Genomic DNA, 144,179 nt, shown 5'->3' with positions numbered 1-144,179 from the left:
TCCTAGACAAGGGAACCTTGTGCACTGCGGTATCAAAACCCACTGGTGCATCCCTAACAGGAGCTGTAATCAGATCGAGAGAATACAGAAATGTTAAGTGTTGATAGGATTAAAGTAGAGATTTGGGTGAAAACTAGAATGTTTACATGAAGTGACTGGGTCTGTATTTCTCTTTTACCTGAGTGTATTAGGTGGGTGGATATTGCATATGGCAAAGTTTCCCCTAACTAGTTTTGTGAAACTCCAGGCATGTAAATCCACCCTTCAAGCAGTATTAGTTGGACATGCTAAATGGCAACAAGTAAGACTGCCCAAGCCCACACAATATAAAATAAAAACTGGAGTGCTGGTATGGCGAATTTTCTATACCAGAGACCCATGTGGAATGTAAACTGGAGCTTATGGCAAACTCTGTGAATGCCCCGCAGTAATGACTACTGGGACTTTGGACTAGAGAGTTTCATTTGAGGGGCAGTTACTAGCCTGCTCTTAGACATTGATTGAAACTGCCGCTGTGACTGAAGTATATAAGTACTCATATAACCTCACACCCATTAGGATGCTTAGTATCTAAGAACCAAAACAAACAAACGCCCAGAAAAGAACAGATGTTGCCAGGGACATGGGGAAATTGGAACACTTGTATACTGCTGGTAGTAATGTAAAATGGTGCAGCCACTAGGGAAGCAGTATGGTGGTTCTTCAGGGGAAAAAAAAAAAAGAATTATCATATGATCTCCAATCTACTTCTGGGTATATATCCAAAAGAATTGAAAGTGGGGTCTCTGATATTTGTACACCCATGTTCGTAGCAACATTCACAAAATAGCCAAGAGGTAGAAGCAACTCAACTATCCATGCACAGATGAGTGGATAAACAAAATGTAGTATATACGTACATGTAATATTAGCCTGAAAAAGGAAGGAAATTCTGACACTACCTACAACATGGATGAAGCCTGAGGACATTATGCTATGTGACATTACGCCAGTCACAAAAGAGATAAGTACTGAGTAATGATTCCACTTATGCGAGGTATCTAGAATGGTCAAGTTCATAGGAAGAGAAAGTAGAGCAATGGTTGCTAGGGACTGGAGGGAGGGGAAAATGAGTTGTTGTTTAATTGGTACAGAGCTTCAATTTTGCAAGATGAAAAAATTCCAGGGATTGGTTGCACAATTATACTTAACACTACTGAACGGTACAATTAAAAATGGTTAAGATGGTAGACTTCACATTAAGTGCATTTAACCATAATTTTAAATTTTTTAAATGAAAAATAATCTTTCAACCAGAAATAACACTGATAATAGGGTGAGGTCACAGAAACACACTAATAGGGAGGGGCAGTGCCCAGAAGACTTCTATAACAAAATGGAAATGGTTTGTAGAGGAATATGCCATCAGAGGAATGCAGCAAGTTACCCAGTAGATTCACAAGCAAGACAAGCAGACTTTTCCCCCTGGGACTGATTTTGGGACCACATGAGGAGCTGCAAGATTCTCTTCTATTAACAGTGCCCTGTAAACAGTTCTCAACTGACCAAAAAGGAGCTGCTTGGTTTTTGGATGGCAGTTCCAAGGTAAATGGACAGCATCCTCTTTAGAAGGCTAAAAATTGTTTTTGAGGAGGGTAAAAACAAATCAGTGTGGTTGGCTGAATTACATGCTGCTTTTTCAGCGGTGATTGAAGAACTGAACAATGATACTGACTCATGGATGGTGTCCATTGGCCTGGCCATATGGTCAGGTGAAAAAGCAATGGAAGATTTACCAAGGGTATCTAGCACCTGGTTGGCTCAGTAGGTAGAGCATGTAACTCTTGATCTTGGAGTCATGAGTTTGAACTCCATGTTGGGGTAGAGATTACCTAATAAATAAAAAAAAATTGTAAAATAAGAGAGATGCCCTTATGAGGCATGGCCCTATTGAAATGACTGAGAATTTGAGGGATGCATTACCGTAGAACATGTTGATGCCCATCGGAAGAACCAATTTGCAGGTTCACAAGGTGCTTGGAATTCACTAATGGGTAGTCCTGTGTACTTGTTTGATGAGGCTACCTGCATGTATGAAATACACGGACACTGGAGCTCTGCAGATATGCCCTGAATCTAGACATACTCCTCTTGCAGCTCTGGAGTACAAAATGCCATGAACAACCATTCTTTCTGCCAACAAAAGATTACAGATGATATATGGCAAATTCCCTGGGAGAACACAGTTGGCAAGTGAAAATGATTCTGGTAGCCAAGGTCTTTATTTATTTATTTTTTTAAAGATTTTCTTATTTATTTGACAGACATCATGAGTAGGCAGAGAGGCAGGCAGAGAGAGGGAGAGGCAGGCCTCCCGCCGAGCAGAGAGCCCGATGTGATGTGGGCTCAACCCTGGGACCCTGGAACCACAACCCGAACCAAAGGCAGAGGCTTTAACCCACTGAACCACCCAGGCGCCCCCCACACACACTTTTTTTTAAAGATTTTATTTAGTAAAGAAGGAGAGTGGCAGGCAGAGGGAGAGAGAGAAGCAGGCTCTCTGCTGAGCAGGGATCCCAATGTGAGGCTTTATCCCACGACCCAGGAATCATGACCAGAGTTGAAGGCAGCTGCATAACCAACTGAGCCACCCAGGCGCCCCGCCAACGGGTCTTAATAAGAATAGATATTGACTTTGAAATAGACTTTGCTTACCCAGTGGAAGATAGAAATATTCAAAGTACAATAAAATAACCATGACAGAAGAAACTGCACCGGTTTGGATCACCAAGTCATATTTCTTCAGAACAAGGAACATGCTTTATAGCACATAAACAAGTAGGGAAGTATCTTCCTCATACTAATAGTCTGATAGAGAATTGGAATGGGCATTAAACATTGTTCATCTGAAACGGGGAGAGATAAAGATGTGAAGGCTGGCTTACACACCTTCATGAGTACGTGCTCATACTCAACATAAGGAAGACAAGGTATTGTCCTCACTAAACAGACTACCCCCCCACCCCGGTGGATCTGGGGAAGAGTACTGGAAGAGTATGATGGCATGATTATTCCTCTTCCCATGGGAAGATGACTAATGACTATAATTTTTCTTTCTTTCCCTTATCACCTCAATTTTCTTTTTCTTACCTAATGGTCACAGGACCAAGGCTGCAGCTATAAGCTCCAGAAGCAGGGATGATTCCTAAATAAGAAACTGTATTTAAATCCTTATGTCAGAATTCCTAAGGACCTGATGGAGTATACCTTTACCCTATTTGTGAAAACCGTGATTAACAGTGAATGTAGCTATGTGTAATAGTAAAAATAGCCCACTCGTTCTGTACCTGTATAACCCTACTCTAGGGAGTAGACTGAGGGGAGTAGCTGCTAGACTAATAAATAAATAAATAAACAAATAAGTTATATAATGAGGGAATCTCGAATTCATTAACACTTAGAAAGAGGCTCAAAACAGGAGATGATACTATCTCTTAGCTCAGTTATACTAGATGCCTGAAAGAGTGAAGCTGTGTAGTGCTATGGTGCTGAAGCCACACCTGCTTTTGGAAACTGCAGAGATCAAATGGAAGCCTATGAACATGAGTGGCCTCATCCTGGGATATATTTCCATACAATATGATGGCCTGGACTGAATGGAACTCTAGTAATAGGCTGATATCTTTTGACTTTTATTTTTCAGATTATGTTTATCATAATGAAATATGGTCTTATATCTACATTGTTGGTAAAATTATAATACTTATATTGATGGTCAGATGTATTGGGAAATTGTGTTAGAAACCTCTTATCTCTACCCACATTGACTCTTCCAAATGCTGCTGTTATCTCTTACGTTCAGACAGATATGATCTTTTTGCTATAAGGGATCCATGAGATCAAAGACTAGGGGGTGGCCTGGGGTACAATAAAAAACATACTTAATCTTTGTCTAAAACCCTTGGAATTTCCTAAGCAATAGAAATATCTTTTGTTACTCATAAACCCTTTCCACCATATCTGAGTTTATGCTAATGGGGTAAATCCTAGAGGGGCCCCTAAATAGTTTCAGGATGGTGGCTGGTCACTAAATGAAAGAGCCATGTGGTTAGAGAGTTAGAACGTGACTCGAGAGGGGAAAAGGGCCTGAAGATTGGGTTCAATCACCATGGCCAATGATTTAATTAACCATGCCCCTGCAGTGAAAGCTCATATGAAAACACTTAACAACAGAGTTCAGGGAACTTCCTGTTTGGTGAACACGTGGATGTGCTGGGACAGTCACTTGCCTGGAGGGGGTAAGGAAGCCGCAGACCTACTCCCTGAATATGCCTTATGTACCCCTTCATTTGGTTGTTTATTTGCATCCTTCATAATAAAGAATCATAAGTAAAGCACTTTACTGAGTTCTGTAGGTCTTTCTACTGAATTATGGAAACTGAGGGGGTTGTGGGAATTCCTAAATTTGTAGTTGGCTACGAGGCTATTGTAGTAATCAAGGGGAGATGGTGTGTCATTTTCTAACACGAGTTCTCAATTCTTTCACACGAATGGGATATCCTACGACTTGACTTAACTTCTGACACTAATTGCCCAGTTAGCACAAACCCCATAGCTTAAGGGCTCAGTCGCAACAAAACTGCTGGTTGCACGAGGGATCCCCAGGCCACCTGAATTTCTGCCCTGATAAATTACAATGAAGAGGTCTAACATACCTGGTTGTTTTAAGTTCTGACACTCATGGTCTGGGCTACTTATTTTGAATTTTTTTTTTTTAAGTAGGTTCCACGCCCACTGTGTAGCATAACCCTGAGATCAAGACCTAAGCTGAGATCAAGAGTTGGATGCTCAACAGACTGAGCTACCCAGGTACCCCTCATTTTGAAATATTTTAAAGTAATAATTATTTTATTTGAAATTGCAAAATGGTAATGGTTGAGTATTTTATGTTTATAGCTGTCCCCCAGGTGTCAATGAAAAAGAATGCTAATACTATTTTTCACTCCTTTACAACCTACTGGCAGCAAACTATAGCAGATCTTAATAATTAATGAAGATGTGAATACTGCTGGACAGGGATGGGTACATCAAAGTAAGGAGAGCCAGGCAAGGGGGTGCAGAGGCATTCCTTATGGAATATCGCACAGGCTGCAGTATGGGATTTAGTAGGTAGAGAAGCTTTAAGATGAACAAAAAAAAAAAAAAAAGAAAGAAATCTATCTACTATCAGGGAATGAAGATGAAATTTCTAGGAAAAGAAAAGCACTCTTCTCTAGTAACAATAATAATCTCTGCAAAGGAAGAGTTGGAGAACAGAAAGGAACTGCCATGAATGTCCCCATTTTCTCCGGGTAGAAAGGAGAGTCAACTGAATGAGATCCCCATCCTTCCTAATGGGAAGGTCGGGGGACTAGCTCTAGAAGCAGCACCAATGCCTGTGGAATAGGACCCTGAATCTGTTTCCAGTCTCTCCAGGGACTGACTTCTGGGCCAGCCATCCAGACACATAGAGTGATCCTGTGGCTCTATACTATGCCACAAGCTCCTTGACAGTGAGGAGGGAGCTTCCCAGTCACTCTGAAGCTTGGGCACCAGTTTTTTTTTCCCCTTGGTAATTTTTAATGTTGTGGTAAAAACACATAAAATTTGCCACATTTTTAGGTATATAGTTGAGTAGTTGTGATATTGTGGTTTATTCTATATTTTGGTGTTGGTCCAAGATTTCTCTTTCATAGCTCTTAAAATCCTTGGCATTTCCAGGAGAGTAAGAACAATGGGAGCATCTTTTAAAATTTGGTCTTTTGTCATGGATTCCTGAAATAGCTCCAGGACCTCAACGGTGAAAGGAGTGTCCTCCCCATACAACCCCACCTAAGTTTATGTTAATGTGCAACTTTTGGAAAGCACCCGAGGATGGTAGCTGGTTGCCAAGGGAACCAACCTCTTGCTTAGAGGGTTGGAACTTCCAGCCCCACCCACCCCCACCTCTCTGGAGAGGATAGAGATTGGAGATTGAGTTCAATCACCAAGGCCAGTGATTTAATCAATCACACATATATAATGAAGCCTCCACAAAAATCCTGGGTTTGGAGAGCCTCCAGGCTGGTGAATGAGGGGTGCTAGGGAGAGTGGCAATCTTACTCAGGAAGAGCATGTAAGCTCTGCCCCCTTTCCGCATTCCTTGCCCTCAGCATGTCTTCCATCTGGTTGTTTCTGAGTTACATCATTTTGTAACAAACTGGTACTCTAATATGTAAAATGTTTTCCTCAGTTTTGTGAGCCATTCTAACATGTTAATCACACCTGAAAAGAGGGTCTGGGGAACCTCTGTTTCATAGCTGGTGGATCAGAAGCACAATCTGGTGGGGTGGGGAGCAGTGGTACAGGACTGAGCTTTCAACCTGTGGGATCTGAGGCTCTCTCCGGGTGGACAGTGTCAGAACTGAGTTGAATTGTAGGACACCCAATGGTGTTGGAGAATTGCTGGATGCGTACCCATGTGGTGACCAGAAGTGTCAGAAGTAGTGTAGTATTCAGAATATTGCATTTGAAGTAAATGAAAATAAGAGTTTCTCTTGGGGTGCCCAGTGGCTCAGTGGGTTAAAGCCTCTGCCTTTGGCTCAGCTCATGATCCCAGGGTTTTGGGGTCAAGCCCCACATCGGGCTCTCTGCTTAATGGGGAGCCTGCTTCCCCCCCACCCACCCTTCTGGATGTCTGCCTACTTGTGATCTCTGTCTGCCCAAGAAATAAATAAAAACCTTAAAAGAGTTTCTCTTTACAGTAGCATTGAGTATATTCACATTGTGAAACCAATCTTAGAATTATTTTCATCTTAGCAAAACTGAGACTGTACCCATTAACTCCACATTCCCTCCAGCCCCTGGCTGTACTTTTCATATCTATTAGTATCCCCTGATTTATTCAAATAATATGACCAAAAGACTGTTTTTTTTTATGTTCCTTTTGTTTCAAAGAAATTTATATTATTTCGGTGAATAACAGGTGTCCATTTTTGGGAAATCCATTTCTGCCCAACTTTAGGATAGTGGCCCCACAGATTGGGATCTCAGCTTTATTATGAGTGGCAAAATTGCCCCAGTGGAAAAGATCCAAAGTAACGCAAGCCCTGCCTTTGTGGATTCTAAGCGCTGTCCAGGGTCCTGTTTTCTTGGTCTTTGGAGGCCAAGGTTGAGGTCCTTCCTTTCCAAGAACATCCATGCTGTGAACTGCGCACCCCAAGCCAGGTTCTGAGGGTGTCTATCTCAGCGACACAAGCTCCAGGAGTGGACTACACAGGCTGCAAGTCCTGCCCCCTGCAAGCCTGATCAGGACGGCCCCCGCGCCCTGAACCACCAAAAGCTACGCCCTCCAACAGTACCAGGCCCCTGTCTCATCTGTGCACTCTGCTCTGCCTTCCCTACCCTGCTGAGCTCGCCTTCTCCCCTCTCCACCACAACAGCAGACACTCCGCAGGAATCTCCTGGGCCTTCCAGGCTTTGTCCCAGGACCTGAGGTCAGATTCACTGCACTTAGTGATTCACAAAAGCCAACTGGAAATAAGTGCCCTCCTCCCTACCAGAGTTGGAATTCAGGGGCTGCAAATCCAGGAGTTTCCAAAAAGCTGGGCATTCCCAAACTGTGGGAGTCACAATTTCACTGAGTTGCTAGTAAGTTGGCAAGTAATACAGCTGCCTTCAGGAGTAGTGGGATATTTTTGCTTTCATTCATTCATTCATTTGTTCGTTCAGAGCCCACACTGGGTGACACTGTGCTGTGGGCTGGAAATACAACAGTTAAGGAAAGAGCCATAGTTCCTGCTCTTGCTGAACTTACACTGTGTTAATGAAAACAGACAATAAGAAAATCTTTGAGAAGCTGTAGGAAAAAAAACACCTATGCTCTGTTAGTAAAAGGGGGCAGGCAGTGATATTTCAGATAACAGTACTTAACCAAATCCTTGACAAGGGATATTTAAACTGCAGTGCAAAGATCCTTGAGTCAGTTCTGTGGAAGAGCCGAGGGGACAGAGCAGATCACCAGTGCAAAGGACTGGTGGTGAAAAACTTGCGACATTGAGGGAATTGAGAAGAAATCACTTTGTTGTTTGGTGAGAAGGGAGAATGACATATTGGAAAGTGGAACAAAAACACTGTTTTTTGTTATTGTTAAAAATTTATTTTGGAGGGCGCCTGGGTGGCTCAGTGGGTTACGCCACTGCCTTCAGCTCAGGTCATGATCTCAGGGTCCTGGGATCGAGTCCTGCATCGGGCTCTCTGCTTGGCAGGGAGCCTGCTTCCCTTCCTCTCTCTCTGCCTGCCTCTCTGCTTACTTGTCTTCTCTGTCAAATAAATACATAAAATCTTTTAAAAAAAAATTTATTTTGGAGAGAGTGCATGAGTGTGTGAGTGGCAGGGAGAGGCAGAGAGAAGGAATCTTCAAGCTGAGAACCCAGTGCAGGGCTCAATTATAGGACCCCTGAAATCATGACTTGAGCCAAAACCAAGAATCAGACATTTAACTGACTGAGCCACCCAAGTGGCTGCCTTTTATGCTGCCTTTTCAATAAGGATAATTTGATCCAGCCCTCACATGATTCACATACCCTTTCATTTATTCAGCAAATACTTATTGGGCTCTTCTGATAGGGCAGGCACTGTCCTAGGTATCGAAGATTCTGCGGTGAAGACAAATAGGAAAGAAGGCTGTTTAATTAAACAATTACATCTGAAAGACAAAAATATTGACAATATATGAGTTCTTCCTTCTATTGGTATAATGGAACCGGCTAGTTTCCTCCTTTTAATCTATTCTTAGAACTTATCTTCTGGTAAAGGACCTATGATTTAAAAAATGAAGGAGTGAAGACAAAAATATTAGCGGGAATGATATGTGCAAAAGGCAGTGGGGACAAAATCATAAGCTGAACACAGTATTCTGTTTGAAATAACATTGTCAATGGTTTACACTATTTGGGGGTCAAGAGCTGAAACTGAATGTAAAGTAGTAGAGGTGGAAAGAGAGGGAAAAGAGACTTGAGAATAGTTTTCTGTTTTGTTTTTAAAGAAAGCTACTTTGGGGGCGCCTGGGCGGCTCAGTGGGTTAAAGCCTCTGCCTTCGGCTCGGGTCATGATCCCGGGGTCCTGGGATCGAGCTCCACATCGGGCTCTCTGCTCAGCAGTGAGCCTGCTTCCTCCTCTCTCTCTGCCTGCCTCTCTGCCTCCTTGTGATCTCTGTCTGTCAAATAAATAAATAAAATCTTTTTTTTTTTTTAAAAAAAAGAAAGCTACTTTGGTGTAGAAGACAGAGTAGAATGCAATAAGGGAGAAGCCGAGAGACTAGACAGGAAATGACATATACTAATTAGCCTGGAAAGAACATATCTTTTCAATCTAGTTTTCCCTTTCTTTCACTCCTAAAGAAGTATACTGGGGTGTCTGGGTGGCTTAGTCATTAAGCATCTGTCTTCGGCTCAGGTCATGATCCCGGAAAGGGTTCTGGGATCAAGCCCTGCATCAGGATACCTGCTCAGCGGGAAGCCTGCTTCTCCCTCTCCCACTCCTTCTGCTTGTGTTCCCTCTCTTGCCATCTCTATCAAATAAATAAAATATAAAGGAAAAAAAAGTATATTGACCATGTTAAGGTACCATGTGTTTTTCCCACGCCACTTATTAATTCTCCTGAGACATTGACTGAATATCCTATAAATTCACTCAATTTGGACACTACCTACCTAGAAATAGCGTCACATTCCACAGGTTAATAAGAACTGAGTCCCACAAGACTGCCCCGATATCAGATGCCAATTCGAAGTCCAGGTTGTTAATCTACACTTCCAACATAAATTAGTCTGTTAGCGACCCCTCTTCCTCAACTACAGACCCCAACAATTATTTCTTATTGCACTTTCTGAGGTACTGACAATAACTGGAACATTCCAATGGCCAGACCAGAAAACCCGATAGTAATAGCATGCCTAGAGGATCACATGCCACACGTCCCCTTCACTGCCCAAGATCATGGGCTGAACATATACTGACCCCCACCCCTGATCATGTGCTCTCTGCCTGCTCTCTTTCAGGTACACCCCAACCCCAAAAGTGTCTGCAAAACTCTAGGTGTCTATCTTACTGTTGGAGAGGTAGTTGTTACAGCTTAAGCCTGTCACCTCCCTCAGGTGCTGCCACCCAAAATAAATTTCTCCCTTTCTCTTCTTAACCCTTGTTTCTTGAGTTACTGACTTATCTTAGGACAAGTTTATCAGAGTTTGTTCAGCAATAGTGTTGGCAAACCCAGCCAGGAACCATGCTTTCGATGTGTGCAGCCAGCTTGAGATTCCCTGTAAGGGACCAGCTGGGTGTAGCAGCAGGCCGAGTCTCACTCATTCCTTTTCTGGGTTAGTGCCTGTGATAGTTTGGTAACATCAAATACTATTTGGTAACACCTCCTCCTTAGGTTCGATTAACTTGCTAGAGTGGTTCACAGACTCAGGAAATTAATATACTTATGGATATGAAATGCTGGGGTTCGGGACTGAAGAGTCAAGAAAGAATTCTTGACACATCTTTGGTGCAAAAAGGGTGTTTTTATTAAATCCCAAAGACAGGAACTGTGGGCAGAAAGAGCAGCAATGGGTTGTGAGGAATGGCTGATTATATACTTTCAAGTAAGGAGGTGATTGGTGATAACAAGGTTTCTGGGACCTTGGAGGGCTAGCTGTTGTTAGGAAAAGGTCATTTATTACTATTTAGTAAAACTAATCATGAGACCCTTTAGAAGTTTATCAGTGGGCCATATGCTTGAAGGATGACTGCTAACATATCTTGGGAGTGAGGGGACAAGGTAGAGATAAAGGAAGTTTCCAAAGGGATTTTTATGGAATCCTGGAGGTCAAGCTAATGTCAAGCGTCAAGCTATGGTTGCCTTTTGCCTCTACAAAGTATTAACATTGAGGCAGCTAAGCAATGAGGAAGATCACTCTGCCTGTACCAATTACTTGTCAATGGGCTGTAAGTTGTAAGGAAGTTTAATTTTTCTACCTTTGTTCTTGACATCACTATTACTGGATTATTACAATACAACAGAAGTATATGAATAGCCAGATGAAGAGATATGTAGGGCAAGGTCCCTAAAAGCAGGAGCTTCTGTCCCATGGAGTTTGGGGACTAGCGGGTTCAAATGTGCTGGTTCACCATCCTGAAAGTTCTACAAACACTCTTGGGTTTTTATGGAGGCTCCGTTACATAGGCATGATTAATTAAATTACTGGCTACTGGGGGGATTCAACCTACAACAGGCCCCCCCACTCCACCAGCACCACCCCCATCAGGTGCTGTGACTGAAAATTCTAACCTTCAAATCAAGGTTGGCTCCCCAGGCAGCCTGGCCCTCATCCTCTGGGGATTTCCAAAGGTCACCTCATTAACATAAACTTGTCATTGGAAGAGGCTCGTTATGAATAACAAGACACCCATTTCATTTTTATAGCTCTGAGGCAATTTCAGGAACTGAGAACAGAAGACCAAATAGTATGACAAAAGATAAGCCCATTGATCTTCCCGCTTAGAAAACTCCAAAGGTTTTCTTAGGAAATGTCTAGAGCTGTGAGACAGGAAGCTTGAAGACTGAAATATATTATAAACAACAGTAGTATGGTTGGGTGAAGACTGTTGTCCTTTTTCTACACCTCCCTCCCTAAAGTTCATTAGCTCCTAGACCAAGATTCAGAGGTGATAGTGAGACATAAATATCTTTTAGCCTCCATGTCAAAGGTTACTCAAGTATGAAAATCATAATGCTTCTGATATCATAGCAGCCTACTATAGCAAGCAAGATGCCATCACTCATATTGAGCAGTGGTTTGTGTTAAGCAGTGACACAAACACCTAGGGCATTTCAGCAGGGACCAGATACCACCAAGACCAGCACCAGTTGATGACACACTCAACTTATAACCCACAGAAAAGTGGGGGCCCAAGACTGTCTTTGTTAATCCTTTAACAAAGTGGGATTTTTTGCAGCAAACTGTTAAGACTCTCCAAGCAATGACTGCTTTATGCCTGATTACTTCTCAAAGGCAGCCTGATTGATCTTTGCAAAGAACAGGGATCCTTCACCTTTGAACATAAGCACTGAGTCCTGAGAACCCACTTACATGGGGCCAAGGACTTAACAATGTGATGATTTCACATTTGATTTGTTAACCTCCTACCCCCTGTCCTGTTTAGTTTGTCGTAGGACTTGTCTTGTGCATTACTTTGTGTGCCTTATAGGAGGCCCGTTAATCACATGGTGAAATGTCACTGAGTTTGGAATCCTGAACCTGCTTTATAATTATGTTAACTTTAAGACTGTGGAAAGACTCCTGTGTGCGCCTTCATAACATGTTCATGACAATATCCAAGCAAATCAAAACATAAATCTGTAAGTGTCTCAAGGTTGAATTGAAACCTAAGGACAACCAATCACAAATAGCCAACTGGCCTTTTCCAAGAAAGCTTATAATGCTTAAGTTATTGCCATCCAAATAATATTTTTGCTTTCACATCTTTATTAAAAGACTTCCTCCTGTTTTTGGGTGGAGCCCTTCCAGCCACTTTGTTTGATGCTACATAGTTCAAATTAATTTCCCCCTCAAATAAGCTCTTAAAAAGATAAACTGAGGCATATTAAAAAATTTAACAGTTGATTCTTGATTTGGTATTTGATCAGGAGATTCACAACGAAGGGTATAGAGATTATTTTGTAGAAAACTGATAGCAATGTAAATGATTCTTGTGAGCTAGCAGTGCAAATATTCCGTATGATTAAAAGATAATCCCAAAGGGGGAGGGGAAGGAGAAGCAGGCCTCCTGCTGATCAGGGAACCCACTGTGATGCCGGGCTAGATCCCAGAACCCCAGGACCCCAGGATCATGACCCGAGCAGAAAGCAGACACTTAAATGAGCCACCCAGGCACCCCAACAAATAGAACTTTAAAAACCCTTAAAGTCTGGAAATTACAAATACTTCTATTTGACATATGGATCACAGAAAAAAAATCCCACTGTAAGAAAACATTTGGACATGAAGGCTACTGAAATTAACTCCGTATTCAAGCATAGGAATTCAGCTAAAATATAAATAAAGGGAAATTTATACTTTAATACTTATAATAAAAAGGCTAGATAGAAATCAGTAAGAATCTAACTTAAGGAGTTAGCATACTGTGAGAATAAATTCAAATAATAACAAATAAGAATTTATGAAATAAACTTACTTAAAAAAGAAAATGTAAAGAATAAAAAAAAAAATCCAACAAAGCCAAAGTTTATTTTGATCACCCTATTTCAATCTTTGACTATCCTTTTTGACCCTGTAACTACACTATTTGAAATTGCAAACTCTATTCTCCAGGGCTGGATTTAGGATGAGGGGGGTAACTTGGGGGATGCACAACTTTAAGGAGATAGGGAAAGACACAAGAATCAAGATAAACATTTTAGTGGAATATCTTTTAAGTCAACATTAATGCAAAATATCCATAAATGACTATAAATACTTTAAAGACAGTGTCTGACCTTGCACTTGCACAAGGTTGGCCCCAGCCCCATCTGCCTTCACTCCCCAATCCTGGCCCATGGATTATCTGACAGCAGTGACACCAGGTGTGTTTCCAAAATTCAGATGACTGTGGTTCTAGTATACTGTTAGTAGTACATGGTAAAAATTCCTTATGTTTTGAAATAAGTACCTGACCAAAAAACAGTTTTGTTAAATGCCTTATCAACATATGCTGAAGTGATTATTTAGCCTTCCTCCATCAATCAATAACATAAATTACAACATTCCTAATATTTGTCTTTTTGTACTTCTGTTGTAAGTCATATTATATTTACAGTGTATATTTAAAACGTTATATTTAAGTTATCTCTACACCCAACATGGGGTTCAGACTCACAACCTGGAGATCAAGAGTGACATGCTGTATCAGTTGAGCCAGGAAGGCCCCCCTAATTCATGATATATTTAAATTCAATTTTGGAATTTTCAAATATTCATATTTATGCATATATATTCATAAATAATATGACTGAATTTCCTTGCAGTGCTATCTTCTACTATTAAAGTTTTATAGCCTTATAAGAGAAAATAGTAAAATCACCTTCCTCGGTGATGCTCTGAAAAGGTTTAAACAGTCTTTCACAGAAAATGTTACTGTGTCAGATTTCACATTTGGGATTGTCAAATGTGAAATGGAGGAATAGGTCTAATCCCAATAATCCTATATCTACTTATATCTTCACAACAGGCTACAGATAATGTTCACTGAGGAAGTAGACTCCCATTTCAATTGAGAAACCAGCCATTCTCAAATAGTAATGTACCTAAAAGCTGCCTGGGAAATAATTTAAAATGCCAGTTCCTAGGACCTTCATCCAAGTATTTTAATTCAGTAAGTCTGATGTGGGGCCCAAGAATCTGGATTCTAAGAAACACCCGAGTGATTTAGACCCAGTGGTTCCAGGAACACAAAACTTGCCAGTAAAACATGCCAGAGATGGTGAGGCTGTGAAGGAAGCCATCTGGGCAAGGGAGAGAGAGGAAATCAGATGCTCTGACATAATCTACCCTGGCCTGGTGCTCCAGTCTCATTTCTAGGCTTCTCACATCTGAATTCTTAAGCTCTACATTCAATTAAAAACATGTTATACCTTTCACAGAGCTTATGTTTTTCATTTTATTTTAGCCTCTCAAACCCCATGTGAAGTAGAACAGATACTTTACAGAGAAATGACTCACCTACATCTAACAGACATCAAACACCAACTGGGCACAAAGCATCTAAAGCTAAGAGCCCCCAAACCTTGTCACTCTGAGGCCTTTATTTCACTTTTTAAAAGAACATTAGGTTCTTTAAATCAGGTACAGCGCCACCAGGAACCATCTTCGTCATTGTGATCAGTATAGTCATGCTTAATGATAAGGTGTGGGTTGCTAACTTGCACAGCTTCCAGAAGTTTCCGGGATTCCTCATCAAACGCCTCTTTGCACACCCTGAGAAAACAAGGGAATATCTCTTCTTGTACTCAGTTTTCCCACAGTCCTGTAATTTCTCTGAAGAATTTGTTTTTCAGAGAAAGACTGTTGATGTAGAGACAAACATGGGGAATGGGGCAAGGAATATACACAGGTATATCACCTGTGAGTGATATACCAAGGGAACATAGCAGGCGAACGAAAATGGAATATAGAGCAGAAATAGAAATAGGTTAAAATTTAAGAGAATCCTCCCCAAGAGCTTTTTTCTACTCAAGCAAAACAGTACTACTAATGAGGACAATAGCTAACATATAACACTGTTAGGTGTTATATGCACAGTTCTCAATATAGATACCATACCTCTGCTTTTGCAAAGGTCATGGCTATACCATATCACCTTTATGAGAGAGCTACATTAGCACCTGTTTTTGATAACTGAAGGAAGTTAAAAGATTTTTGCTTTAAACACACACACACATAGGTAAAAAGCAAAAATAGCATTTGGCATTTGGGTTGCAGCGAGCCATTACAGAGGCAGCAGGAACCTAAGCAGCAATAGCAGCCTCTCCAATCTCCTTCCCTGGGACCTAGAGTGCACCTCAGCACCAAGCCATCATAGCTTTGAACTGTGCCTGTGGGTATCTGTGCTTCAAATCAATTTATTTTGTGCATATGTCCTAAGGTATCAGAAAAGCCTAGAAGAGGTTATTTTTTTGGGTCCAGGAATGCTCAAAAATTTTTCCATATAAATTAATGGTAACTGCATCAGATTTATACCATTTTGGCTTGTGAAAGGTTTCATAGGAACACTCTACCTTCAGATAGTAGGGGGACACCTCTACTGCCTTACTGACTTGGCTGATCGATCCTCACAATAAACCATGGGTAGATATTATTTCACCCATTTTTATAGATAAGGAAACCAAAACACAGATTGGAAACTAGTATAAGTTCAAGTATCTATTAAGTTTCAGCTAGATTTCAAACTCAGGTAGTCTGGCTTTACAGTTCTCGGCTATTACTACTTTGCTATAGTATGTCTCAAAATTGAATGTCCTATAGGAGAAAAACAAGTAAGGGCCTCCAAAATACATAGGGATCCACGATCAGGTTGATCCTTAGGCCTGCAATAAATAAGTAGCTTCCCCAATCCCTGGTTACAAGAAACTTTTACCCTGAGAAGCCAGTGAAGACTTACCCTAGAACTTTCAGTTTACATTCAGGAGACCTCAAGACTTCACATAACTTCATCACTCCTTCGTGCCCTAAAGTATTCTGTCTCAGGTTTATTTTTATCAGGTTTTGGTTGCTTCTAAGAACAGAGGAGAGATCCTGACAACACAGGGAGGTCAAACCACAATATTCCAACCTGAAGGGAAGAGAGACTAAAGATAAAATTAATTCTACTCCAGACAGCAAGCACATAAGACGTCTGTGAGCTGGGAGTGTAGGACGACTTCAGAAGCTTAAAAAAGAAAAAAAAAAAAAAAAGAGGGGGCACAATTAGACAAATGATTCAAAGACTGTTAAATACTTACAATATTCATTATTACTAGATATTTATAGACTGAATATATTCCTTCCTAAATCATAAATTACAAGTTCATAATTATAGTCCAGGGAATAAATAGGGAAGCAGACTAAGAAAAGCTGAAACAGTTGAATCTTTTATCCTCATTAAAAATATAGATACGGGCGCCTGGGTGGCTCAGTGGGTTGGGCCGCTGCCTTCGGCTCAGGTCATGATCTCAGGGTCCTGGGATCGAGTCCCGCGTCGGGCTCTCTGCTCAGCAGGGAGCCTGCTTCCTCCTCTCTCTCTCTGCCTACTTGTAATCTCTCTCTCTGTCAAATAAATAAATAAAATCTTTAAAAAAAATAAAAATAAATAAAAATATAGATACACTGGGTATGTGATTTGGTGAGTGCTGTGAAGTGTGTAAACCTGGTGATTCACAGACCTGTACCCCTGGGGATAAAAATATATGTTTATAAAAAAAAATAAAAAATTAAAAAAAAAATATAGATACACTGGGGCACCTGAGTGGCTCAGGTGGACTTCTGCCCAGGTCATGATCTCAGGGTCTTGGGATCAGCCCTGCATCAGCCTTTCTGCTCAGCGGGGAGCCTGCTTCCCCATCTCTGTGCCTGCTGCTCTGCCTACTTGTGATTGCTCTCCCTCTGTCAAATAAATAAATAAAATTTAAAAACATATAGATATATAAGTGGACTTTTAAAATATGATATTGAGTATTTCAAAAGCAGGGTATATAATGAGGTCTCTTAGCACCACACCATTTATGCAAGTAAAAATGAATACACCAAAAAACATTACATCTTTTACAAAGATACTCACAATTCTATGGCATATTTCAAACACAGTAGACCAGCTGCCTATACATGGGAAGGAGACTAGTTTAAAGAAGATAAATTAACCAACTAGCCAACCAGTAGTCATTGGAGGATCCTTGCATAAACCATGAACTGAGGAAGTATGTTAAATTCAAACTTTTACACATGATGATGTCCCTAACCAACTAAATTTAATTTTCACCTATGTTTATTGAGCCATTCAACAACTGAGTGCCTATATAGGTGCAGAGTATTAAAAAAAAATTAAATTACTGCCTAGATAGAACTGGCATTAATGTGGTAGAGCAACACTCCCACTATTTATGACGTAAGATAAATATCACTCAAAATAAACCATAGGGTAAAAAGCACTATGAGACATAAAAGATTTCAAGAATTCATCAGGAAACAATCATTCTATATTTGCAGTCACTTATAATGTTCTCAAAATATAGAAAACTAAAACTAACAGAATGACAAACTGAAAGACAACTCTACAGTTATAAAAAATCACTAAAAATATAGATGATTTAAATAGCAGAATTAGCAATCTTAACTCATACAATACAGCAACCAACAACTCTTCATATTAAGTGTGTTATGGTACATGTCTAAAAAATGGACTATATACTGGGTTGTGAAGCAAATAACAATTTTTAAAAAACTGTAATCATGCAAAATATGTTCTTAGAACACAATCCTAGAGATTAAATATGAAAAGATGACAAGAAACCCCTTTCATGTTTGAAAATTAAGGAATACACTTTAAAATAACAATGGATTGAAGAAAAAAAATCATGAGGGAAGTTACATATTTAAGACTCAAAAATAACAAATGCTACATTTAATATCAATTACAGGATGGAGTTAATGCAGTGATTTAAAGGAAAAGTCATACCTTTGTGTTGGAAAAGGAAGAAATATTTATGAGCTAAGCATCCAGCTCAAGAATTTAAGAACAGTAAAATAGGGATGCTTGGGTGGCTCAGTTGGTTAAGCATCTTTGGCTAGGGTCACAGCCCCAGGGTCCTAAGATCAAGTCCTACACCTGGTTCCTTGCTCAGCAGAGGGCCTGCTTCTTCCTCTGCCTGCCATTTCCCCTGCTTGTGCTCTCCAGGGTGCACATGCATGCATGTGCACTCTCTCTGGTAAATATGTAAAAAAAATTTTTTAAAGGTAAAATAAAATCAAAAGGAGAAATAAGATCAAATAATTAAGGAAAAAATATATACATAGAGAAAATCAATGTTGTATTCTTTGAAAAGTAAAATGAGAAAAAGCTGAAACTGCCAATATCAGGAAAAGAGATATCAGCAGATGTCTAAATCACTGGAGATGACCAGAAGTCGAGCAGACAATAAAATATCAGACACTTGCCAAGAGATTTAAAAATTTAGCTGAAATGGATAAAATCATAGGAATGATTTTACCAAAAATTACTCAGTAAGAGGAAACTTACATAAATGTGTGATCATTTTAAAAATTGAATCACAAGTCAAATCTCCACACAAAGGAAATTCCAGATCATATAGCTTCATCAGAAATTTCTACAAAGTTCAAGGAAGAAATGATTCTAATCTTACACAAACCCTCCTCAGAAAAAGAAAGAAGGATTACTCACAAACTCATTTTTTGAAAATACTGTAATCTAGATACCAAAACTTGATGGGAACTGCATAAGAAAATTATAACTTAATCTCCATTATAAACACAGATGTTAAAATAGTCCTCTATCAACAAAATGAAGTGCACGAAGTATATGAGATACCATGACCAAGTTGGTTTTGAGCCTCCCACCCCCATTCTAATATATATAATAAACATCAGTGTGATTTACCACAATTGACACATTTCATAAATCTCAACATGTATTCATAATTCAGAAAGAAAATAAAAAATTCTTAGCAAACTAAAGATAGGAACCTTCTTAAATTAATAAAAGAGAAGCACTGAAATTTTGACAAATTTTGCTTTTGACACTGAAAATAACACAGGGAAGCCCAGTATCTCCAGACATTCTATCACATGTCTTACAAGATACTAAGGCAGTAAGAAGGAAAAAGGAAAAGAATAGAAAAGGGGGAAAAAAACACCAAAACCCTGTTATTCTCAAAAGAGAGGACTCTACCTAGAAGATCCAAACAAATACGAATAAGCAATTATAATTAACTGCAGGATGTGATAAGTTACTGGATGTGAAATTAATATACAAAAACCCAACTGTGTTTCTATCTGTAAGGAATAAATAAAATGAAAAAATAACAAAAATACCCATTTCTGGGGAACCTGGGTGGCTCAGTGGGTTAAGCATCTGCCGTTGCCTCAGGTCATAATCACAGGGTCCTGGGATGGAGCCCTGCATAGGGCTCCTTGCTCAGTGGGGAGACTGCTTCTCCCTCTGCCTCTGCCTGCCACTCCTCCTGTTTGTGCTCTCTGTCAAATAATTAAACCGTTAAAAAAAAAATACCCTTTTCCAAATACTATTGCAATATAACAAGTACTTAGAAATAAAGTTAAACAGCAAAATAGAGGGCCACTACAGGAAAAATTACTAAGCTTTATTGATATAGCTAAGTAAATAAGGATCTATCATAATTGATAGGTTCAATACAATTCCAATCAAAATGCCACCTTTATGTGTAGGCATGGATACATGGGGAGGCTCACATGCACGTGTGTGTAACTTGGTAAGCCAATATTTAAACTTTTGTTTGGAAATGCGAAGGGAGAACCCAGCAACAGACCCATGCACCAATGTACTGATTTATAACAAAGGTGACCCTGCCAAACAGTGAGGAAAGAAAGAGAGTCATTAAATTTTTCCAGAAAAGATGTATCCACATAGAAAAAATATTAAACCAGACTGACCTCCAACCATATTTTAAAATCTCAAATGCTGGGGCGCCCGGGTAGCTCAGTGGGTTAGGCCTCTGCCCTCGGCTCAGGTCATGATCTCGGGGTCCTGGGATTGAGCCCCGCATTGGGCTCTCTGCTCCACAAGCAAGGTGCCTGCTTCTCCATCTCTCTCTGCCTGCCTCTCTGCCTACTGATCTCTATCAAATAAATAAATAAAATCTTAAAAAAAAAACTCAAATGCTTCATAAGTTGCCTTTTACATTTAGAAAATAGAAGGTCTTCAGAATCCTGAATTCAAATTTAGAATTTCCCAGTGTCAGAAAAATGTCCTGAACAATTACAAAAAGCACTAACAATAAAAGAATAATCTGATGTTAACAATTAAGTTCTTCAGTTCCATAAAAGACACCATACAGAGTGGAAAGAAAAGCCCAAGTTATTGTCACATATGTAAGTGACAAGGGCTCATAGCCAGAGTATACTGGAGGGGAAAAAAAAACCCTACAAATCAGTAAGGCCAAAAATGCCTCACCAAATAGAAGAATGAACAAAACACATGGAAAAATAACTTGACAAAAGAGGAAATACAAATGGCTTTTAAGCATCTGAAAAAAGTATCAAACCTCTAACCAGACACATATTGAAACCAAAGATGCTAAAACACACACCTAATTACCTAAACTTTAAAAATAAAATCAGACAAAATGGCAAGAACAGAGAACAGGAACTATCACACACCACTGGGGCAGAATAAATTAGTACAGTCTTTTTGATAATATCTGGTAAATTTAAAGATCTTTTCCCCATTATATAATAAATCTATCCCTATTTACCCTAGATAAATGTATACATATGTGCCTTAGAATTCATTACTGAAATATTCATCAACAGCACTGGTCAAAAAATAAATGAAAACAATACAAAAGTCCACCTATAATAGAATGGTTATTACATAGTTTGTGGTACAGTCATTCACTGGAATACTTTACTGTGATAAAAATGAACTAACTACAACTACATGTAACAACTGGATGACAAACGCATAACAATGAGCAAAAAAAAAAAAAAAACCACAAAAGAATATAGAGTAGGATTCCCTGTATATAAAATGCAAAACCTGGCAAAATTCAACAACATGTTGCTTAGGGCTATATACACTTGCAGTCCCTGTACGGATAAATAAATGATGGCCACAAACATCAGGATAATGTTTACTTCTTGGGGAGAAAGGAAGAAGCAATTTATAAGGGAGGAGAGGGGAATTTACTTTCCTGGGCGAATTCAGTTTATTGACCTTGGGTGAGGTTATGCACATGATTTTTTTTTTAAACAGTTTTATTTGCTTGTTTGTATGTATTTTATATTTCATAGTGAAAATGTTTAAAATATGAACTTGGCAGATCTTTATTTTTTTGTCTGTGTATAACCATTTTTTAAAGTTTTTATTTAAATTTCAGTTAACTTACAGTGTAGTATTTGTTTCAAGTGTAGAATTTAGTGATTCATCACTTGCATACAACACCTAGTGCTCATCACAAGTGCCTTCCTAATACCCATCACCCATCTAGCCCACCTCCCTCCATCATTCCTTGGTTTGTTCTCTATCATTAAGGGTTGTTTTATATTTGCCTTTCTCTCTCTTTTTTTTTTTTTAAATCTCACAATCCATCAATTGGACTACTAGGTATTTACTCGAAAGACACCAAAATACTGATTCAAAGGGATATATGCGCCTTGGTGTTTATGGCAGCATTATCAACAATAGTGAAATTATGGAAAGAACCCAAGTGTCCATCAACTAAAGAATGGGTAATGAAGATGTGATACACATATATACATAAAGACACATCCCCCTCCCCCCACAGAATATTATTTAACCCTTTGCAACAATGTGAATGGAGCTAGAGAGTAATATGCTAAGGGAAATAAGTCAGTCAAAGACAGACAAATACCATAGGATTTCACTCATGTGGAATTTAAGAAACAAAACAGATGAACATAGGGCAGATCTATAGGGGATGACTGGAGAAAAAGCCAAGTTATAGGCAATGGGATGGGACACACTGATTTCATGACTGTGGGGAAGGGCAGTGACCCCAATACCCAGGGAAGGAACATCTCAGAACCTTAAGGTGCAGGGAGTAGGAAGAACAATTAATGACTACCTTTCCTTCTCTAGACCCAACACTACTGCCTGGCAAAATGATGTGGTCTGTTTAAGTAGCCAAGTTTGTCCACATGGTATGAAAATAGAAAATCTCAAGTGGAATGGCAGGTCCTAACTATTCTGCTCTGTCTGATGTCATCGATGGCAGCCCTAGACCTGGACCCCTATCACAGGGGTACAAACATAATCAGTACAACTTTGTTTCAGTCTGACTGGTACAAATTCACAAGCTTCACCTGATGCCAGTACAGCTCTGAGTTATGCCATGTATGGCTAACAAGGCATCTGTAACTACTTAGTGACACTGCCTACCTACCTGACATAACCAAACCACTGTAATGGTGACCCAAATCAATAGAAAAACAGATTCCACACTGGAGTGAGCTGTGTTTCTTCAGGTTATATATTTTTTTAATTTATTTTATTTTCAGCATAACAGTATTCATTTTTTTTGCACCACACCCAGTGCTCCATGCAATCCGTGCCCTCTCTAATACCCACCACCTGGTACCCCGACCTCCCACCCCCCCCAACTTCAAAACCCTCAGATTGTTTTTCAGAGTCCATAGTCTCTCATGGTTCACCTCCTCTTCCAATTTCCCCCAACTCCCTTCTCCTCTCTAACTCCCCATGTCCTCCATGCTATTTGTTATACTACACAAATAAGTAAACCATATGATAATTGACTCTCTCTGCTTGACTTATTTCACTCAGCATAATCTCTTCCAGTCCCATCCATGTTGCTACAAAAGTTGGGTATTCATCCTTTCTGATGGAGGCATAATACTCCATAGTGTATATGGACCACATCTTCCTTATCCATTCATCCGTTGAAGGGCATCTTGGTTCTTCCACAGTTTGGCGATCGTGGCCATTGCTGCTATAAACATTGGGGTACAGATGGCCCTTCTTTTCACTACATCTGTATCTTTGGGGTAAATACCCAGTAGTGCAATGACAGGGTCATAGGGAAGTTCTATTTTTAATTTCTTGAGAAATCTCCACACTGTTCTCCAAAGAGGCTGCACCAACTTGCATTCCCACCAATGGTGTAAGAGGGTTCCCCTTTCTCCACATCCCCTCCAACACATGTTGTTTCCTGTCTTGTTAATTTTGGCCATTCTAACTGGTGTAAGGTGATATCTCAATGTAATTTTAATTTGAATCTCCCTGATGGCTAGTGATGATGAACATTTTTTCATGTGTCTGATAGCCATTTGTATGTCTTCATTGGAGAAGTGTCTGTCCATATCTTCTGCCCATTTTGTGATATGATTGTCTGTTTTGTGTGTGTTGAGTTTGAGGAGTTCATTACAGATCCTGGATATCAACCTTTTGTCCATACTGTCATTTGCAAATATCTTCTCCCATTCCGTGGGTTGCCTCTTTGTTTTCCGGACTGCTTCCTTGGCTGTGCAGAAGCTTTTGATTTTGATGAAGTCCCAAAAGTTTATTTTTGCTTTTGTTTCCTTTGCCTTTGGAGACATATCTTGAAAGAATTTGCTGTGGCTGATATCGAAGAGATTACTGCCTATGTTCTCCTCTAGGAGTCTGATGGATTCCTGTCTCACGTTGAGGTCTTTTATCCATTTTGAGTTTATCTTTGTGTACAGTGTAAGAGAATGGGTGAATTTCATTCTTCTACATATAGCTGTCCAGTTTTCCCAGCACCATTTATTGAAGAGACTGTCTTTTTCCCACTGTATATTTTTTCCTGTTTTGTCGAAGATTAATTGACCATAGAGTTGAGGGTCCATATCTGGGCTCTCTACTCTGTTCCACTGGTCTATGTGTCTATTTTAATGCCAGTACCATGCTGTCTTGGTGATCACAGCTTTGTAGTAAAGCTTGAAATCAGGTAACATGATGCCACCAGTTTTATTTTTGTTTTTCAACATTTCCTTAGTGATTCGGGGTCTCTTCTGATTCCATACAAATTTTAGGATTATTTGCTCCAGCTATATGTTTGTTTTATGTGAAGATATGGACCACCATCTTTTTTGGGGATGGGACTGGTTTGGGCCAATTTTTGCTCCCCTCTTTATTACAATGATATCAAGATCAGCAGGTCAACCCAAACCCCCTTTCATGAGTTGTAATAGATAACAAGGCCAATTGGTCCTCTCTGAGTCTCATTTAGTTGGCTGAGTACAGAATGCTGAGGGTATAGCTGAAATCAACACTGCAATTTGACCTCATTGTATGCTTGGAGTGCTAATGATAGTGGCCCTAATCAAACTGTGTAGGAGACAAATTAATCAGATTTGGCCCCAGCTTCTGTTGGTCAGATTGAGAGTGGCCAGTGGAATGGCATATCCATGTAAAAGTTAACCAAGACTATACTGTGCAGAAAAAGGAGAGATGAATATTTCAGGTCTTTTGAAAGACCCTGACAACTCTTCATATGGGTCATTTCTAGAGTGTGTATGCTGTGAGCAGCGTTGAAGGATGAGGTAATGTCTCCCTCCAGGACAAAGAGCAGGCTTGCTTAGTGCCTGCTATAAAATGATGGGTCTCCCAAGTTCCATGTTTCTCTCCTAGGATGCAACCCACTACCATGTGCAGGTGTCCATCCATGCTGTCCACATCCACCCAGTGGGATTTGGGTAGCAAAAGAAATGGACATAGAAACATTAGTGCTTATGCTGCCATGCAAAGAGTAATAAAGTCCTCAGTCTCTGATGGGATTCTGTGTTTCCTGCCAGTATCCAGGAAATACGGATAGGCTAGTTTACTAGGTTTATAAGCAGGATAAAACTAAATTCTAGACCCAGGGGCACCTGAGTGGCTCAGTGGGTTAAAGCCTCTGCTTTCAGCTTAGGTCATGATCCCAGAATCCTGGGATGGAGCCCTGCATCGGGCTTTCTGCTCAGCAGGGAGCCAGCTTCCTCCTCTTTTTCTGCCTGTCTTTCTGCCTAGTTGTGGTCTCTGTCTGTCAAATAAATAAATAAAATCTTTAAAAAAATAAAAATAAAAATAAATTCCAGACCCAACAGCTACAGTATCATCATTGTTGAGATAAAAATATATAAGCAGTCAATGGACACATAGGTAAAGCAAAGTAGCATTTTCTTGTAAGAATCAGAGATACATAGAATATTTGGGTTTCCCACATATGGAGCAAAATTCTTGACCCAGAGATCAATAAATCACACTATTTAAGTAAAAATATACTAGACAATATCCATTCAAGATTTTAAAAACATCTAAACAATATATGATTAAACATAAAAAGTACTCAAAACATAGGATAAGGTTTTATTAGACCACAGGCTTCTTAAGAGCATAAATAGTGGAGTATCTATGTGACTCAGTTAAGTATCGAACTCTTGATTTCAGCTCAGGTCATGATCTTAGGGTTGTGAGCTCAAGCCCTGTGTCAGGCTCAATGCCTGGAGTCTGCTTGGGATTCTCCCCCACTTCTCCCTCTCTCTCACATCTGCCCCTCTCCTGCTCATGCTCTCCCTCTAAGATAAATAAAATCTTAAAAACAAAACAAACAAACCAGCAAAGATAGCATTTCTCCAGATTAAAAACCATGAGCAAATTCTTTTTTTTCGAGAAAGAGTGCACATGTGAGATCTAGCACAAGCTGGGGTGGGAAGTGAGGGCAAGGGAAGGGAAGAGGGAGAGATAGAGAGAATCTTAAGCAGGCTCATGCATACACCCTGAGTGGAGCCTTATGTGGGCTTGGTGTCAAGACCCTGAGATCATGACCTGAGCAGAAATCAAGAGTCAGGCTGTTAAGCAACTGAGCTACCCAGGTACCCCCAAATCTTCACTTTAATTAGAAAATTCAAAGAGAGATGGAATATCTGAAGGATGATAGAACATGGAAGACCTTAAAGCAGGTACCATTTACTTAATACATACTAATACATACTCTGTCCAGGGCACTAAGGAGGACACAATAAATTGTGAATTATGGCTGCAATACTAACAGCACATAATACACAGTGATCCACATATTTGAAATTCAGATTCTCATTTCTGAGAGTAACTTACCTTCTGTCCCATTTATCATCCTTTCTCATGTACTAAATTTCTTCTAGCCATGCAGGCCACCAAATAGGTATCATTTTCTAATGGAAAACTGAACTTACCCAAGTCTCTCAATATTGCAGTTTGGATGTCTCAAAGCCTCAGACAGAACTTTTACTCCATAATCCTGCAGGTCATTGTGTCCAAGGTCCAGGCTCCGCAGGTGTGTGTTGTTCAGAATAGCAGAAGCCAGATCCAGACAACACGTACTAGTAAGAGCACAGCCCAACAATCTGCAAGAAATACAAAACAGGTGAGACTGTCAGTTGTGAAGCTTAATTAAATTATTCCTAGGAGAGAAGCTGAGGTATCTAAGCCTTTTTCCTGACCCTTTTCTCCCCACAATCCAGGACACATAGAGGAATGTCTAACGTTACCAGCAGAAACACATGGGATTTCTTAACGAGCTGAAAACAAAACAGTGGGTAAAGCTGCTTTCTCCCACAAATAACTTATACACACCAAGTTTCCAAATCAAGGGTATAAACACTTTTTTTCTCTCAAAACAAACAAACAAACAAAATAGATAGAAGTTTACCCAAGGAACCCACAGATCTCTGTGCTTTTAGTTTCTAATATATTTTTGAATAAAAATACTTTCCAAGAATCTATCTTAAAGTGCTGTTTTCCAAGAAGCAGCAGACTACATAGAAGTTATTTCTTTCAATAGGGCATTCGAGAGCATGCAGAATCTGCCCTCAAGTGTTCACTTTCCATATTTCATCCCCATCCTACTCATCAAGCATACCCATCTTTTTTTTTTTTTTTTCCTTCCAAATCTGCCACACCTAGCTTCAGGTCCCTGCTCTCTTCCTACCTTCTGCCAAGGGTATCTGCACACCACAAAATCCTCTTCATCTTTTAAGGCTTAGGTAACTCAGTAGCCTCTGTCCCGCTCCTTGCTCCTTGAGACTTTTGTCTTCTAAGAATACGTGGAATACGTTGTAACTGGCTTTGTCCAATAAGTTAACAGCATATAAGTATTTAAATATTTCTGAAATACTATTCTATGAAAAGGAAACCTCCAAGTCCTATCTATACAGTAATAACAATTACATATACACATACCACACATGTAAATACCCACCCACAGAATAAGAGAACATAGTAATAAAAACAGTTGCTTAATGAGTGGCTTGTTGAACATTTTTAGAAATTCCCTTCCTAGTGGGCACCTAGGTGGCTCAGTCCATTAAGCATCCGACTCTTGATTTTGGCTCAGGTTACCATCTCAGGGTCCTGAGATCAAGCCCCATGTATGGCTCTGCTTGTGGCATGGAGTCTGCTTGAGATTCTTTACCTCTGCCTCTGTCCTAGCCTCCCCACTCATGCATACATACTCTTTCCAAAAAGAAAAAAATTCCCTTCCTGTTTTTTAAAAATTGACCTAGTTATAAACCTGAAAGAAAAATTAGTAGGGCACAGTTTCTGCCTCATGGATGTAAGGTAGAGGAGACACAGTAGACTCACTGGGGTACAACCAAAAAAATATATAAAATGGCTGTTCAGTCTGTTGTCTCTGGTCCTCCTTCCCTGAGGGAGGTTGAATTAATGTATTAACTGTTTAAGAAAAATCTGATGAACATACTTCCCCACTTGTCTCAAGCAGGGTGAGAGAGAAGGAATCAGCTGTTTATTCTTCTCTCTGACACACACTCAGCTCATCCTTCTTTCCTCATCTCCCCTACCCTCACAGTAGTCAAAGCACCCAAAGAAAGGTCACAAAAGACCTACGCCAGCTTCTGAAGGTGACAGCTTGGATGCTGAAAGGCATCACACAGAAGCTTTACTCCATCATCCTGTAGCCAGTTTGACCCCAGATCCAAGTGTGTCAGGCTCCTGTTGCACAGGAGAGCGGATGAGAGATGTTCACCACTAAGCGAAGTGAAGTGGCAACGCCTCAGCCTGTAGGAAGGACAGTGTGAGTGAAGATGGAATCACTGCTACTGCCCAGAGGTTCTTATCTTTGGGAAGATTTCATGCTCTGGTCCCTTATATCTATTTGCCAACACTCATCTCATCAAATACCCTCCACCCTTGTTTTTCAGAATGTTTCTTACTATAAATGAAATGTTAGCCTCTTTACACTGGGCACAAATATAGGGCCCAATTGCAGAAGTAGCTACATGGAGCAAAAGAGCAGGCATTTGGAACAGAATGGGAGTAAGCACAGAAAAGTATTTTTGTACATAATAAAAGTGGCATTTCTAATCAGTAGGGAAAAGATCTATTATACCATAAATAACTTGGGAAGGCAGACCTGACATATAGGGGAAATAAGTTTAAGCCTTATAACGAATTAGGAATAATTTAACATTTCAAAAATTAAACCATAAAGTGTGTGACAGTTTTTTTTTTTGAAAAAAGGTATTTCCAATTATCACAAAACTGAGAGGTCATGAGGAGGATTTTGACTTCAAAAAATTTTAAACTTCTGTATTCTAAAAATGACCATAAGAAAGTTAGGAATTGATGTACCATGCTAGGTAAATTATTTGCAACATATAAAAAATAATGACTATAAGGTCTATGTGCTTATTAATAACCATATTATATAACATACATAACAGAAAACATCTAGAGGAAAATTAAATCCATGAAGAGATAATTCCTAGAATAATAAAGGCCAAAAACATCTGAAAAGATACTCAACAAATTATTTTTAGTTATCTTCAGTTATCTAAGTAATATTGATAAGGGGCTCCTGGGTGGCTCAGTCAGTTAAATATCTGCCATCCATTCAAATAATGGTCCTGGGCCATCCCCACATTGGGCTCCTTGCTAAGCAGAGAGTCTGCTTCTCCTCCCTCCACCTGCCGCTTCCCCTGGCTTGTGCGCTCTAAGACATAAAATCTTTAAAGAAAATAATATTGGTAAAAAAAAAAAAAAAGTAGATACCCAGTGAAGATCTTAAAATGTAGGCCTCTAGACTGCTGAGGAAATATGAATAATCTGGAGAAAATTTAACCGTATCTAACAAAATAAGAATTTTGGCTCATCAGTTCCATGTCTAAAATTGTCTAAGAGCCATGAAGAAAATAATCACACTGTGATCCAGCCATACCATGGGATGCTGCATTTCTCTTTAATGGTGCTCATATACATATGTATAGATCTCTCTTCTAAGTCCAGAATATGGAGCTGGACAGGCAGACTTTAGTCCTGAATCCATCATCTTCTTGTGAGCATTAGGCAAGCTACATAATCTTTCTAAGCCTCCTATTTCCTACTGTCCAGTAAGGCACTTAGAACTCAGGTGGCCAATTTGACACCATCAGGTATTTTTGTACAGATTAAACCAATTTAGCACAGGGCCCAGCACAGAGTAAGGACAGAATAAATGGCAGTTATTGAAACTATCATCCTTGTCATCTTATCATTATGGATAACAGATGGGAAAAAGCAAGGGACAGAATATGTTCATAACATTCTCCCTTTTAAAATATATTTCAGCTTTTTCTTCCTTTTTGCTACCATCCTGGTGTGTGGTTGACTATTCCTCGCCATGTCTTCTCACAAGACTTTCAGAATCAAGCGATTCCTGGCCAAGAAACAAAAGCAGAATCGTCCCATTCCCCAGTGGATTCAGATGAAAACTGGTAATAAAATAAGGTACAACTCCAAGAGGCGTCACTGGAGAAGAACCAAGCTGGGTCTGTAAGGCATCACACTTCATGAGATGGCACACATATTGAAGCTGCATGAAGCTCACATGTTCCTTCCCCCCACATGTTCCTATCCTATCACTCTGTTAACGTGAGCATGAAGCTCACATGTTCCTCCCCCCACCACATGTTCCTATCCTATCACTCTGTTAACTTCCCTCCTACCTGGCCAATAGACATGTTTTATCAGGGAAATGATTTTTCTCTGTTACTATGCCTTTACCTCACTAAGTTGGTTTAGTAATAAATGTGAGACCTTTCAGTTGAACTGCCATTGTGTTCTTGATTTGTGAAGTACTGAATTCCTCATTTGTCAGATCTCACATAGCACTGTTCAATAGAATTTTCTGCAGTGATAGAAATGTCCCATGACAACCAAGTGGCTAGGAGGTGCCTGGGTGGCTCAGTCAGTGAAGTGTCTGTCTTCTACTTAGGGCATGATATTGGGGTCCTGGGATTGGAGCTCTGCATCAGGCTTCCCGCTAAGTGGGGAGTCTGTCCCTTGCCCTCTGCCCCTCCCCCAATCGTGTTTTATAATAAAATCTTTTAAAAAATAAAATATATTTCAAAATGTAATATACATGGAAGAATGAACACTAGTAGATTCTTACACGAGGCTCTGGAGATTGCACTGTGGGTTTTTCAAAGCATCAGTCACAAATTTTATTCCATCATCTCCCAAGATATTGTCCGCCAAGCACAAATGTGTCAACCTTTTGTTGTTGATGACAGCCAAAGAAAGATCCTCACAACCAGCTACTGTGAGGCCACAGCTTTCTAGGCTGAAGGAGAAACACAGGAAGGGAGCAGTCAAATCACAAAGTTCCTGTTTCTCCTCTCCTTTGTAGGGACACTAGCTGGTATTTACACCCCCTATACTTCTACCATAGAATCAAAATGCCACTGCAGCTATGTACAGAGAAGAAAAGGAGGAAAACAGTAAAAATAAGCAGTCTTGAAGAAAAGTAGCATTTAAAAGCCAAATAGAAGAGGAAGCAAAGATAGCCTTCATGTAGAGTTCATCCAGGCTTGACAAATGAGCCAAGTGGTGTCAAGGCCCATGCGGTTTGCCCTATCAGCTCTTCACTAAGCCACACCAGGACCGCGCAAAGGAACCCAGGAAAACAAATTAGCAAAACTCACGACAGTCTCTCTAGGTGACACTTGGGATGTCCTAAGGCCTCACACAACAGCTTGATTCCATCATCCAATAGGTGATTGGTCGACAAATTCAGAAATCTCAGGCTCTGGCTTCTGAGGAGAGCCTTAGAGATATTTAGACAGCAAACTGTAGTTAGGTTGCAGGATTCCAAGCTGGAAAACAGTGCAGAAGAGCAGAGGACCCTCCTCAGAGAAGAGCTATGACCACCACTCACCAGCTAGAGGGTGTTGTCTCCCAGGCTTTGTGACCCATTCTGAAGACCAGCTTCCCTCTGGAGTGAGTTCTTTAACTAGGACATGGCTCTGATAATCAGGAAGTGGAGGGGTAGGAGGCTTGTCTCTTCTATCCCCACCTCCCCTATTCCCTATGAAAATATGTATTTATTATTTGTGAGTGAGCAAAGCATGCATATAGAGGAGGAAAAAGAGAAAAATCCTTAAGACCCCCTGCTGAAGGGCTTGATCCTACCACCCTGAGATCATGACCTGAGGAAAATCAATAGTCGAATACTTAACTGACCAAGCCACCCAGGTGCCCCCCTAAAAAATATTTTTAAATGATAATCTTTTTTTAAACTAGGAGACATTTCCTCCAACTACATACAACATGGAAGGTGGACTGAAGGGCATTGTGTCCTACCACTCTGACTTCTGAAACAAATGGGCAGAAGTCAGGAGCACAAGTTGTGATTCCCACAGTAGCAGACCACTTACTTATACATGGGAGTCCGTTCATGTTTTATGAGGAACCCAGTCCTTGAGAGTAAAAACAAGAAGTGAATCAAAAATAATAGTTTCAAAAATAAAGTAGGGAGGGGCGCCTAGGTGGCTCAGTTGTTAAGCATCTGCCTTCAGCTCAGATCATGATCCCAGCGTCCTGGGATCCAGCCGGCATCCCACTCCCTGCTTAGCAGGAAGCCTGCTTCTCCCTCTCCTGCTGTGTCCCTCTCTGTCAAATAAATAAATACAAACTTAAAAAAAAAAATAAGTAAAGGAGGGGAGAAGAAGAAAGGAAGAAGTGCATGTAGAGTCCACACTTTTAGAGACTCCTATATTTAGAGACCACTTGTCCTGGGAGAAGGCAGGGCCTGATACCAGCTCTTAGTAAGAGGAGGCAGGGGGCAGCAGGTTCTAGGAACTTGGGAGTTGCTCTAGTTACTTCTTTGAATCAAGCACTTACCAACTTAGTTCCTCAGGAATTGGTTCTCTTCATCAAAATAAGGGTGTACATAGGTAGGAAAGAGAAGCTCCCTCCTCAGTCCCGAATTAGACCTCAGTGGATGACTTAGGATACAGCCTAAGGCTGAAAACCCCAACTTGCCCTGAAAAAGTGTTACGGACCGAACTGTGTTCCCCAAAATTCATGTTGAAGGCTGAACTCCCAATGTGACTGTATTTGGAGACAAGGCCTTTAAGGAGATAATTAAGGTTAAATGAGGTCATAAGTGGGGACTCCTGATTCAACAGGACTGGTGTCCTTACAAGAGAGGCACCAGGAATGGGCACACACACACAAAAGGCACGTGAAGGCACTGTGAGAAAGGGGCTATCTACAAGCCTAAGAGAGAAGTCTCACCAGAAATGCATCCTGCCTGCACCTTGATCTTCAACTTCCAGGCTCCAAACCGAGGAATAAATTTTTCTGCTTAAGCCACCCAGTCCGTGGTATAGAGTGATAAAAAGGGGTGGGGGGAGGGCAGGGGAAACACCTGGGTGGCTCAGTTGGTTAAATGCATGCCTTTGTCTTGGGTCATGATCCCGGGGTCCTGGGATCCCATGGAGCTTCCTGCTCCACAGGGAGCCTGCTTCTGCCTCTGCCTCCCTCTCTGTCTTGCATGAATTAAATTAAAAAAAAAAGTTAGACTGAGTCTGCTTATCACTGCCCCCACCCCTTACCATTAGTGCATTCTTTCCTGAAAGCATTCAAAGATGCAATGAATACACATATGGCTGCACTTAAATATGAAAAATTTTAAATCCTTATAAATTCTAGGTTTTTTAAATTTAGGAAATGGAGAGATGGAACTGTACAATGCGGGGAGGGGGGCAGTCTTCAGTATGGGGATGGGACCAGTTAAAAGTCCAATCAGGAGGAAATCACCCTGAATCTACTGATTTCTGCTATTCCATATTGTGAAAATAAATTGAAGCTGGCCTGATGAACAGCAAATCAGGGCTGTAAATGTCTGTTTGGATGGATAAAAGTCTCAATTACAACAAAAATAACTCACAACTTACCTCAGATTCTGTAGTTTACACTCTGGGTGTTTCAAGGCTTCGCATAATGACTTTACTCCATTGTCCCCTATATCACTCCCTTTCAGGTCAAGGTGCATCAGATTCTGGTTGTCAATCAAAGAATTAGCAATATCCTGACAACCACCAGGGAAAGAAAGAAATCTCAACCTTCAGAGGAAAAATATGCAGGAGGAATTACAAAATTATCTCTGTCCTATTTACAGTATTCCCTTGATCTTCAAATCCAACTCTTTGATATCTAAATAGTCCTGTTATTTCTTATCTTACTTGGAGTTTCTCTTATTTCACGGATGGTTATAAAGTTTCTTAGTAAAACAGCTGGGTTACAACTTAGATGTCCATTACATCCTGACAACTGATATTCTCAACTTATTTTGACCTTGGAGAAAAAGAAGGTGGTAACATCAGGAAAAGCAGAAGGGTAGTTTCTGATCTCAATTTCAATAGAAACTACTGGAATAATGGGGGGATATTCCAAATATTTCAATTACAGCATTAGTTCACAATATTTATTTTAAAGATTTTATTTATTTGACAGATGGAGATCACAAGTAGGCAGAGAAACAGGCAGAGAGAGAGGAAGAAGCAGGCTCCCCGCTGAGCAGAGAGCCCGATGTGGGGCTCCATCCCAGGACCCTAAGACCATGACCTGAGCCGAAGGCAGAGGTTTTAAACCACTGAGCCACCCAGTCACCCCAGTGCACAATATTTAATCCTTTAAATAACCCAAGGTGAGTTCATAGTTAATATCAAGTGTTTGATGTGCATCATTAGCAAAACATATTATTGCAAAATATGCTGTCATCTCATGGACTCTGTTAGATGTACAGAGATAGCCCAAAGCTAAATTAAATACACCCATCTTTCTTCCTAGTTATCTGCTACTCAGGCACTGTTAGCTATATCTGATCTTTTTTAAGTGCCTCTGCTAGCCCACAATGCCCAGTATGTTCACACTGCTAACTGTTCAAAAAATCCCTTTGTAATATCACCTCTCCCCCCTTTTGTCTACCACCTACCCCTCACCCTCACCCTCCTTCAGGCCAGGCATAAGAAAACAAAACTTTCACCTACTTACAGCACTAGCCATCATCATCTGATAAAAATGCCTAATGTAGGGGCACCTGGGTGGCTCAGTGGGTTAAAGCCGCTGCCTTCAGCTCAGGTCATGACTCCCAGAGTTCTGGGATCGAGCCCCATATCGGGTTCTTTGCTTGGCAGGGAGACTGCTTCCTTCTGTCTCTCTGCCTACTTGTGATCTCTGTCAAATAAATAAATAAATAAAATATTTTTAAAAATGCCTAATGTACTTATTAAATGCAAACTGAAAATGCAATTTCATGTGTTAAGGAAAAGGGACTTGAGAAAGGAAGGCCACTCTATGGTGGGAAAGACTAAGCTGCCTTCATGGTGTCGTCCCCCATGGAGCCCTCACATTGTAGAAGAGGAATCCATTTAGCCCAAAAGAAAGCAATAGCTCTTGTTAGGGGTTTAGACTGGTGACATTCATGGAAAGGGAAATGTAGGGGAGATGTCTGGGGGCAAAGGAAGAGGATTTCCTGGAACCCCTTAATCAGGACTTCTGCACAGTCACCTACATATCCACATGCAAAACCAGGCCAAATCTGATTACTTGGAACCTAAGGACAATCTCACTAAAAACATGGAGGTTCCAAGGAAAATACTTAGGGGGAAGCCTGCCCACCTCAAAAAAGAACATCAATTTCCAGTACTAATGATTTGTTCAGCACTCAGTACATATTCCTGAGCACTGATTACGCAAAAGTTATGAGCACTAATGGATGGCCACTGAGTACAGGCATAAGTAGGATCAGTTCCAGCTCCCAGTAGTCAGTGGACAAGGTAGAAAGATGTGTAAACCAGCCCATGTAAATAAGTGACAGGGTCTGTAGAATCAAATTAAGGCATAATAACGACTGAAATAGCAAATGTTGGCAAGGATGAGGAGCATCCTATACTGCTGGTAAACCTGAAAAATAGTATAACCACTCTCAAGAGCTAGTTGGCAATTTCCCAACAAGTTAACACCCATCTGTGAACTAACAATTCCATTCTGAAATACTAGCCCAAGAGATGAAAACCTGTGTCACACAGAAAAAAATGTGTCCGAATATAGTCCTAACAGCCTTATTTCATAATGGCACCAAACTGGAAACAGCCCAGGGGTCTATTCAAAAGAGAATGCTGGAGTCGGTCTATCATACAATGGCAGGTGTATCAATAATGAACTACTGAAGCATACAACTACCTACATGGGTAAATTTTTTTAAGTATCATGTTGAGCAAAAGAATACTGACACAACAAGTACATACTGGCCATATGAAACAATCTCAATCATTTACAGGAACAGAACAAGCTAACCTATAGCAATAAAAGGTTAGAAAGGGGTTGCTCCTGAGACTGGATAGGGTAAGAAAACTGAACAGAAGTGAGTAGAAGGAAATTTCAGGTGATATGTTTTCTATCTTATTTTGAATACTGCTCACTAGGTGTACACAATCATCAAAAAAAAAAAAAAAACCCCAGAAAACAAAATAAAACAAAAATGAGATACATCTGTGTATTTTATTAAAAGTAAACTACTCAATAGAAAAATAAAACAGTATGCTCCAGAACTCACCTTTGAAATTGCTGTTGAACTGCCTAGAATGCCTTATCTCTTTGTTGTTCTTCATCTAGGAAATTCCTTATCAAGCCTCAAAACCCAGATGTCGACAGCTGCTACACTCCATGCAATCTTTCCCAGAAGAAGCTAGTTATGCCCCCACATCCCCAGAGATTTCCACTGTGGTGTTCTTAGAGTATTCTACACAGAGGATTTTAAGTATTTATTACTGGATCTACCTAATAAGTAGCAGCAAGAGGTGGGCCAAAGAAAGAAGTTGAAATAACTCCACAAAGTGTTCTCATGCCGAACTTACAATAGTTTTTGTAGTTTACAGTTTGGATGCCTCAGTTCTTGATAAAAAGTCTTCATGGCTAATTCACCGAGGTTGCTATGACACAGTTCCAGTTCTCTCAAGTGCTCATTTGTATGAAGCACAGAACAGAGATCTTGCCAACAATGAGTAATGTGACCATCATCCCTTTGCCTAAACAATCAAGGAAAAAAAAAAAAAAAGACAGGTGTAGCTCTTTCAGCCCATGCAAATCTCAGAAGATGGTATCAGGTGGAAGTAAGCTATTCTGGAAATGGCGAGTGCACCATTGCCAGCCTGGCATGGGCACAGTCCCCCAACAGTCTTCCTCTTGGCACTCCAAGAGGCTTTGTTTGCTCAAAAACTCCCTCACCCCTTCAACACACAAAGTTACACTAGAGAGACTTTGTTTTGGAGGATGAGACTTAGGAAGGATGACAGAGGTCTTCAAATGCCCAAAAAGCCAGTATCAAGAAGAAAAATAATCTAAGACCACAGAGTGAGTATAGGAGTAGTGGGTAGAGATCCAGACACAGGGGTGGAGGTTAAGAACCACAGTTTACGAGCTGCAGTTCTCCAGTGTACTAGATACCTGACTTTAGGTAAATCACATCAGTGCTATGAACTTTGAGATTTCTTCATCTGTGAAATGGAAATTCTGTCTCCCTTCATGGGATTGTGAGGATCTAATAGTCAAGTTAAGTGCACACACAAAAGCACTCTAGATTTGTAAGTATTAGGCATACTTTCAATAAGCTTGTTATAAACAAAGGTTAATAAGGAGCAAAACAGATCGCCTTATAAGCGTAAGCTCTGGAACAAAACAGTCCTGAGCCCCAACTCTGCCATTCGCTAACATGGGTGATTCTGGCAGTGCTACTAATGTTATACTACTTATGTTAGTATGTCTCCACTGCTGCTCTTTGAACAATGAAGATAATGGTATCTATTTCTTAGGATTACTGTGAAGATTCAGTAGGACAATCTATAGAAAACGCTTGGCAAATGTTTTCTGCTGTAAATGCTTACAACTGATAGCTGCCCTTATTCATATTAAAATATATAAAAATCTAGCATGTTGCTTTATACAAACAGCTCCTGTAGGAGAGGGAAGAAGTATCTTTTTCCTTGTGCCCTCCTACCTTCTAGAGGGGCCCTGTAAATTGGACTGACAAATGACAGATTAATAAGAGAACAGCATCCCAGTTATATTAGCATGTGCATTGTGGATACACATGGGTGAAATTTGTGAGGAGTAACTTAAAGGGTTAGGTAGAATTTGGAGTTTATATAGTTAATTTAGCAGGAAAAAAGCAGGGGGAGAAAAGTCACTTGTAGAAAAACAAATGACTTGTTGGAAAGATAAATGTACCCTAAAGAAAAAAGATGAGACATGATAGTTTATGACAGTGTCTGTCTGGTTATGGGGTCAACTTCTGTCTCTACGAAGAAAGTAGAGAAATTGCTTCCAGGGAGGGGATTTAAGACAGTTGAGTTCTTTTTGGAGGCTCTGCTTCTAGGCAGGTGAGGCATTTCAGGAACTCATATGCCTTCAGCTCAAAATACTTATGGGAATGCCTAAGTGGCTCATTTGGTTAAGCCACTGCCTTTGGCTCAGGTCATGATCCCAGGGTCCTGGAATCAAGTCCCACATCAGGCTCCTTGCTCAGTGGGGAGCCTGCTTCTCTCTCTGCCTCTGTCTGCCACTCTGCCTGCTTGTGCACTCTCTCTCTCTCTCTCTGACAAATAAATAAATAACCTCTTTAAAAAATACTTCTTATGGAAAAGTGGCATATTTAGGGGTGGCATATCCTGATCTCCATCACTAGTCAATAAATACTGACTCTCCCATATCTTACTTACCTTGGATTGGATAACATTGCAGGGTTCTGTCTCTATATCACCTGAAGTCTTAAATTTGACAAAACTAGGTAATAAATCATTCAAACATTTAAGTGCTTACTATGTAGAAATGCCATAGGATATAATGGTGAACAGGAGAGATGCTGTTAAATTTACAACATTGTTATATTATAGAAGACACTAACCCACCTGTAATGTGCCTCTTAAAGCACTGGGTTCTCAGACTTAATTTAGCAACAATGCCAGCTCTAATATTAGGTTACACTAGGACACAGGTGAGGGGAAGGCAGCATGAGGACTAGCAATATAATAGCCAGAATGCCTTCCTAATATTATTAGGCATAAAATACACTCTAATGCACTGGGTTCAAATCACAGCTCTGATCAGAACCACTAAGTCAGAATTGAGAAAACAGACAAGATTATTTACAATACCCCAAGGACAGTAAAGATCACAGCATCCCAGCCTATGATTCTACTCCCACAGCAGAAAAGAAATATGTAGGTCCTTATAAGAGACATGGTTCTGCAACTGTACGTAATGGTAGTGAGGCAACGTGGGTCAAGTTAGAAAACCAAGGACTTAACAATCAGTTTGACCTCTAGTCAAGTTGATATCTTCTTGATACCTCAGGGTTTTTACTAGTAAAATGGAAATAACAGCATCTTCCTGGGATTGTTGAGATGCATTGAGTTGAGACTCAGAACACTGTTGGGTATGTGTCAAGCAGAAGCTAGCTACTGTCTGATGTGTGCTTGAATCAATAATGGTACACTTACTTTATAGGTGAACTACTGTGAATCGCAGTTTTGTAATCCCAAAAATAGAGATATGCTTTTGACCAGCATCAAATAGGATAATTGGTTAAATATCCCATGTGCTATATAACTATATGTCACATAGTAAGCCCTCAATTTCAGTTAAATCTAGAGATAATCCCATAATTCAATTCTTCCCTTAGACATAGACGGATAGAGTCAGAAAAGGAACTCATGGAAGGGAAGAAGGTAAAATAGGCTTCAAATGCTAATGATTCATTTATTCTTTCAAAATATTCATTCAACTCCTACTATTTCTTATCCAAATCAGACTCTCCTGTTACATGTTAAAGGGCTGAGACCTTTCATGAACTACAAAGCAAAGGATGACCTCTGTCTAGGCAATGGGGAAGGTGAGCTAGGTTGGTAGCTTACAGAGGAACAGAGCCCAGACAGATGCCCTGTGTCAACTAGCTTCAGCAAGAAATTCCTGGTCTCTAGTCCTTCTAGAGTGCATTCTTTTAAAAGTTAAATATATGTTCCACAGTGGATCCAACTTTGTGCTAGGTCACATGCCTCCCTGAGGACTAAAGATTATTTCTAGTTGTTAAGATTAAGAGGGTTGCCAGGTAATTGCTGTCAGCCACGCCCCTTTTTTGAGATTGCCCTCAGACCAAGACAGTCATTTCAGGCAAGTTTTTGTCCTTTTCCCATCAGTAGCCACAACTGGTCAATATGGGTTTTGGTGTTTGGCCTCCTTGCCTCAAGGTGGGGCAACTCTGAAGGTAATCCTGGCTCTGGGACCTCAGCTAAACAAGTCCCCTCCCCTCTCTCTGGTGAAATTTCCTTCCATCACTCCCAGGACAGGGCACTTACCAAAGTGCAGCTGGGCGGCTTGAGTTTAACATTGTCTCACATGACACAGTTACAGACAGTTTAACGGCCCGTAAGTATTGGCAGTGCTTAAGGCAGAATGAAGACACAAGCAAGTGGACTTTCTCACAAACATCAATAACAGCCTTTTGGAAAGGTTTCATTGCCTGGCTTATAAATGCTTCATCTTGAGTCTCATACAGACAGAGAAACAACTCCAGAAATTCTAACTGTGTTGGAAAATGTTCACTCTTCCCCAGGATCTCCAGCCACTGAAGGATCTTCCCTTTTATCTCCAGTGACATTGTACAGTTCAAAGTTGTCTCCAGTTGTTTCACTAGATCTTCATTCAAAAGGCCAAACAAAAAGCATTTCATCTGTGTCAAATGGGGATCTTGGCCACTGTTGGCTTCAAGCAATAGCTTCACATCTTCAAATGACTGAAGGGAACGGTCCCTGGTCTCCCAGTTGTCTTTCAATACATAGAACATAGCTGCAAGAAACTCCTGAACATGCAGGTGGGTAAACACATAGCAATTTTCATACTCCGTGTCCTTTTGAAGGATATTCCTGTCCAGGAAAATCGACACATCCGATTTAGTTAACCCATGCTTTCGGAGATCTTCCCTGTAGAACACAGATGTCAGAGTCCACACTCCTCTGGCAGCCAAGTGGCACAGGCTCCTCAGTTGGGATTGGTTGGGTATACTAGTACAGCTTCCATCTACTGGTGCGAAGAAGCTAGAGATATAGCAGGTGAACAGAGTGGTGGTTGTTTTGCAGGTTAATGAGACATCACCACCCATCTCCATCTGCTGATCCAGATAGGTGCAGATGGCGCAGCATACCAGGGGGACTTTGCACATGCTGAAAAGCTTCTCATTGCTTCTTAGTGAGTTGAATACCTGGAAGGCCCTCTTCTTGTCTTCAAAAAACTGATAAATATACTCCTTTCTTGCACTCTCGGACATACCCAGCAGCTCTACAGAACGCTGGTTCTTCAACAAAGGCTTTAGTTTCTTACAAGCTGTAGGTCTCGTTGTCACCAATAAAGATGACTCAGGGAGCATCACTTTCCTCAGCAGACTACTCATAAGGAAGGACACTGGGTGTACCTGGGTCCAGTCTTCACATAGCACAAATTCAGGTTCCTCAAAGGCAAAGTTCAGTTCATCAAAACTATCAATAATAAAAAGGAGACTACTTGGCTCAGACATTATCCTTTCAATAGGACCTTCCCTGCTGGGCCAGTCCTTTGATATCATTTGAACAAAGCTTTGTTCTCTCAACTGGTTGATTTCTCTTGCATTGAAATAAAAAACATAGCTAAACCTCTGCTGATAGAGATTGCCCTGGGCCCAATCTACTATTGCTTTTCTCACCAAGGTTGTTTTCCCAACTCCAGCAGCCCCCTGGAGCACGACAGTCTGGGGCTGCTCACCGGTTTTCACATCCACGTCGAATAGATGTTCCAACAGTTCTTGATGTTCCTGAGCAACTCCAAGATGGAAATCTTCAGGTTCTCCAAACAAAGACTTCTTATCCCACATGATACAAAATTTTTCCTTTATTTGGATTCTGTATTCTGTTCCATCACCTAAGTCAGAATATAGCAGGGAAAAACAAAACAAAACAAGAACCCAAAGATATATATGATCAAGGCAAATTCTATGAATTACAAAATTACAGTGTTAAGAATACTCTACTCGGCTCAAATCAAAGTGCAGCTGGTTTATTTAATATTTTTATAAAATTTTTAATTTATTTGACAGAGAGAGAGGGAAATACACGGAGAGAGCAAGCACAAGCAGGGGAGAATGGCAGGCAGGGGAGAAGTGGGCTTCCTGCTCAGAAAGGAGCCGGATGTGGGCCTTGGTCCCAAGACCAGGGGTCATGACCCGAGCCGAAGGCAGTTGTTCAACTGACTAAACCACTTAGGCACCCCAAGTGCAGCTGGTTTAGATAAGAATGTAAGTAAAACAAACAGAAAACCTGCATAAGAAACTGAAAAAACAAAACTGAACATGTAGAAGGATGACTTTGGAGTAGAAAGTAAAAATTAGATTCACTCTACAAATATGTTCTCTTAATACAAATACCATATGATTTCACTCATATGTGAAATTTAAAAAACAAAACAGGGGCACCTGGGTGGCTCAGTGGGTTAAAGCCTCTGCCTTCGGCTCAGGTCATGATCTCAGGGTCCTGGAATCGAGCCCCGCATTGGGCTCTCTGTTCAGCGGGGAACCTGCTTCCCCCTCTTTCTCTGTCTGCCTCTCTGCCTACTTGTGATCTCTCTGTCAAATAAATAAAAAATCTAAAAAGAAAACAAACAGGTGAACACAGGGGAAGGGAAAGAAAAATATGAAAACTGAGAGGAAGACAAACTGTAAGAGATGCTGGACTCTAGGAAACAAACTGAGAGTTGCTAGAGGGGAGGTGGATGTGAGATGATGGGATAATTGGGTGAAGGACATTAAGGAGGGCACTTGATGTAATGAGTACTGGGGTTATATGCAACTGATAAATCACTAATTTCTCCCCCTGAAACTAATAGTACACTGTATATTAACTAACTTGAAATTAAATAAAACAAAAAAAGAAATTTTTCTTTGTACTTTTCCTCTACAGAAAAAAAAGAGGACTATATGGAGGACCTGAAGATACATATGAATCCACAGATCAAAATAATCCGCTTTATAGTAAAACATTAATAGAAATGAACATTGAAGCATAGCCTGAAGAATATTAAAAAGAAAAGAAAAGAAAAGAAAAGTATTCCCTTTCCTAGATATGTCTCCTCAGGCTTGGGAAAAAAAAAGCAAAAATAAACTACTGAGACCGCAAGAATATAAAAATCTTCTGCAGAGCAAAGGAAACAAATCAATAAAACTAACACACAACTTATTGAATGGGAGAAGATATTTGCAAAGGATGTACCTGACAAAGGTACAAACTATATAGAGAACTTCTACAATTCAGGGCACCTGGCTTACTCAGTCTGTGGAGCATGTGACTGACTCTTGGTTGTAAGTTCAAGCCCCATGTTGGGTGTAGAGATTACTTAACATTAAAAAAAAAAAAAAAAAAAAAAAAAAAAAAGGACACCTACAACTCGACATTGAAAAAATAATCTGGTTAAAAATGGGAAGACAAAGGGGCGCCTGGGTGGCTCAGTAGGTTAAAGCCTTTGCCTTTGGCTCAGGTCATGATCTCAAGGTCTTGGGATCGAGTCCCACATCAGGCTCTCTGCTCAGCAGGAAGCCCGCTTCCTCCTCTCTCTCTGCGTGCCTCTCTGCCTACTTGTGATCTCTATCTGTCAAATAAATAAATAAAATCTTAAAAAAATGGGAAGACATGTACATGAAAAAGTGCTCCACATCACTCAGCATCAGGGAAATACAAATCAAAACCACAATTAGATACTACCTCACGCCAGTGAGAATGGCTAAAATCAACAGGTCAGGAAATGACAGATGCTGGCAAGAACATGGAGAGAGGGGAACCCTCCTATGCTGTTGGTGGGAATGCAAGCTGGTGCAGCCACTCTGGAAAACAGCGTGGAGGTTCCTCAAAAAGTTGAAAATAGAGCTACCCTATGACCCAGGAATTGCACTACTGGGTATTTACCCTAAAGATACCGATGTAGTGATCTGAAGAGGCACATGCACCCCAATGTTTATAGCAACAATGTCCACAATAGCCAAATTATGGAAAGAATCTAGATGTCCATCAACAGATGAATGGATAAAGATGTGGTGTATACACACACACACACACGAATACTATGCAGCCATCAAAAGAAATGAAATCTTGCCATTTGCAACAACATGGATGGAACTAGAGGGTATTAAGCTGAGTGAAATAAGTCAATCAGAGAAAGACAATTATCACATGATCTCCCTGATATGAGGAATTTGAGAAGCAAAGTCAGGGGTTGTGGGGAGTAGGGATGGAAAAAATGAAAAAAGATGGGATCGGAAGGGAGAAAAATCATAAGACTCTAAATCTCACAAAACAAATTGAGCGTTGCTGGAGGGTGGGGGGCAGGGATAGGGTGGCTAGGTTATGGACATTGGGGAGGTTATGCTATGGTGAGTACTGTGAAATGTTTAAACCTGACGATTCATAGACCTGTACCCCTGGGGCAAATAATACATTATATGTTAATAATAAAATTTGGGGGGCGCCTGGGTGGCTCTGTGGGTGAAGCCTCTGCCTTTGGCTCAGGTCCTGGTCTCAGGGTCCTGGGGTAGAGCCCTCTATCGGGATCTCTGCTCAGTGGGGAGCCTGCTTCCCCCCCTCTCTCTATGCCTACCTCTCTGCCTACTTGTGATCTCTCTCTGTCAAATAAATAAATAAAATCTTTAAAAACAACTTTTTAAAAAAATGGAATCTCCAAAGAACACCTACAGATGGCCAACAGATACAAGAAAAGATGCTCAATATCACTCAACATCAGGGAAATGCAAATCAAAACTATACTGAGTTATCACTTCACACCAGTCAGAATGGCTCAAATTAACAACACAGGAAACAACAGATATTGCTGAAGATACGGAGAAAAAGAAACCTTCATGCACTGTTGGTGGGAATGCAAACTGGTGCAGCCACAATGGAAAACAGCATGCAGGTTCCTCCAAAAATTAAAAATAGAATTAACATATGATCTAGTAATTCCACCACTGGGTATTTGCCACAGAATAGAAAACACTAATTCAAAAAGATATGTGCATCCCTATGTTTATTGTAACAGTACTTACAATTGCCAGACATAGAAGCTCCCAAATGTTTATTGATAGATGAATGGATAAATAAGTGGTGTATGTACTATGGAATATTACTCAGCCGTAAGAAGAATGAAAATTGGTCATCTGCAACAACATGGATGGATCTAGAGAATATAATGCTAAGTGAAATAAGTCAGAGAGACAAATACCACATGGTTTCACTCCTATGTGGAATTTAAGAAACAAAATAAATGGAAAAAGAAAAAAAAGGAAAACCAAGAAACAGACTCTTAACTATAGAGAACAAAATGATGGTTACCAGGGGGGATGGGTGGAATAGGTGACGGAGATTCAGAGTATACTTATTTCCAAATCTGAAAACAGAGGACGCATCTACTCACCCTGCACTGTCTCCTGACCATCTTGTTCCTCTTGTGTCCTGGCATCATCTGGTCCCATGGTCTGGGCTGTCCCTGTGACAGGTTCCAACAGGATCATGAGATTTACCAAAAGACAAGGGGGGCTTTAGTGACAGCTAGAACAGGGGCTAGAATGGTCCTCGCTGGTCCAATTCTATGACATCTGGGCTTAAGAAAATAGGAACCAAGAGAGCTTCAGACTCCACAGCTTAGCTAAGGGAAAAGTGATGTGGTATGAGCACCACTGGAGCAGGACCTCTTGCCAGGCCCTCCCACCATCCTGTCACTCTAGTCTAAGTCTGTCTCCTGTCTACCTGGACCTTCCAGGAATATGGTGAGGCTTCTGGGAAATAATGAATACAACTTTGTAGGTGTAAGGCCTTGTAAAGAATATAAGAAAGAAATTTTTGAGGTCTGTAATATTTCATACTTAGGAATGCAAAAAAAAAATCAACATGGCTTATGCCCCTTGATATTTTACCCATTCCTCATACTTTAGCAAAGATTTTAAGTCCTATTCTAAGTTATTTAAAATTTAATGCAGCCTTTGACTATTTGCAGTTCAGGCAAAGGAACACTAGATGGGACAATTCTTATTATTCAATTGCTTTAATCATTCTAACTGGTACAAGATGGATGAATTACCCCCAGCTAAAGGAGTCAGACTGAGTAATAGTACTCAGAACCCTCCAGTCTCCTCAGGGTTTCTCAAATGATCCAACAATGGTGTAATCCCCAAGTCCCTTTTATAGAACCTTGTTGATGGGCCTCAGGAAGCACATCCTTCCCCCAGCCCCAGATCAGTCCCCAGCATCATTCAGAGTTGATCTCTGCTGTTGCTCTCTCACACAGATCCTTCAGGTTCATCTTGCCAAAGATTTTGAGAGCCACATTCCAGGCTCGCTCCCCTGGATAATATTTTTTCATCAAACTAGCCAGGTCCTTTCGCTTGGCCTTCTTCACCTCAGCCCAGGGTATCTGGCAGCCCCTGGGCTCCACGGTCTCATTCTTTAAAAGTAACTTGAACTTATTCAATTCCTCTTTGTTTAGCTCCTCCAAATACAACAGCAGTCCAAAATCGTGAAAGAAGGAAGATGACGACCCATCTGTCATCTTGCTATGGATCAATATTCAGGCTTCAGTGAGAAAAAAACAGTCAGAAGAATATGAGTGGAACACCTGAGTGGTACAGTCAGTTGAGGGTCTGACTCTTGGTTTCTGCTCAGGTAATTATCTCAGGTTTGGGAGATGGAGCCCCATGTAGGGCTCCACGCTCAGTGTAGAGTCTGCTTAAGGCTCTGTTCCTCTCCTTCTCCTCCCCCACCCCTGCACACTAAAATAAAAATAAATCCTTAAAGAAAAAGCATAAGAGACTCAAACTCAGGAAACAGAGGGTTGCTGTGGGGGGCGGGGATGGAGTGGCTGGATGGACATTGGGGAGGGTAGGTGTTGTGGTCAGCACTGGGTGTTGTGTGAGACTGATAAATCATAGACCTGTACTCCTGAAATAATACATGTATGTTAATAAAAAAGAGCTAAAGGTAATTAAAAAATAAAGAGCAAGTTCATTAAAAATATGAGTAACAGGACTGATAGAAAAAATTAGAAAATGAAATGCCTTTAAAAATATAGATGAATTCTGCAAACACACGGTGAAAGCCCCAGTGTTAGGCTCAGTACATACTGGCCCCTGTACTACTGTCGTAAAAACATTCCTCTAATACAGATCATTGTAGCTTTCTTCCACTTTCCCAAAGTTACCCCCAGTCCCACCACTTATGAGCCATAAGAAATGAAGGCAATTCATCTCTCCGAGCCTCAGCTGACTCTCCTGAAGAGAGGAGATCAGAATCACCCCCAGAGAACTGCAGTATGGATGAAACAAGGTAGAGTTAATCTATCACCCAGCACAGACTGGCAGCCCTCCCATGCCTTCTCTCCCCAAACTCACCCATACCTCAACCCATAAAACATTGTTATGCCTCCCCCCCCCCCAACAAACACACCATTACTTTTGAAGCACAACTGGAATATGCCACCATCTACCTCTTTCTGTCCTGTCATCGCTAGTCACAAATCCATACACAGCCACTGAGGGTCGGCATTCCCAGGTCACAAGCTCCTTTCACACTCACTCACCAGTACTACACGTTCTGGATGTGTTCTGCGTTAAAGCTCACCCAAAACTGCATTCTCTCACATCACTGACATTCTCTCACAGCAGCTCCTGTGACCATGTTCCACTCCAACTTTTCATTCTGATGCTCTCACTCCTGACTGTATCAGCAAGGACTACTCAGACTTAACCCGCAGGCACCTTTAACATATTCTCTCCTAATACCTTCCAGATAACAATTTCTTGCCCTCCCTCCTACTGCGACAGTTCTTCAAATACAATCAAATCCTCTTATTTTGAGGCCTGTTTTCCTCTTATTTATCAGCCGCTTAAGAGCCTTACTCAGTTTCTTATTCAGCACAGGCACTTTCAGTTAATCACTTACATGGTGTAAGTGGTGTCCTCAAGTGTCTCATCTCTTGAGCAACTGGCTAGAGAGAGCTAGTAAGTGGTACAGACAGAACTCTAGAGATCTTTCTGTCCTCCAAAATCCTTCCTCTAATCTTGCTAATGGGCCTGGAGAAGGAAGAGGAAGGAAATAAAAATGTACAGAAGGGGGATTTTACTTCTTAAGCAGAAAGTGAATTGTCTCAAAATTACATAGTAAATCAGGACTTTATCCTACAGTAATTAGGGAGCAATCAGCTATTTTAGGATCTTGGTTTTGTGCGTGTGTGTGTGTGTGTGTGTGTGTGTGTTTTAACTATATTGCAGAAATATTCTAGATTCTAGATTAGGATGTGACCAAAACAGCTTCCATAGTAAGATTTTTAAAAGAAACAAAAAGGAATACATTTGAGGAATCTTCAAAGGACCTCAATTGTAATTTCTCAAGGACCAAAAGGCTTCTCCCTAACCACTCAGTCCTTCTCACTGACATATAAACATGTGCAAATCTAGTCTTACATAAATGTTCTTTACTCCACATCTACTGCTTCATGCTCAAACTTCTTCAGAGTCTTCTATACATAACCTATTAATCCTCCACAGTCCACCGCAATCTCACTTTTGCAACCAGAATTCCATGGAGATAACTGATACCAATTACCACCCTGTTGCAAAACCCAGCAGGTATTTATTTTTGGACTCAACTGTCATATGTATAAGAAAACAGTCCCTACTTCTGCAAAGATTAGAAGTTAATGTACACACTTAACTTACAGGGTGCCATACTACACTAACTGTTGTTTTCACAATGTCTTACTTCTTGATGTTCTCTTTCCCCTTTGCTTTCATAAACCCACACTTTCTTCAAATTCCCTCTTGCCTTTCTGGGTGTCTCTGTAAGCCAAGATCTGTAAGGTTTTGAATCCTATTGGGTTTCTACTACTCCAGGAGGTCTACAATTCTGACAGAAAGTACCATATACTCTGGCCTCCTTCCCAAAGGTTTTATGCTATTCTGGAAGGAACTATTCTTTTTGTTCTATGGTCTTCCTTTGTTTATATTTTTGGGAAGAGGAAAACAGATGCAGTCTGTCTGGTGTTGCTCTTCTTCTGTGAAGGCATTCCTAAATTCCAACATGTTCTGAACTAAAATGGGAATCCATGGTCTAAGAGAATTTATTTCTTTTTTAATGTTTGTTTGTTTTTAATTTTATTTATTTATTTGACAGAGATCACAAGTAGGCAGAGAGGCAGGCAGAGAGAGAGGAGGAAGCAGGCTCCCTGCTGAGCAGAAAGCCCAATGCGGGGCTCGATCCCAGGACCCTGAGATCATGACCTGAGCCGAAGGCAGAGGCTTTAACCCACTGAGCCACCCAGGCGCCCTGAGAATTTATTTCAATTTGCAAATTTATTGATGTAAATGTTTGCCCCTTATAATTAAAGCACATTTGTTCAAAATATTCATTCAGCACATGTTAATGATGACCACATTTGATAAGGATCCACAGTGTATATAGGTTCTTTATGAACATTTTCTGTAGTCTTAAAATAGTCCTGAAACTTGCCCAGGTTACGGATTTGTCAAGTAGCCAATCAAACTACAAAGCTCATTCATTCTCTTTCTATTAGGTACCACTGCTTTTTAATTTCACTTTATTTTTCTAGGCACAAGGAATTTAGGGTTAAATGCAATCTGTGTGACCATGTTCTGATACTGAACTCTGCACTGAACAGTGGGCTTTGGGAAGAGGAGGATCTCTAAATATGTAATGGAAATCTTCTGAGCACTAGCAGGACTCTAAAACACAAAGGAAGGAGGGTTTCTTTTCTAGAAAGGATAGAAAAAAGAAGGTCTGAGATGAAGTGACATTTTAATATAAAAAAACGGGATATTCCCACCCTTTTCATACACTATTGCCTGATTTTCTTTCTTGGTAGCTCTGATGGAATCTTCTGTAACAGTTTTTCAAACTTAGGACTACTAAAATTGTAAGCCAGATAATTCTTTGACGGGCACTTTTACGCACTGCAGAATGTTTAGCAGCAGCATTGCTGGCACCTACCCACTAGATGCCATTAGAACTTTCGATCTCCCACATCTGTGGGAAAGTGTCTTCAGAAATTGCCAGATGTCTCCAGGGCAGCAAACTGTCCCAAGCTGAAACCACTTCCAAAGCCTTACCCTCTATTGCTGAATATGTAACTGAATTAGTCCCTCTCTAGGATGCTACCATAACAAACAAGCAAATTAGCAGGATAGATAACTCAGGAAAAGACAATCTAATAAGATTTTATGTATGACAGAAGGAATACTGTAATTGAAAAGGGAAGTATTTCAGTGCAGATTATTAGGATAACTAGTAAGTCATTCAGAAAAAATTAGTGTCCTTACAGAGTAAAGCTCAGAGTAAATCAGTAAGCCATTGATACTTCAAACCAAAGGGGGAAAAATAGTGAATATTTATTTACACCTTAGGAGTGGAGGGATTTTCCAGCTTGGGCACAATAAGGAAAATGAGAATCTGGACAGCTGTTAGGAGATAGTGTTATCTCCTAATGTTGAAATTAAAACATTTTGTCCATAAGAAATCAAAAACCAGAGGGAAATCAAAAGAAAAATAGCAAAAAATTTTATAGGAAATTTAGCAAATAGAGTTGGAATATAAATCAGTAAAAACCACTTCAGAACTGTTGACATTTAATAAAACTGTAGATATCCAATCTGACTCAGGTATTTGTTCTAATACTCTTCTACAAGAAGAGGAATCAGGGCTTATTGGAGAAACTGCAGATGCTAGGGCTGGAGCTGAGAATACATCAGATAAGCTAGAACTTATACTGCCAGAAAGGAAAAAGGACAGGGTGGGTCAAAAAGACATGGGCAAGTGGAAGAGTTCCCACTGGCCAAAATAACATACTGTTTTATCATAACCCAAAGCAGAAAGCAAATATTCATGGGACATAGATAAATTCATAAATTCATAAATTCATAGGACATAGGACATTCATAGGACATAGATAAATAACTGAACGAATAAATGGGGGGAAAGGGAAAACTCTCTCTTACAGAACAATTCCAAATATGTTATATAGATTTTCCCTCTTTCAGGAAGTAGATCTTAACCTTATTCCACTCCTCCTCAGGAGTGTGGACTGTGCTTAGCAATCTGTTAAGTGGGGAGACCTAATAAATATGGTCTCTGCCTGGCGATCAAGGTTATCAGTCACACATCATTGTTAATTGTATGTACCAATGATAATGATGTGATGAGAATGGTATGTCCCCACTGTCCTAGTCCTCCCCTGAACCCCAATCCCAATCTATACATAAAGAAGACATCAAGACACACCCAAAAAGACATACTACAAAATACCTGACCCATACTTCTCAAAATTGTTAGGATTATCTAACAACAACAACAACAACAACAACAAAAATCAGGAGGCAGCACAAAGAGAAATCAAGGAATCAATCCTATTTACAATTGCACCAAAACCGGTAAGATATCTAGGAACCAAACTAACCAAAGAGGTAAAGAATCTGTATTCTGGGGGCGCCTGGGTGGCTCAGTGGGTTAAGCCTCTACCTTCGGCTCAGGTCATGATCTCAGGGTCCTGGGATCGAGTCCCGCATCGGGCTCTCTGCTCGGCAGGGAGCCTGCTTCCCTCTCTCTCTCTCTCTCTCTGCCTGCCTCTCTGCCTACTTGTGATTTCTCTCTGTCAAATAAATAAATAAAATCTTTAAAAAAAAAAAAGAATCTGTATTCTGAAAACTATAGAAAACTTATGAAAGAAATTGAGGAAGACACAACGAAACGGAAAAGCATTTGACACTCATGGTTTGGAAGAATATTGTTAAAATATTTATACTACCCAAAGCAGTCTATACATTCAATGCAATCCCTATCAAAATACCACCAGCATTTTCCATAGAGCTGCAACAAACAATCCTAAAATTTGATGGAACCAGAAAGGACCCCAAACAGCCAAAAGAATGTTGAGCAAAAACAACAACAACACAAAACCAAACGAGACCTGGATATCACAATTCCAGACTTTAACAAAGCTGTAATCATCAAGATAGTATGGTGCTAGAACAAAAACAGACACAAAGATCAATGGAACAGAATAGAGAACCCAGAAATGGACCCCCAACTATATGGTTACCTAATCTTCGACAAAGTAGGAAAAAACATCCAATGGAGAAAAGACAGTTTCTTCAACAAATGGTGTTGGAAAAATTGGACAGCCACATGCAGAAGGATGAAACCACTTATGCCATACACAAAAATAAACTCAAAATGGACTAAAGACCTAAATGTGAGACAAGAATCCATCAAAATCCTAGAAGAGAACAGAGGCAGCAACCTTTATGACCTTGGACATGGCAACTTTTGGCTAGACAGGTCTCCAAAGGCAAAAATAAACTACTGGGACTGCATTAAGATAAAAAGCTTCTGCATAGCAAAGGAAACAACAAAACTAAAAGACAACCGACAGAATGGGAGAAGGTATTTGCAATGACATATCAGATAAAGGACTAATATCCAAAATCTATAAAGAACTTATAAAACTCAACACCCAAAAAAACCCAAAAAACCCAGTCAAGAAATGGGCAGAAGACATGAACAGACACTTTTCCAAAGCAGCATACAAAAGGCTAACAGAGGAGTACTTGGATGGCTCCATCAGTTAAGCCTCAGACTCTCAATTTTGGTTCAGGTCATAAAATCAGGGTCCTGAGATTGAGCTCCAGGCTGGGCTCCACCCTCAGCCGAGAGGCTCCTTCAGATTCTCTCTCCCTCTCCCTCTCCCTCTGCCCCTGTCCTTGCTCACTCACATGTGGAGCACACACATGTTTGCATGCTCTCTCTAAAAATAAATTTTTTAAAAATGCCCAACAGACACACAAAAAAATGCTCAATATCACTCATCAGGGAAATACAAATCAAAACCACAATGAGCTACAACTACACACCTGTCAAAATGGCTAAAATTAACAACTCAGGAAAAAACAGATGTTGGTGAGGATGCAGAGAAAGGGGAACTCTCTTACACTGTGGGTAGGAATGCAAACTGGTTTAACCACTCTGGAAAACAGTATGGAGGGTCCTCAAAAAATTAAAATAGAACTACCCTATGTCCCAGCAAATTGCATTATTTATCCAAAGGACAAAAAATAGTGATTTAAAGGGGTACATGCACTCCCATGTTTATAGAAGCAATGTTCACAACAGCCAAAATATGGAAAGAGCCTAAATGTTCATTGATGGATGAATGGGTAAAGAAGATATGATGTGATGTGTGTGTGTGTGTGTGTGTGTGTCTGCAGACACACATACAATAGAATATTACTCAGCCATCAAAAAGAATGAAATCCTGCCATTTGCAAGGATGTGGATAGAACTAAAGGACCCAGAGTGTATTATGCTAAGTGCAGTCAGAGAAAGACAAATACCATATGATTTCACTCATGTGAAACTTAAAACAGATGAACATAGGGAGGGAAAGAAAAATAGAATATAGAGAGGGAGGTAAACTATAAGAGACTCAAGTATAGGGAATAAACAGGGCTGCTGGAGGGGAAGTGGGTGGGCGATGGGGTAACTTGGTAATAGGCATTAAGAAGGGCAAGTGATGTAATGAAAACTGGGTGTTATATGCTCCTGATGAATCACTAAATTCTCCCTCTGAAACTAATACTAAATAAAAACATAAAAATATATGTTAACTTGAATTCAAATAAAATCTTAAAAGAAAAAAAAAAATGGCAGGAGGGAGTGGGAGGGCTGAGAAACTGTCACAGACCAGAGGAGACAAGATGACCAAATGTAATAGATATTCTGGAAAAGATCCAAGAACAGAAAAAGAACTTGGAAACACTAGTGAAATGTGAATTAAGGGTGACTTAGCTGATTTTCTTAATTGCCTTAGTGGTTTTAAATCTACTACAGTAAGACAAGATGTTAAACTAGGAGAAATTGGGTAAGGAGTACATAAGAACTCTTTCTGCAAATCTAGAACTATTTTATAATAAAATGCTTATTTTTTAGACAGCTGGGTGGCTCAGTCATTAAGCGTCTGCCTTTAGATCAGGTCATGATCCCAGGGTCCTGGGATCAAGCTCCACGTCAGGCTCCCTGCTCTGCAGGGAGTCTGCTTCTCCCTTTCCCACTTCCCCTGCTTGTGTTCACTCTCTTGCTGTGTCTCTCTCTGTATCAAATAAATAAACAAAATCTTTTTTAAAATGCTTATTTTAATTGGAGATACACATCCCTTACAGCCTAACAATGACAGTCCTCAGAATACACCCAACAGAAATGTGTGCACAAATACTAAGAGACATCTAAGAAAAGCCATAGCAGCATTGTTTGTAATTCCCAAGTACTTGAAAAGACCTAAGAGCCCACCTATGATAGAACCAGTAAGTAAATTGTGGTAAATTCATACAATGAAATCCTACACAGCAATGAAAAGAGAGGATATGAAGCTACCTGCTAGGATGAATCTCATAAACATTATCAGTGAAAGAAGCCAAGAAAGAAACCCAAGAAAATTATATACCATAGAATTCCATTTACAAAAAGATCAAAATTAGGGATACCTGGCTGGCTCAGTTGAAAGAGCATGCAACTCTTGATCTTATGAGTCTGAGCCCCATGTTGGGTGTAGAGGTGACTTAATAAACTTTATAAAGAGATCAAAACTGAAAAAAGAAAGCCAAACTATACTCTTTATGGATGCATGTATAAGTGATAAAGCCATACTTTTTAAATGGGCTAGTACGGAGGTAACTACCTATAAAAGTAACAGCACCTCTGTAGGGAGGGAGGTATTCATGATCAGGGAGATGCCCCTGGGGTGCGTGGGCACTGGCAATGTTCTTTTCCTTGACTTTGTATTGGTTTATATGGATGATCATTTGGTAATCACTCACTAAGCTGCACATTTCTTTAATGCAGACTTCTATATCAATTATAGTTCACACTAAAAAATGATTTTAAAAAGGTTCATATTTTCAGAAAGACATAATACAAATAGATTAGAAAAGCAATAAAAGCAAGTTATTGCTAAAAGCCTATTCATACAGAGAAGGAAAGAGGTAAATGGCTATCAAGTATTTCAGAAAATGTTCAATCTGGTGAGATCAAAACTAATACAAACCAGATGATATCACTTCACAATTATCAAAATGGCAAAAGTATTTAGCTGTAAAAAAACAATACAACATGATGATGAGAGTGGAGTGGAGCAGATACTGACACTCTTGGAAAGCTGCGTGTCCACCTACAAAGAACTTTACAAACATGCATGCCTTTTTGATCAGTATTCTCCCTCTGGGAAACTATCCAATGGAAATAATCCCAAATATAGAACAAAGTTTTCTGGGTGCCTGGGTGGCTCAGTGGGTTAAACCGCTGCCTTTGGCTCAGGTCATGATCTCAGAGTCCTGGGATCGAGTCCCGTATCAGGCTCTCTGCTCAGCAGGGAGCCTGCTTCCCTCTCTCTCTCTGTGCCTGCCTCTCTGTCTGCTTGTAATCTCTGTCAAATCAACAAATAAAATCTTTAGAAAAAAGAATAAAGTTTTCTGCATAAAGGTATTTTTTAAAATAGTAAATAACTGTCAAATTAAAATTCAACTTTGATTAATGAAACAGATGCATTAAAAATATGGCACATGCTAGGGCACCTGGGTGGCTCAGTCAGTTAAGTGACCATCTCTTGATCTCAGCTCAGGTCTCCATCTTAGGATAGAGAGTTCAGGCCTCACGTTTGGCTCCAGGCTGTGTGTGGAGCCTACTTAAAAGATTCTTTTAAAAAATATGGCACACACTTGATTAAAACTAGTTTAAAAAAAAAAAAAAAACTCTACATAAAAGCAGACAAAGAAAAGATACCAAAATACTAACCTTGGTTGTATTTTGGGTTTATGACAATTTGTGACAATTTTAGAATATACTCCTTAAGTGGAAAACCAAAAAGAAAAAAAAGGCGGCATTATCAATGTGTCAAATCCCAAAAAGATTAAGAAATGAATGCCTGTTGACCGTACTTGAATTCTGCAGGTGGGAGCTCACTGGGAACAACTGTATCGGGGGCAAGTTTAGGTCGCTGCTTAGGGACAGGACTGGGAGTTATTTAAAGCCTCACTACCGTGGGTAGAAGTGACCAGTACATGAAGCAAGCATGAGCAATTCTTTCTCGAACTTTGCTAGTTCAGAGAGAAACTGGCAGCGTGGAGCACAGGGTCTATAAAGTTTTTGGCTGTTTGTCTTCTAGGAAGAGTCGCTGAGAGAAGGCACAGAGTGGAGGAACGACGGCTGAGCCCAGGTGGGGAGAACATTCTCAGACTGAAGACTAAACACCTGGTGCCAGGCAGGAAGGTGAGACGTGTGCCTGAATTTCAGCGGTTTGGTAAAAGTGAGGATAATCCTACCACCTGCCTTCAGGGCGGGTATGCACGCGAGTTATGGACCACCCTAGGTCGCAACCCAAAGTGGTCTCTCTACCCAGCATGCCCGCAGCGTTTTCCATCCAGAGTCCTCACAACTCCTCTTCTTGGACCTCTGGTCAGGGTCTCCATTCCCTTCCTCGTCCTCCGTAAGGATGTGGACGCTGGGGAGAACGTCACCGGACCTAACCTAATTTAGAGCAAGCAAAACACCCCCAGAGAAGAAGAGGGTCATTCCAAACCGTGGGTCACAGAGGGCGTCCGAGGACAAAAGTTAAATCCCAGCACTGAAAGCCACGAGCCAAAAAGGAAGGGAAAGAAACGCCTCAACAAGTACCTGCTGCTTGAGGCGAAACGCGACCTCACCTTGGTCTTACGCCCAAGCTCCCAACTCCGCAGCGCCAGGAGTAAATACACCGAGCACCGCGCCAGACTCGCTGGCTAAGGGACCCTCTTTGAGCCGGCCCGGAGCCGCTCTTCCCATTGGCTGGAGCGGGGCTTCGGGTTCTCGGGCACGCCCTGCACTCAGCTCTCGGAGCTCCGCGCACCTGTGGGCGAACAGCTTTCTTGCTTTCCCCCTAATGGAGAACACGTGCGAAGGTGAGGGTCTGGGAGCTGGACCTGGCTGCGTAGGACCTTTCCCAGACAGGCTGATTCCCAATAAGCGGCATCGCCTTACTCATCCATGCAGTAAACCATGTAATTACTGAGCATCTACTTCGGGCCTGGCAGTCTTCAAGGCCCTCTCTAGCTGGAAATAAAACATCCGAAATTCACAAGTGCATACATCTTAATAGAAACAATGAGTATTAAAGGTTTGCATTCCAAAACCATTTCTTTTCTTTTCTTTTTTTTTTTTTTAAAGATTTTATTTATTTATTTGACAGGGAGAAATCACAAGTAGGCAGAGAGACAGGCAGAGAGAGAGAGGAGGAAGCAGGCTCCCTGCTGAGCAGAGAGCCCGATGCGGGACTCGATCCCAGGACCCGGAGATCATGACCTGAGCCGAAGGCAGCGGCTTAACCACTGAGCCACCCAGGCGCCCCCAAAACCATTTCTAACATGCTTATAAACCATGAAAGAACATATTCATTCTATGAAAAATAGAGGACACTGTAGTGTAAACAGTTTGAGAAGCTGAGGGTCCCTAACTGTGGCTTAATAAAGTGAATTAGACCCCCGCCTTTTCATTTAATTTACATATCCTGGCATATTTAATTTTATATAAACGCTTACGTATTATACAACTTAGTGCCATCTTTTTTGTTTCTTTTCCCTTTTAGTTTACCACAGAAAGCAACCTCTGGGAGGAAGAGCATCGCTTGCCCTTTTCTGCATTATCACTAAAGAAAGTTCACCTTTGTTGTTTCCCTATTTTGCTAAAATTTATTTTTTCAGGGCTTCTTTGTCTTAAAACGCTCAATAATAAGTGGAAAATGCAAGTCTATTTAACAAGTGCTAGCAAGAAAGCATTTTAGAAAAAAAAAACTTAAAGATGTCTCCTCATGCCATTGCCGCTGGAAGGAGAGACACCATTCTTCATAAAACTAAACTGAGAGGGTGGGGAGATAATAAAGGCAATTGAAAGCACATATATTATATGTGGATGAGGATCGCAAAGCTCCTAATTCATTTTTGTTAATTTCCTACGGACACAAAAATATGTTCTCTATACTAAGGATATAAGTTTCTATATAACTCTTAAATCAAGATTTTTATATTATTCAATTTCTGTAGGACCTTATCTTTTATCTCCTAGATGTAATTCCAACACAAATGTATTGAATTTTCCCCACAGGACTGTATTTAACAATTTCTCAGATTTGTACATTTTTGCCCTATGTATTTAGCAGATTTGATGCTATGATACTTGTTCCTAAATTTGGCCTTGTTTCTACATATAAAATCGATAGCCAGTTCTGAACTTTGAATTTCTGCTTTTTGTTTCCTTGGAAGCTTACTGATCAACCTCACAGGTGTTTCTTATAATCAGCACATGTCTGGATTTGTTGCTTGACCCAGTATATCTCTGTTTTATATAAGAAAATTCAGTCCATTCACCTTTAGCACATGGACTGAAAATTTATTGCATTCTTTATATTACTTTGGGTTCATCATTAAATTTACATCATGGATTTCTCTGTTTCCTTTCCCATAATTTTTCTGACTTATCTCTGTCTTTAGTTTATTTGTTATTTGTTTAGAACCCTTTCTTGAACTGTTTCTTCAGATGGAAGAGACCTGGATGATACAGACTCTGAATTCTTGCAAATCCTCAAATATTTATTTCATGAGGACAGGTGAGTATCTTTTAGCTGATGGACTGCAGTCCCTTTATTTTACCAGTCAATAGCTGCTGCTTTCTAGCTTCCAACATTACAAATGAGGAGTCTAATATTTTTTCTTTTCAGATAACTGGACTTTCTGCCTGAAAGCTTATGAATTTTCTTTTTTTTCTTAGCATGTAGGAATGACATCTGTATATGCTTAGTATGAGTCTTTACTCATTAATCCAGACGGAAATATACTGAGTTTTTTAGATCTACAGACTCAAACCTTTAAATTTTTTTCCAGTCCAGAAACTTTTTCTATTATTTTGTTATTCATTCATTTTTTCAGTTCTATCCATTCTTTTTTTTTTTTCCTCCTGGGACTTCTGTGTCTGCATATTAGGTCTCATAGATCTATCCTTTAAACCTATTAACATTTAAAAAAAATTATTTCTATCTCTTTCTTTTCCTCTATGCTTTGGGGTATGTAAGTTATCTAGGCTACTTCTTGGGTCTCAAAAGTGACCATTTCAATTCACTTGCTAAATTGATGAATTAGGAATATATAAGTAAATAGATTCAGATTTAGACATTTTTAATTTTAAATTTCTATTTTTAAAAGTATATATATAAATAAATAAGAAATAAATAAATTAATTAAATCTTTATATATATAGATTTTATTTATTTTAAAGATTTTATTTATTTATTTGACACACACACAGAGATCACAAGTAGGCAGAGAGGCAGGCAGAGAGAGAGAGTGGAGGAAGCAGGCTCCTTACTGAGCAGAGAGCCCGATTTAGGGCTCAATCCCAGGACCCTGGGATCATGACCTGAGCCAAAGGCAGAGGCCTTAACCCACTGAGCCACCCAGGTGCCCCTGAAAATATATTTATACACACACGTATTGTATATTTGTTTTGTCATTTCATTGAGGTTCAAGTCTGGTTAATGGACTATTTTAAGTGGTAGTACTCCCATAGACAGGGGAAGACAAAGAGGCAAGGCAACCTTTAAGGCAGCTGGCTATTGAGTAAGAAGCATGAATCCTGCCATTTTCCTACTGAGGCACCTGGATAAAACCCTCTTGCTTTCTAGTCTACTTACAATCTCTCAGACTCAGCACAGGAGACAGTCAGCTTCAGCTTTTTCTTGGCCTCCTGGGAGTCAAAGAACCCCAGTAAATTTATACAGATCTCCTCAGAGTTCCATAGAACTAGAGTCTAGGCTCTTTTCAAGAAACTCCACTTTCAAGGCTGCACACCTAGACTCTGATGTTGTTTTCCACATTCTTATCTAGCCCATGAAGAAGGGGATGAGAGAGATCCAACATCAGGTTTCTAAACCAGTGCTCTGAACTTCTTTCCGTAAGTCTCAGTTCTCTGGTTTAGGAGAAGCAGACATCAGAAATCATAGGGAATAGAAGAGCTCATTACAATTCTCCCTCATGATCCACATCTAACTTTAGTAGAGAGTTTTAATTTTTATTTTATTTTTTATTGCACTTTTCTGTGAATGACCTTATAAAATGGGAGACCCATTCACTATCTTTTATATGAAAAAGCTCTGATTTTTCCCCAGTATTTGCCAACCTTAACATGATGAAGACATTTGTTTTAGATGAAAGGCCTTAAAGATTCCAGTTGTTTGAAACAAAACTCTGGTTCCACTTTCTTCTCAGAGTAAGTTCAAAAAAAGCTTAAAATCCTGGGGACCTGGTCACATCTCTGAGATCCTCTGATATACAACAGTTTAGTCTGTTAGTCTCAAAGTACATTTTAGAAATAAGACTATAGGGACGTCTGGGTGGTGAAGTGGGTTAAGCAAACATCTGACTCTTGGTTTGACTCAGATCATGATCTCAGGGTCATGAGATCTAGCCCCATGAAGAGTCCCACCTCAAACCCTACATCAGGCTCTGTGTTCAGTGCAGAGTCTGCTTGAGATTCTCTCTCCCTCTCCCTCTGCCCCTCCTGCTCATGCTCTCTCTGTAAAATGTGTGCATTCAGGATCTTAACTAGAGCAATTTAACCATACTAAAATCTTCATCTTACAGATGAGAAAACTGTGGGGGTAAAAGATTAAATAACTTGCCCCAAATCACCTAATGGGTAACACAACCATTTTTTTTTTAAGAGTTTATTTATTTGACAGAGAGAGAGATCACAAGTAGGCAGAGAAGCAAACAGAGAGAGAGAAGGAGGAAGGCTCCCCGCTGAGCAGAGAGCCAGATTCCAGGCTTGATCCCAGGACCCTGAGATCATGACCTGAGCCGAAGGCAGACGCTTAATGCACTGAGCCACCCAGGCGCCCCAACACAACCATTTTTTTTTTTTAAGATTTTATTTATTTATTTGACAGGCAGAGATCATAAGTAGGCTGAGAGGCAGGCAGAGAGAGAGGAGGAAGCAGGCTCCCTGCTGAGCAGAGACCCTGAATCGGGGCTCAATTCCAGGACCATGGGATCATGACCTGAGCTGAAGGCAGAGGCTTTAACCCACTGAGCCACGCAGGCGCCCCCTAACACAACCATTTTTAAAGTCAGTTCTGTTAGACAGCAAAACCTCTTTTTTTTTTTTTTTTTTTTTTTTAAGCAAAACCTCTCTTTAAACACTGTCCATATATAGACTCTGAATGTGTAAGCCAGGGAGGGGTCCGCACAGTTATTTCCAAAATGTGATCTTGGGAGTCATACAAATTCAGGTGTTCATTTCCTGGTGGAAGCCAGAGGGGTAGGCTCTGGACCACCTACTTCTGCCAAACATTGAACTATAAACACAGTTAATATATATAACTTCCTATGTGCCAGGGACCGGTTTAAACATTTCGAGGACATTAACTCAGTTAATTCTAACAACAAACTTGTAAAATAGTTACTATTATTGTGCCTATTTTAAAGATTACACCAAAAGGCTGTCATGCAGACAAGATCACATCATAAGTGGGTGGTATTGTCAGAATAGAATCCAAGGAGTCCCTTGCTTTTAAAGACTACTCTAAAAAAGTGTTCCCTACCTATGAGTCGAATACTACTGATCCAGCCTAAGTTTGAGAAAAAGTGCTTTAAGGTAATGGAAAACATTTTCCTAAGAGAACACTGAACAAGATAATAGAAGAGCAAGTGGTTGGATCTCTTTCTGGGGCTCTTTCCTATGGTGCCGCCTCGATCCCACCTTGTCTTTCTCCTCTCGGCCTGCAGTCTCCAGAGAAGTCCAGTACTTGGCAAGAAAAGGGTTAGGAGGAAAGCGCGACCCTGCCACCGAGTCAGCAGGAGCCAAGAGGGTCCCGGGAAACAGCAACCTGGAATTTGAAAGGTCCTCTTACCGGCGGCGCGACTCCAACCTCGAGTTTAGGGACATTGCTAGGACCAGAGCTAGTGGGGGGACTATTCGGCCAAAGGCGTGGGAAAGCGGGCTCAAACATCCCTCGCCCGCGAAGTGACAGCAATGGTTTCCCCCAGGTTTCCTGTGCGTGGGGGGGGGGGGTCCCCACTCGCGGGTTCTGCGGGTCCCATAATTCTCCGAGACCGGCCAGAATCCCCAGCCCTGTCCCTTTCCCAGGGGGACCTAAAAGCTTCGTTAGCATTGGGGTGGCTGCACCCCAGCCTCTTCTCAGATAGCGGAGGGTACAGGTCTTCAGGCAGGCAAGCTGGCGGCTGAGAGCCGGACTGCGCCCGGAGGCTTCCGGCCAATCAGGAGCCACGTTCTCCGGCGCTCTCCTTTCCGCCCCGCCCCTCTCGTCTCCATGGAAACGGTCCGAGTGTGTGTGCTGAGACCCGGGGCTTCCATTTCGATCTAGCGGGGCTGCGGCCATTGTTTGTATAGACGGTCAATTTTGGCCGGTCCCATCCCCCTCAGAGGCTCCATAAGTGACGCGGACTCTCGGGAGCACCACGCCAGAAGCGGACAAGGGCGGGGAGAGCTGTGGCTGAAGAAAGAGTGGCAGAAAAGGGAGGGTGAGGGGCCGAGAAGCGGCTCTGGCTTAGAAATCCCGAAGACACCAGTGTAGGTGGGTCCTTCACGGCCGCACTCCTCAAGTTAAAACCGAATATGGGGAAGGGGAGAGGAGGACAGAGGTAGTTTGGACCTCGGCGCCGGGGTGCTCAGGGTTGGAAAGTGTTGGGGCGGAGCTCGGGTCGGGGGTCTGGAAGTGGGACGGAGGCCGCGCGCGTCTTCGCCGCGGAAGCGGAGGCCGCACAGACCCGTGGCCCTGGCGCGGGCAGATGGGCAGATCCCGCTCCTAGAGCACGGTTTGTGTGTCTGAATGCAAAAACACTCGCCTTGGGGGAGCCCGAACCTGTGCTGCTCTTGAAACGTCCATGAATCGTTTTTTGTTTTTGTTTTGTTTTTTTTCTCTCTAGAGAAAGAGGGCTCTTAACTGTTTATCATTTTCCCCAGGGACCTGTGATCACCAAGGCAGAACCGGGGTAGCAAAGGCTCATGCCCCCATTTTACAGGTGAGGAAAGTGAGGCCCTAGGAGGTCTAGAAGAAACCATTTTCCAGGTTCTACAAGTGGTTAGTAATAGACTTGAGACTGATCAGGTCCTTGGAATGCTAGATCTGGGACCCTTCTTTAAGGTTCTAATACTCTTGATAGTAAATCCAGTATTTCTATTGTAATTAGTACAGGAAAGCAATGGAACTATCTTTCTACTTAACAATGATGATTGAACAAAACAAGAAAAATACTTTTGGAAAGAAACTAAGTGTCGCATTTCTATTATTTTATATACTTGTTAATAATTAACTACGAAAGCCTTGGGACTCGGGTTAAATTACACGCAGAGCATCTGCATCCCTGGAGGGATCTTGGTAAGATCAAATTCTGTTTTCATGCCCAAACTAAAATTGTACCTTTGAAGTTTTTAAAGGTTCAGAAATAAAGTCCTTGGTGCCAGTTCTCGTAACTCTCCTATCTAGCCCTTGAAACAGAACAGTATATGGGGATTGTAGGGAGTTTGGGGACTGCAGGATATGCCCAGACTTTATCCTTTCTTTTCTCTCAGCTCAGACTCCTCAAAACTCCACCCTTCCCCAAAAGAGGAACATGAAAGAGGAAGGATTGTTCACTACTTTCCTCATAGTCTGATCCCAGGTGAGTAGGATTGCCTTTTCTCATTTATAAAATGCCCCCTGAATTCTCCATGGGTGGTGGGAGTTAAGAGGGAGCAGCAGTGGGGATGGATGGACCAGACAGAATAGAAAATATTCCTCACTTGCCTGAGAAGCTTCCAAGCCTCGTACACAGCATTTCCCCGACTCCCACCCAGTCTCTTTTTCCAACATTTACTCGTTTATTCAGCAGGTCATCCAGGTCTGTTGTATAATATGTACTGTTCTTGATGCTCTGAGATAGAGAAATATATAAGAATGTCTTTTCTTAACATTGGGGAGGTAAGCCATATGAGGTTAATAATAATTTCTCAAGTTATCATACATTAAACAGTGTCACAGTGAATGGCATTTAAAAGAAACAGAAACTCAGGTTTGAAAAATCATGAATAGGAAGATATTCTAGACAGGAAGATGATCATTTAGTCTCAGGCAGGAATTGAGGGGAAAATAAGAAAACTGAGCTTGTAACTAATTGTAGAGCATTTAAATATGCATGTATAAGGTCAGGCCACATTGTGGAAGGCTCTTGATGTTTGATTGGTTACTTATTGTTGTGCACCACTCAGTCTTCTGCACTTCAAAAGAGGGAGCCATTACCAACATTTGGATCTATTTACTTACAGTCTTTTATCTAATATTTGATATACATACATAATCTGTATAGACACATATACATACATATATGTACACATACAAATATAGACACATAGGTAATCTAACATATATGCATGTAGAGAGATTATATATTAAAAAAAATTGAACATGATAAATAAGCTCCATGAGGGCAGAGAACATTTCCAGTTCATAGAACTATGCCTAGCATATAGTAAGCCCTCATTGAATATTCGTTGAATGTATGGATAGCTTTTATATGTATAATTTTTTCATTGTTAAATATATATTATATATAAATATAATTAACAGTTTTTCCACATATTTTTTGGTAGCCTGAATTTTTTTTTTTAAAGATTTTATTTATTTATTTGACAAAGAGAGAGATCACAGGTAGGCAGAGCAGCACCCAGAGAGGTGGGGGAAGCAGGCTCCCCATCAAGCAGAGAGCCAGATGCGGGGCTCGATCCCAGGACCGTGAGATCATGACCTGAGCCGAAGGCAGAGGCTTAACTCACTGAGCCACCCAGGTGCCCCAGTAGCCCAATTTTTTTTTTTTTAAGATTTTATTTATATCACAGACAGAAATCACAAGTAGGCAGAGAGGCAGGCAGAGAGAGGAGGAAGCAGGCTCTTTGCTGAGCAGAGAGCCTGATGCCGGGCTCCATCCCAGGACCCTGGGATCATGACCTGAGGTTTTAACCCACTGAGCCACCCAGGTGCCCCAGTAGCCCAAGTTTTAATGACTATTTAGTATTCCATTCAAATTATGTATCATTCCATTCCAGATATATGGGCTTTATTCCAGCCATATGTACTTTATATTAATCTTCTTTTTGGGGGGAAAAACTTAAGTAATTCTCAATATTTTGCTATCATAAAGTTTTCTATTAAATATTTTTAGGGCGCCTGGATGGCTTAGTTAAGTCAGTTAAGCATCTGCATTCAGCTCAGGTCATGATCCCAGGGTCATGGGATTGAGTCTCTTACTGGGCTCCTAGCTCAGCAGGGAGCCTACTTTTCCCTCTCTCTCTGCCTGCCATTCCCCCTGCTTATGCTCTCTCTCTGTCAAATAAATAATCTTTAAAATTTTTAAAAAATATTCTTATATATAATTTATTTAGTGTATCTCTTTATATCCTCAAGGTATGCTCTGAGAAACAGGATAACAGAGTTAAGGAATATAAACATGTTTTAGACTTTTGAAAAACTTAAGTTTTTTTTTTAGAAATACCACATGAACTTTTATAACCATTTGAGGAAAGATACTATCTTTCAGAACCTTTACCACCTTTGAGTATTATCTTTAAGATTTTGCCTTGAATTGCATCCCTTTAATCTTTAGTAAGGTTGACCATTTTTTACATACATTTACTGGTCATTTGCATTCCTTCTTTGACATAAGTATTGTATGTCTCTTGATATGCATTACTTTTTTTCCTACTAAATTTTTTGTTTCTATTTGATAAAAGATTCTCCTTGTATATAAAAGATATAAACCATTTATTAAAGGCTGTATTTCTCTAGTTGCTTGACTTTTGCTTTTAAGGGCTTCTTTGTTTATATGAGTTTCACATTTGTATAAAGCGAAATCTTATTTCTTTTTATTTATATAGTATTATGCTTTGGGAGCTCTTCTTCACCCCCAAACATATTACATAATGACTTTCGTTTTCTCAGCTGTTTTTTACAGTTACAAATATTTTAAAAGTTTAACTCTGAAACCTATCATATATTTATTTTGGTGTGAGAAATGACAGAAGTGAAACATTTTTCCTCCCACTTATTTTTCTAGTAGCATTTACTTTCTCCATTGATTGTGGTGCTACATATTTATATATCAAATTACTAAATTTTTTAACATACCCACACACATACACAAATGTATATACAGACCACTTTTGGGGCTGTCCTGTTTCGTGAACCCATCTCTCAATTCTCTCTCTTTTTTTTTTTTTTTTATTTATTTGACAGAGAGTTAGAGATCACAAGTAGGCAGAGAGGCAGGTAGAGGGTGGGGGGAAGCAGGCTCCCTGCCTACCAGAGAGCCCGATTCGGTGCTCGATCCCAGGACCCTGGGATCATGACCCGAGCCGAAGGCAGAGGCTTAACCCACTGAGCCACCCAGGCGCTCCTAGTGTTTCGTTATTACAGCAGTTATGCTGAAAATGTTATTGTACATATCTTCTGGTATACATGTGTAAGTTTCTCTAGGGTACAAATCTAGTATTAAAATTTCTGGGACATTGGATGCCTGGGTGGCTCAATGGTTTAAAACCTCTGCCTTCAGCTCAGGTCATGATCTCAGGGTCCTGGGATCGAGGCCCGCATCAGGCTCGCTGCTCAGTAGGGAGCCTGCTTCCCGCTCCCTCTCTATCTGCCTCTCTGGCCTACTTGTGATTTCTGTCTGTCAAATAAATAAATAAAATCTTTTAAAAAAAATTTCTGGGACATTGACTTTGCTTATAATTACTAATGATTTTCAGTTGGTTTTCTTGGGTTTCCTATGTACAACCATACCCTTTATAATTGTCTACTTGTATTGTCAAGTGCTTTCATTAGTGGTTTAAAAATAGTGAATTTGCAGTATCTTTGTTGAGTTTCCAGTCTTAACGGGAATGCTTTTAATGTCTTACTTTTGGATTTGAGATATGGTTGCATGGTCTTTGTTTTGCTAACTTGCTTTGTTTGTAGTTTTAAATGAAGGACCCATGTTGCATTTTAAGAAGTACTTTTTTGGCAGTGATTAAAATATATAGCTTTTCTTATTTGACATTATTATGATAGTTTATAGCTAATGGATTTCTTCATTTGTATCTTTCTTTACTTTTTGGAATAAACCACCACTCCATCATGCTATAATATGCTTTGGTGTATTATGGCAGATTGCATTTGCATTTTCCAAAGATGGCCATACCTATAACATATCTGACTCTTAATGCTTGTCTTACAAAGTGACTTAATCTTCCCACCAAAAAGTAGGATCTATGTCCCCACTTCTCAAATCTGACTGGGGTTTGTGATCACCTCAACCAGTGGAGTACAGTGTAAGTGATGCTATGTGACTTCCAAAGCTAAGTCATAGAAAGGATACAGCTTTTGCTTGCCTTCATGTTGAGAGGTAGCCCTGGCCACATAACCAAGTGCAAAGAAATGGATAACTTCCATCAACAGTCACAACCAGCCTACCAGCCATGTGAATGAGCCACCCTGGAAGTGAATCCTCCAGCCCACTCAAGCCACTACTCAACAATCTCATGAGGGATCTGAGTTAGAACTGCCCAGGCCATTCCGGAATTTCTGACCCTGAGAAGTTGTGAAAAATAATTATTTTTGTGTGAAGCCACCACATTTTGGAGTAATTAGTTCTGTGACAGTATAAATATAGGTGTTGCTGGATTTTATTAGCTTTATATTTTTCTTTATTTGCTCTTGAAGTTTGTGCCAATATTCAATAATATAATTATAGATATATAGTTTTCTGACTTTTACTGTCTCAGTGTTTTCCTGAATGTTTTAAAGATTTTGATAGTTTTTCTATATGTTTGGAACAATTTAATAACTCCAAGTCTGTTCCTTGAAAATTTGAAAGAATTTATGTAAGAAAATCTTTGGGTTGGTTATTTTTGAAGGTTATAGTTCTTTGATAATTTCTTTCATAAAACTGACCAGTTCAGGTTTTTTTCTCTTTATGACATATTGAGTGGTTTTCTAGGGAAAAAAAAACCTTCCTATTAAGATTTATTTTTAAAGAGCTGTGGAAAGTGCCCACGTAACATTCAGTTGAATTTTTACCTGTTGCCATTTCCCTAATGTCAGTTCTAACTTTTTTTCTACTTATGCTCACTCCTTTTTTCCCCATTAGTTAGCTAGCTGGTAATATATCTATTTTTCTTCCAACAAACTGGCACCTGGATTCATTTCAGAATGGTAAATGTTTTACAGCTCCATGTTCTTTTGTTTACTCTATACGTTTCCCTTTTAAAAATAGTATTTTATTTATTTGGGAAACAGCACAATCAGGGGGAGCAGTAGGCAGAGGGAGAGGGAGAGGGAGAAGCAGGCTCCCTGCTGAGCAGGGATCCTGATGTGGGGCTACACTCCAGGACTCCAGGATCATGACCTGAGCTGAAGGCAGATGCCTAACCAACTGAGCCACCCAGGTTCCCCCCACTTTAAGTGTTTAATCCATTTAGTGTCGTACAATGTATAGGATACTAAGTTGGAATCCACTTTTATTTTTTCTCATATAGTTACTCAAGTTTTCACAACACCATTTAGTAAATAAACCATTCTTAACTTTTATTTTTAATGCCATCTTCATTATTAATGTGTTGTATATAAATAAGCACAGTCTGAATCTTCCATGCTGTTCTACTGGTTTGTTTTTCAGTTCTGATTTTACTGTTGTAGTTTGGCAGTGTGTCACTGGCAGCGCAAGTCTTCCTGCTTGGTTTACTTAAGTCTCTATATTATATTCTTCTTTTCTTTCCCTGTAAATTTTAGGGGAAAAGTATATTACGTTCCTCAAAAAAATCCAGTTGGAATTTGATGGGGTGGTATACTGAATTTAATTCAACCCATCCAAGAACATGGAAGTACGCCTTTCCTTTTATTTAAGTCTTCTTTCTGCGTACTTGAATTTAAATATTATCTTCCAAGAGTTCTGTATATTCTTGGTTAAGATAGTGGTTTTTTTTTTGTTTTTGTTTTGCTTTTGGTGAATGGTGTCCCCCATTTTCTAGTGGTTGTTATGCTTTATTGTATCTGGTAATTTTACTGAGCTCTAAGGTTTATCTATGTACTCTTGGTTTTTCTAGGTAGATTGCCATAGTATATGCAAATAGTTACATTTTTTTATTTACTTCTAATCCTTATGCCTCATTTCATTTTCTTACAGTGTTTATCAGACCTTTGATACTATGTTGAAAGCAGTGGTGACTGGAATCACTCTTAACTTGTTTACCATAATAAAAGAAACACAAAGTTTGTCCATTCAGTTTAATGTTTGATATAGGTTCCTAATATGTAACCTTTACCAATTAAGAGGGTTTTTTATTCCTACTTTGCTAAAAGTTTTTAAAGACCATATAAAGGGCACCTGGGTGGTTTAGTTGTTTAAGTGACTGCCTTCAGCTCACGTCATGAGTCCTGCATCAGGCTCCCAGCTCCTTGTTTCTCCCTCTGGCCTTCTCCCCTCTCATGCTCTCTCTCTCTCTCTCTCAAATAAATAAAGATAAATAAAATCATTAAAAAGAAAAGACCATATAAAGGTGTTGAACATTATGAACTTTATCACTTGATTTCTCTTATGGTTTTCTTCTGTAGTCTATTAATAAATAATATTGATAGATTTTCTCTTATTGAACTGTCCTTCCTTCCTATAATGATGCTTGACCATGATGCATATTTTAAAGTACTTCTGAATTCAATTATCTAATATTTTATTTAGGATTATTATAGATTTATAAAATTCACAAATGGGATTATATTCTAACTTTTTTGTATTGTCTTTATCTGGTCTTGGAGTCAAGATTACACTAGCCATATAGCTAGCAGCTTTCACTTTCTGTTTTCTAAAACAATTTGTAATAGTAATTAAACTCTAATAGAATGTTTGCTAGAACAATATTTATTGCATAGTAAGTTACATTTAGTTTAATAAAATAACACAAATTTATTATGTCACTCATAATAATATCTCATTATCTCCCAGGAAGCTGGGAGCAGTGTAGCTGTGTGGTTCTAGCTCAGGGTCTCTCATGAGGCAAGCTGTCAGCCGGACTGCAGATACTGGCAGGCTTCAGGGGGCTGGAGAATCCTCTGCTAAGATGCTTCACTCATGTGGCTGTTGGCAGGATGCTTCATTTCTCAGAGGACAGAAGGCCTCAGTTCCTTGCCACATGGTGTCTTCACAGGACTCCTAAGTATTCTTACCACATGGAAGGCAGTTTCTCCAAAAGAGAGTGATCTAAGAAAATGGGCGTGGTGGAAGCTGCAGTGCCTTTAAGAGCTAGTTTTGAAAGTTGCACAGCATTACTTCTTCCCCTTCTGTTTTTTATATAAAATTCCTTAGAAGTGAGTCCTTAAGTCTAGCCCATGCTTGAAGGCTGACTACACCTCTTGAAGGGAAGGGAATCAAATATTTGTGGATGTATTTTAAAACCACCACAAATAAAATAGACATATGTACTGAAATGTGAAGTTGTACATTATGTATTATGTGAAAAAATGCAAACCAGAATTATCATGTCTTAGTTAAGAAAAAAATGTCAGTGGGGTATGTATGTTTGTGGGTATGCATGAAAAATAGTCAGAAAGGACAGTAAAAACTATCCTGGTTACTTCTCAAGTTATTTGGGGAGGGTAGGCTTTCAGTTTTTACTTATATTACTTCAGAATTATTTTAAAATTTTATGAATTTATTTTTGGGAGAGCAACTGGACTCAATCTCTAGTATATATTTTAAGATTTATTTATTTGAGAGAGAGAGAACACACACAAGCAAGGGGACAGGTAGAGGGAAAGAGAGAGGGAAAGGGTTAGAGGAGAGAATCCTCAAGCTGGCTCCTCACTGAGCATGTAAGCCTGAGGTAAGGATTCATCCCAGGACCCAGGGGTCATGACCTGAGCTAAAATTAAGAGTTAGCCACTTAACTGACTGAGCCAAAGACTTTACATCCTGGAATGCTCCACGGGGGAATAAGCACAAGAAGGATTTGATTAACCCCTTGAACTTCAGAGAAGCTGAAGATGCATCCATACCATTGGTGGCAGAGAGCCAGTCAAAAGAGGACCCTAAAATATTTACAGAGAGCAAAGAAAAAGTTGCTCAGAAAGGAATGAGAATTAAAGAAAAAAAGGTCTTCGAAACAACAATGAAGGCATATAAACAGTGAGGCAATTCTGAGAAAAATTCTTTTCACTCTTGAATTTGATACCCAACCACTTGTGAGTGATGATAAGGACACTAAGCAAGCTTGGACATTCTCCTTTAAACCAAATGTGTGTCCTGAAGAAAACTTTAGCTTGTTTCTCACCTTTTTTTTTTTCAGTGGCCATGGAATTAGCATTCATCAGCTTGACAACTCATTTGGGCATATACCTTCAAATTAATGGAGTAAATCACAAAAGGGAAAAAGAAGTATATGATCTTGAAAATGGAGCACTAAAGAACAGCCAGCCCAGATTGGAGCAGGAAGATGAACATTTCCAGAATAAAAAGGGTTGGGGGATCAATTGACTTAATCTTTTTCAACCATTACTTACTCATTTTTTAAAAATCGGGATAATAATAGTATCTATAAGAGAGAGTTGCTGTGAGGATTATGAAATATATGTGAAGTCCTTAGCCCAGTGGTTAGCAGGCAGATGCTATTATATGTTTCTTATGACTGTGATGGGCTTCAGTGACTTGATACATTATTTAGCCATCCCTATTATTAAGTCTCCTCTTACTTATTTTTCTTCATTACTGAAGTTCTTTCTTTTTTGATTTCATTTGTCATTTATGTTACCTACTGAATGGCTGTTTCCTTGTCCGTCTTTTCCCTTAGGTCTTTTCTTGGAAAACCTGATCTTTGACCAGATGGCAGTAACATTTGAAGATGTGACTGTTATTTTTACTTGGGAGGAATGGAAATTCCTGGATTCTTCTCAAAAAAAGCTCTATAGAGAGGTCATGTGGGAGAACTACACAAATGTCATGTCAGTAGGTAAAGTTATCTCAGCTCTTAGCTAACAGAATTAGTATCTTCTGGAACCAGTTTTGTTGAGTATTTTGGTTCTTTATCTAGGTATTGTATTGTATAGAAGGAATATGACCCTCAAAAATGGGTCATAAATCAGATGACAGAAGATAGAGCAAGACATCTCCCAAGACACCTAGACTATGTAATTAATAGGTATTTGTGATTTTTATTCTTATTTTCTGGATTACACTTAAAATGCAGACCTCTACACATCAATTTTGTGTGGTCCTAAATTTGTGCTCTCTTCATACTATTTATACAAGTTAGCTTTTGCTATATAACAAACTCTACCCCAAACTTAGTGACTCAAACATTATTTTTCATGATTCTAATTGTTAGATGGATCTTCTATCACAGAGTGATCTGATTGGGGCTGGATGGTGTGTGATGAGGCTGGACAGTCAGACTTAGATGTCTGGTAGTTGGTTGGTAGCAGTGGGGATAATGGGAATGTGTTGACCATATGTCACTCTTCAAGCAGGTTAGCCCAGGCTTGTTTTAATGGTGGTGGTCATAGAATTTTCAAAACTAGCAAAAAGAGGGCAAGTTCTAAGTACGCAAACACTTTCAAGTCTCTGTTTGTATCACTTTTGCTATTGTCCCATTAAAACAAATTGTATAGCCAAGCTAAAGTCAGCATGAAAGGGGAACACCCAGAGGTACAGAGTTAATGCAGCCATTTTTTCACACAACTGGTCACACTCTGCTAAAATAAAAATATAGAAAGAATATTTTCTTTCTTAAAATAATGTTCCAAACAGAGTAATCTAATTAAATCTGTTTTTAAGATGATTTCCATGAAACAGCAGCCTTACTTGTTTATTTCTAACAGTACTTGATAAGTAGCAGATGCTCAAGATACATCGACAGCATGTCTGAATAAGTGAATGAATGAATATATATATATGAATGAACAAACGCATAATTTCAGACGAAATATGGAGCAGCCTAAGCATAATCCTTTCCCATTCCCACCCACACATTTATTCCTGTAATTCTGGAAGGCAATGCTTGAGATACTTGGAAATTTTTAAAAGCCACATTTATCTCACCAATGGATTATCTGCTTATTCTAGGAAACTGGAAAGAGAGCTACAAACCCCAAGAAGAAAGATTCAGATACTTAAAACATGAAAATCTTCCCTGCTGGCAAGGCTGGAGGAATGCCAGCACTCAGATATATGAGAATAGAAACTATGTGGAAACCGTCCAAGGAATAGATTTGAAAGACCTAAAGCAACAAGATCTTTCCCACCATCAGGAATGGTTAATACTCTCCACCCAAGTACCATGGAATGGGAACTGTGAATTAACTTTTGAAGGCAACAGTCCCAGGAACTTAAAATATACAAAGTTTATACCTTGGCAGTCCTTAGAAACAAAACATACCCATGAAGACTATGCTAGAGAAATCTATATGAATGATTTACATGGCTTTCAAAAAAGCAGATGGCATCTTGGCATATCTAGGAAAAATCTCTCTGTGGAAAAAGAACAAAAGCTCATAGTTCAGCATTCTTATGTCCCAACAGTAGAAGCCCTTCCAGAGTACACTGAGGAACTATGTCAACATGACCTACTGAAAAACTCTGTGGAAGAGGAAAACTGTGGATGTAATAAATGTAAAGAAATTTATTATTGGAACTCACAGTGTGTTCTCCACAAGAGAAATCAATGTGGAGAAAAGTTCTTTCAGTGCTCTGTCAGCACAGCATGCTTCTCTCAAAGATCAGACCTATACAGACATCCAAGAATTCACATAGCTAAGAAGCTGTATGGATGTGATGAAGTTGACAGTAACTTCAGGCAAAGCTTAGGTATTCACTTTCATCAGAGGGCCTACACAGGGGAGGTCTCTTACATATGCCACGTGTGTGGTAAGAGCTTCAGTCAGATCTCTAGTCTTCACAGTCATCAAAGAGTCCACACAGAAGAGAAACTTTATAAATTTGAGTGTAATAAGGACCTTAGTAGAAATTCATTACTTCAGATTCACCAGAGACTTCACATAGGAGAGAAGCCTTTTAAGTGCGATCAGTGTGGTAAGACTTTTAGTCGGAGTTCAGTACTTCATGTTCATCAGAGAGTCCACACAGGAGAGAAACCATATAAGTGTGATGAGTGTGGCAAGGGCTTCAGTCAGAGCTCAAATCTTCGGATTCATCAGTTAGTCCACACGGGAGAGAAGTCCTATAAATGTGATAACTGTGGTAAGGGATTTACCCAGCGCTCAAATCTCCAAATTCATCAGAGAGTACATACAGGAGAGAAGCCTTATAAATGTGACAACTGTGGCAAGGACTTTAGTCATAGCTCTGATCTTCGTATTCATCAGAGGGTCCATACTGGGGAGAAACCCTATACTTGTCATGAATGTGGGAAGGGCTTCAGCAAGAGTTCGAAGCTTCATACTCATCAAAGAGTACATACTGGAGAGAAACCCTATAAATGTGAACAGTGTGGTAAGGGATTCAGTCAGCGTTCCCACCTTCTCATTCACCAGCGAGTCCACACAGGAGAAAAACCCTATAAATGTGATGATTGTGGAAAAGGCTTTAGTCACAGCTCTAATCTTCACATTCATCAGAGAGTCCACACAGGAGAGAAGCCTTATCAATGCACTAAGTGCGGCAAGGGTTTCAGTCATAGCTCAGCTCTTCGAATTCATCAAAGAGTCCACATAGGAGAGAAACCTCATAAATGCCATGAGTATTATAAGGGATTTGATAAAAGTTCTCATCTCCACAATAATCACACATGAGAAACCTTATAATTACGTTTACTTAGTTAACAACTTTAATCAAAGCTTAATATTCAGCCCAATAAATGCTGCGGGGAAGAAAAGTCTATAAATAAACCCAAATAATCCCAAGCAACATTTCTAGTTTCCCCCAACTCCCACTAAGAATCATTTGGTTCAAGAAGAAATCCTTAGGAGGATGCCTATATATTTAAAATGAAAGTGTATTTACTTTTTCTATTATATCATACATATCCATTATAAAATATATGAAAGATTCAAGAATAAAACTCTTCATCCTGTTTTGTTCTAGCCTTTTTTGTGTGCATTTTCATGTGAATGAAATCACACTGTATATTCAACTCTATCTTTTCACTGACTTTGAGACATTTACTTTTTTTTTTTTAATGCAAATTGGCTAGCTAGCTCTGAAACAGCATTCTGACTCCTCTGTAAAGTCCCTAGGAAGCCACAAGAAGAACACACACAAAACATCAAACTCAAACTGGTAGATAACCTATTGCTTAAATGTGGAAGAATTAAATTACAAGGCAGGACAATTTGATTGCTTATGACAAAAGATAGGAAAGTACTTCATGATCCTTCACCTGAGACAGGATGTTGTAGAGATGTTATCTCTGTCAGCCAGAAAAGTCAGGAACCATCTTTTGCAGGGGTGCTGCACTTTCAGGTTATCATAGCACACTCTCATATCCTTCCCAGGATTCCACATTGATTCATACTTCAGACACCATGTAACAAGAAATACAATATTTAATGTCTCTAAGTAGGGTGTGAAAGATGTCAGTAAAAGCTAATAGAAGTGAATTGTCAGGAAACTGAAGATACTCCATCTGTTCATAATTAGAGATTTAAGCAGTAGACTGATTTATTCTTAGAAGAGAGAGGTAGTAGAGAAATAGCTGCTGAAAGCAGAAGTAAACTCAAAGCTATGTGCAAAACTGAACTAAAACCTAATTATGGAAGAAGAGAGAATCTGGCCATTGTAAAAATGGAGTGGGGTCAGCAGGAATATACAAGTCCTAACTATTGATAATATAAATATGTTTAGACATTGTTGCCCAAGAGATAGGAAATTAAGTGGACTTGTTCAGGGAAATAACAGGGAATTGCAGTACCAAAGAAAGAACACTACCATGAAGAGTTAAAACCTGACAGCCCTGAAAATTAGCTATTTCAGTCTCCTGAAGAAATTAAAAAAAAAAAAAAAAAACAGGTGTCTTGAGTAGCATTACGAAAAAAAAATGAAGTCAGTAAAACTAGAGCAGAAATCAGTAAGTAGAGAAGAACCTCTAAAACAAAAACAATGAAGGACTACAGGGAAATTTAAAACGGATCAAAGTTAAAGGCAACAGAAGCAGAAATGGCACTGCAGAATATCAAATACTGTAATGAATGAACTTGAGATATCTTCAGCGTATACAAAAAGGATAATGAGAGGGAAATAAGGAGAAAAGACAGGAAGTACAAATAATGGAGATCTAATGTAGGAATAAAGGTGTTTCTAAGAAAGTTAAAAGAATATGGAATAGAATCAATGATCAAAGAAATTAAGATATTTTACCTGAACTAAAAATATATATGTTCACTAGATTTTAGAAAAAAAAAAAAACAATATAAAAACCATCTTAGAAACAGCTTAGGGAAAAGAACAACCTAAAGCATGCAGAAAGAAAAATTCTGGCTTATCTGCAAAGCCAGTGAAGAGAGAATGGATAAAGAACTCCAAAAGTAAATGTCAAAGCAGAGTGGAACATCAGCTTCAGAAATGTGAGATTAAAAACCTGTTATCACCTATGGTATTATTTTTAATCAACTAAATTTTCATTATTGTCTAAAATATGCAGGTAACAGATTAGATAAGACAGGAAACATCATACATTTTTTTTTTTAATGTTCAGTGAGCCACCATATAGTACATCATTAGTTTTTGATGTAGTGTTCAATGATTCATTAGTTGCGTATAACACCCGGTGCTCATCACATGTTCCTTTCTTAAAGAGAGCTCAAGAATGTGGAAATTCTGGTCTAAAACTGGCAATGAGAACTAACATCATTTACACAGTCAAGTGTCCAAAATAAATAGCTGTGTAAAAAAAATATTTAACACACAAATGCTGAGTATAAAAGCAGATGATATATAAATGCCTGAGAGGGAGACTGTGGGTGTTTGTTAGAATACATAAGGTGAGTAAAAATATAAAAACCAGTAGTTTCCTAAATTCTTGCTATAATCAGAAAATATGGGTAGGAAAAAAGTATGGTTTATAATAACACAAATTTATTTTCTAAAGAAGAACAAGTAAAAATGTAGAATGAAAACAATGAAAAAAATCTGAGGAAAATAAAAGAGGACTTGCATAGAGAAGTCTTAAAATTTTTTTAGAGGAAATGTTCCTAAGTTAATCTATAGATTTCAAATTTCATCAAAACCCCAATGAGATTTGAAATTCAAAAAAAAAATCTAAAGTCTTTTAAGAAAAACAGACACTGGAGAAGAGCAAAGATAATTTAAAAGATCAATGACATTGCCCTAAAATAAAAAGCAAATGGTAAAAAAGAATAAATGATATATTGAAATTAATGGAGAAACTGATTATACATTTGAAAAAAATGTTCAGGATGCTCAAGTCAGTAAATTGCTTAGAAACAGACCAGTATATGGATAACATATGTAATATAATATATTTAGTATATATGCGTATATACTTTACATGTTAAAAATACCTACGAATAGGAAAATGATTATTCAGTAAATGGTCCTAAGGAAATGATTTAACTCTGGTAAAAAACTAAATTGGGCTTTCATGACCTATATCATATATATATTGTTCTAATATGTATTAATTAAAGCACAGGTTTTCAGGTCTATTTCTGTGAATCTCCATGTGGTTTCATGAAGTATGGTACATCAGAAATGAACTAAAAATTTAACCTCATTTTTATCTAATTCATATTCAAGATTAGCATAAAATTTCTTTCTAAAGAGGGTTGTGCTACTTTAGCATGAATGTTTGAATTCACCAAAGTGGGTTTTTATATAGATGAAAACACACACATAAGCTTTTTTAAAGAATAAAAAAGGAAGATAACAGCAATGTCCACAATAGCCAAACTATGGAAAGAACCTTGATGTCCAACAACAGATGAATGGATCAAGAAGATGTGGTATATATACACAATGGAATACTATGCAGCCATCAAAAGAAATGAAATCTTGCCATTCGTGACAACATGGATGGAACTAGAGCCTATCATGCTTAGCGAAATAAGTCAAGCAGCGAAAGACAACTATCATATGATCTCCCTGATATGAGGAAGTGGTGATGCAACATGGGGGCTTAAGTGGGTACGAGAAGAATCAATGAAACAAGATGGGATTGGGAGGGAGACAAACCATAAGTGACTCTTAATCTCACAAAACAAACTGAGGGTTGCTGGGGGGAGGGGATTTGGGAGAAGGGGGTGGGATTATGGACATTGGGGAGGGTATGTGCTTTGGTGAGTGCTGTGAAGTGTGTAAACCTGGTAATTCACAGACCTGTACCCCTGGGGATAAAAATATATGTTTATAAAAAATAAAAAATTAAAAGTAAAAATAAAAAACTCACCACACACACAAAAAAAAGATAAAAAGGAAGAACTCAGAAAAAATACCTAGAAATTTGACCACATAAAATTTTCTAAACTGTAGGTAAAAATCATGGAAATTAGATAATAGGAAAAATATTTGTCATGACTCTGACAGTTAAGAAATTTACTAATAAATTAGTAAGATGGGCATCTACTAAATATTGGCAAAGGACATCCACAGATTAAAGCAATAAAACACCATTTCTATTAACAATTCTAATAGCTATTTTCAGTGAGAGTACAGAGTGATTGATACTTACACACTATTTTCCATGAGGGTAAATTGATAGACTCTGGAAAGCTATTTGGCTAATCATAAGCCTTAAAATTGTTGATATTTCTTCCAACAGCTATTTCATTTCTAGGCATATATCTTTTGGGGATAGGTTACACATTATTAGAGTGATTCTATTTCCAAAGAACAGAGACCCGCTTAAGTTATCTAACTCAAAGATAGAGCTCTATAACATTCATGTTTTGAAATCTCACAGAAAAAATAGAAGGACAAAAGCTTTTATATAGGAACTTTGGAAAGCCATTACACAAAGCCATTCTCCCCAAAACTTGTTTCCCTTTGGGTAGCCTCTCCCCTCTACATGTTGACCTGTTTACTGATTCTGCAGCCTAGAATTGCCACCACATCCATGAATATATATATATATATATATATATATTTTATATATATATATATTTTAAATAAAAATATTTAATATATATATACATATATATATTTTAAATATTTTATTTATTTGACAAATCACAACTAGGCAGAGAGGCAGGCAGAGAGAGGAGGAAGCAAGCTCCTTTATGAGCAGAGCGCCCGATGTGAAGCTAGATCCCAGGACCCTGGGATTATGACCTGAGCCGAAGGCGGAGGCTTTAACCCACTGAGCCACCCAGGCACCCCCAGGCTTCTCATTTTTATATCATGAATTTAACTGCCATAGATGTCATCGTGTATGAAGTTTCCGATTACTTCTGTCAACTTTTACAATTTTCTATATTCAATTACTGGTTTGGAATATACGTTGCAGAAGTGTAATTTGTGCAAAGAAATGAAATCATGAAAACAGATGATGTAAATGGCTGGCTACAAGTAGCCTGACACTGATGGCATAGCAAGTGTGAAATTGGAAGAAGTTAGAGGATGGCCAGATCATGAAGGACTTTCTGTGTCAAGCTAAAAAGTTTTTGTTAGTCATGAAGAAACATTAAGGAATCTTAAAGGAGGGTGTGATACTATCATTTTGGAAAGATGACTTTAACAACTGTGGAGACTGGATATGTTATAGAGTGAGGGAAAGAGAATGAGCAAGAATGGAGGCCACAGGCCATTTAGTACACAACTGTGTGGTGTCAGTGAATTTTAACAGTGGGAGATAGCTTCCTTTTTTAATTGTTCATTTTATTTTTCCCTTGTGTGCTCATGAGCATAAATTGGGAAAACATACTAAAAAAAATGAACTCTACTTCTGAAACTAATAATACCCTATATGTTGATTAACACTTTGAATAAAAAAGTAAGGTTAAAGATAGAATGAAAAACCATTGAAAGGTTTTAAGGGGTATGATTTAAATTTTGACAGGGTCACTCTAAGGCTATGAAGAATTTACCAAAGGTAGGGGCTAGAGGCAAAGCAAGTGTTCCATTTAGGAGGTATTGCAATAATGTCTACAAGAGATAAGGTATTAACCTAGTATTAACAGGGGAGGTGAGAAAAATCCAACTTTTTATAGATTTCGAGTAAGATGAGTATATCAGAAGGTAGTTTTAAAATTGGGCTTTGGATAGCATTTTAATATGTAAAAATAAGACTAAAATCATTTACAGACAGGAGGAACTGCATGCAAAAACTTGTGGTTGAGCACATATGGTTTTAGGAAGAGTGAAATCATTCTGTCTAGATTAATGATTTCATTTTGGAGTTTGAGCTATTTCTACAGATATAGGGTTTTTTCATCTGGATAATAAGTTCAAATTGTGCCAAAGGATTAGTCCAGCGCAACCTTGGGTAGGAGTTAGGGTATGATTCCAATCTTAGTCCGAATAAATAACCTGAGGGGAGGGCAGGGGAAAGGAGTAGGTTATTTCAAGGAGACTGAGCAAAACATGTAGTCTTAGGAATAAGTATAGCCTGGTGGTTAAGAGCTAGGTTGCCCAAGCTCACATCAGTTACTATGAAAAAAAAGGTATACTTCCGCCTAATGTCAAATTTATAACCATTGGGTCAGTGTGAACGAGGAGTTATGCAGAACGTCATCAGGCCAAACCTACTGAGTACTGCACTAGGCTTAGCAATCCACTCCAAAAGGTAGTTTACTTTACCACTAGCAAGTGCTTTTGTTCGTCTTCCCATGTTCATGTTCTGGAACTTATAATACAGACCACTATGAGTCATGTGTACAGGTGTCTTCCACTAAACATTAAAGTTAACTGTCAAATAAATTCGAACTTTAACATTTTTTTTAAGTTTCCTGGTGAACAGTGAAAAAAAAGCACAGTGGCTGAAAGATGTGGACTCTCAAGTTTAACCTAGGGTCTTTTATCAATGGCATGGTATTGGGACAATCATTTGACTTCTCTGAGTTTAAATAACCTTAGATGTAAATTACAGAGGTTGAATTAACGAGTCTTAAAGTCCCCTAATGAATTCTATAACAGTGCAAACCATGTAATATTAATTTTCACAGCACATTTTGCTAAATCGAAACAGTTTAATGTCATTTTAATTTCACCACTTCAAGAAAGGTCCTAGAAGGAGCACGCTATCGTCAAGAGAAATCGTGACTTGAAAAGGTTCGCGAACCTCTACCCAAGTAGAAAGGCCCAGCCAGCCAGAAACCACTAAGTCTGCAGACACCAAATGGCAAAGTCTTTCATGGCACTGGGGACCAGAGGTCATGGTATACTTCCAATGACAAGTCCAAGAGAAGTCCAAAAGTCAGTACTGTTACCCGGTTTTCATGGGAATGCTTGTGAATTCCAGAACCACAGAGCAGACACGAAGCTACGCGTGGAAAACAGACCCAGTCAGTTGAACCCCATCGCACTTGCGCAGGGCGACGGACAAAGATACCTACTACCACCCAGGCTCCGCACTGTTCCACTTTCGACTTCCCTGCCCCGCCCAGGCCTTACGGGGCAGTGGTTTCCAGCCGGGATAAATCCATAAGGCTACCTTGGGTTGAGAGTTCTTAGGAATGGAGTTGGGTACTATTGCCAGTTGTGGTGGGCTGAGTATCCAAACCTTCCAGCCTGCTCTGCCCTGTCACACTAGAGGCACTTCCAGGGCAAGCAGAGGTTTAGGCTTGATTTGTTTTTATTGATAGGCTGAAGCTACGAATTGTAGATGCATTTACTGGAGATCTCACAGGTCTCAAACGGAACCTCTTGGAGCTCTTGGTACTGCCTACAGTGAGGTCACAAAACTAGGGGCTGAGCCAGGAAGATTTTATTCTGGAAATGACGGGAGGGGCTTGGAATCAAATTCCTTAAGGATGTGGGAGCTTGGATCACTTTATAGTCTCTCCTATAGAAGTTTTTGTTTTTGCAAAAACAAAAAACAAAAACAAAACAGAAAAACCCCACAAAACTGTCTTTACTGGACCCTTCTTACACATTTTCATCCAGAAAGTCAAACCCACTGAGATGCTAGCATTTTGCCTCAATGAAGATGTAAAGGGAAATTCTGTAACTAATATGATTTTCCTCACCTGCTGGACTGGTACATAGTTTAATGTCTATGACAACTGTGGATCTTTAAAAAAAAAATCACGTATTTCAGCCATTACAAAATCAAAATGAAGTAATGGCGGCAAGAATAAACAACTTGGGTATCAAGGAGTACTTGGAGAAGATTGGTAGAACAGAACTGGTATTGGTAAATTTCTAAATTCCAAGCTCAACATCTATGAAGATGATAGCAAAACAGAGCCCAATCAGGGCCACTAAACATAATTCAATCCTAATTCAGTGTGAACAACATATTTTATTCAAAGGAATACACAAATTTGAAAAAAAAAGTATTAATGTTATAGTAGTGGGATCATCAGTATTCATTTAAAAATGTCTTTGGAGAGGGGCACCTGGTTGGCTCAGTCTGTTAAGCATGAAATTCTTTTTTTTCTTTTTTTTCTTTTTGTTAAATTTTTAATTTCTTTTCAGCATAACAGTATTCATTGTTTTTGCACCACACCCAGTGCTCCATGCAATCCGTGCCCTCTCTAATACCCACCACCCGGTTCCCCCAACCTCCCACCCCCCATCCCTTCAAAACCCTCAGATTGTTTTTCAGAGTCCATAGTCTCTCATGATTCACCTCCTCTTCCAATTTTCCTCAACTCCCTTCTCCTCTCCATCTCCCCTTGTCCTCCATGCTATTTGTTATGCTCCATAAATAAGTGAAACCATATGATAATTGACTCTCTCTGCTTGACTTATTTCACTCAGCATAATCTCTTCCAGTCCCATCCATGTTGCTACAAATGTTGGGTATTTGTCCTTTCTGATGGAGGCATAATACTCCATAGTGTATTTGGACCACATCTTCTTATCCATTCATCCGTTGAAGGGCATCTTGGTTCTTTCCACAGTTTGGCGACCGTGGCCATTGCTGCTATGAACATCGAGGTACAGATGGCCCTTCTTTTCACTACATCTGTATCTTTGGGGTAAATACCCAGTAGTGCAATGGCAGGGTCATAGGGAAGCTCTAATTTAATTTCTTGAGGAATCTCCACACTGTTTTCCAAAGTGGCTGCACCAACTTGCATTCCCACCAATAGTGTAAGAGGGTTCCCCATTCTCCACATCCTCTCCAACACATGTTTCCTGTCTTGCTAATTTTGTCCATTTTAACTGGTATAAGGTGGTATCTCAATGTGGTTTTAATTTGAATCTCCCTGATGGCTAGTGATGATGAACATTTTTTCATGTGTCTGATAGCCATTTGTATGTCTTCATTGGAGAAGTGTCTGTTCATATCTTCTGCCCATTTTTTGACATGATTATCTGTTTTGTGTGTTGAGTTTGAGGAGTTCATTATAGATCCTGGATATCAACCTTTTTTCTGTACTGTCATTTGCAAGTATCTTCTCCCATTCTGTGGGTTGCCCCTTTGTTTTGTTGACTGTTTGTTTGTGCAGAAACTTTTGATCTTGAAGTCCCAAAAGTTCATCTTCACTTTTGTTTCCTTTGACTTTGGAGACATATCTTGAAAGAAGTTGCTGTGGCTGATATCAAAGAGATTACTGCCTATATTCTCCTCTAGGATTCCGATGGATTCCTGTCTCATCTTGAGGTCTTTTATCCATTTTGAGTTTATCTTTATGTATGGTGTAAGAGAATGATTGAGTTTCATTCTTCTACATATAGCTGTCCAGTTTTCCCAGCACCATTTATTGAAGAGACTGTCTTTTTTCCACTGTATATTTTTTCCTGTTTTGTCGATTATTTAATCATAGAGTTGAGGGTCCATATCTGGACTCTCTACTCTGTTCCACTGGTCTATGTGTCTGTTTTGATGCCAGTACCATGCTGTCTTGGTGATCACAGCTTTGTAGTAAAGCTTGAAATCAGTTAATGTGATGCTGCCAGTTTTTTTTTGTTTTGTTTTGTTTTATTTTACAACATTTCCTTAGCAATTCGGGGTCTCTTCTGATTCCATACAAATTTTAGGATTATTTGCTCCAGCTCTTTGAAAAATACCGGTGGAATTTTGATCAGAATGGCATTAAAAGTATAGATTGCTCTAGGTAGTATAGACATTTTAACAATGTTTATTCTTCTGATCCAAGAGCATGGAATGGTCTTCCATCTTTTTGTATCTTCTTCAATTTCTTTCATGAGTGTTCTGTAGTTCCTTGAGTACAGTTCTTTTACCTCTTTGGTAAGGTCTATTCCCAGGTATCTTATGGTTCTTGGTGCTATCATAAATGGAATCAATTCTCTAATTTCCCTTTCTATATTTTCATTGTTAGTGTATAATAAAGCCACTGACTTCTGTACATTGACTTTGTATTCTGCCACGTTGCTGAATTGCTGTATGAGTTCTAGTAGTTTGGGGGTGGAGTCTTTTGGGTTTTCCATATAAAGAATCATGTCATCTGTGAAGAGAGAGAGTTTGACTTCTTCATTGCCTATTTGGATACCTTTTATTTCTCTTTGTTGTCTGATAGCATGAGATTCTTAATTTTGGCTCAGGTCATGATCTCAGGGTTGTGAGATCAAGTCCCTCCTAGGTCTCCACGCTCTGTGCAATAGGCTTGGGATTCTCTCTCACCCTTTGCGCCTTACCCTTGCTCATGCACACTCTCTCAAAATATATATTTAATATGTCTTTGGTTACATTGTTTTTCAATGAGGTGTAAAAAACAAGTGGTCAGGTCTATTTCCTACTCACATTCAATACCATTTGTTGCCAGCATACAGTATGCTACTTTTTACAGACTACTTGTCCCCCCAAGCATACTAAGTAGTTAGGGGATATGGTCCAGTAAATAATTCCTGTAAGTGTTGTAAACGTCTAAGTATGTGGAATTTAGTACATAGATTTTCTCAGTCTTGTCAGAGGTGGCTTTCTAGAGAAAGAACTCTTTCTACTTGAAGGAGTGAAAATTAGCTAGATGAAGGGAAAGAGGTCTCCATGAATAGGAAATATCATATGGATATGAGCTAAGCACACATGGTAGATGGATAGATGGGAACCTGGAAGCTGCTGCATGACTGACATGGAATTCAAAGGTTGCAGTGCAAGAGAACATTAGAACTTTCATGCAAGACAAGCTGTTTCAGAGTTTAGATTTCACTTAAAAGTTTATGGGGAGTCTTTGAAAGTTTAAAGCATTTGTGTGCAATAATCAAAATTTGTATTTCAAAAAGATCCTCTGCCTGCATTTTACAGAATTTCAAGGCAGAGAGACTAGGTGAAGTAATGTAAGAGAGAAGACAGTAACCAAAAACATAAATATAGTACCAGTAGGCATATATGCAGATAGATACAAGGAAGAGTCTGAAAGGTTTTGTTTGTTTGTTTGTTTGTTTGTTTGAGTCTGAAAGATTTGGTGAGCATTTTAACTAAGGCACAGGCCAACCTGTGGTACAAAAGAAACAAAACAACAAAACACGGAGCTTCTACATAACTGAAGTTTATTTCTCTCTAACTGGAGGTAGATGGGTGGCCCAGGATTCCACTCCTAATACTGGATTACACTTGTAGTCCACTGCCATCACTACAGTTTTCACGGTTCTCCAACCAGTAGAGAGAGGAAAACCTGTCAGGAGAATAGAATGATGCCTAGCTGCTTGACGGGCAAGACTTGGAAGTGACAAACATCATTTCTGTTCACATCCCATTGATGAGTACTTATTAACAGAAATTTACAGTTGGGTGGCTATGTGTCTAGCTAAACTTCTATAACAATGAGAATGAATAAATATAATGGATAACAACTAGTAGAATCCCTTAGTAAGTCATGGGATATGGCATATGGGCACAGAGAGAGGGGGCAGGTTTTTGAGATTCCCTGCATTGAGGCTGAATGGCAAAGATCTTCCCATTTATTTGTGTCTTCAATTTCTTTCATCAATGTCTGATAGTTTTCAATGTACAGATCTTTCATCTCCTTGGTTAAATTTATCCATAGATATTTTATTCTTTTCATGCAGTTGTTAATGGGATCCTATTTACAACCCCATGAAACAATAAAATATCTATGGGTAAATTTGAAGGGCAAAAATAAATGGGAAGATCTTCCATGCTCATGGCTTAGAAGAATTAATACTGTTAAAATGTCCATATCACCCAAAGAATCTACAGATTCAGTGCAACCAACCCCTATCAAAATCCCAGTGGCATTTTTCACAGAAACAGAAAAAAAAATTCTAAAATTTGTATGGAACCACAAGAGACTCTGAACAGTAAAAGTAATCTTGAGAAAGAAGAGCAAAGCTGTAGGTATTACATTTCCTGACTTCAAGCTATATTACAAAGCTATAGTAACCAAAACAGTATGGTATTAGCATAAACACAGACATAAATATCAATGGAAGAGAACATGTGCCCAGAAATAAGCCCTCATATATATATGGTCAGTTAATTTGCTACAAAGGAGCCAAGAATATACAATGGTGAAAGGATAGTCTCCTCAATCAACAATGCTAGGAAAACTGGACAGTCATATGGAAAAAAGGATGAAAATGGACCACCCTTATACCATACACAAAAGTTAAATAAAAAGTGGATTAAAGACCTGAAACCTTAGAACAAATGAACAGAGAATAATTTTGCACATTAACTCATCGTTAAGTGTTCATACTCCAGTATACCTTTTCTATTTTTGAATAAGATATGAGCTTTTACAAAATACTACCACCATCATTCTTTGGGAATCTCTCCAATATGAATATTTTGGGGCATATTAATGATAAGTTTCTTGGCTCAAGATCCTAAAGGTAACTTACAGAAATAACTTACAGCAGAACAAGGAAACTAGTGAACAGAGTACTATGACACTTTATTGACCTCTTAGTATTTGGAATAAATAACAGACCCAAGAATATGGATGTCCCTCCAGCCTACATTCCAAAGAGTACTTTTAAAAATGAAGATGTGACAACCATATACAGAATCCACTTGCCATTGCAGTTGATAATCCTTTTCCAATTCTAGTCCCCACTCAGCATCAAGAGAGCCAAGATATATCATGGAGTAATTTGTCATTCCTGTGGTCTCTAACATTAATTCAGAGAGTTCAGTCTTTAGAAGTATTCCTATATTCCCGTGAGCTCCTGGTTTCTCATGACCTTCTCGTAAGGACTAAAAGTTTGAGTTTTATTAAATATCAATTCCAAGGATATTGATTGCTTGGCTCCTCCCTAATATCTACTTCAATAAGTCATGTGAATATAAGGATGCCACAGGTTCCATTTATGAACTAGGAATGATGATGGCAAATGGATTATCAGAATAATGACAGGCAAAGACTTGTATGGTGATACATTTTACTCTAAACCCTTGTGGCTTCATTTGGGAATAGATTCCTATGCAATAACAGATTTCTCTCCAATATTAATTCTGCCATATGAGTTATGAATCCCTATTATGAGGAAGGGATATGAGGAAGAATCCCTGACAAATGTTTTCTTGCATTTACTCTATTCACAGGATTCCCTCTAGTATAAATTCATTGATGTTAAATTCATTGTTGTCTGTGTGTCTTCCTTTTACAGGATTTTTCTTGAGTATGAAGTTTTTGGTGTTTTTTAAGGTTTGAACTCCTGTTGAAGGTTTTCTCACATTCCTTACATTTGAAAGGTTTCTCTCCTGTATGAATCATTTGATGTCGAATAAGGGAGGAGCTCCGGCTGAAGGATTTTCCACAGTTAACACATTCATAAGGATTATCTCCAGAATGAAGTCTTGAATTTTTATTACTGTCTTCACTCTCACTGAAAGCTTTCCTACATTTACTGCCTTCACAGACCTTTGCATCAGTATGAATTTTTTGATGCTTAGTAAGGTTTGTACGTCTGTTGAAGAATCTCCCACATTCACTGCATTTATAGGGTTTCTCTCCTGTGTGAATGATCTGATGTCGAATGAGGGATGAACTCCGGCTGAAGGCTCTCCCACACTGATAGCATTCATAGGAATTCACTGAGGTATGACTTTCTGGGTCTTGAATATCTATACTCAGGCTCAAGGCATTCCCACATTCATTATATTCTGCATATTGCTTACCTGAGTCTAAGTTAAATTTGAAGTTAGTTTTAAACTTACCATAGTCTGAGGACCCCTTTCTCATAGGATTTCCTTGTTGTATACCCAAAATTGAATTAACTGACTTAACATCTAAACTTTTCTTATTCTCACTAACTTCAAAGTTTCCCACCTCAGTGTAGACTGTTTTATGAACAAAAGCTTCTTCTGGCAAATTTATGTCCCAGTGTTCCTGGTTCCTATATAACCAATCATCACTCATCCAAGCATCTAAAGAAGGGGATCTACTTTTGGTCAGTCTTGTCATATTCACTCCAGGAGAGGATTTTTTTCCATTAATTCTCTGCTTTGGAATTGAATCTTGGTTTTCTGAAATTCTCTCTCTGTCTAAAAAGAAATTAAAAATTCCATGAATTAGAAGAAGGGAAATTGTTTAATTAGGAAAGGGATGCTAAAACACATAAGGGATATGCATATTTTATAGGCCTTCAATACACAATGGAAATGTAAGATGAGATTAGAAAAAGAACTATAGAAGAAATAAAAGGGATAAAAGTATTAAAAGGGAGGTTAGGAGATCATAAAATTGAGGAGAGCTATTCAGGAATATTACAGAGAATACACAGGGCTTGGGAAAATATCAAGCATATGAAACATCATAGTTCAAATTATTTTATTATTACTGGTTCATAACTAGTGTGTGTAGGTTATATCTAGCCTTCCTTTCTCTAGCATCTTGCTTTTGCCTCTCTTAACCTACACTGTTCATCAATAATAAATACATCCTTCTAAAATAGAAATTTAATCATATCTTTAAAAACATGTCTACGTTTATAGGCACCACATCTTAGCCAGCTACAACAAACTTGTAATCAGTGCTTCTATTTTCCATACAAGCTGCAATTATCCCCATATTTAACAAAGGCAGGAAAAAAAAAAAAAACTATAATCAAAAGTAGCAGAGAAACCATCCTTTTTCTTGGACCAAACCAATCTTGAAAAAGAAAAACAAAACTGGTGATATCAAAACATACTGTGCAAAGTTGCAGTAATCAAAACAGAATGGTACTCAACGGAACAAAATAGCCAGAAATAAACCCATACCTTTATGATCAATTGATCTATGATAAAGTTAGTAAGAATATAAATTGGGAAAAAGACAGTGTCTTCAATAAATGGTGTTGGGAAAACTAAACAGCTACATGCAAAAGAATGACACCGGACCCTTTTCTTATACTACATACAAAATAAACCCAAAATGGAATAAAGATCTAAATGTGAGACCTGAAACCATAAAATTCCTAACAGAAAACATAGGCAGAAATTTCTCTGACATCAGCCATAACAATATTTTTCTTGATATGTCTCCTTTGGCAAGGAAAATAAAAGCAGAAATAAACAATTGGGACTACAGCAAGGTAAAAATCTTTTGCACAGTGAAGGAAGCCATCAACAAAATTAAGAGCAACCTACTGAATGGGAAAGATATTTTCAAATGACATATTCAATAAAGGGTTAGAATCCAAAATATATAGGAACTTAAACAACTCAACATGACAAAAACTAACAACAATCCAATTAATAATTGCACAGAGGACTTGAATAGACATTCTTCCAGAAAAGACAATAGATGGCCAACAGACACATGGAAAGATGTTCAGCATCACTCATGATCAGAGAAATGTAAATCAAAATCACAATGAGATATCATCTCACACTGGTCAGAATGGTTAATCAGAAACACAAAAAATAACAGTGCTGGCAAAGATGTAGAGAAAAAGGAACTCTTGTGCACTGCTGGGGGAATGCCAGCTGGTATAGCCACTATAGAAAATGGTATGGAGGTTCCTCAAAAACTTAAAAATAGAAATTCTACATGATCCAGTAATTCCACTAGTGGGTTTTTAGCCAAAGAAAATGAAAACACTAATTCAAAAAGATATATGCAGAATTATTATGTTTACTGCACAATTATTTGCAAAAGCCAAGATAATAGAGGCAACCAAAATATCATTTAAAAGAGGAATGGATAAAGAAGATATTTATAGGGGTGTGTGTGTGTGTGTGTGTGTATGTATGCACAAAAAACAAGAGTCTTAAATATAATGAACTAACCGGTGCTTGCCAAAGGGGAGGTGTGGGGGGTAAATGGGTGAGGAGGGAGACAAACCATAAGTGACTCTTAATTTCACAAAACAAATTGAGGGTTGCTGGGGGGAGGGGGTTTGGGAGAAGGGGGTGGGATTATGGAAATTGGGGAGGGTATGGGCTTTGGTGAGTGCTGTGAAGTGTGTAAACCTGGTGAGTCACAGACCTGTACCCCTGGGGATAAAAATATATGTTTATAAAAAATAAAAAATTAAAAAAAAAAAAAACGAGTACACTTGTCCTGATGAGCACTAATATGCAGAATTGTTGAATCATTATATTGTACAGCTGAAAATATAACACCATGTATTAATTATGCTTGAGTAATAAGAAATACATGCACATCTTCCTTATCCATTCATCTTTTGAAGGGCATCTTGGTTCTTTCCACAGTTTGGCGACCGTGGCCATTGCTGCTATAAACATTGGGGTACAGATGGCCCTTCTTTTCACTACAACTGTATCTTTGGGGTAAATACCCAGGAATGCAATGGCAGGGTCATAGGGAAGTTCTATTTTTAATTTCTTGAGGAATCTCCACACTGTTCTCCAAAGAGGCTGCACCAACTTGCATTCCCACCAACAGTGTAAGAGGGTTCCCCTTTCTCCACATCCTCTCCAACACATGTTGTGGTCCATATACACTATGGAGTATTATGCCTCCATCAGAAAGGATGAATACCCAACTTTTGTAGCAACATGGACGGGACTGGAAGAGATTATGCTTAGTGAAATAAGTCAAGCAGAGAGAGTCAATTATCATATAGTTTCACTTATTTGTGGAGCATAACAAAAAGCATGGAGAACATGGGGAGTAAGAAGGGGGTTGGGGTAAATTGGAAGGGAGGTGAATAATGAGAGACTATGGACTCTGAAAAACAATCTGAGGGGTTTGAAGTGGTGGGGGGTGGGAGGTCAGGGTACCAGGTGGTGGGTATTATAGAGGGCACGGATTGCATGGAGCACTGGGTGGGGTGAAAAAATAATGATACTGTTATGCTGAAAATAAATAAATGAAAAAAAAATACATGCACATTCTTTGACACCCTCCCATAGAGAAGTGGAATTTATTTTTCTTCCCCTTGAGAATGGGCTACTCCTGTGACTGCTTAGCCAACAGAATATGGTAGAAGTGATACCACGCCACTTCTGGGCTTGGCCTTTGGGGAGACTGACAATTTTCAGTTCCTCTAAGGAAATACCCAAAACTTGGCTGGCATGCTATGAGAAACCCATGCCTCAAGGAGAGGCCACATGGAGGTGCTCTGGTCCACAGGGCTGAAGTTCCCAGTGACAGCCAGCATCAACTTCTACCCATGTGATGAGCCATCTTGACCATTCCATCCCAGCACAACACTGTATCCTCAGCCAACATCATGTGGATCCTGAGAACTCCTAAGTCAACTCACAAAACTGTATGAGACTTAATAAAATGATTGCTATTTCCCATCAGTAAATTTTGGGGCAATTTGTTAGAAAAAATAGGTAACTGAAACAGAAGCTGTTCTGGCAGTATTTACTGAATGGCAAAATTCCTAAATGTATTTCTCTAAGCAAATCTTTGATGTTCTCATACTTCTATAGCACATAACTTCATTACTCCTATTTTAAAAATCACCTTCATATATTTTTTATTTTCAAATCACTTAGTTCTAACATATAGGAAAGCTACCAATATTTTTATTTTATATCTGGCCACCTTACAAAACTCTTAACAGATGTAATAGTTTTCACAATGAGTTTCTTGGATTTTCTAAGTAGAAAGTTACCATTTACAAATAATAGCCCCTTTCCCTCTTTTCTACTAATTAAATTTCTCATTTTTAAAAAATTCATTAGTTATGTCTTTCAGGTCAACATAAAATAATTATAGCAACACCCTCATCTATTGATTTTAGAGGAAACACTACTGTTTATCTTTACACCCATGATTTGTTTGCCTTTTGTGCTTAATAGATTTTGAGTAAATGTCTTATTCCTATTAATCCCAAAATCACAAACTATGCTTTACCTATAAGACTTTGTTCTTGTCTCTAATCTGAAACAAAAATGAACACTTTAAACCTTAGCCTATCATCCCAATCCTGGGTATCTGGAGACCAGCCCATGCCAAACCACCTCTGCCTTTCTTTGACCTATCTCAGTGTTTCCCCCAAATTCTCAAATCATTCCAATGACTTTTTTACAGATTAAAATCCACAGGATTCTCTTTTTAAGGTTCTGACTACTTAATTAAGCTGTCCAAAATTTGGTTTTATATTCTTTATCCAAATTTACCTTAAACTGTTTATAATTAAACTTGGATCATTAGCACTTAAATCTAGATGTGCCTCTGATCATCTGATGAGCCTTTAAGTGTGTGTGCACGTATGTACATTCCATGTGGCTATGCTGGGCTTCTCACAAAGAGCAATGTCAAGCTAGCTGAAGTAGTGGGTGCTAACTTCCAAGAGAAAGAGGTGGCAGCTACAAATCCTATTACAGGCTAGACTTGGAACCAGCAGTGTCCCCTCTGCTGCACTGTATTGATTAAACAAAATTTAATTCAAAGGGTGGGGAAACAAAATCTGTATCCTTTTTTTCCCCTCTAACCGAAGTATAGTTGACACACAATATGACATTAGTTTCAGGAATACAAAGGTTGCATCTTGATGGAAAGAGTGACAAAGATTCTAGAGCCATCTTTAATTCACTGTAGTCCATTAACTGTTTTGGAAAATAAACTACATTTACCAAGGTAAATTCCAGATTGATTGAAGTATTATATTTAAAGGATGAAATAGATGAAATCAGAATAAAATCAGGAAATATATTTCTAATTTGGGGATGGAAAAATTCTTATGCCTAAAAATAAGAGATATAAAGCACAGAGGGGTAGGGGGAAGATATGTGATAATATAAATTTAAAAATATGTTTGGCAGATACCATAAAAAAATAATAAAAATACTCAGCAATATTTCATTTGCCATAACTGTGATCAACAGTGGGTATTTCCATGAGATCTTACCTAAAAACCTCCAAAGTCTTAATAGATAGAGGACAAAAAGCCATTCACTGAAAATGACCAAAACAAATAAACTAATTTTACCTTTCTCATAATCATACCAGTTTTTCCCTTTAGTTCCTACAGATATAAAGGTAGGGCAAAAAGACACATGTCTCCGGTGCCTGGGTGGCTCAGTTGGTTGAGCGACTGCCTTCGGCTCGGGTCATGATCCCGGACTTCCAGGACTGAGTCCCGCATTGGGCTCTCAGCTCCTTGGGCAGTTTGTTTCTCCCTCTGACCTTCTCCCTCTGACCTTCTCCTCTGACCTTACTCATTCTCTCTCAAATAAATAAAATCTTTAAAAAAAAAAAAAAAAGAGAGAGAGAGAGAGACACGGTCTCTACCTTCAGGGAACATAAAGCCTAATGTGGGAGACAAAGACCTATATAGATAAAAGTAAAATATAATTGTGACAAATGCTAAAAAGAGATGATTATGGTCTTATAGGAGTATATAACAGAAAAAAAACGAACCAAGACAGGCTTCCCTGAGGAAATGTGTATCTGAGATCTGAAGGAAGACAAGGAGTCAACTAGGCAAACAACAGAAAGAGCATTTTATGTAAGGACACTGCATGAACAGAAACCCTGAGATGGAGGGCAAGCCCCACTTGAGGGACATCTGGAATGTATGTCCTGTGGAATTCTTTTCTCTGCAGTCCTCCAACAACTATCAGAGTGCTGAGGACACAGTAGATGCTAACATATATTTGATGCTGACTGAAAGCAGAGCAGTATGGTCTGGGTGCAAAGAGTGAGGGGAGGATGCAGGGTGAGGCGTAGCTGGAGAAACAGGTGGGGACTACTGTGTTCTGAAGCAGGCAAAACTGCAGTCAGCACAGTGATTTAAGCAAGCATATGACAGAACTTGATCTCTCTGACTGCAATGTGGCTCAAACACTGGAGTTGGGGGAAAAGAGCAAAGAGGCATGGCAAGATCTTCCTGTATGATGAATTGAGAGACTGCAAGGATAGTTGAGATGAGAGATGGTGATGGTACAAGGACTAGGGTTGTGGCACTACAGATGAAGAGAAGTGGAGACATTCAAAGGATATTTAGAGAGATAAAACCAAGTATTAGAGAGGTGAGGAGATAAAGTTGTGTGAAGGATAATCACTATACTTATGTAACTGGATGGATGGCAGTGCCATTTGCTCAGGGAACAATGGAAGAAGACTGGAAAACAAAAAGTTATGACTTTGGTTTTATAGAACTGGAGTCATCTTTAAGATATCCAGAGAGGGCACCTGGGTGGCTCAGTGCGTTAGGCCTCTGCCTTCGGCTCAGGTCATGATCTCAGGGTCCTGGGATCAAGCCCTGCATCAGACTCTCTGCTCAATGGTGAGCCTGCTTCCTCCTCTCTCTTTCTCTGCCTGCCTCTCTGCGATATCTCTCTCTGTCAAATAAATAAATAAAATCTTTAAAAAAAAGAAGATATCCAAGAGAAATGTCATGTGTCTGCAGATTTTTCAATTCAGAAAGGAAGCCTGGGCTGGGGACACAAATTTGTAAGTCGCCTCCATGTGTGTGGTAAGTGAAGCTGCAGTTGTGAATGTGATAACCTAGAGAAGAAAACACAGACTAAGAAAAGATGACAAAATGAGACCATATGTCGAGAAACTCTGAAATTAGAGTTAGATAAAGAGAAGTCTCCACCAGACAGAGAAAGAAAGGCCAGAAAGAGAGGAGGAAAATCAGAAGCATTGTAAGAACCTACGAGTGTTTTTAAGAGCGAGGAGTAGGTAATGTAAGATAAGGAATAAAAAAAATATCACTGGAGTTAGCTATAAGAAAGTCTTCTATGACCTTTAGTAAGGACTGTTTCAGACGGAGATGTAGAATAAGCACTAAACTTGAATGGGGTGAGGAACAGAGGGTGAGGAAATGAGAAAAGTACAAAATATTTTGAGAAGACTGGCTATAAAGAGGTGAGAAATAGAGTAACAGGTTGAGAGAAAAAATTTTCAAATCAGTAATGATTTAAAAATGTTGAAAAGCTAATGTGAGGATGAAGTAGAAATAGTAAAAATGTAAGTGAAAGAAGGCAGCAAGAAATGGGGTCCAAAAGAAAAGGGGGGGCAGGGAAATTTACCTTAGAAAGGAAGAAACTGAATAATTTGCCTTTCAAATCAATAAAGATTTTAGGTTAACAAGAGGGTGGTAGGGTAATAATAATAAATAGATAATACATTATTAGTGACAGTACAGATTGGTATAACCTTTCTACAGACAATACAGCACAATGTAACAGGACTTAAATAAATTCATGCCCCTTGATGCTGGAGTTTCTTTTGTAATATGTATATCCTAAGAGACTTATCAGATGTTCCCCAAAACTTGGCAACAATCTGAATGTCCAACAGCTAGGGGGAATAGTTAAATATATTATAATACATGTATATGATAGAACATTACATGTGAATTAGAAACCATGCTTTCACAGACTATTTAGTGACACAGGTAATTCCCCATGGTATCATATTAGGTGAGAAGAGCAGAATATAAAGTCACATATCCCTGATGATCCCAATGCAAAAAACCAAACTTCACAACCCACAGAGACACATCACAAAGTAAAAAGTCTAAGAAAATAAATCAAAATGTTAATACTGCACAGCTCTGGGGAGTGAGGTAGTGGGGTGAGCTCTACTCCTCTTTAAACTTTTCTACATGTACTAAAATTTACATTAAGCATACAAAAATCAACAATCTCCCACAAACAAAAAGTAAGAATTAAGAGATTACATGAAGGTAGAAATTTAGGGCACAAGAAGTTCTATAGTAAATGAAGGAAAAATGGAAGATTACTAAAGTCACTCTAGTATAAAGCAGAACATTCTGTTTTCTTTAAAAGAAAGAATATGATTTCCTGTTGGGTTAGCTAATGTTTGTTTACATAGCACTTACCACGTGCTAGGCACTGTTCTAATTGTGCTACCCATAAGACTCACTTAAGCCTCACAGGAACGTGGAGGTAAGTACTGTAATTAACTGCACGTTACAGATGAGGAGACTGGCAGGTAGGTTGCTCTGGACCACACAGCTTTAAATGCGTGTGTGTTCCTCACCTGTGTTCCTCACCTGCAACATTCTTTTTTGCCTATCCACCAAAGGAAAAGAATCTGTGAATTAAAGGCAATGGTGACTTCTCCCCTTCAAAGCCTGGGCGGTTTTGTTGTCATCTCCCTGACTCTTATTCTAAGGCTGTTAACAGTACACTGTGTATTTGACAAACAGAAGCTTCTTACAGCTGCCTTGTATCTGCCTGGTTCTTACCCAAAACAGATGTGCTTGGGATTTTGTGCTCCACTGTCCATCTTCTTTCATTACTCTCCAACTTGGAGATCTCAACTGGCTTGGAAAATAGATGTTCTGTTCATGGGGAAAATGAAAAAAACAACAAAACAGACACTTCAGCCATTTTTAAAGGGAAGAGATTCCATTCCTCTGTAGTCTAAGAGCCTCTGAAAGGCTAGCAGTCACCACAGATTTGTGAATGTCTAGCTTTCCATTAGGAAGGACTTCCACTCAGATACACAACAGGAAAACGTGTTATTATGCCCAAAGGATATTAGGAAACCTAAACCCAAACCCAAGTACCCTTAACCACTGCAGTCGTCCTCTGGTTTTTAGCAGCAGATAAAGAAACTACTGACAGGCAGAGGAGGTAAATACACAGAAACCACCTTGATACAACGAATTCAGGTTCCTATAGTTCTCCAGCATCACATCCCTGTGCAGAGTCTTTATAGCAGGGTCCAGTTGTCCCCACTCTTCCTCGTTGAATTCCACAATCACATCTTTGAATGTTATTGGTTCCTAAAACATTAAATTCCTTTGTAACCAAAGGTCACTCCCAAAAATATTACCAGAGGAGAAATGAATTAGGAAAGAATAGGGTAGATCATCAGAATATGTAAGAAAATGACAAATATTTGGGGTTCTAAGTGATGAAAATCAAGTTCAATTTGGTATTCTGTGAGGGCTACAGAAGGAAATCAAGTGCAGTCCTAACCCTCAATTAACTTTTATTTTGGTTGAGAAAAAAAAAAGTTGCAAAAATCTGGAACAAAATATTATTATCGAGTAAAAATACCTGCCATAGAAGGAGTTCAGAACAAAAAGAGTTTCGGATAGATATGAGGGGAATTTGTAATGAAGATGGAGACTCTGCTAGCAGAAGAGGTAGGGCATTTTCTCTAACTGAGAAAGGCAGCCTGCTAACTCCTTCCCAGGCCGGTCAGCCTGTCCTTTCCAGACTACCCAAGATGAAGTAGCCACCCTCCTCATCAGTCTCTACTGCACTGTTTCTTTTTTTTGTAATAATTATTACTATCTGCAATTATCTTACTTCCCTGGGTGTGCCTGTCTGCCTCGACTCATTTCCACAAAGGATTTCCTTTCATTTACCATCATATTCCTGGCCCTTAGCAGTGGTATATCAGACCCTGCATAGGTATTTCTCATGAGGGCCTTCACACCATCACCTGTTGCACTTCCCTCTCTAGCATTCCCGAGCTTGTCATAACGGGCACCTTCAGTCACAGTGAAATACACAAATCTCTTCCCTCCCTATGCCTCAGAGCCAGATGACTCCACAACATCAGATGATGTGAGAAAATAATCTACATTAGTTTGCCCACTTCCTCACCTTCTTCCCTCAACCTCACTTCTATTAGTATCTTCATGATAGTAAGGGAATAAGTACCACTCAGGCTGGATTTTCCTGATTTTTTTAAAGGTTTTATCCTTGCAAAATTCTCCTCCTTGGCTTTCAGTGATATCGTATCTTCCTGGTTTTCCTCTACCACTTTGATGCTTTTATTTTAGTATCCTTTGGGATTTCTCCTGCTCCTGCCTATTCAATGACATTACTCAGGACTCTGCCCTTGGCTCCCCTCACATTTAATTCTAAACATTCTCTGGTGGGTTCTATTTCTATGGCTTTGATTATTGTCTATTAAGCTAGAGGGAACAGATGCACAGAAAAATACAAGGATTAAATATTTTCCAGAGTGTATCATTAACTAAAATAAAACAGATCCAATGTCCTATGGGAGAAATAACAGTCTTACATCCTTAGATGGACTACATTTAGCAAAAGCTCAAAAGCTGAAAAGGAAAAAGATCATTTCAGTAAAGAGTAGGATATGAATTCACCTGGGAATCGCCAGTTAGTGAGTCATATTCCATTTTCTCCTTGATGCTCCCCTTCTGGAGGACAGAATCCTTGCAGGATAGCTCTGAGAAAGATGAAAGAAAACAGGGAGACAAGATTTGTCCTGGAGAAACATTTAATGATTATAGTAGTAGTAGTTCTAACATGCTCTTCATAGGAATCATCTTCAGAGCTTTGGAAAAATAACGATGTCAGGCCCTACCAGCAATCAGAATCTCCAACGGTGGGGCTCAGATATTACAGTTTTTAAAAACTCTAAAAATGATTCTGATACTCTACCAGAGGTTGAGAAATATTGGATCAGGGTGAAGAAGGCCAAACTAATATTTTGAGGCTTCATCTGTGGTTGTAGCAGATTCCAAAAAATAACTTGAATTCTGTCCTAACTAAAGTCTACAGCTTTGCAGTAAGTTTTGACATTGAAAGTATGCATCCTTAACTTTTATTCTTTGTCAAGGCTGTTGTGAGTATTTGGAGTCCTTTGTATTTTCATATGAACTTTAGGACCAGCTTGTCTGTTTCTACAAAAAAAGGTAACTGGAGTTTTGCTATGAATTGCATTCGAACCTGCAGAGTGCTTTACGGAGTATTATCATCTTTTTTTTTTTTTTTTAAAGATTTTATTTATTTATTTGACAGACAGAGAGAGGCAGGCAGAAAGAAAGCGGGAAGCAGGCTCCCCGCTGAGCAAAGAGCCTGACATGGGCTCGATCCAAGGACCCTGGGATCATGACCTGAGCCAAAGGAAGATGCTCTAACCCACTAAGCCACCCAGGCGCCCCTGGAGTATTATCATCTTAACAACATTAAGTCACCCAATACATGAACACAGTTTAATAGATAATATTATTTATTAGAGAGAGTACATGTGTTTAATAGACAAGTTTAATAGACAATAATCAAAGCCATAGAAATAGAGCCCACCAGAGAATGTTTAGAATTAAATGTGAGGGGAGCCAGGCTGTCTTTTTAAAATTATTATTTTTAAATTATTTTTTAATGAATAAAAAAAAAGATAGGTAACCCAGTTTCAGGGATATCAAGGGCTGCTGATGGGCTCTGCAGGTCTCTTTGGGTACTCAAACGGCAGTAGGTGTGAACTCTGAACCAGTCGTCTTCCTTTCGACCTGTGGATACTGGGATAGGCAGTTGTAAATAAATGCCTTATGGCTTTTGCTATGAAATCTTAAAAAAAAAAATCATATAAAAGTAACCTAGGCATTTTTAAACCCATGTTGTTCAAGGATAAACTGCCTAAGAACAGATCACATGACAGTAAAGATAGCTTTACTTCTTCCTTTCCAATTAGGATATTTTTTAGTTGTACTAGCTAGTACCTCCAGTATAATGTTGAACAGAAGTGGCCAGAGTGGGCATCCTTGTCTTGCTCCTTATCTAAGGGCAAAGCTTTCAGTCTTTAACCATTAGGTAAGATGCTTCCTATAGATTTTTCATAGATGCCCTTTATCCGGTAAAAGCAATTTCCTTCTAATCCTAGTATTTAAGTGCTTTTATCATGAAAGGGCATTGGATTCTGTCAAATGCTTTTTCTGTATCAAGAGGACCTTGTGGGTACCTGGGTGACTCAGTCTGTTAAGTGTCTACCTTCAGCCCAGGTCATGATCTCGGGGTCCTGGGACTGAGTCCCACAACAGGCTCCTTGCTTAGCGGGGAGTCTGCTTCTCCCTCAGCCTCTCCCTCTGCCCCTCTCCCCAACTTGGGCACGCATGTACTCTCTCTAATAAATAAAATCTTATTTAAAAAAAATTAAAAAGAGGACCTTGTGATTTTCCCCGATTAGAATGTATAATATTTATTTTCATATGTTGAACCATCCTGTATTCCTGGGAAAAATCCCATTTGGTCATGGTGTATTATCCTCTTAATATGCTGCTGGATGTCGCTTGCTGGTTTTCTTTTCTTGTGAGGTCTTCGCCTGGCTTTGGCATTAGGTTAAAACTCATTATCAATAAGTTAGGAAGTCTTTTTTTTTTTCTTGGTCGGTGTAGTTAAGTTCTGTCAATTTTATTTTTTCAAATGACCCACTTTGTTTCATTGATCCTGTTGTTTTTCTATCCTCTATTTCATTTATCTCTGCCTAATCTTTTTTAAAATTTCTACATATTTATGAATTTTCCAGATTTCCTTCTTTTAAAAAAAAATACTTTATTTATTTGACAGAGATAGAGTGCAAGAGTCCACAAGCAGGGGGAGAAGCAGAAGCAGAGGGAGAAGCAGGCTCCCCACTGAACAGGGAGCCCAATGTGAAGCTCCATTCTAGGACCCTGGGATCATGACCTGAGCCAAAGGCAGACCCTTAACCAACTGAGCCACTCAGGCGTCCCTTTAGAGTTCCTTCTATTATTGATTTCTAATTTCATTCTCTTGTGGTCAAAAAAGATATTTTGTATGATTTAAATGTTTAAATTAATTGTCACTTTTTTGCCTAATATTTGGTCTACCCTGGAAAATATTCCATGTGCATTTGAAAAGAATATACATTCTACTGTTGTTGGGTAGAGTGCTTATATATTTGTTAGGTCTAACTTGGTTATAGAGTAGTTAAAGTCTTCTATTTCCTTTTTCGTCTTTCTTCCTGTTCTATCCACTAATGAAAGTGGGGTGCTTAAGTCTCCAGATTATTCTTGATCTATTTCTCCCTCATTTTTGTCAATTTCTGTGGGCCTGACTGTTTTAATTCTTGTTCATCACTGACTTACTTTTTTTTAACTGATTTGTAACATCTATATTCTTGGTTGTGCGTACCCACTTAAGTCTGTTCCCTTAGCTTAGTGGTCAGCTACCTGGAATCAAAACAGAACAGAACAAAACAAAACAACCACAAACAAAGTCATTTCCTAGTCTTTGCAGATGGGCTGCAGGTGTTGAGACTTGCCTTCAACACTTAGCCAGATAATTTTTCAACATTATCTTAGTCTTTAGTTTCTGTTTACGCAAAGCTTGAAGGTCAGCCAGAGGTGAGAGTTAAGTAAGGCCTTATCAGGTCCTTCTAAACATGTACCCTGCCTTCTACATCTCTAGGAGTATGTAAGAACTTTTCAAAAACCTTATTCCCCAAAGCATCTCATACCTCTCAGCCTTTCCTCCCAATCTTTTTGTGTTCACTATCTTAGGTGGGAGAGGCTAATACATTTCCCATTAAATGCTTTGACAAATGCTGCCCAGGTGGCCACTTCTGCCCTGGGAGAGTTCTGACTCAGATAAAACAAGGGCAAGCCCTTTGGGTGGGTTCTTTAGAGAGCCAAGACAGGTAAAACAAATTAAAAACCTTCCTCACTCCTCTATTACCTGGCAACCTCTCCTTTCCTTCTCAACCAGACTTCAAGAATAGTCTATAATCATTATCACATTCACACCTTCGCATCCATCTCTTTTTGGTGGTGGTGGTGGTGGGGAGTATGTATGTGATAGGGAGAATAAAAGACCCCAGAGATACACACCCCTAATCCTTGGATACACTGGCAAAAGGGATTCAGCAGATATGATTAAAGTTAAGGACCTTGAGAGATGAGGAATCACCCTTTATTATTTGGGTGATCACAATCTAATCACATGAATCCTAAAAAACAGGTTTCCCAGCTTTGGTCAGGGTAAGTGAGAGAGGGAGAGAAAGCAACCATGCTCTACTGAGCAAGTGCATGTACTGTGACAACAGAATGGAGAGTAAGAGGAAGCACTGTGGAAAGCACATGGCTCACCATTGCAAGCTTTGAAGAGGGGTGAAAGGAATCATGAGGTCCAAAAAGGAATGCAGTCCTATTGATGCCTTGATTTTTGTTCAGGAAGAGCCATTCTGGACTACTGATCTACAGACCTGTAGAATAATACATTCACTAACTTTGTGGTCATTTGTTATGGCAGCAATAGAAAACTAATATAACTAATTACCAAGCACCACCTCAACTCCTTCTCTGAAACTGTTCTAAAGCTTAACAATTACTTCATAATCAACAATTTCATTAAATTGCTTTCAATACTCATCTTTTTTAAGCTTTTTTAGAAAATATTTTATTTATTTATTTGAGAGAGAAAGAGAGAGAGAGAGCATGAGAAGAGGGAGGGTCAGAGGGAGGAGACTACCTGCCCAGCAGGGAGCATGTTGTGGGACTTGATACTGGGACTCCAGGATCATGAACTGAGCTCAACGCAGTCACTTAACCAACTGAGCCACCCAGACACCCTCAAAACTCATCGTAATAGGGGAACCTTTTTGTCATACCAGTGCTGACACTCCCTTCTTGAATACTTCTCTTTTCCTAGCTCAAGATGCTAACATTTCCTGGTTCTCTAATGTCCCAGATTATGTTTTCTAGCCTGCTTACCTGGTTTTTCTTCTTCTGTTTAATCTTTTATTTCTTTTTCAAATAAGGACTAAATAAAGCAATAATATCATCACTCTCTTCAGCCAATAATTCCTTGTCAAATATCCAATCAACTGCCTCATGACTTATAAGGTTCACACACTCTTTTGATTTGTTACACATCTTTTACATTTAATTTCTAAATCTCTTGTCCGTATCACAACTTCCCCTTAAAATTATTTTGTTGTAGAGAGGTGCCTGGGTGGCTCATCTGGTTAAACGTCCAACCTTTGGTTCCGGCTCAGGTCATGACCCCAGGCTCATGTTGGGCTAATGAGATGGAGCCCCATGTTGGGCTCCTGCTCAGTATGGACTCTGCTGGAGATTCTCTCTTCCTTTCTGCCTGCTTGCGCATGTGTGCTCTCTCTAAATAAGCAAAATCTTTAAAAAAATAAAATTAGGGGCGCCTGGGTGGCTCAGTCATTTAAGCGTCTGCCTTCGGCTCAGGTCATGATCCCAGGGTTCTGGGATCGAGTCCCACATCAGGCTCCCTGCTTGGCACGCAGCCTGCTTCTCCCTCTCCCATGCCCCCTGCTTCTGTTCCCTCTCTTACCGTGTCTCTCTCTGTCAGATAAATAAATCTTTAAAATATAAATAAATCAAATCATTGTTTTAGAAACTAGATTATCTTACAGTTTCCCAGAGTTTAGATTTTACTAATGGCATTCCCATGATATGATTTAACATGTTCCTCCATCCTCTGTATTTCCTGTAATGGGCAGTTAGATCTATGACAGACCTTAAATACTGATGCTCCCTAACGATATGTATTTTTCCTACTTCTATTCATACCTGTAAATTTCCAAACCTATAGAGATCTCAAATTCAACATGCCACATAACTACTGTATAAATCCCCTCCCATAACATCTGCTACTTGTGCCCTATTCATGTGTGGCAGAACATGCACATTTACATCAAATCTTACCCCTACTCACATCTTATATGCAGCCCATAATTCCTTCAGGTTCAAATTCCTGTTTTCCCAATACTCCCACATTCTTTAACACCTCATCTATCTCAACTCATTTTCCTGTTTTCAGGGTCATCAGGTCTATCCCTTAAACAAGACTCTGATAATTTCACAATTTCTGTGAAGATCCAGATAGCAACTATTCTGGGTTTTGCAGGCAATATAGTCTCTGCTATAGCCAATCAACTCTGCTCATGGCATGAAATCAACTGTAGACTAAAAGTAAATCAGTGGGCATGGCTGATTTTTATTGAAAAACACCCATGTATAATTGGACCCACACAGTTTAAAACCATGTTGTTCATGGGTCAACTCTATTAGCTTCAGGTGAACAACATAATGATTCAATACTTAAAGTATATTACAAAATGATCACCAAAGTAACTCTGTTAACATCTGTCACCACATATAGTTACAAAAATTATTTTTTTGTAATGAGTGCTCTTAAGATCTAATGTCTTTTTTTTTTTCTTTTTTTTAAGATTTTGTTTATTTGGGGCGCCTGGGTGGCTCAGTGGGCTAAAGCCTCTGCCTTCGGCTCAGGTCGTGATCCCAGGGCTCTGGAATGGAGCCCCGCATTGGGCTCTCTGCTCAGCGGGAAGCCTGCTTCCCCCCTCTCTCTCTGCTTGCCTCTCTGCCTACTTGTGATCTCTGTCTGTCAAATAAATAAACAAAATCTTAAAAAAAAAAATTTGTTTACTTATTTGACAGACAGGGATCACAAGTAGGCAGAGAGGCTGGCAGAGAGAGAAGGAAGCAGGCTCCCCTTGGAGCAGAGAGCCTGATGCGGGGCTCGATCCCAGGGCCCTGGAATCATGATCTGAGCTGAAGGCAGAGGCTTTAACCCACTGAGCCACCCAGGTGCCCCTTAAGATCTAATGTCTTAACAAATTTCAAATATGCAATACAGTATTATTGACTATAGTCACTATCCTGTACATTACATCCCCATGACTTATTTATTTTATACCTGGAAGTTTCTATACTTGTGACCCTCCACCCATTTTGCCCATCCTTCACCTCTGGCAACCAATCTGTTCTCTGTATGTACAAGCTAATTTTTCCTTTTTGTTTTGTTTTTTTTTTTATTTCACGTAAGGGTCAATAATAGTAATAATTATATTGCCAATTTTCTACATTCTCACCTTCATCTTTAAGCATTTCAATCACTTCCTCTATGAGGGACACCACTTCTTTGCTGTTCTTTGGATGCTGTAAATTCACCCAAGTCCTGAGGTCTTCAGGGAGAATTGTCAGAAACTGTTCTAGCACCAACAGCTCTAGGATCTGCTGCTTTGTATGAACGTCTGGTCTCAGCCACTGAAGACAGAGCTCCCAGAGTTGACTCAGGGCTTCATGAGGCCCAGACACTGCCAAATACTGGAAATGTCTGAACTTTTGACGAGAGGCCTCAGAGTTGTATGTTTCCATGACTGGAATGGATTCCTGCTGCCAGGACACTTCTGCTTTCAGGACTTCACTTTGTTCACGTTGAATCAGGTTTTGAGGTTTTGAGATAGCCATCAACTTGTTCAGAGGCTGCATCTTCCTAGACAGAACTCCCACTGTAGTTTGAATTTGTCTAACTGGAGGATTCTAGTAATTTTTGGGCTTGGGCTAAGCATTTGTGTACAATATATGTGCAATGTGATTTCAGCCAAGTTCTATCTCAATAAGAGAAAAATTCCAGGAGCTTCAGCCAATAATCAGGTACCTGAGAGAATGAAAAAAGACACCAATATGACCTATATTTAATGAACACATATTAGCATAGTGTTAAAAGATATTATAATACAAATAATATTCTTAAAAATTATATAATAAATATTATAAGTTATCATTCCATTCTTGTTTCCCATTTTTAAAAAAGATTTTATCTATTTTTTTGACACACAGAGAGAGATCACAAGTAGACAGAGAGGTAGGCAGAAGGGAAGGGAAAAGCAGGCTCCCTGCCGAGCAGAGAGCCCCATGTGGGCCCAATCCCAGGATCCTGAGATCACAACCAGAGCCAAAGGCAGAGGCTTAACCCACCGAGCCACACAGGTGCCCCTTGTTTCCCATTTTTATAACAAGAAAATATACTATCTCTTTCCCCTTATCACCCACCAAAAAGACAGAAAACACAAACATCACACAAAAAGTGATAAATGAAACAGTCCTTTTGAAACAAACCTCATAATTTAATTGCAATTAGGTTTTTCCTGCACCAGGTGACAACATATTTTTGCTTTTTTTTTTTTTTTTTAAATTTTATTTGTCTATTTAATAGAGAGAAAGAGAGAGAACACAAGCAGAGGAAGCGGGAGGGAGAGGGAGAAGTAGATGCTCCGCTGATCAGGGAGCCCAACATGGAGCTGGATCCCAGGACCCTGGGATCATGACCTGAGCCAAAGGCAGACACTTAACTAACAGAGCCACCTATGTGCTCCAACACATTTTTGCTTTAAAACTAAGCAAAACACATCTTCAGAAGGATATTCAAGTTATTAAGGCTTTACACTAGTGATGCCTAAAAAACAAATTCTCACTAAAATATCAATAAGATTATATAAAATGAATAAAATTGGAATACCACTAAAAATTAAGTTAAACAATTATTTTAAAAAAGTAAGAGAATAAATATGAGTCATTTCATTGCCAGAGAAAAATCTAAATGTACATTTCAATGACACAGAAATGGTTAAAGAGGGGCGCCTGGGTGGCTCAGTTGGTTAAAGCCTCTGCCTTCTGCTCAGGTCATAATCCCGGGGTCCTGGGATCAAGCCCCTCATTGGGCTCTCTACTCAGTGGGGAGCCTGCTTCCCTTCCTCTCTCTGCCTGCCTCTCTGCCTACTTATGATTTCTGTCAAATAAATAAATAAATAAATCTAAAAAAAAAACCAAAAACAAAAAAAAAGAAATGGTTAGAGAGCCAGGAAAAAACTCCATACCTATATGGTTAATTAATCTATGATAAGTGAGGCAAGCATGGGGAAAGGACAGTCTCTGCAATAAATGGTGCTGGAAAACTGGACAGCTACATGCAAAAGAATGAAACTGGACCACTTTCTTACACCATATACAAAAATAATCTCAAAATGATAAAATAAATAAAATAAGAGACCAGAAACCATAAAACTCATAACAGAAATAAAGGCAGTAGTTTCTCGGACATTAGCAACATGTCCGAGACCTTAGCAACACATTTATGTTGCTAAGAAAAACAAACACAAAAATAAACTATTGAGACTACATCAAAATAAAAACTTTTGCATGGTAAAGGAAACCATCAACAAAACAAAAAGGCAACCTACTGAATGGGAGAATATATTTGAAAATCACATATCTGATAGGCAGTTAATATCCAAAATATATAAAGAATATATACAACTTGAAACACACACACACACACAAATTCAATAAAAAAAATGGGCAGAGGACCTGAATAGACATTTTCCCAAAGAAGATATATGAATGGCCGATAGCTACATGAAAAGATGCTCAACATCACCAATCATCAGGAAATGCAAATCAAAACCACAATGAGCTATCATTTCAGACCTGTCATAAAATGTATCAAAAAGACAGGAAATAATAAGTGTTGGTAAGAATGTGGAGAAAAAGGAATCTTGTATACTGCTGGTGGGAATGTCAACTGGTGCACCCACTGTGGAAAACAATACAGAGGTTTGTCAAAAAGTTAAAAACAGAAATAGGACATGATCCAGTAATTTCACCACTGGGTATTTCACTGAACAAAATGAAGACAGTAATTTAAAAAGATATACGTACCCCTATGTTTATTGAATTATTTACAATAGCTAAGATATGAAAGCAACCCAACATGAATGTATAAAGAAGAGGTAGTATACATATACAATGGGATATCACTCAGCCATAAAAAAAAGGATGACATCTTGCTGTGTGCAACAACATGGATGGATCTAGAGGATATTACGCTAAGTGAAATAAGAGAGAAAAATAAATACCATAAATTTCACTTACATGTGGAATCTAAAAACCAAAACAAATGAACGAACAAACAAACCAAAAAGACTCTTAAATATGGTGGTTGCCAGAGTGGAGGTGAGTGGGGGGATATGAAAAATAAAGGGAATTAAGAAGTATAAATTTCAGTTACAAAATTAGTCACAGTGATGAGAAATACAGCATAAAGAATATACGTAGTAAACTGTAATAACCTATGATGACAGATGGTAACAACACTTATAGTGGTGAGCATTTTAAGCACTGTATAGAACTGCAGAATATGTTGTATACCTGAAACTAATATTGTATGCTAATTTTACTTCAATTAAAAAAAAGTACATTCCAAGATTATAATGATTAGGAGTTTTCATTTGTTAGGACTCACTATGGGAGAGTCTGCAATGTTCACTAAGGAAGTTATAGGCTCAACTAAACATTTAGGCTCAGAAGACTACATGGGCCATATTTGGTACTAATTCATTCAGAAGGCCACTGAAGAGAAAATACAACTTGCTAGCAGAGTAACTGGCATTGTTCTTCAGTGGGAGTCCTTATAGGGTATAGCCAAGTCAAGAGATCAACAGAGGTTGTGCAAAAAGCATATGGACTGAAAAGCCTTCCCAAAAGAGCCAGTATCTTTTTTTTTTTTTTTTTTTAAAGATTTTATTCATTTATTTGACAGAGATCACAAGTAGGCAAAGAGGCAGGCAGAGAGAGAGGAGGAAACCTGATGTGGGACTCGATCCCAGGACCTTGGGATCATGACCTGAGCCGAAGGTAGAGGCTTTAACCCACTGAGCCACCCAGGTGCCGCTGAGCATCTCTTTTAACAACTCTGAACAGAGCACTCATTGTTCCCCAAAGAGCTTGTCAAATTACAACAGTCATTACACTAAGGGAAGTTCAGATACAGCTTTTCACCCAATTTACAATTCTCCAAGTATGGATGCAATTCAATTTTCAGCGTTCATTTTATCATGCTTCTCTAAGCCAGGGGTTTTCATGAGCAATTTGATACCAAGGAAATCTGACAATGTCTGGAGACAGTTTTAGCTGTCACAACTGGGGGCTCTTATATGCATCCACTGAGAGAAGCCCAGGGAGCCTGCTAAACATCTTACAATGCACAAGACAGTGCTCTACAATGGAGAATTATCCAGCCCAAAGTGTCAGTAATTCCAAAGTAAAGAAACCCTGCTATAGAGGATACACAGTGACTAAGAGTACATACTTGGGAGTCATACTGACATGACGTTAAACACCAGCTGTACTAATTTAAGCAAATTATCTAACCAAACCTGAGTTTTCTCAACTGTAACATGGATATAAAAATACCTGTCTGATTGAATTATAGGGATTAAAAGAACACTCATCCACTTCTTGGCAGATAATATGCAATCAATATCCATGTTTTTTTAAAAGATTTATTTATTTATTTGACAGAGACAGATTACAAGTAGGCAGAGAGGCAGGCAGAGAGAGAGAGAGGAGGAAGTAGGCTCCCTGCTGAGCAGAGAGCCCGATGCAGGACTCGATCCCAGGACCCTGAGATCATGACCTGAGCCGAAGGCAGCAGCTTAACCCACTGAGCCACCCAGGCACCCTATCAATATCCATTTTATTGAGTTTCTTAAAATCATAAATGGATGTTGAATTTTGTCAAATCATTTTTCTGCATCTATTGAAATTATGTGATTTTATTTTTCGTTTTCTTAATGTTGTGTATCGCATTGACTGATTTGCAGATATATTTGCATATCATATCTGGTAAGAGATTAATATCCAAAATATATAAAGAACTCCTACAACTTAATAACAAAAAAGAAACCTGATTTAAAAATAGGCAGAAGATTTTAATATTTTTCCAAAGACATTTGAACATTTTTCCAAAGAAAACATACAGATGGCCAACAGATACATAAAATATGCTCAACATCACTGATCATCAGGCAAAACCAAATCAAAACCACAATAAGGCATCACCCCACACCTGCAAGAATGATTATTATGAAAAAGACAAGACATAACAAGTGTTGCTGAGGATACAGAGAAAAAGGAACCCTTGTACACTGTTGATGGCGGTGTCAATTGGTACAACCACTCTGGAATAGTGTGGAGGTTCCTTAAAACAGTAAAATAGAACTACCCTATATCCAGCAACTCCACTTCTGGGTATTTTTCCAAAGAAAATGAAAACACTAAGTGGGAAAGATATACACACCCTCATGTTCACTGCAGCACTGTTTACAATAGCCAAGATACGAAAACAACCTAAATGTCCATCGATAGATGAATGGATAAAGGAATTTATTTACACACACACACACACACACACAGGAATATTATTCAGCTATAAAAAGAATAAAATCTTACCATTTGCAACAACATGATGTACTTTAAGGGAATTATGATGTGGAACAAAGTCAGAGAAAGAAAAATACTGTATGATTTTTCTTATATGTATAATCTTAAACAAAAATAAAAGTTCAGAGAACAGGGGCACCTGGGTGGCTCAGTGGGTTAAAGCCTCTGCCTTCAGCTCAGGTCATGATCCCAGGGTCGTGGGATCGAGCCCCGCATCGGGCTCTCTGCTCAGCAGGGAGCCTGCTTCCTCCTCTCTCTCTGCCTGCCTCTCTGCCTACTTGTGATCACTCAATGTCAAATAAATAAATAAAATCTTAAAAAAAAAAAAAAAAGTTCAGAGAACAACCTGGTGGTTGCTAGAGAAGAGTGGTAGGTGGGAGGAATGGGTAAAGGGGGTCAAGGGTCTCCCAGATCTCAGATTTTAATACCATTCTTCAATACAAGGAACCATGGCTCCATGGAGAAATGACTTATTCTAGAACTGGAGCAAGAAATATACAAGATGAGGGTGCCTTGGTGGTTCAGTTGGTTAGGTGTCTGCATTTGGCTCAGGTCATGATCTCACACCAGGTTCCTGACTTGGCAGGAGGGGGGGTCCTTCTCCCTCTGCCTCTCCCTCTGTCCCTCTCCCCGACTTGTGCCGTCTCATTCTCTCAAAAAAAAAAAAAAAAAAAAATACACACACACACACACACACATATGGTGGGCTTGGAGCATCTTGAAGTGCTTGAATATAGATAAGAGCTCAAAAACCACTTACTGGGGAATGTACAAGGTAAAGAGGAGCCAAAGGAAAGAGCCATCAATGGCCAAAGCTGAAACAATATGAGCAATAACTGAAACTATAAAAATTAATACCCATAAGCTACACTAATATACATGACTGACTCAACCAATAAATAAATGGGGGGGGGGGGAAAGACCAATCTCTCATGCAGAATTCCAAATAATTTGTGTAGATACTCAGCCCTCCAGGAGGAAGAGCATAACTCTCCATCCCTTGAGATTGGGCTCTGCATAGTGAATCCCTTCCAGAGTAAATATGGGAAGAAGGAAAAAGAATAAATTTATAGTGGAGAAACTTAAAAAATATACTTCAGCCACGTGATCAGAGTTAAAATCAATAATGACAGGTCATGTTACAGTGTGTCCCTCTGAGATGATGTGGTAGAAAGATTTGCCTTCCCAAAACCCATAACCCCAGTCTAATCATGAGAAATTCTAACAAATTCTAATAGATGGGTTTCCTACAGTATACCTGACCAGTACTCCTCAAAACTATAAAGGTCATTAAAAACAAGTCTCAGAAACTGTCACAGCAAAGTCGACCCTAAGGAGATATGACAACTAAATGTAATATGACATCCTGGGTGGGATGCTGAATCAGAAAAAGGACATTAGGCAAAAATCAAAGAAGTATGATTTAAGTATGGACTTCAGTTATCTAATTCAGTATGTTAATTAGATCTGTTAATTATATCTAATTAACATACTGATTTGTTACTAATCGGGGAAATGGGTATGTGGTATATGCAAACACTTTGTACTATATTCTCAATTTTTCTTTAAGTCTGAAATTGTTGTAAAATAAAATTTTTATTAAAAAAATTAAAAGACACTTGCCTGATGTATAGAGATTCAAAAGGATGTGTGGTAAATTTATGAAACAATTAGGGAGCCATTTAGTAAAACAGGATGAGATTAAGGTAAATTCTAAAATGGTTTAAGAGACAGGCAATCTTGGGGCACCTGGGTGGCTCAGTGGGTTAAGCCTCTGCCTTCAGCTCGGGTCATGATCTCAGGGTTCTGGGATCAAGCCCCACTCCGGGCTCTCTGCTTGGCGGGGAGCCTACTTCCCCCTCTCTCTGCCTACTTGTGATCTTTCTCTCTCTCTCTATCAAGTAAATAAATCTTAAAAAAAAAAAAAAAAGAGAGACAGGCAATCTTGATTGGAAGGAGTAAAGAACAAAAAGGGATACTTCATTGAACTAGTGATATGATAGACAAATCTAAAAGTCTCTTCCAAAATGCTGAGATAAGGGAGAACAAAATCTTATGGTGAAAAGCAAATTAAAATTGTTTTCTACAGTTTCTTAAAAACTGTTTCTCTCCATTCGCCATCTTGTACAGATGTATTGGCACCATTTATACACTCATTAGTACCCCCATTATATCTCCACCAGACACAGAACTAAGTGTATCAAGTGAAGGAAGATTTTGAGATCCAACACAAACCTTCTCTAAGCTTATGGAAAGCATAGTTCATTAAAAAAGAAAAAAGAAAAAAAAGTTTCAAAGTGCTACGGAGGTATCATGGGGTCCCACCAAAGAATAAACTATATGCCCACTTTTTAAATTACTATCAAGGGAGAAGGAAGGAAAAAAAAGATCACAGGCAAATGATAAAAATAAAATGAAACACCAAGGAGGCACAGAAACTTAAAAAATTAAAGGTAGAAATAGTAACAATGATATACACTGTAATAGTAAATGTACTGGATAAATAATTTCACTGTATAAACACTCAAAAGATATCCAAAACAAAAGAACTGGAAAGAGGAAAATAAAGGGATGATTTAAAACATAATAAACAGGGGTGCCTGGGTGGCTCAGTGGGTTAAAGCCTCTGCCTTCAGCACAGGTCAAGATTCCCCCTCCTGCCATGGTATGGAGCCCCATATCTGGCTCTCTGCTCGGCAGGGAGCCTGCTTCCCCTTCTCTCTCTGCCTGCCTCTCCACCTACTTATGATCTCTCTCTCTATCACATAAATAAATAAAATCTTAAAAAAATAATAAACAATTATGCAGGCATATAAATCCATGAAAGTAGATGAAAAGGAAACTTTAAATGACTGAAGGTACAACTTATAATCAAATAGGACTTGTTAAATGTACCAATAACATAATTGGAATGTATTTATTGCAAAATCCTCAGAAAACAAAAGATGAAATCAACACTCTCCCCCACCCCCAGGAAATGGGACAGACTAAGGCAACTTTCTAAATCCTAAACACATAAACTAAAATTAAGTAATAATATGGTATACATGAAATGTGCTTAGTGATATGTAAAACACGACAATGCAGTTTCTATTTCAGCAGCTATGAAAATGTTTACAAAAGTTACTATATCACTTACAAAAAACCTCAAATACAAAGTATCTACCAGTGCTACGAACCACAGTTACTATCAGAATGAAACCTAGAATTTAACACAAGCAAAAAACATTCTCAACTAATTTGAAACTTAAACTTTGCATCAAAGTACAACTCAAATGAAAACCAATAAAAACATTGGACATCAAAATCCATAGAGCACAGCTTAAGTTCCACCGTTAGGCAACGTCAAAGACTTACAACCATATTTAAACAAGAATGAAATGAATTAAACATTCTACTCAAAGTGAGAAAAAGCAAGAAAATATACTGGGAATTTATATCTTCAAATAAAAATTAATACCTCACTCGGTATCAGTAATTATAGTACTAGGAGGACAGAGATGTTCAGGAGGACATCTCTGAGGAGGATTTCCAAAAGGGACAGTCTGGATAATAGAAGGTCCAAGGAATGGCTGTGACTACGAGAAGCTTCAGCGGTCTGTGAGCGACGCACCCTGGAATTAACGAAGTCAAGAACGCTTCGCGTTTAGACTCTGAAGTACTGAGGACGCCCTTCAGGACGATGGTGGCAGTCCGAAAACGAAGAGCTGAGAGTGGGAGCCAGGACCGCGGGACGGGAGGGCTCAGAGGGCGCCCGTGACAGGAATCCGGAGCGTTAACCACCCACGTGACACAGGTTCCAGCGCTTCAGAGCGCTGAGGAAACTGCACACGTGCCAGCTGTGCGCCGGCAGTATCTGTGGGCAAACAGGGTCGTTCACACCAAACCGCGGAGAGGCAGCTTGTGGTAAAAAGAACCGGTCAAAACTGGCGCTGTTAAGGGGCGCAGAAAACAGTCTGCTAAGGAAGCGTCTGAAAGTAAGACAGATGCCGCGAAGTTTCACTGTTTCGAGGACTGGTAGGAACGGTAAGGAAAGAAAGCAAGCTGGAAGGTCGTCTTCTCCAGTTTCTTTTCCAGCTGATCGATCCAGCCTTCTTCTGTCCGAGACGGATCAATACCAGTTATTCCCTAACCCATTGACGAAGCCACTGGGCCCAGTTCGAGCGCCTGGAGGCTGAAGCCCCGTCACCGAATGCAAGAGGGGCCGGCTAAACGTTGCCGATCGCCGCTCTCCCGAGCCCTGACTTCCTTCCGCAGCCCGCGCCCGCCCCGCTCCCGAGCCCCCCGCCAGGTGGGCCCCCAGAGACTGCGGAGCGCCGCGCCAGCTGCGAGCCAGCCGACGCCACCCGGCGGGATTTCCCTTTCCCCACACCCGCGTCCTCACCGCCCGCTGACCCGGTGATACCTGCGGGCACCGCTCGCAGCAGGGGCTCCGTTCAGTCACAGCCGGGCGCCGGTTCCGCCAGGACCCGCGGGGGCCGCGGGCGTCGCGGGCGGAGGAAGCCGGCGTGGGTAGTCGCACCACAGCCAGAAAGTCGTGGCCACACCCGGCCCTTTACACGCCGCCAGCCGACCGGCGTCTCAGAAAAAGCCAAGGCGCGGCCCCGACGCACGCACGCGCACAGGCCATGGAAGGAGACCCCATCAGCCCCCGCGGCTCCAGTCCGCGGTCCTGGCTGGGGACTTCTTCCAGTCCCGCCCCCTGCTCCAGACCCCGCCCACCCCGGAGACTGGCGTCCACCCCTAGTGCCAGGAACGGGTGGTTGGGGGCCTTGGTCAGGGTAGAGGTGAGGGTGAGGGGCAGGGAGAATGGACTATCAAACAGGCTTAGCTTCCCCCATCCCATCAGGGAGAACGGGCCAACATCTTCCCCACCTTCTCCGTGCCACCACCACCCCATTTGCATGGAACCAAAAAACATGGCAGAACTTTGAAATGATACCAGTTTGTAGAAAACATGGTTTTCACTGATTGATGCACTCATTCATTGCTTCTGTTTTGCAGCCAAGTAAAACGTCTCGCGGAAGGCCATGGGTTCAGTTTTGGCTTGTTGAGGATGAAATACTTTGTGCCGTCCAAGAAGCATTATCAAGTAGACATATAGAGAGAGGTGTCTGGAGCCTCGAGGTGTCTCGGGCCAGCGGTATAAAATTTGTGTTAATTCTGGGTGACAGTTGAGGTTATGGGTGAGGACAACGTTGCAGAAGGAAAGAGAAAAAGAGAAAATACTAAAAGGAAAGAGTCCAGAGGAAGCCCCAGAGGAAGAGCTCAGTCTAGTAAATCAGGAAGAGCCTCCCTGGAACAGAGCTTTAAATCTAGAGGACGAGTTAAACAGCTAAAACAATAAGGGGAGTAGATGTTTTTTTACTGACCTCCTCTTCTTATGCTTCAATAATCAGAGGGCCATTAGTAAGTTATTACAGAATTATGGATGATATTTTCCAAGACTGGGGATAGGGTGTGTGCTATGAATTGTATGTGATGAGGATGACCTTTATACGAGTCATACTAAAGTTGCCAGAAAAAATCAAAACTTTAACTTGTAAGGTTGCCAGTAAATTAGTCTCAAACATGTTCTACAGCCAATTAAAGAGCAGAGAAATGGAAAAGGCACAAAGTAGGAAGGAGGATGAGCAGCCTTTCTCTCACACCTTATAGATTCAATGTTTCTGACCATATGCCTTCACAGGTGCACTGAAGCACTGACTGCTGTGTAACCGAACAGGGTAATTGTCAAGTTGCAGTCGCTTCACCAACGCTCCAGATATTTTTTTAACAGAACAACTTGTAAGGTTTCTCTCAATGTATAACTTTCACTGAAAAGATAAAGGACTCTGAAGCTTTCTGGGACTTGATCCTTGAGATGCACGAGATCGTTTGCTACAACTCCATTTCCATGTAGCATCATGACATCCAGATATTCTGAATTAAAAGCTATCTGTATTTCTTTAAGAAAAAATACAGAGAAAACTTACTTGAGCCAATGTTTCCTAGACCACATATTACTGATGTGGCAAATTTTTGTTGATGAGCTAATATGGGGCAGACACTGCAGTAGCAGTGGGGAATACGTTAGTAACACAATCAGATGAGAATATCCTAATGCCCAACAGAAGCATTCCCTGTGCGATGCTATTGTACCTCTCCACTCAACATTCTGTGTCCTACACATCCTCAGAATATTGTGTTACGTTGATTATGAGTTACACTGGTCAGTCTGAATCTGTAGGTAGTCAGGACATTAGTGGGGGTGGTTTGGTGTCATAGGCCATGTGTAGTGAACATTTGTCAATTTTTGGCTTCTGATCATTTGAGTACCCTTTCCATATGTATAGTCATCTGGGAGTCTTGGACTAGTTAGAACCTGTATCCTCCATACAAGCTGAATCCATTTAAAATTCACTTTCTTTGTCTTCACTGCAGTTAAGGTGTAGCATGTAACTTGGACTCCATCAATTAGATACTCTCAGTCTAGTGTTTGAATTGGGAAGTAGTGAGATGAAAAAGCAAGGAGAGCAAACAGTTTCTTTTCTTTTTTAGAAATAGACTTTATTTTGTAGATTTGTTGTAGACTTACAGAGAAACTGAGAAGTACCCTGAGTCCTCATATACCCACTTTTCCCTTTATTAACACCTTACATTATAATTACGGTATTTGTTACAAAAAGAAAATCAACTTGATCCCCTATTATTTTTAACGATTTTATTTATTTATTTGTGTGTGAGAGAGAGATAAAGAGAGTGAGAGACAATGAGCATGAGCAGGGGGCGGGAGGAGCAGAGGATGAGGGAGAGAGATTATTGGAAACTGACTCCATGCTGAGCAATGGATTCCTACATAGGGCTGGATTCTACAACCTGAAGACCATAACCTGAGCCAAAACCACAAGTCAGATGTTCAAGAAACTGAGCCACCCAGGTTCCTCATTGATTCCTCATTATTAACTAGAATACATACCTTATTTAGATTTCCTTTGCTGTTTTTTTCTTTTCTTTTGTTCTCTTTTCCCTTATATCTTTTCTGTCCGAGGATCCCATCCAGGAAGCCACAGTACATTTAGCTGTTATGTATCTTTAGGCTCCTCTTGGCTATGAGTTTCTCTGTCTCTGTTAACTTGCACCTAAGAATCCTAACCTATACATTATCTTCAAATTCTTTTTTCTCTTTTTTAAAGATTTTTATTTATTTATTTGACAGGTAGGGAGATATTGCAAGAGAGAGAGAGCACAAGCAAGGGGAGTGGCAGGCAGAGGGATAGGCAAGAACAGACTCCCCACTGAGCAGAGAGCCTGGTGTGGGACTGGATCCCAGAAGCCTGGAATCATGACTTCAGTCAAAGGCAGCTGCTTAACTGACTGAGCCACCCAGCTGCTCCGAAATTTTTTCTTTAGAAGCTTTCTGGCCATTTATTCCCTCTCTCCCTCCATAGCAGGAGAGATGGCATGTTTTGGGGTTTTGTTTTGTTTTGAGATAGAGAGAGCAACTTTTGTTAGTGAGAAAAGTCACATTAGCATCTATTTTGGTGGAATGAATAGGACTCAAATCCATGGAGACTATAGAATGGTTATTGTCCATGGATGCCTGGGTGGCTCTTTTGGTTAAGGGTCTGCCTTTGGCTTGGTTCATGGTCCTGGGACCCTGGAATGGAGCCCTCTACCTGGCTCTCTGCTCAGCAGGAAGCCTGCTTCCCCCTCCCTACTTGTGTTCCCTCTCTTGCTGTGTCTCGCTCTCTCTCAAATAAACAAAATCTTTAAAAAGAATAAAGAATGGTTATCGTGGAATCCCCTCCAAACATGTGAATGAGTAAAGGTTTGGGTAAAACAGGCAAGTGGCTGTTAGCCAGATTGTTTGGACTAAGGATTTATGAAACCTGAAGTGGAGCCCAGAATCGACTATTCTGGTGACATTGAGCCACACTGAGATGTGGTCACAGGCCTCTAAGCCTATGGAGAGGTAAGCCTCAGACTGGTGAACTCCAATTTTAAAATCTTAATTTCTTTTTTGGTTTTGGAAGAGGTATTCACTGGGTGAAGTGGGCTCCTACAAAGGAGGATGACCAGAATGAATACAGGGAGCCAAAGCATGTTAGATGAGGGAACTTTAATGAAACAAGTGACTGGTTGGCTGTGATAACTGAATTTGGGCCAATACAGAAACTGACTTCAGTGAGTCATGGTATAGGATACTGAAAATTGTTCTAGGACTAAAACTAGAGAAAGTGGGTTGAAGATACAGGAAAACTGATTTTGACTGATCATAAGGAAGATCTCTGTAACAGCAAAGACCTATCTATAGTTGACCTTTGAACATTGCAGGTTTGGACTGAATGGGTCCGCTTACATGTGGATTTTTTTTTTTTAACACAAATGTGAATGCATTTTCTCTTACAATCTTCTTAAGAACATTTCCTTTTCTCTAGCTTACCATACTGTAAGAATACAGTATATAATACATATGGCATACACATTAGGTGTTAATCGACTATGTATTGGGAAGGATTCCAATCAACAGGAGGTTATTAGATGTTGAGATTTGGGGGAGTCGAAAGTTGTATCAGGATATTCCAATATGTGGGAGTTCACACATGTTGTGGCAGGGATCAACTTATAAATGAAAGGGAATGATGTAAGAGAGTAAGGAGCTATCTATTCTTGTTTAGGCCAATGCTGTTTGGCTTGTTTGGCCAATGTTAGGCTCAATAGAAATATTATGATTTAAGCCTCGGACCTATATTTGGATTAATTGGCCGTTAATTCCCCTTTTGACCAATAGTCTATGTTTCTATGAAATGTGGGATGATGAAATACTCATTTCTTTGAAGCTTTCAGGAAAGAACATTATTTTGCTTTTGTACTATTTTACAAGCTGAAATGCTCCGAGCCCTTAATGAGCCATTAATCCCAGGATTAAGGACTCTTCCAGATATATTGGTTGTTTCTATCAGTGCCTATTCCTAGGTTTGTTTGACTGGGACATCTACACCTGAAATGTCTTTGGTATTAGAATCATATATGCGATTCATATTAGATGTTATTTCAAGATAATCCATTTAAACCTCTTCAGTTGTAATCACGCTTAAAACATAACCATATTAACTGAATTAATCACAAACTTCAAAACAGTATTTGATGTGTTGATACTCAAGAAAACCTAACCTTTTAACCTTTTATTTCTCCTCTGTGTTCTATCTTAGTGTAGAGTATTCATGGTTTTTAGAATGCGTCCTTCATGTTTATGCTTCCTGAGCTAATCCATAACTGTCTAGCAAGATACTGTATCTCTTTTAAGAATGTCAGCATTGTTCTAAAAGTCAGACCCAGAGGGGTGTCTGGGTGGCTCAGTGAGTTGAGCGTCTGATTCTTGATCAGCTCAGGTTATGATCTCAGGGTTGCTGAGATGGAGCCCTGAGTCAGCTCTGCCATGGCATGGAACCTGTTTAAGATTCTCTCTCCCTCTTCCTCTACTCTCCCTCATGTGCATGCACTCTTTTGCTAACTCACTCTCTCTCTAAAAATCTAAAACTAAACTAAACTAGGAGTCAGACCCAGATATCACCGCCTTGAGAAAAGAACTTTCTTTCAGCTAGTTTTCTGAGAGCCCCTTTGACATCCTTGTTTCTCAGGCTATAAATAATGGGGTTCAACATTGGAGTCACCACTGTATAGAACACAGATATCATCTTATCCTGCTCTTTTGTGGTCTTGGAGTTTGGCCGCATGTAGGTGAATATTCCAGAGCCATAGAAGAGGACAACAACAATGAGATGGGAACCACAGGTAGAGAAAGCCTTGAGCCTCCCCTCCCCAGACTGCATCTGGATCACAGTGGAGATAATATTCCAGTAGGACACAAGGATCAGGCAGACAGGAGCTAAGAGGATGACCACGCCCATGGCAAAGATGGCCATTTCTGTGCTGTAAGTGTCTGCTGAAGCCAGCTTCAGGAGGGCAGGAGGTTCACAAAAGTAGTGATTAATAATGTTCTGTCCTTGATAGGGTAGTTGGAAAGTAAAGATGGTATCCACCAGAGACACTAGTGCCCCACTGGCCCAGGATCCTATGGTCAACTGGAGACACACTTTTTGGGTCATGATGGTGGAGTAGTGCAGGGGCTTGCAGACAGCCACATACCGGTCATAGGACATCACCGCCAGCAGTGCACACTCTGTACACCCCACCAGAAGAAAGACAATTATTTGTGTCACACACCCAAAAAAAGAAATAGTTTTCCTCTTCACAAGGAAGTGGACCAACACTTGAGGGACAATGCTAGTAGAGAAGCAGAGATCTGCGAAAGAGAGGTTTCTAAGAAAAAAGTACATGGGAGTGTGAAGTCGAGAATCCATGAAGATGAGAAGGATGATGAGCAGGTTTCCAAGCACAGTCAAAAGATAAATGACGAGAAAAAGAATAAATAGCAGGATCTGGGTCTGCAAGTCCTGGGAAAGGCCAAGGAAAATAAACTCAGTCACAAAGGTTTGGTTTTCCTCTCCCATTGAGATTTATGCCTCTTTACCTGTTTGCACAAATAAAAAGAACAAACTTTGGGATGGTGACATCATGTCCCATAGAAGAATATCATTTAAAGCCCAGTATAAAACCAAATTGGATATTTCTAGCTTGTTGCTATTCGTATCATTCTAAGTAATACAAAATAGGATGTTTTATTTCTTATTAGTTGGTTGTAATGTTAGTTCACTTCATTGTTTCCCAAATCTTTTTTTCCCATTTCCACTTATTTATAGAGTATGACGTTGTTAAAGCCTTCTTGGCTAGTTCTGATATGAGGATATTAGACTATGTGTATTTTACTAAATGACTATATGCACATTGTTACAAAGTGATGTGTATATTGTTAGCACTGTTACCATGTATAAAACTGCACAAATAACTGCTCAAAATATTACATATTTAATCATAATACATATGCTTGAAAAAAGAGAAATAGCTTTCCGGCATCAAACTTAATTTGACCTCTTAAAAAAACCACAAATGTTTTCTTGCTATGTTAAGGAGGACATACGATATGATGAGTACTGCTGGGTGTTACAGGCAAGTAATGAATCATCGAACACTACATCAAAAACTAATGATGTACTTTAGTGTACAGGAGCTAACCGAACATAAAAGAAAACACATAGTGTCAGGTTACTATAAACAATTATATACTAACAAATGAGATAACTTAGAAAAAATATAAATATTAATATGTAATATGCATTTGATTCTTTAACTGAAGTATAGTTGACATACAATGCTATATTAGTTTCAAGTGTACAACATAGTGGGATTTAACAATTCTTTACACAATGCTCAACACAATAAATGTAGTTACCACCTGTCACCATAAAGCATTATCACAATATTAGTTACCATATTATTTATGCTGTACTTTTCATCTCTGTGATTTATTTTATTGTTTTATTTTATAATGAAGTTTGTACCTTATATATAGTCACCTCTTATAAAATACATAAAATTATATTCTACAGCTTTAAAAAACATAATGGCCCAAGAATTATTTACTAAGAATAAATGCAAATAACTATTAAATTTAAGAAAAATACTTGATGTAATTATAAGTACTTATAAATAAATAGAACACAAGAATGAGAGATACATTTTTTACCTGCGTAATTAGCTAAAATTTTAACAAACTACATCACAAAATAGTAATTAGTATTTTATTGAAAATTTAACCCAAGACAGGCATCAAGAGTTTTATATAATCACATTGTCCAATAACATTATAAGGTAGACAATATTAATCTTACTTTGCAGATGAGAAAACTGAGGCACAAAAAAAGTTCATCCACCTTCCCCAAATCACACATTTAATAAATGGCAGAATTCTGTAAAACGAGGGTGCAGAAAAACCACATTTCCGTGCAATGCAAGTGAGTAGGAAAATCAGTCCAATCCTTTTGGAAAATAATTATGTCAAATATATTTAAATATTTAAATAGTCATACTTTGGCCCAGTTCTCAATAATATGGGGGAGGGAGAGATTCTGTTTTTGCCAGTCTTTTCTTCCCTGTGAGGAAGAATCTGATTTGTGACATTCTAGGATGTTGCATGGTCCATATAACTGCTCGCTAGAGTTACTGCGATTTAAAAGGTCATGCACAGGGGTGACTGGGTGGCTCAGGGGGTTAAGCCTCTGCCTTCAGCTCAGGTCATGGTATCAGGGTCCTGGGATCGAGCTCTGCATTGGGCTCCTTGCACACCGGGGAGCCTGCTTCTTTCTCTCCCACCATCTGCCTCTCTATTTACTTGTAATCTCTCTCTCTGTCAAATAAATAAATAACATCTTTAAAAAAATGGTCATGAATGTTCTACTTCCCCAGTTCTTCATCGAACTGGACTGATAAATTGGGTAAAATTCCAGTCAAGCTCTAAGGGAGGTTGAAGATTTTGAAAGACTTTAGACTAGAGCAAGTACTCCAACTCAGGCTTATCAGAGTTCTGAACTTGTGTGACTAACAGGTCATCTCCCGACCCATGCATTTTGTAGGATCTCAGTTCTAGCAGCAGCAGGAGCAGGTCTCATTACACAAGCAGACAGGGCACACCTTATTAAAATGTGCCCCACTTGTCTGGGGACCAAACAGTGCACACAACATGCAAAGAGAGCCTCTGCAGACTACTGGACTGAAGGAAAAAGTGGCCAGAACTCAACAGCAAGGCATGTGCAACAAACATAGAAGGCACTTCCTGAAGCACCAAGTCCTGAAGAATAGGAGACACTGTACTGCAGGACATACAGGACCTCTTTTTCTTTCTTTCTTTCTTTTTTTTTTTGTTTTTTGTTTTTTAAAGATTTTATTTATTTATTTGACAGAGAGAGATCACAAGCCGGCAGAGAGGCAGGCAGAGAGAGAGGAGGAAGCAGGCACCCTGCTGAGCAGAGAGCCTGATGTGGGGCTCGATCCCAGGTCCCTGAGATCATGACCTGAGCCGAAGGCAGCGGCCCAACCACTGAGCCACCCAGGCACCCCAGGACCTCTTTTTCATAAAGCCATTACTTTTAAGAGCAGGAGATATAGCTGGCATTCCTAATGCACACACACACACACACAGAAAGTAAGACAAAATGAAGAGACAGAAGAATGTGTCCCAAATGAAAGAACAGGACAAACCAGAGCAAGGGACCTAAGCAAAACAGATATTAATTATCTGATAGAGATAGAGAATTTAAAGTAATGATCATATAAATACTCACTGGACTTGAGAAAAGAGTGGAGGACATCAGTGAGACCCTTGAGAAAGAGGTAGAAAAGAACCCATCACAGAGGAAGATCACAATAAATGAAGTAAAAAATACAGTTGATGGGAGTGCCTGGATGGCTCAGTGGGTTAAGCCTCTGTCTTTGGCTCAAGTTATGATCCCAGGGTCCTGGGATTGAGCCCCGCATTGGGCTCTCTGCTCAGCAGGGAGCCTGCTTCCCTCACCCCTGCCTTTCTGCCTGCTTGTGATCTCTGTCTGTCAAACAAATAAATAAAATATTTAAAAAAAATACACTTCATGGAATAAATAGCAAGCTAGAGGAGGAATGGAATGGTTTAATGACCCATAAGACACAGTAATGGAAAGTAATCAAGCTGAGCAAATGAGAGAAAAAAGAATTATACAAAAAGAGAATAGGCATAGGGAACTCAGTGACTCCAAGTCTAATAACATTTATACTGTGAGGATTCCAGAAGGAGAAAAGACAGAAAAGGGGGCAGAGTATTTATTGAAGAAGTAATATCTGAAAACTTCTTATATCTGGGAATGAAACAGAGATCCAGATACAGGAGGCACAGAGATCCCCCAATAAAATCAACCAAAGCATGTCCACAACAAGACACATAGTAATTAAAATGACAAAAGTAGTAGTAAAGAAAAAAAAAAAAAACTTAAACAGCAAGAGAAAAAAAAGACAGTTACATATAAGGGAAACCCATAAGGCCAGCAGCAGATCAGCAGAAAATTTGCAGGCCCAGAAAGGAGCCGGTGATACAGTCAAAGTGCTGAAAGTGAAAAATACACAGCCAAGAATACTTTATTCAGCAAGTTCATCATTCAGAATAGAAGGAGAGATAAAAACTTTCTCAGACAAACAAAACCTATGAGTTCATGACTGCTGAACCATTCTTGCAAGAAACATTAAGAGACTCTAAGTGTTAAGGAAAGACCATAGTGAGAATTCAGTAGGAAACACAAAACTAGTCAAAATAAATATATCTGTAAAATTAGTCAAGAGATTCACAAAATAAAAGGATGTAAAATATAACACCATATACCTAAAACGTGTGTGAATGTGGGGGGAGGGTGTGGAGATAGGAGTAAAGAATGGGTTCAATCTTAAACAATCATCAACTTCATATAGACTGCTGTAAGCAGAAGGTATATTATATAGACAGAATGGTAACCATAAATCAAAAACTAGTAATAGATATGCAAAGAATAAAGAGAAAGGAATCTGAGTATATCACTAAAGAAAAGCAAAAAGCCATGAAAGTGAGCAAGAGAAGGATCAAAGAAAAACTACAAAAACAACCACAAAACCAGTAATAAAATGGCAAAACACATATATATCAATATCTACTTTGAATGTAAATGGACTAAACGCTTTGATCAAAGGACACAGGGTGACAGAACGGATAAAGAAAAATACTCATCTATATGCTGACTACAAGGGACTCAGTTTAGACCTAAAGATATATGCAGATTGAAAGTGTATAAATAGGGATGCCTGGGTGGCTCCAGTCGGTTAAAGTCTGCCTTTGTCTCAGGTTATGATCTCAGGTTCCTGGGATCAAGCCCCTCATTGGGCTCCCTGATCAGCAGGAGCTGGTGTCTTCCTCTACCCTGCCCCTCCTCCCCGAAACTTGTGCTCTCTTGCACACGTGCTTTCTCCTTCTTTCTTAAACAAATAAAATCTTAAAAAAAACAAAGGTGAATAGATAGAAAAACACTTATATGCAAATAGAAGTGCAAAGAAACCTGGGGTAGCAATACTTCCATTAGACAAAATAGACTTAAAAACAAAGACTGTAAGAAGAGATCAAAAAAGGATAGATCATTGGAAAGATCATCCAAACATAAACTCAACTAGGATACAGTGGCCTTGATTGACACATTGGTCCAGACGGATCTAACTAATATAGCCAGAAACATCCATCCTAAAACAAAAGACTACACAGTCTTTTCAAGTCATATAAAACAGTCTCCAGAATAAATCCAGTATTGGGCCACAAAATAAGTCTTAACAAATTAAAAAACATTGAAGTCATACCATGAATCCTTCCAACCACAATACTATGAAACTAGAAATCAAACAAAAGAAAATATCTAGAAAGAGCACAAATCCATGGAAGCTAAAGAACATGCTACTAAACAATGAATGGGTCAATCAAGAAATGAAAGAGGAATGTGGGGCACCTGGGTGGGTCAGTTGGTTTAGCATCTGACTCTTGATTTTGCTTAAGATTCTCTTCCTCTCTCTCTGCCCCTCTCCTCAAGCCCATGCACTTTCTCTCCAAAAATATGAAAGAAAGAGAGAAAAAAAGAAAGAAAGAAAGTATGAAAGAAAGAAAGAAAGAAAAAGAAAGAAAGAAAGGGAGGGAGGGAGGGGGAGTGGGTAAGGAAGGAAGAAAAAAAAGGCGGAGGGAGGAAGGAAGAAAGGAAGAAAGAAAGAAAGCTATCGAAGAGGAAATAAAAAATACATGGAGACAAATGAAAATGAACACACAAAGGTCAAAAATCGTTGGGATGCAAGAAAAGCTTTTCTAAGAGGGAAGTCTACTGCAATATAGGCCTACCTCAAGAAGCCAGAGAAATATCAAATAAACAACCGAACCTGACCCCTATAAGAAGCTAGAAAAAGAACACCAAACAAGGCTTAAAACCAGCTGAAGAAGGGAAATAATAAGGATTAATATGGAAATAAATGATAATGAAACAAACAAAAAAATAGAACAGATCAATGAAATGAGGAGCTGGTTCTTTGAAAAAAATAATAAAATTAATAAACTCCTCGATGGGCTTATCAAAAGAAAAGAGAAAGACCCAAATACATAAAATTACAAATGAGAGAAGAGCAATTACAAACAACACCACAGAAATACAAACAATTATAAAAGAATATTATATGCCAATGAGTTACACAACCTAGAAGAAATGGAAAAATTCCTAGAAACATATCAGCTCCCAAACCTGAATCAGGAATAAATAGAAAATTTGAACAGACTGATTACCAGTCATGAAACTGAATCAGTAATCAAAAACTCCCAGCAAACAGAAGTCCAGGACCAGAAGGATTCACAGGTGAATGCTGCCAAACATTTAAAGGAGAGTTAATACCTATTCTTCTCAAACTATTCCAAAAAACAGAAGAGGAAGGAAAGCTTTCAAATTCATTGTATGAGGCCAGCATTATTGAGATACAAAAACCAGATAAAGACACTACAAAAAGAGAGAGAGAACTAAAGGCCAGTATCTCTGATGAGTATAAATGCACAAATCCTCAATAAATTGAAGCCAACAATGCATTAAAAAATTAAAAAAATCTTTCACTATGATCAATCAACATGATACAGGAAATATCACATCAACAAGAGAAAGAATAAAAAGCACATTATTGTTTCAATCGATGCAGAAAAAGCATTTGAGAAAATATAACAATGATTCATGATTAAAAACTTTCCACAAAGTAGGTGCAGAGGGAATATACCTCAACCTAATAAAGCCCTCCATAAAAAACTCACAACTAACATCACACCCAATGGTGAAAAACTAAAAGTTTTCCCCTAAGATCAGGAGCAAGATGGGGATGGTCACTCTCACCACATTTATTCCCCTTAGGCCTAGCCAGCAACAGTCAGATAAGAAAAAGAAATAAAGGCATCCAAATTAGTAACAAAGTAGTAAAACTTTGACTATCTGCAGATGGCATGATACTATGTATAGAAAATCCCAAAGACTTCACCAAAAAAACTGTTAGAATATGACGAGTGAATTCTGTAAGACAAATGAAAATGAACACACAAAAATCAATATGGAGAAACATGTTGCATATCTATACACTAATAACTGAAGCAGCAGAAAGGGAAATTAAGGAACAATCCCATTTATGACTGCACCAACAAGAACAGGATAGGTAGGCGTTACCTTAACCAAGGAGGTGAAAGCCTTCTACTGTGAATACTGCAAAACACTGATGAAAGAAATCAAAGACGACACAAATGCTCATGGGTTGGAAGAAAAAGATACTGTTAAAATATCCATAGTGCCCAAAGCACTCTACAGATTCAATGCAATCCTTATCAAAACACCAACATCATTTTTAACAGGACTAATTCAAACAATCCTAAAATTTTTTTTAATTAAATTTATTTATTTTCAGAAAAACAGTATTCATTATTTTTTCACCACACCCAGTGCTCCATGCAATCCATGCCCTCTCTAATACCCACCACCTGGTACCTCAACCTCCCTAACCCCCGCCACTTCAAACCCCTCAGATTGTTTTTCAGAGTCCATAGTCTCTCATGATTCACCTCCCCTTCCAATTTACCCCAGCTCCCTTCTCCTCTCTAACAATCCTAAAATTTGTATGGAACCAACCACAAAAGAAACTGAAGAGCCAAAGCAATCCTGAGAAAGAACAAAAATTGTTGCAGATACCACAGTCACAGATTTCCAGATATACTGCAAAACTGTCATAATCAAAGCAATATAGTACTGGCACAACAAAAGATGCACAGAGATATAGATTGGAACAGAGAGCCCAGAAATAAACCCATCATTATATGGTGGATTAATCTTTAACAGAGGAGACAAACATATGCAATAGGAAACAGACAGTCTTTTCACAGACGGTGTTGGGAAAATTGGACAGCTGCATGCAAAAGAATGAAACCAAACCACTTTCTTACACCATATGCAAAAGTAAACTCAAAATGTGTTAAGGGTCTCAATATGAGACCTAAAACCATGAAAATACTAGAAGAGAGCACAGGCAGGAATGTCTCTCTTGTTGGCCATAGGAACATCTTTCTAGATATATCTCCAGAGGCAAGGGAAACAGAAGCAAAAATAAACTATTGGGACTACTTCAAAATAAAAGCCTTCTGCACAGCAAAGGAAACAACAACACTAAAGACTACCTACCGAATGGGAGAAGATATTTACAAATGACATAGCCAATAAAAGGTAAGTATCTAAATATATGACAAATGTATACAACTCAACACTGTAAACCCAATGTATCCAATAAAAAAATGGGTGGAAAACCTGAACAGACAGTTCTCCAAAGAAGACAGATGGCCAACAGACACATAAAAAGATGCTCAATATGACTAATCAACAGGAATTTACATATCAAACCACAAGAACAGATACACTTAAATATATAAACAACAAATAGAAAACTAGGACATCAAAGAGCATTTAAAAAGAGTAAAAAGAATACCAGTGAAAATGATGCAAAGAGGACATTATATAGGCAATTCAGAGAAGAAATGCAAATGCCCAAAACCTATGTTAAGAATATTTGCACTCACTTAGAGAAACAGAAAATAAAATAGTAGGTAATGTTCCTTTCCCATTAGATTAGCAAAGTTGAAATAGATTGAAATGTCCAACTGTATTTTTGAGAATGGGGCAAACAGATATGAAAAATGTAGGCATGTAACATTTATAAAATCTCCCTGGAACGTGATAAAAAATATAAAGTTACAAAATGGGTTTGCTTTTTTTTTTCCTGAATAAAGCTATTTTTAGGACTTCACTTTTGGAAATAATTACGGGTAGCCATAAAACTTGGTTTCAAAGGATATTCACATATAGGATTGTTTCCAAAATAAAACAGCTTACAGCCTAACAATCGGTGATGTGTTAAACACATTGTTTTCCAATATAATATAATCTATACCACATAGAGAAAAGGGTAAGAGTAGAGATGTGTGAATCATACAGCATGGATTGAATTCTTTCTTCTTATTTCTTAGCTCTGTGGCCTTTGCCTATGATTCAGTTCCTTTATGCCTCAGTTTCCTTGTGTGAAATGGATATAAACCACAAATTCATAGCATGGATGTAAAGATTAAATTAAGAACTTAATGGAAAGTAGTTTGCACAATGTTGACAGCTCCATTTCAAGAAATGGCTGCTGTGATCATGATGCACTAACCTTAAGCCATTAAATGGAAGTAGATCCGTATTTTCTGTGGAAAGATGTTGCTCACACTGTTGAGTTTCAAAAGAGGGTTGCGAAATAACATGAATGGGTATGATTCATACAGATTGTGTGTGTGTGTGTGTATGCATTGTTGTGTATCTTTCTCTCTAGAGATGAGTCCATTAAATAATAGCCTTATCTCTTGTCTGTACTGTCATTTGCAAATATCTTCTCCCATTCCGTGGGTTGCCTCTTTGTTTTCTTGACTATCCAGGATCTATAATGAACTCCTTAAACTCAACACACACAAAACAGACAATCATATCAAAAAATGGGCAGAAGATATGGACAGACACTTCTCCAATAAAGACATACAAATGGCTATCAGACACATGAAAAAATGTTCATCATCACTAGCCCTCAGGGAGATTCAAATTAAAACTACATTGAGATATCACCTTACACCAGTTAGAATGGCCAAAATTAGCAAGACAGAAAACAACATGTGTTGGAGGGGATGTGGAGAAAGGGGAACCCTCTTCCACTGTTGGTGGTAAAGCAAGTTGGTGTAGACTCTTTGGAGAACAGTGTGGAGATTCCTCAAGAAATTAAAAATAGAACTTCCCTATGACCCTGCCATTGCACTCCTGGGTATTTACCCCAAAGATACAGATGTAGTGAAAAGAAGTGCCATCTGTACCCCCAATGTTTATAGAAGCAATGGCCACGATCGCCAAACTGTGGAAGAACCAAGATGCCCTTCAACGGACGAATGGATAAGGAAGATGTGGTCCAAATACACTATGGAGTATTATGCCTCCATCAGAAAGGACAAATACCCGACTTTTGTAGCAACATGGATGGGACTGGAAGAGATTATGCTGAGTGAAATCAGTCAAGCAGAGAGAGTCAATTATCATATGGTTTTACTTATTTGTGGAGCATAACAAAAAGCATGGAGGACATGGGGAGTTAGAGAGAAGGGGGTTGGGGGAAATTGGAAGGGGAGGTGAATCATGAGAGACTATGGACTCTGAAAAACAATCCGAGGGGTTTGAAGTGGTGGGGGAGTGGGCGGTCGGGGTACCAGGTTGTGGGTATTATAGAGGGAACGGATTGCATGGAGCACTGGGTGTGGTGAAAAAATAATGATACTGTTATGCTGAAAATAAATAAATGAAAAAAAAATTAAAAATACCCTTATCTTATTGATAAAGTCTTCTTTTCAAATTATTTTATTTTTTCAATGTTCCAAGATTCACTGCTTATGCACCACACCCAGTGCTCCATGCAATACGTGCCCTCCTTAATACCCACCACCAGGCTCACCTAACCCCCAGGCCCCACCCTTCCAAAACCTTCAGTTTGTTTCTCAGAGTCCACAGTCATTGATAAACTTTTTTTTAATTACTTATTTATTTGACAGAGAGAGAGAGAGTGAGAGATCATAAGTAGGCAGAGAGGCAGGCAGAGAGAGAGGGGGAAGCAGGCTCCCTGCCGAGCAGAGAGCCCAATACAGATGCTGATCTTGGTCCCAAGACCTGGAGATCATGACATGAGCCAAAGACAGAGGCTTAACCCACTGAGCCACCCCGGTATCCTCACTGATAAACTCTTAGTGCACAATAAAAACTTAATATCCAGGGAGAGACTGCACATTATATTAAAAAATGACTATCTCTCTATTCCTTAAATGTAGGATTTGTACATTTACATATGTATGTGTATATGTTGACTGGGAAGACTGCCAAACAGGAGAATAATAAAAATCTGTGAAAAAGGAGGTAAATAAGATGAAATATGGTATCATTTGTATTCCAAAGAAGGTCAGGGATAAAAGTTCTTCCATGTTCTAAAGATTTCATATGATTCTGTCAAGTTTACTAATTAATCAAGCAATGACATGTCTTTGTCTAATTCAGAGAAAAAATGAGGAAGAAAAATCAGAGTGGGAAAATACAATAAAGAGAGTAGAAATTAGAAGAAATCAGGGAATGGAAACTGAAGTTGGAGGGAATCTAGAGATATGGAGAAAAAGTAGAAGAAGGAAGAAAGACATGAAGAGATCTGTAAGTCTGGCTGTCCCCAAAGCAAAGGGACAGGCAATGCATCTTTTATTCTTGAGGCCCTAATAACTTTGTAACTACTATGGACTTTCCTCGTTACCATGTCTCACACACATACAATTGCATGCATGGTGTTATTCTTTGTTATAGACACATGCCACATGCTGCATATACCTACTCGCTCTCAGCTTCATAGTATCTTATATAAGCACACAGAAATCCACATACCACAGATATACTCACTGGAGTATTCCATATTCTCATACATGTACCCTCATGACCACCAAATCTTTCACAATAACAAAAGATGTCACACAGTATATACTGAGCCAATTGGATACTGACCAAGGCTGGGTGTTTTGGGAACCCACCATGCCTGAGTTGGATGTGAAGGATATGAGGTGTGTGTGTGTGGGCACAAGCAGTGGGGGCTAGTATCTTCTTTGGGACTAGAAGGCCAACATTGATTGTAATGGGACCCACACTCTGCTGTCTGTTGTAACTCACCAGGGGGTTGGGTAGCAGAGCCAGGCTTCCTAGAACAGCGTACCATGCAGTCCTGATTCCTTCACATCTCCCAGAACCAGAGAACACTCAAAAGCAAGGAGTTCTTCATGGGGTTCCACGAAGCAAGAGTCCTGTTTTCCCTCCAGCCCTTGTCTGTTCAATGGGTCATGGCAGAACACATATAAGCGGAAAGAAACAATGAAGACTGAAGGGCTAAAACAGGAAGGAAAGGGAAAATCAGGCAGTTGCTTTTCAATAGCAAGAGGCACAGCCTCTGTGATCTCTCTGGAAGGAGCCCTATCCCTGATGATGAAAAGCATTTTGGAGCTGGGATTCTGGAGAAGAGTGGGAATACAATTGTTGTCTCTAGGAGTCTAGCAAGGAACAACATTGATGTGCAAGAAGTAAATGACCAAATTTACCTTTCCCAATGCCATGATCACCTCCCACCCCCCAATGGTACTGAAGATTCCAGACTGAGACCCATCAACAACTTGTCCACTCTCACCTGAGGACAGAGAGGAGGCAGGAACTGAGCTGCAGGGTCACTGGTGAAGGAATGGAGGATCAAGTGAGGGAGGCAATGATTTCTGCAGCCTGCAGATCAGTCTCTAAAGACAGCACCCATTGTGGGTTGGCTCCTAAGTAATGGCTCCCAGGGCCTGCACAAGAGTCATCCCTAGGAGTCTGACTCCACCCCCAGCCTTTATTCTTTCAAGGTACAAACGCCAATTCTCCTAGGTCCCAGTTCTGAACAGAGCATTTTTCCTTCAAGGATATATTTAGAGGTGAGGTCCTGAGAGTATGTAAACAGGGCATTCCCTGGAGCTTGAAAAGCCCTCAGCTTTATTACCTTTGCATCCTCTGAGACATCCTAGGGCACTCGGTGCTGTACATGAGGTCACAGACTAAAGTTTCCAATCCACACTAACATCCCTGTTCCAAACCTTATGCCCATGTCATTCCAAACAGCTCAGCAGTTATCTTCTCAGGGGTTTACTAGTTATCAAACATGTGTTTTCATTTATATAGTAATGAAATAGAGGTGAAAGTAAGCAGATATTGGATTATCTGGATGCCAACTTTCTAACAGTACTATAGCTGCATTCCAGGCCTTGTACCTTCATTTTGGTTTGTGATTATTTTGGTGCTATATGATCACCTGAAGTGGTGGAGCTGAACTTGGTTGGCATGGTCTTTATATCAGCATGATAGCAGGGGTTCTGGGTAGCCTCTTACATTAAAGTTGTTAATTTACTGGACATAAAGTCCAAACTTTTCTTTTGTGGGAATAATTAACGAAGGACAGTCTTATAGAAGGAGACTTTTAACCTATTAATTTTTAAGGTATTAAGACTTTGGTTTGGCCACATGAAAATGGAACTTCTCCTACAGCTCTCTCAAGCTAGTGAAAACATGTTTTCAAAGATAAATTTTAGATCCAAATGGTGCATTCATATGAGCTAAAGTTCGAAGAATGTAAGCAAAAGCAGGTGGAAGAACAGGCTGTCATATGATAGTGTAGCCATGTGGGATTCAAGAAAATGCCCTGAAGTTGTCAATTTCCCAATCATATTTCAGGTGGTAATTTAGTTTCTGCAAAATGTCATTTATCACCGTAAGGATATGCTAGTAGTTTGAATTTTATTGTTTTACTTTTTTTTGTGATTCTACATGCACATTATTTATAGTTTAGTTTTGATTTCATAGCACCTATAAATATAACTCATTAAAAATAAATGATTATGTTCCAAGGAATAAATATGCTGTAATTTACTTACCCATATCCATATTAATGGACATAAGGATTTTTTCTATTCTTTAGACATTGAAACAGTGCCACAATGAACTTCTTGGAACATATAGTCCTTGTCAAATATATTTGAAGGATAACTTTCTGAGGCTTAATTGCAGGATCTAAAATTACATCCCTTTAGATAAATGTCAATAGATATTGCCAACTATCTTATTGAAAAGTTGCATTTAATTAACAAAAATTTCCTATTTAGTTACACAATTACTAACATTTGGTATTTTGAAACTCTTCAATTTTGTTAATGCATTAGGTTAAAAATGGTATCTCTGTTAATTTATTATAGGATATTTTAATTATGCTTGAGGATGAGCATAATTTTATATGTTTATTGATCATTTTCATTTCCTTTTTCTGTGACATGACTATATCCTTTGCATAGGCAAAAGGTGGCCCAATGATACCAGGTTTCTTCCCAGACTGGCTGTATCTCTCTACATTTTCCCAAATGTAGGTGTGTGTTCCTCTCTTTTCTATATCTGCCAATATTTTACAATATCTGACTTTCTAATTTCTGCATGCCTAATAGGGATAAACAGATATCTCTTTGTTGTTTTAGTTTGTATACCTTTCAGTACTAATGAATTTGAGTATTGCTTTCTGTTTTTGCAACCCTTAGAAGTTAATTTCTGTGAATTCCTTTGTATATCCTCTTTTTGTTTTTTTGTTTTGTTTTGTTTTGTTTTGTTTTTCTTATTGGGGGTTTCTTCCTTTTCTTCTTGATCTTTAGAATTTATTATAAATTCCTGATATTAAGTTCTTATTCTATTTGTTTTACATAGCACAAATATCTCATCCATTTTCTCATCAACATTTTTTGGTATTTTTTAAAATTTCTTTTCCAGCATAACAGTATTCATTGTTTTTGCACCACACCCAGTGCTCCATGCAATCTGTGCCCTCTCTAATACCCACCACCTGATTCCCCCAACCTCCCACCCCCCGCCCCTTCAAAACCCTCAGATTGTTTTTCAGAAATTGGAAGGGGAGGTGAACCATGAGAGACTATGGTTCATAGTCCATAGTCTCTCATGGTTCACCTCCCCTTCCAATTTCCCTCAACTCCCTTTTCCTCTCCATCTCCCCTTGTCCTCCATGCTATTTGTTATGCTCCACAAATAAGTGAAACCATGTGATAATTGACTCTCTCTGTTTGACTTACTTCATTCAGCATAATCTCTTCCAGTCCCGTCCATGTTGCTACAAAAGTTGGGTATTCGTCCTTTCTGATGGAGGCATAATAGTGTATATGGAGTCTTCCTTATCCATTCGTCTGTTGAAGGTCATCTTGGTTCTTTCCACAGTTTGGCAACTGTGGCCATTGCTGCTATAAACATTGGGGTACAGATGGCCCTTCTTTTCACTACATCTGTATCTTTGTATAATATCCAATAGTGCAATGGCAGGGTCATAGGGAAGTTCTATTTTTAATTTCTTGGGGAATCTCCACACTGTTTTCCAAAGAGTCTACACCAACTTGCATTCCCACCAACAGTGGAAGAGGGTTCCCCTTTCTCCACATCCCCTCCAACACATGTTGTTTCCTGTCTTGCTAATTTTGGCCATTCTAACTGGTGTAAGGTGATATTTCAATGTGGTTTTAATTTGAATCTCCCTGAGGGCTAGTGATGATGAACATTTTTCCATGTGTCTGATAGCCATTTGTATGTCTTCATTGGAGAAGTGTCTGTTCATATTTTCTGCCCATTTTTTAATATGATTGTCTGTTTTTTGTGTGTTGAGTTTCAGGAGTTTTTTATAGATCCTGAATATCAGCCTTTTGTCTGTACTGTCATTTGCAAATATCTTCTCCCATTCCGTGGTTTTTTAAAAAAATTTTTTTTAAATTTTTTTTATAAACATATAATGTATTTTTAGGCCCAGGAGTACAGGTCTGTGATCTCATCAACATTTTAACTTTACTAATCATGTTCTTCATTGAAGACAAATTCCAGATTTTGAGGAAATCAAATTCATCAAGTTTTTCATTATGCTCTGTGTTTTGAAGGGTCTTTCCTGTAGGTCAAAAGATATTCTGTTATGTTTTCTCCTATAACGTCATTGTTCTATTTGAACTCTTAGTTATTTAGCCCATTTAGAGTCTACCTTCTTGTGTCATGTTAGGGAGAAATCCTGTTTTATTTTCTCTCAGTATCAAAGTAGTATTTATCAATACTTTTTACTGCACTATTTGTTACCTTCCGAATGCTTTTTGTTATAACCCTGTTGTACCTTCAATTTTACATATGTCTATCTAGGAGCTCTCAATTCTTTTTTTAAATATAAGTACAATTAGCCAGCATACAGAATATCACTAGTTTCTAATGCAAGGTTCAATAATTCATCAGCTGCCTATAACACCCAGTATATGAGCTCTCAATTCTGTTTCACTTTGTAGTCCTTCCCCCCCGCCCCACAGTGTAACCCGGCTTTTATTTTTGTGGCTTGACAATATTACCAGTGGAAAAGGAAAAGATTCTATTTCTTTTTTTTTTTTTTGTAAAAAGTTTTTTATTTTAAAGTTAAGTTTTATTACTTAACATTGTTTCACTGTTATAATTATTGTGCATAAGACTCTTTCTAAAGCTCACTTCACAGAGTGATTGCAAAATGGCCTGAAATTTTAGCAGCAACCATTTTATGCAAAATTTCTTTTACCACAGAATTAGACACATCAGAAAAATCATTTCAGCTAAAAATTTTCGTGAGGTGTTAGAAATATCCTTTTATAAAATGCTATATTAGAATAGTACTTGAGAAAGCAAGATTCCTTAAGTTCCAGGATTTAACAAACTTAATGATTAGCTCTGTAGCATAAGGGGAAAATAGGGACTCTCAAGTTTTTAAGCTTTTAAATATGGTCCTATGGATGAACTCAGCAATACGCAGCTCTGCAGAGAATTAAAGATGAACTGAGATAGTGTGACTGGTGGGAAGGTGAAAGGAGACCACCTCTAACAGTCCTCAAACTTCTCCAGCTGTTCCTGTTACATACCATCCGCCAAGCTGGCCCAGTCCCCTTCACTCAGGGTGTCACCGAAGGCAGTTAAAAGGCTCGATGGCAAAAGATCACCTACAACCTCTTAACCTTCTACTATCTCTTTCTGCTGCCACTGACTGCCATGACTGTCTGCTATAGCCACATTGTCCTCGGTATGTCTAGTCCTCGGACAAGGAAGAGGAACCATGGTGAGACTCCAATCCCTGGACCCTACTAATCCATACCTTAAGGCTATTGCCTCTAGCCTCATTTACTGATCTGAGAGCTTTCTATTAAACCAAAAGTGACATCATATCCATTCCTCTAGCCCCTGATGTTGCAAGTATTTTCTAAATGCCTTCACTTCTTCTTCTTTTTTTTTAAATGCCTTTACTTCTAACCAACCTCTAGCCAACCTCCATTGTTGAGTTAGCTGGGCAAGGATTAAGGAGAAAGGTGATCAGTGTTCTCCTTTAGTCTTGGACACCATCAAGTCTCCAACTAGTCTTAGTAGCTTCATAACACCATACGTCAATCAAAAGCTTTCCTCCAGCATGTGGAGGGCAAACTCACCATCGGGGGCTCGGAATTTAGAAAACATACTCAAATTCAGAAGCACTCGCTTCTGAATTGAGTATAGGATGAATGGGCAGAGATGGTGAGCTAGAGTTCTCCTGATACAAGGAAGAGAATGTGGCAAATAGGAGGTAATGCTGCAAATCCTCTTCCCTTCCCAAACTGGGACTATATGCTTGCCCCTCTCCCTCAGGGATTATGACAGACATCTAGAGAGGTTCCATTTCTTCTTCTTCTTCTTCTTTTTTTTTTTTTAAGATTTTATTTATTTATTTGACAGACAGAGATCACAAGTAGGCAGAGAGGCAGGCAGAGAGAGAGAGAAAGGGAAGCAGGCTCCCTGCGGAGCCCGATGCGGGGCTCAATTCCAGGATGCTGAGATCATGACCTGAGCCGAAGGCAGCGGCTTAACCCACTGAGCCACCCAGGTGCCCCGAGAGGTTCCATTTCTAACTGTGGTTTTAATTTGCAATTCCCAAATGCCTGCCTAGGGATGTGCAGCATCCTTTCATGTTTTTGTCAGTCATTTCTATATCTTCTTTGGAGATATTCCTTTTCAAGTCCTTTATCCATTTTTAAATTGTGTTGTTCATCTGTTTTGATTTTGAGTTGCATGAGTTCCTTAAATATTCTGCATACTAGACCCTCCTCAGATATTTGATTTGCAATTATATTTTCCTATTCTGTGAGATGTCATTTCACTTTCATGGTTGGACTAAGTTAAACAACACAAACATGGTTTTAGTTGTCTTTTTCCTGATTAAACATTCAATTGAGTGCTGTAAACTTCTATTTTCTAGAAGCTGATAAAGTGTGCTCTGACAGCATTTGGGATATTTTTTGTATTTCTTTAGAGGGAGGGCCACTTGAGTTCCCTACTTTACTATTTTCGCTCTAACAAATAATTTTTGACTTTAGGCTATCTTAGTAATCAGTGTAAAGAAAAATTTGGGATTTTGTTAATTTTATATTTATATTTTGTTTTCTATTTCACTGATTTCTTCTTTTCTATTATTTACTTGTTTGTGCCTTTGGATTTGCTTCACTACTTCACACCCCTGTGAAAGACCCAGAAGTTTGAATTAAATGCTTAACTTCATCTTTTTCCTCTTTTCTCTCTCTTTCTATTTTTTAAAAAGATTTTATTTATTTACTTGTCAGAGAGAGAGAGAACACAAGAGGGGAACTGCAGGCAGAAGTAGAGGAACAAGCAGGCTCCCCTCTGAGCAAGGAGCTGGATGTGGGACTCCATCTCAGGTCCCTGGGATCATGACCTGAGCTGAAGGCAGACACTTAACCAACTGAGCTACCCAGGAGTCTCTCTCCTTCTCTTTATTTTTTTTTATTTTTGTTTTTTTAAGATTTTATTTATTTATTTGATAGAGAAAGAGATCACAAGTAGGCAAAGAGACAGGCAGAGAGAGAGGGGGAACAGGATCCCTGCTGAGCAGAGAGCCTGATGCAGTGCTCGATCCCAGTACCCTGAGATCATGACCTGAGTCGAAGGCAGAGGCTTAACCCACTGAGCCACCCAGGCGCCCTGCCCTCTCCTTCTCTTTAAATGAGGTATTACTTGCATACAGAATGTACACCAATCTTCAGTACAGCTCAACAAGTCTTATGTATGTATATGTCTGTGTAACTATTATATAGATCAGAAAGCAGAACCCTCACAACCACCAAAATTCTCCCAGTCAACTCCAAATCACAGTCTCTCAAAGGTAACCATTATTTGGAATTTTAAAAATATAAATTAGTCTTGCTTGTTCTTGAGCTTCAAAGAAATGGAATCCTATAGAATATACTTATTATATGTCTAGCTTTTTTTACTAGACATCTTTCTGTCTCTGTGTTTGCAAGTAGCAGTAGTTCATTCTTTTAAAAATAAACAATAGTATCCCACTTCATTCAATTTATCTTTTATCTTGTCCATCTGAATTTATATTGTTGCCATTTCTGATTATTTTGAGTATGGCTGTTTAACGAAAATACTTGTATGTACGTGTGGTGGAAGTAAACACTCATTTCCATAAGGCCTGTATACCACGAGAGGTGAAACAAATGGACTGTAGGAGAGTAGGCATATATTTAAGGTTAGTTTTCAAAGTTGCTTCCAAATGGACTTCTTATATTGATTGTACCAAACTATGCTCCTGTGAGCAGTGAATATTGCTCCACATCTTCAGTTGTTTTAATCCATTTTTACAAAGCTTAGTGGTATTTCATTGTGGTTTTATTTTTTAAATTTTTTTTTTTATTTAAGAGAGAGAGAGAGAGGGAGAGAAAACAAGCACAGGGAGGAGGAGAAAGAAAGGGACAAGCAGACTCCGCCCTGAACATGAAGCCCTACATGGGGCTTGATCCCATAAACCTGAGATGATGACCTGAGCCAAAATCAAGTCAGACATCTACCCAGCTGAGCCACCAAGGTGCCCCTCACTGTGATTTTAATTTACGTATTCTGGTGGCTAATTATGTAATATACTTTTTATATTCTTATTAACTATTTGTATTTCCTACGCTCTAAGTCCATGTTCTAGTCTTCGCCCATTTTAAAAATTGGATATTACTGACTTTTCTTATTTGTAGGAGCCCCTTATATGTTCTGGGCATTAAGGCTACAACTTAGCATTAAGTTATTAAAATAACTATGTATGTAAATAAAGACATGAAAATATTGTTAAAATGTTAATAACTGAAGTATATCATCATCTGGGGCACATCATATTCACCTTCTACAAATGATGAAATTCTTGAAAACATACACAGAGTATGTAATATAATGGGGCTGCAACCTAGAGTCTACAAACCAAATACTTAATTGCAACAATACCTCACTTCCCAAGAAAGAAGACAGGTGAGAAGAACTGGTCAGGGGACCCATAAGTGGAGAGGTGAGTGCTAACTGCATGTTATTTTCTGTTCTCTTTATAACCATTTGGGAACCTCTGAGAGAAAACACAGCTCAAGATCTACCCTAATGATTCAGAATTCTCCTGAGCACTTCAGCCACTCCAGAGACTGCTCCTTGTATCCTTCTGGTGTCCTCATTTAAATGGAACTACTGTGGCTTAGTATGTCCTGATGTCAATAAGACCTTTGGATGGAGCATGAGGACAATGCAGTGCTGGGGGTTCCCTTCTCTGTCTTGTCCTTGACGTTGGCCTCAGAGATTTTACTGAGCTCTTGGACTCGAATGACTTATGACAAGAGGACCTCAGTCTTGCAGTCTCCACTCTGCCCACTCCTGCAGCCAATACACCCGTGGCAGATTCCCCCTCAACACTGAGATGTTTACTGGCTTTGACATGCTAATTTTATCTGTTTTCCTTCACCAGATGAGAAAATGTTGTAAGACTATTAAAGGGATGGAAAGAGAAGGCACAAGGTGGACAAAGGTAATAACTGGGTGTATATTGGCAGTGAATTGGTTTCTACTTCTTCATAAATTTTGCTTTTAAAATTCAACTGATTTTGTCCAAACAGTCGGATTCTCAGAGCTAAATCTTCTGTAATAGATCTAGTCAAGGTTTTTTCCACAGTGGATCTATCTTATCAAACTGCAACTACAATGTCGAATTCCCTGTGAAGGAGACCATGGTCCTCGCCTAGAGGAGACATAAGCAGAACTTCCATGGAGTTCTTTGAGAGGGGATTTTGAGAGGGGATTTTTATGCCTCTATTGAGCTGGGCTTGGAAGACAGGAAGTGGGTATGGAGGGTAGGGAATGGGTGATTTTGAGCACCAAAGATCTTGGAATCAGAACTGAAATTCAGTCTTTTTTCTTGGTTCTTATGGATTCCCTCAAAATCTTCTTCCTACAAGATTAGAAAATGTCAGATTAGAAAATGCATGGCTTCCTGATCTATCCTCTTGCTTGAATCATAATATATGCCATTTTTAGGGAAATGAACTGAAAAGTTGATGTTAAATCTAGGGAAAAGGCAGAATAATAGGAGAGAAAGCTTGACAGTACACATGCTTTCCTTTCAGAAGCTTCCTGACCCTGGGGGCAGATTCACAGTCATCTTGGGGAACCTTTACTCTTCCACATTCTCATTAGAGAATAATATGCTTTTAAAAACAAATCAGGAGAGGTCAGGGGTGTAGCCTTCTACTATTGTGCCAGGGTCAGTGAGAGCTCCTATCCTCTGACAGATCACAAGTCACACTCTGACTCACATTGACTGTCTCTCAGTGTTTTGGCTCAAGTCCAATCAGCTCAGAAACCACGTGTTGTACACTTAGTCTGTACCAACTTATTCTATTTGCTGTGAATGAAGAGCAGTCAGATGAGGTCCCTGCCCTTGAACATCTCAGTGTAGCAGAGAAAGAAGCTAATTTCAATGTATAATCTTTTTAGCCTTGATGGATGTACATGATACATGTACATCTACATAGTTCATGGTACTGACGGTACACCAATTCATCTAGTTTCTAGATGTTTGTGAGTGTTTTTATTTCCTAATGTGTGTATGTGTTGGGAGTGAAATGGGAGTGGGGAATGGGAAACGTTTGTGTATCAGAACGGAAGGTGTTGGGGCGCCTGGGTGGCTCAGTGGGTTAAAACCTCTGCCTTCAGCTCAGGTCATGATCCCAGGGTCCTGGGATTGAGCCCCACATTGGGCTCTCTGCTCAGCAGGGAACCTGCTTCCTCCTTTCTCTCTGCCTGCCTCTCAGCCTACTTGTAATCTCTGCCTGTCAAATAAATAAATAAAATCTTAAAAAAAAAAAAAAAAAGAATGGAAGGTGTTCCTGGATAATACTTTTCCTAAATGGAGTCTTTAAAAACTTGTAGTTATTAGCCAGATAAAGGTATAGAATCAGCAATATCCTGTAGCTGCCCTTCCATTAAGTTTACCACTGATATAGACATCACTTAAAACTCTTGAGAAGTGTTCAGTTGTATGCCCTCACTCTCTCTTTTCATCAAAACTGAGCATACTTGCTTACCATCTAGTTTTCCCTGAGATTAGAGACGTGCATTAATTCCTACTCTGGGAAGGCTGTGAACTGTGATGGAGAGAGAAGCAAAGTCTAAAGGACCTGGGGAGACTCCAAGAACTAACTAAGTAATACCTTCCACTAGATGGTTGGAAATTCTGAAGGTACCTAAAAAATAGCGTGTCTTCTCAAAAAAAAAGTTTTTTATGTACACTATTGTAGCGATAGACTACATTTTTTTTTTAGAAGCAATTCTTTATTAGTTAGATTTAAATAACTGTTAGGTCATAAAGACTCAATTGGTCCAATACATTCATTCATTAAACTATTATTTGCTGTGAATCTATGATGTTCCCAGGAATATACTGACATTGAGGATAAAACATGACCATTGTTAGGTTCCTCTGAGATTCTTTGGCCTCAGGAGTTGGGTCTTTTTTCTTTATCCCTAGTGCCAAGCAGGTGCTTGGACATTTGCTCTACAAATAAGGTGACCGAGTATTCATATGAATGTTGGACGAAAGTGATGCGAACTCTAGTAGTGGGTATATGTCTGAATTAAGGGATTGTGCCCAGGAAAGATCAGTGGTGTATAAAAAACCAGTGTGTCCTAGCTATGTGGCAGGGAAAATGGCTGGAAAGGTGGCCTGTGGTCTGATAAGGGAACCATAAGGGATCATCAAGCAGAGATGTGATTGTTCACAGTAATTTGTTATATTCATGTATTCTTTCAGTGATGAATTGGAGCCTTTCATCACTTTGACATGCAGATCTATCCAGAAGCCTAAGACTCCATTGTCCCGTTACATAGAATTTGATTGCTTCTTTTTGAGAAAACTAGGCATTCTTTCAGCCTGCCGGTCTTCACTTGAGGTGTGAATGCTACTTCTTTACTTCTACTTTACTCTAACTGAATGCAAAATCTCTGTCTTGTTTTAATGTTGGTAACTAAGTCAAAGAAGAAGAAGAATCATTAACAGCTATATATGACTTTATCACCAACAGAAATCACAAGTATTTTTATATCGTATTACAGTTGTTGGAGATACCTTGAAATCTCCTTTAAGCTCATTATTTTGAAATTAAGGTGGTTATCAGCCACCTTTTGAAATTTAATGTATTACTAGAGAAGCACATGTATTATTATGTCACATATTTTCTTTCTAAAATTATTTTGAAAAATTATACTTTGATATGGTTGGTTTCCTTAGCAACATTACACATTCTAAGGGATACTTTTAAAACATTATTTTGAGGCACTTTCCCAAAGAGATAAAGGGTTGAAAGCCTAAACTCTGCATAGAAGACTCAAACTTTAGACTTCAAATTTCTCTCCCTTCTTTTTGAAGAGTTCAGTGAAATTTTATTATTGCTCCCAAACTCTTGAAAATCTCTCTGGGATAATGATACTCATCCCCCTCCCCAACCCCCGAGTTTTACTGAGAAATAATTGACATTCATCACTGTATAAGTTTAAGGAATATAGCATGAGACCTGATTTTCATATATTGTGAATTGATAACTGCAAGTAGTTTCAGGAAACATCAATCTTTTCCTATAGAGAAAATTTAAAAAGAAAAAAAAAAAGGAAAAATTCTCATTGTGATAGGAATTCTTAGAATGTACTCACTGTTTCAGATATACTATAAAACAGTTTTAGCTATAGTCATCATGTTGTCTATTCTATGCCTCAGATTTATCTTGGTACCAGATTTTTGTATCTTATGGTCACCTTCTTCCAAATCGTCCGCTTCTCATCCTCCACCTCTATAACAAGTCTGATCTCTTTCTATTATTTGTTTTTTTTTTTCATTTGTATGGTTTAGATTCCTCCTAAAAATGAGATAATACAGTATTGGTCATTTTCTGACTAAATGTCACTTAGCATAATTCCTTCAAGGTCCTTCCATAGTATCGCAAATGGTATGATTCCCTAGTTTCTCATATGGAATAATTTTCCATTGTTTTTCATATAGAATAATTCCCTAGTTTTACATGTGGAGTAACATTCCATTCTATATATACCACTATTTTTTTTACTCATTTATCCATCGATGGACACTTAGCCTGTTTCCAATTCGTGGCTATTGTGAATAATGCTATGAACACAGGGGTGTAGTTACTCTTGCAAATTATGGTTTTCATTTTCTTTGGATATATTCC

The 144,179-nt window shown here is 39.2% G+C and overlaps 5 protein-coding genes across 12 annotated transcripts in view; 2 read left to right on the top strand and 3 right to left on the bottom strand.

The window, feature by feature from the left end:
• The window catches only part of LOC131808816 (large ribosomal subunit protein eL39-like), a 34,428-nt gene extending 4,094 nt beyond the window's left edge, over positions 1 to 30,334 (top strand). For 2 of the 4 annotated variants that reach the window (XM_059134907.1, XM_059134928.1), the window contains exons 2-4: positions 4,762 to 4,848; positions 26,546 to 26,665; positions 29,866 to 30,323. In XM_059134907.1, the coding sequence (XP_058990890.1) occupies positions 29,918 to 30,073 (156 nt within the window). In that variant the 5' untranslated portion in view covers positions 4,762 to 4,848; positions 26,546 to 26,665; positions 29,866 to 29,917 and the 3' untranslated portion in view covers positions 30,074 to 30,323. Of the gene's footprint in view, positions 1 to 4,761; positions 4,849 to 26,545; positions 26,666 to 29,865 lie in introns of all 4 variants that reach the window. The other 2 variants (XM_059134938.1, XM_059134918.1) reach the window with 2 other exon arrangements.
• NLRP14 (NLR family pyrin domain containing 14) lies at positions 14,655 to 45,123 on the bottom strand. Its single transcript, XM_059134951.1, has 10 exons — positions 45,064 to 45,123; positions 39,936 to 41,529; positions 36,441 to 36,605; positions 33,477 to 33,644; positions 31,221 to 31,391; positions 30,689 to 30,859; positions 28,147 to 28,317; positions 26,475 to 26,645; positions 16,198 to 16,368; positions 14,655 to 15,014 (listed from the first exon to the last, which is right to left on the bottom strand). The coding sequence occupies exons 1-10, from the start codon at positions 45,119 to 45,121 to the stop codon at positions 14,879 to 14,881; spliced, it is 2,976 nt and encodes a 991-aa protein (XP_058990934.1). The 5' UTR covers positions 45,122 to 45,123; the 3' UTR covers positions 14,655 to 14,878.
• A 16,924-nt stretch (positions 45,124 to 62,047) lies between these two features.
• On the top strand, positions 62,048 to 74,840 carry ZNF214 (zinc finger protein 214). 2 transcript variants are annotated; one of them, XM_059134874.1, is made up of 5 exons: positions 62,048 to 62,316; positions 62,706 to 62,764; positions 63,315 to 63,403; positions 71,592 to 71,750; positions 72,863 to 74,840. In XM_059134874.1, exons 2-5 carry the CDS (start codon positions 62,748 to 62,750, stop codon positions 74,545 to 74,547), a joined length of 1,950 nt encoding a protein of 649 aa, XP_058990857.1. In that variant the 5' UTR covers positions 62,048 to 62,316; positions 62,706 to 62,747; the 3' UTR covers positions 74,548 to 74,840. The 2 variants fall into 2 exon arrangements, with proteins under 2 accessions (XP_058990857.1, XP_058990865.1); XM_059134882.1 differs by lacking the exon at positions 62,706 to 62,764.
• A 7,616-nt stretch (positions 74,841 to 82,456) lies between these two features.
• Positions 82,457 to 114,599, bottom strand: ZNF215 (zinc finger protein 215). Of its 4 annotated transcripts, XM_059134842.1 has the most exons (7): positions 114,369 to 114,599; positions 104,773 to 105,341; positions 98,255 to 98,337; positions 96,781 to 96,913; positions 96,371 to 96,466; positions 88,072 to 88,286; positions 82,457 to 85,452 (listed from the first exon to the last, which is right to left on the bottom strand). In XM_059134842.1, the coding sequence occupies exons 2-7, from the start codon at positions 105,170 to 105,172 to the stop codon at positions 85,420 to 85,422; spliced, it is 960 nt and encodes a 319-aa protein (XP_058990825.1). In that variant the 5' UTR covers positions 105,173 to 105,341; positions 114,369 to 114,599; the 3' UTR covers positions 82,457 to 85,419. The 4 variants fall into 4 exon arrangements, with proteins under 4 accessions (XP_058990825.1, XP_058990814.1, XP_058990835.1 ...); XM_059134831.1 differs by having other exon boundaries at positions 85,327 to 88,286; positions 114,369 to 114,598; XM_059134852.1 differs by lacking the exons at positions 96,781 to 96,913; positions 104,773 to 105,341; positions 114,369 to 114,599 and having other exon boundaries at positions 85,327 to 88,282; positions 98,255 to 98,339.
• A 4,988-nt stretch (positions 114,600 to 119,587) lies between these two features.
• LOC131821898 (olfactory receptor 2D3-like) lies at positions 119,588 to 120,459 on the bottom strand. Its single transcript, XM_059158247.1, is given in 2 exon segments — positions 119,588 to 119,638; positions 119,641 to 120,459. Coding segments are annotated over 2 exon segments (870 nt in total).
• Positions 120,460 to 144,179: the final 23,720 nt, after the last annotated feature.

This window comes from Mustela lutreola, chromosome 1 (assembly GCF_030435805.1).
Source record: "Mustela lutreola isolate mMusLut2 chromosome 1, mMusLut2.pri, whole genome shotgun sequence".
Taxonomy (NCBI): domain Eukaryota; kingdom Metazoa; phylum Chordata; class Mammalia; order Carnivora; family Mustelidae; genus Mustela; species Mustela lutreola.
This window is presented reverse-complemented; position numbering and strand designations above follow the sequence as displayed.

Coding starts and splice junctions, on each gene's coding strand:
- NLRP14 (XM_059134951.1), bottom strand. CDS start 45,121: ATGGGACCAGATGATGCCAGGACACAAGAGGAACAAGATGGTCAGGAG. Junction 31,392..33,476: donor TGTAAACTACAGAATCTGAG/GTAAGTTGTGAG, acceptor ACTGTTTTCCAG/CTTGGAATCCTGCAACCTAA. Junction 30,860..31,220: donor TGTCACCTAGAGAGACTGTC/GTGAGTTTTGCT, acceptor TTTCTCCTTCAG/CCTAGAAAGCTGTGGCCTCA.
- ZNF215 (XM_059134831.1), bottom strand. CDS start 105,172: ATGCAGCCTCTGAACAAGTTGATGGCTATCTCAAAACCTCAAAACCTG. Junction 96,914..98,254: donor CACTAACTGGCGATTCCCAG/GTGAATTCATAT, acceptor TTAATGTTTTAG/GAACCAATAACATTCAAAGA. Junction 96,467..96,780: donor CCTGAATTCGTTGTATCAAG/GTGGTTTCTGTG, acceptor CCCCATGAACAG/AACATCTATTTTCCAAGCCA.
- ZNF214 (XM_059134874.1), top strand. Junction 63,404..71,591: donor TCCTCATAGTCTGATCCCAG/GTGAGTAGGATT, acceptor CTTTTCCCTTAG/GTCTTTTCTTGGAAAACCTG. Junction 71,751..72,862: donor CACAAATGTCATGTCAGTAG/GTAAAGTTATCT, acceptor TGCTTATTCTAG/GAAACTGGAAAGAGAGCTAC.